The 144,179-nt window shown below is 43.5% G+C and overlaps 1 protein-coding gene and 1 long non-coding RNA gene across 2 annotated transcripts; both read left to right on the top strand.

Moving 5' to 3' along the window:
* Positions 1 to 15,990: 15,990 nt before the first annotated feature.
* LOC137332689 (uncharacterized) lies at positions 15,991 to 22,436 on the top strand. The gene is made up of 2 exons (XR_010965714.1): positions 15,991 to 16,063; positions 19,372 to 22,436. It is a non-coding gene; the product is annotated as an uncharacterized lncRNA (long non-coding RNA).
* A 31,909-nt stretch (positions 22,437 to 54,345) lies between these two features.
* LOC137332864 (adapter SH3BGRL-like) lies at positions 54,346 to 130,306 on the top strand. The gene is made up of 4 exons (XM_067996842.1): positions 54,346 to 54,505; positions 102,338 to 102,523; positions 107,119 to 107,199; positions 127,130 to 130,306. Exons 1-4 carry the CDS (start codon positions 54,461 to 54,463, stop codon positions 127,160 to 127,162), a joined length of 345 nt encoding a protein of 114 aa, XP_067852943.1. The 5' UTR covers positions 54,346 to 54,460; the 3' UTR covers positions 127,163 to 130,306.
* The last annotated feature ends 13,873 nt before the right edge of the window (positions 130,307 to 144,179 follow it).

Below are 144,179 nucleotides of genomic sequence, written 5' to 3'. Positions count from 1 at the left end.
TAAAATAGAGCCCCATATGTTTGAAATCTGATTTTCCCACATTCCTATCAAAAATGGTCAGTTATTAAAGTGAACGACATTGTGGAAGAAATAGGAAGATTGATGAGTTGAAGCAATCTGCTATATTTTGTTATGAGGCATTAGGAAAGGTTCAAAGAGGAGTGACAGGATAATTCTGGGACTCAAAGCGTTGAATTATAGGATTGGGACTTTTTCCTAATGAAGAAAAAAATACTATGAGGGGATATTATCCATGTCGCTAAATGCTGAAAGGAATGGGTTATGTGGGCATAAGTAGATAATTTAACTTTAACTGTAATCACAGGACTAGATAGCATGAGATAAAATTGCCAAGTAAAACTATTGATTCGAAGAAGTTACTTTTTCTGCAGAGAAGAAAGTATATGAATAGAATTCTATGAAAGACAGTTAATGTTATGATAAGTAACTCATTAAAAAGAGCTGAACACACATCTGATTAAGAAAGGCACTGAAGTTTATAGGGGTGAATATAACTATAGCTAACCAACCACTCCATGGAACACGATGGCACTATCCTGTTCTGACATTGGGGATACCATTCATGAGTATAACAGGTCAAGGTTGAACTTCAAATTTGTTTTAGTTGAACTTTAATTGCCTTTAGAGCAATTTTGCTGCAGTTCTTCTGCTTGAAAATGTTACCTGTCATTGTTTGCCTTCCAGGGCAGATTAAGTAGATCAAGGTCAGGCCGTGGCAGTATGTATAGTCCACACTGCATTGCCATAAGTAAGTCCAATAAGAAAAGTCTAGGGGGAGGTTTAATTTCCTCTGGTAGAACAACCATTAGTGAATTCACATTAAATTTGTTTGTGCGCTACTTAACACAATCATTAAACTATTTAAAATGTACCACCTGTTTTGCACTAACACACAAAGTAAAGATCTACCCCTTCAATTTTATTTATCTTCCTGGTTTCAGTCAGTATCACCTGAGTTCAGTTCAGCTGTGATCAGACCATGTGGAGACTCACAAATGCAAACTGCATCCTAACAGTGTATTGTGATGCAGTTACTGGGACACTAAGGTGTTTTCATTTTTACTACACTTGTAAATGTGGCTAGGATAAGTGATGGAAGTCACTTCTGTTGCACATTTCTTCTTTTGGAAACCATTGTTATGAATGGGACAGTGGACAGAAGTTTCAAATTGGGTTTCCAGAATACATTTTGGTGAGTTTGTTCTCACAGAAAATTCATGCTGAATGAAACAAACGATTGCTTCCAATTTGCACGAACTGAAGTGCTGAAAACAGGAAGTCTGGTACGGGGGGGGGGGGGGGGGCGGGGGTGGGGGGCAAGCAGGGTAATTTTCTGAGTCAGCAGATCAGGGAAGGTGTCAGTCAGGCAGAAACAAAGAAAATGGAATAAATCGGGGAAGAAACACAGACCAAACAGACCTGGGGAGAATCAGGAACAGATTCACTCTGTGTGAATAGATCAATGTAAGGAAGGTGTTGTAAGATTCCTTACATTTGTCCACCCCAGTCCATCACCAGCATCTCCACATCATGGATAGATCAAGGACGATTTCCATGTTGTCCTCATTTTGCTCAAAGTGAATTTTGAAGACCACCAATCTCTACAAAAGATTCCAACACATTTATATTCTTATTTGGAAACGGGATTGTGCTAGAAATGAAAAACACTGACATTTCCAAATAGGAATAATGGAGACTATGGGAATATAAGCAAAGCATAAGATTAGAGATTGAGAGGAGCGAGAAACATTCAAACAGCGTGGGACTAATGGAAAATAAAAGACTTTTGCTTGTCATTTGCTTTCTTTTTCTTCCTAATATATCCTTCATCCAAGCACCTCTCCGCTTCTCCCTCTTTCCTTCTTGCTTTCCCTACCTCCCCCTTCCTTCGCTCTTCTCCTCTTTCTTTTACACCACCCCCTCACCCTGATTTTCTGGGGAGTGTGTACCCATTGCATTTCATCAAACTGGAGCCCACACCTACATTTAAACCTCATTCATATCTTAGGCTTCAAAAATAAAAGCCGAGTATTCTCAGTATGCCCCAGTAAAGCCTGTGATACAACCCTACTCTCTCTCCCTTCCCCCTCCTCCTCTGTGTCAACTTCAGTATTTCACATATTCTGATTTATGCAGGTTTGAGAGACAAGAAACAGATGGCAGCTGGGGTCAAGAGTAGAGAACAATTTTTGCCCTCTTTACAGTGTTAAAATTAAAAGAGATCCTTGCAGGGGAGGATTTTATTTCATTTTGTTGATTGTGCTACAAAATGAACAGAAAATGCACACATATGTTAAGCACCTTTCAGTGAAGGAAAAATAAAACCTCCCTTAGCCATTGCAATTGCTAAAATTGTTTTTTTTTGATGGAGTGGATCAAAACTAAACAAGAATAAAAGGGAAAAGATAGCAACTATCACTAACTTAATGCAAAGAATATGCTTTTTTCCAGTCTCCGCAGCTTAATAGCAATTCAATTAGTGTTAAACAGCAAGACATGAACAAACCTAACAAATATGTACCAGCCCACAGGAAATGTGACAGTGATTACTTCAGTCTCTGTCTGGTAAAACGAGCAAGCAGACCTCTTGTGAAGGGGGAGAACAAGCCGGCAGCAGTAAAATGTTAGCGGCATTTTGCACATTTTCTGCAATTAAGCAAGCTATTCAATTTAAACCAGGTGAATCATCTGAAGGTACAAAGCAAATCTGTGCCAATTAGGGACACCGAATTAAGGATTTCTGGAATTAATTCTTTATAATGTAAAAGCACATCATTTGCTGCAGAGGTTTCTAACAGAGCATAGCCCTAACCACTTGGAAGCTGATTTTCGAAAGTCTGTTGTTCAAGAATGTCTCTCTGTCCCCTCATATCTTCTAGTAAAACATATTCCAATGAAGTAACATTTTCTTCACATTGTTACATTACTTTAAATACTTTCTTAGTCCCTGCATAAGAAAGAATGAAACTTCATGAATTTAGAATGATAGACGTGATGAGAAAACATTAATCTATTTCTGTAGCTTTCTAATTAACTACAAAAAGTGCCTTTTCTCTGCCAAGAAAGTTAGATCAATCCTCAAATGGTTAATGAGATAACGACATGAGTTACAGAGCTGTAATGAATTGCAGACGTATAATGCGGAGAGCAAGGATTCCGTAAGAGAACAGGTTCACAGAAGAGAACAGGACACCATTGTTTATGGAATGTCTCGCAGTTTTAAGCATGTTCACATTCACAGCCTAGCTTTGAGAACATTATAGAAGTTTTATCATTGTATTGTGAACTAACTACTTTATAAATTAGGAATTGAGATGGATTACTTTGCTTGTAGATTAAATTAAACAACATCAGTTTCCATTCTTATTAGGCAGAGCTATTAGAGAAAAAAATATTTTCATTGTGGCCCAGTAACTCCAGATGATGGTACTCTTAACGAGAGCTCAGTCTGAATTCCAGTCTCACAATCCAAACATTCACCCGACATTTCTTTGAAGTAGAGTCTGCTGGTATCAACCAGATTCAAGGGGGAGGGGAAGGGAAGGACAATGGTCTCACAAGGGCTCCTGGTGGGTTGACCATCGATGGTATTAATGATCCAGGAGGTGGAAATAGAGAAAAAAGTTCCACAGAAAAAATAGGTACCTCATGTTTTTCTGTGGCAACAATGTCCAGGGCTTGTCTGAGCTTTGTTTCTGTTTTGGAGCTCTTTGATTTATAAACTAGAAGCCCTAATTTCTTTCTTTCCACACAGAAAACATAAATAGGCACAAATTTGTGGACAGTTATAGGAACATTATCTTTTGCTTTGTGTTAAACACAGTGGAACATTTGTTTTGTATCATATTTGAAGCAGTTTGTGGCAAATTGATACTTGAGTAGCCATTATAAGCAAGCGACGCATAGAGTACTCCTGGAGCTAAATGTAATTGCTCCCATCACTTATGTGTCTATGTACGATTGATTTCAAATCTATTGTAAGTAATCATTCACAGTGGATTGATTGACAGAAGCAAACAAATCAATTGACACCTTTTTACATCCCTGCGAAGGTGGCTTTAGGAACAAGCTATTTATAAATTATGGTATTACTTGTGGGTAGTTAGGGGTCCGGAGCTTGGCTATGATGTTTAGTTGTTTACCTTGCGCTGCTCAAAAGCTCTCTGTGAGAATCCAGGTTATTGCAGCTGCTTGAAGTTCTTCAGGTAAATTGGGGTCAGTAAATTGCTTGTAAATTTCAGGCTGCAGATCAATGATCAGCTTTCTTTCTTTCTCTTTTTCGCGATTAGTTTTGCATTTTTAATAAACCATGACATCTGGTGTGTGAGCTGTACAGGAACTATGATCAGTAAATTACACCACTTACTCATAAATCATATCAGGGAAAAAAATGCCAGATGACCTAGGTCAGTGAACACAGAATGATCTGAATAGGTGCGAGACACAGATCTGGATTTACAGGTGTTGGCCTCTACAGCCTAAATGGAGGAATTGTTTGTGCAAGGTGAACAATGTTGGATTGCTGCAGCTACCATCATGCTTCTGTATGATACCTGCTGTTTGCAAAGCTTAGCAGGCCACTCGTTGCCGAGCCATGCTTATCACAGATCAGCACATTAACAAGGAGAAAATCTCAAGGAATGGTCTAATTGCTAATCTAGATGTGCTGGATGGAATCTTTAGAAATGTGGCTGAGAAACTATCAGGAAGGTGTTGTTTCTTGCCCCTTAGTGACCCATCATTATCGAAGAGGTGCACAGGACATCAAGAATTGGCTCAGACACACTTCTTATCCCCAACCCCAAAACCAGAAAACAAGCCAAGATGGCCATCATCAGTTGGGTTCACTAATGTAGAATCTTACAGAAGGTCAGGAAAAAGGTTGTATAAAGAACAAAGAAAGACTTGCATTTATATCGTGCCTTTCATGACATCCCAAAGCCCTTTTCAGCCAATTAGGTACTTTTTGAAGTGCAGTTACCATTGTAATGTAGGAAGTGGGCAGTCAATTTGCACACAGCAAGGTCCCACAAACAGCAATGTGATAATGACTACATAACTTGTTTTTAGTGATGTTGGCTGAGGGATAAATATTGGCCAGAACACTGGGGAGAACTCCCCTGTTCTTCTTTGAAATAGTGCCATGGGATCTTTTACATCCACCTGAGAGAGCATACGGTTTAACATCTCATCCAAAAGACAGCACCTCTGACAGTGCAGCACCCCTTTGGTATTGTACTGGAGTGTCAGCCTAGATTATGTGCTCAAGTCCCTAGAGTGAGACTGTGAACTCATAACTTGCTGACTTAGAGGCGAGAGTGCTACCACTGAGCCACAGCTGACACACATTACATAAGCTCCCATCCCACAGTAGTACAAAAACTGACCACCATTAGGCGTGGATGATCATGGGTGGTGGTTAACAAGAACTTCAAATGCTGACATCAAGCAGAGGAAACTAATGTGGGACTGTTTAGTACAGAAAGTCTGAAGGGAGTGACTGAGGCTAAAATGAACATACCTGCCAATGAATATGGATGTGGAAGTTGTGCCAGAGGACTGGAGTGTTGCCAATTTAACACCTTTCTTCAAGAAGGAAGAAAGGGATAGATCGGGTAACTACAAACCAGAAGCCTAACAGCGATGGTGGGTAAGCTGCTAGAAATTACAATATGGGATAAAGTTAATACACATTTAGAAGGACATGGGTTAATTTAGGACAGCCAGCATGGACTAGTAAAACGCAAGACACGTCTGACACATTTACTAGAGTTCATTGAGGAAATAACGTTGTGTATCGATAAAGGAAATGCAGTGGACGTTGTGCACATGGACTTTTGAAAGGAATTTGGTAAGGCGCCACATAGCAGACCTGATGATAAATATTAAAGGAAACATAGCAGCATGGATAGGACTTTGGTTGAAGAGCAGAAGTCGGAGTGTTGGTTAATGGATAGTTTTTGAAGTTGTGTCTCTTAGGAGTTAGTACTAGGACTTCTCAATATATATATAAATGATCTGGACTCGGGTATAAGGAGCACAATATTAACACTTTCAGATGACACAAAAATAGGCAACATCGTTAACTGTGAAGAGGACCTTAAATAACTTCAAGAGGACATAGACAATTTAGTAGATTCGGCAGATAATGTAGGATGAAATTAGATCCTGCGGAAGTAAAATGTTATTCAAAATTGTGACATGTGAGCAATGGCAGGTCTTCAAGGCGGAGATAGTTCGAGTACAAACCCAGCATATTCCGATAAGGAGGAAAGATAGGGCATCCAAAGCTAAAATTCCCTGGATGACTGAATGAGCTCAATACTGCAGAAAGCCTAGAGGAGTATAGAAAGTACAGGGGTGAAATTAAAAAGGAAATTAGGAAAGCAAAGAGAGTGAAAAAATATTGGCAAGTAAAATCAAGGAAAACCCAAAGATGATTTATAAATACATAAAGAGCAAGAGAATAACTAAGGAAAGAGTAGAGCCTATTAGAAACTAAAAAGATAACCTAGGCGTGGAGGCAGAAGATGTGGGTATGGTTCTTAATGAATACTTTGCGTCTGTCTTCACAAAAGAGGGGGATGATGCAGAGATTATAGTTAAGGAGGAGGAGTGTGAAATATTGGATGGGATAAACATAGTGAGAGAGGAAGTAATAAGGGGTTTAGCATCTTTGAAAGTAGATAAATTGCCAGGTCTGGATGAAGTGTATCCCAGGCTGTTAAGAGAAGTGAGGGAGGAAATAGCGGAGGCTCTGACCATCATTTTCCAATCCTCCCTGCCTACAGGCATGGTGCCAGAGGATTGGAGGACTGCTAACGTTGTACCATTGTTTAAAAAGGGAGAAAGGGATAGACTGAGTAATTATAGGCCAGTCAGTCTAACCTCGGTGGTGGGCAAATTATTGAAATCAATTCTGAGGGACAGCATAAATTGTCATTTAGAAAGACACGGGTTAATCAAGGACAGTCAGCATGGATTTGTTAAGGGAAGGTCGTGTCTGACTAACTTGATTGAATTTTTTGAGGAGGTAACAAGGAGGGTCGATGAGGGTAATGCGTTTGATGTAGTCTACATGGATTTTATCAAGGCTTATGACAAGATCCCACATGGCAGACTGGTCAAAAAAGTAAAAGCTCATGGGATCCATGGGAAAGTGGCAAGTTGGATCCAAAATTGGCTCAGTGGCAGGAAGCAAAAGGTAAGACTTGGAAATATATCGCCGTTCCTTCATCGTCGCTGGGTCAAAATCCTGGAACTCCCTTCCCAACAGCACTGTGGGAGAACCTTCACCACACGGACTGCAGTGGTTCAAGAAGGCGGCTCACCACCACCTTCTCAAGGGCAATTAGGGATGGGCAATAAATGCTGGCCTCGCCAGCGACGCCCACATCCCATGAATGAATAAAAAAAAGGTAATGGCCGACGGGTGTTTTTGTGACTGGAAGGCTGTTTCCAGTGGGGTTCCGCAGGGCTCAGTACAAGGCCCCTTGATTTTCGTGGTATATATTAATGATTTGGACTTGAATGTAGGGGGCATGATCAAGAAGTTTGCAGATGATACAAAAATTGGCCGTGTGGTTGATAGTGAGGAGGAAAGCTGTAGACTGCAGGAAGATATCAATGGACTGGTCAGGTGGGCAGAAAAGTGGCAAATGGAATTCAATCCAGAGAAGTGTGAGATAATGCATTTGGGGAGGTCAAGCAAGGCAAGGGAATACAGAATAAATAAATACAGGATACTGAGAGGTGTAGAGGAACAGTGGGACCTTAGAGTGCATGTCCACAGATCCCTGAAGGTAGCAGGAGAGGTAGATAAGGTGATTAAGAAGGCATACAGGATACTTTCCTTTGTTAGCCGAGGCATAGAATATGAGAGCAGGGAGGTTATGCTAGAACTGTATAAAACACTAGTTAGGCCACAGTTTGAGTACTGCGTATAGTTCTGGTCACCACATTACAGGAAAGATGTGATTGCACTAGAGACGGTACAGAGGAGATTTACGAGGATGTTGCCAGAGCTGGAGAATTTTAGCTATGAGAATAGATTGGTTAGGCCGGGGTTGTTTTCTTTGGAACAAAGGAGGCTGAGGGGAGATTTAATTGAGGTATATAAAATTATGACTGGACTAGATAGAGTGGATAGGGAGGACCTATTTCCCTTAGCAGAAGGGTCAGTGACCAGGGGGCATAGATTTAAAGTAATTGGTAGAAGGATTTGAGGGGAGCTGAGGAGAAATTTTTTCACCCAGAGGGTGGTGGGGTCTGGAACTCACTGCCTGAAAGGGTGATAGAGGCAGAAACCCTCAACTCATTTAAAAAGTACTTGGATGTGCACTAGAAGTATTGTAACGTACAGGGCTACGAACCAAGTGCTGGAATGGGGATTAAGCTGGATAGCTCTTTTTCAGCCGGCACGGACATGATGAGCCGAATGGCCTCCTTCTGTGCCATATCTTTCTATGATTCAATGATGACAAAGGAAATAGAAGTTAAAATAAAACAGAAATAGGTTTATGACAAATGTCAGGTACAGAATACAGTAGAAAACTAGGCAGAATACAGAGAGTGCAGGGGGAAATTGAAAAAGGATATAAGAAGGGTAAAGAGAGAATATGAGAAAAGATTAGCGGGTAACATAAAAGGGAACCCAAAAATCTTTTATAAATCTTATATGAAAAGTAAAAGAACAGTTAAAGGAATAGTGGGGCTAATTAGGGACAAAGAAGGAAATCTGCTTGTGGAGGCAGAGGGTATGACTGAGGTACTGAATGAATACTTTGTATCTGTCTTCACAAAAGAAGAGGATGAAGTTAATGTTGTAGTAGAGGGGGAGGGAGTAGAGATACTAGATGGGATAAAAATAGATAGGATGCATCCTAGGTTGCTGAGGGAAGCAAAGTGGAAGAAGCTCTGACAGAAGCTCTGACCACAATCGTTCAATCCTCCTTGGATATGGGAGTGGTGCCAGAGGACTGGAGGATTGCAAATGTTACACCCCTATTCAAAAAAGGGGAGAGGGATAAACCTGTAACTGAGGCCTGTCAGTCTAACGTCAGTGGTGGGAAAACTACTAGAGACCATTGTCAAGGACAAAATTAATTCTCACTTGGGTTAATAAGGGATGGATTTGTTAAAGGCAAATCGTGTCTGAATAACCTGAGTTCTTTGATGAAGTAACAGAGAGGGTTGATGAAGGTAATGCAGTAGATGTTGTACAGATGGACTTTCAAAAGGCATTTGATGAAGTACCACATAACAGACTTATTCGGAAAATAGAAGCACATGGGATTAAAGGGCCGTTGGTAACTTGGGTACGTAATTGGCTAAGGGATAGGAGGCAGAGAGTAGTAAGGATCGGATATTTTTCTGACTGGAAAGAAGTATGCAGTGGGGTCCCTAGGGATTGGTGTTAGGACCATTGCTTTTCTTGTTATATATAAATGATCTGGACTTGGGTATAGGGAATACAATTTCAAAGTTTGTGATGATACAAAACTTGGCAATGTATAAATAATGAAGAAGATAGTAGCAGACTTCAGGAGGACATTGACAGACTGGTGAATTGGGCAGACACGTGGCAGATGCAATTTAATGTGGTTAAGTGTGAAGTAATGCACTTTGGGAGGAACAACATGGAGAGGCAGTATAATCTGAATGGTACTATTTTGAGGGAGGTGCAAGAGCAGAGGGACCTGGGGGTGCATATCCAAAAATCTTTGAAGGTGGCAGGGCAAGTTGATAAGGTGGTTAAGAAAGCGTATGGGATACTTGGCTTTGTGAATAGGGGCATTGAATATAAAAACAAGGAACTTATGCTAAACCGTTATAAATCACTGGTTAGGCCCCAGCTAGAGCATTATGTACAATTCTGGGCACCACACTTTAGGAAGGATGTCAAGATCTTGGAGAGGGTACAGAGGAGATTTATCAGGATTATACCAGGGATGAGGGACTTCAGTTATGTGGAGAGATTGGAGAAGTTGGGATTATTCTCCTTAGAGCAGAGAAGGTTAAGGGAAGACCTGATAGAGGTATTCAAAATTATGAAGGGTTTTGATAGAACAAGTAGGGGGAAACTGTTTCCTCTGGCACCAGAGGTCATAGATTTAAAATAATTGGCAAAAGAACTAGAGAGGAATTGAGGAGAATATTTTTTCACACAGCAGGTTGTTAAGATCTGGAACGCACTACCTGAAAGGGTGATGGAAGCAGGTTCCATAGGAACTTTCAAAAGGCAATTGGACAGATACTTGAAGAGGACTAATTTGCAGGGTTATGGGGAAAAAGCTGGGGTGTGGGACTAAATTGGACAGCTGTTTCAAAGAGCTGGCATAGGCACAATGGGCCAAATGGCCTCCTTCTTTGCTGTAAGAGTCTATGATTCTATTCTATGAAATTTAATGCAGAACAATGTGAGGTGATACATTTAAGAGGAAGAATGAGAGGTGGTAAAACTTTAAAAGAGTAGAAGAGGAGATAGACTTAAAAGTTTAGATAAACAAATCTTGAAAAGTGGGAACAGAAGTTGATAAATCTGAATATAAATGTGATTTAAAGTTCCATAAGAAGGAGCAAAATGTACAGAAGCAGAGGTGACCCTATGCCTATAAAAATGATTGGTTGCGACACGTATGGAATATCGTATCCCATTTTGAATGCTTTACATTAGGAAGGATGTCAAGCCCATGGAGAGAGCACAAAAGACTCAGGGACGAAAGGCTTTAGCTATGAACAGCGACTTGAGAAACTGGGGCTCTTTTCATTAGACTAGAGAAGATTCAGGGGAGATCTGATAGAAGTATTGAAAATTATATGAGGGGGAAATCTACTTCTGGTTGGTGAGTTGGTAACGGGAGGCATAAATTTAAGATCATCACCAAAAGAATGAAGGGAGAAATTTGGAGACTTTTTTTTTGCGTAGAGGGTTGTTAGGACATGAAATGCCATGTCATTGGTGGAGGCAGAATCCATAATAGCTTTTAAATGAGAAGTGGATAAATATTTAAAAAAAGAAAAATGTAAAAGGGCAAGAGGAATGGGACTAATTGGGTAGCTCTTTCAGAGAGCTAGAACAGGCAGGATCGGCCAAATGATCTCCTTCTGTACTGTGTGAATCTAGTAAATGTCATCCCCTCTATGTAATGTTGTCCACCCTACTTGAACTTATAAGAATATATAGCCCACACTGGGTGTGCAGGCGGGCTCAGCCTCCTCTGCTGGCAGCCTGCTGGCTGGAGTTGTGTGTGACCTTCTGCGAGGAGTGTCTTCTGAGGTATTTGGAGAATGTACCGATCATGGTAGAATAGCTGGTGCGCAGTGTGTAAGACGTGAGGTGTGGGGAAGTGAGCATTTCAATAGTGGTGAGTGTGAGTGTGAGGAGAAGGAGGTGTAGTGCAGTGACTGTAGGAGAGTGTAGGGAAGCGGGCGAGGGGAATGTAGTGAGTGTTGTGAGTAGTGAGGCTGTAGGTGGTGGAGGTATGAGCAGAGAGCAATATCCTTACCTTGACAACTCTAGTGAGATCATTGAAATTTTTTCAGCATTACAGCCATGTCCAGGGTACTCAACTCCTGCCATAGATAAACTCTGCAACCTCTTCCCACTGTCTCCTGAGTTGATGTCTGGAGGGCTTCCTGCCCCCTGGGGGGATGAGGATGTCCCTCCTCCTGCCCACTGCCTGAACCAGGCCCTCCAAGGCAGCATCAGAGAATCTTGGTGCTCCCTCAGTGCTCGTTGCAGCCATTTCAGTATTGATAAATGTTCCTTTCCTTCTGCAGCCAGAGTGCATCTCCCCTTTAAGAGGTGCTGGCTGCCTTTAAGTGGCATCAGAAATGCCTGATATCTGCCCCCCGCCCCCCCGAAAGGGTGCACCATTGCGTGATTATGATCAGCAGGCAGCATGAATATTACGTGCTGCCTGAGTCGATACTAACAGGCGTTGTAGTATGCGCTCCACCCACTATGCACCTGTTTCTGGGCGCGATCGAATTTCTAGGTCAATATGATTTGCGAGACATCATGGCCAGAATGCACATTATGATGGATGAGAAGCTGGAAAGGATGGAGAGATGCTTATCAGAGATGAACACCTTCCACTCAGTGACAAATACAGTATGCACGCATGTAAGGCTGGAAATTTAGATCACTAGGGGTTGAAAACCAGTTATCTTGCATGGTGTTGGATGATACTGTCGCTCAGTCGGAGCAGTGTATTTACCTGTTTCTGACCCAGTCATACAATCTTAGAACATTATAACACAGAAAAGTCATTCAGCAATTCTCCTATCTAATCTGCATCTTCAGTGCTGCTTGTTCTCTTCAGTTCTTGGCCTTCCACTCCCTTCCTTCAGCCTTTCAGTCCCCCACTCCCACTCCCTGCCTGTTTATATCAGTGACAGCGCATGGAACAGGCAGTCTGCACTCAGATCTCGGTGTCTGGGGAGCTGGAGTGACCGATGGAGCACCATAAAATTGGGCCAATAATGTTATTCCTATATCCGCTCCGGATACTTCGTTCCTCTGCCTCCAGCCTTCTGTGTATTCCCTCCACCCACTCCCACCCCCACACTCCACCTTCACCCCACCATTCATAGCAGAGGTTTCAACATCTTGTTCCTTCTCTTTGGAACTCCCTCCCTCATATCCCCGACCGGGATTTCCCTCTCCCTGCCTCTTCTGGGACTGCTGCTACCCATTGCTTTCTTGCCCACCGCAAGGGGGGAGGGACACGGATCCCAGGCTTTCTGCCTGTGTTACTGCCACTTCCTGGGGCCATCATGGGGAAGGACCTGGTGGGCCCCAGGAAGCAGCATCAAGGGATCTGAGGGAGGGAGAGGTCTTTGTAGGGACCTCCTCTCCTTCCATTACAACCTCAGCGCTTGACCTGTCGGAGGTCCTGGTCTTGGCTGAGGCCATCAGAGGGACGTCTCCTACAATCTTCTGCCTTTTTAAGGTCCCTCGCTGGATCTTCTGGTGCTGCAGGAATCCGAAAAGTGCCAATTTTCCAGGACCCACTTCCACATTTCCCACTGACAGGACCGTTCCTGCATTCCCACTGCTCCATCTTTTCACTGGCTGGCTCCGTCTTGACAGCAGGTAATCGCACCAGTGAGCCTGCCGTACATTTGTAATGAGCCCTGAGTCTGATTAATGGACCGGGGCGGGTTGGAAGGAGTGGGCAGAAGTCTTACCCCGCCCTGCTGGCGATCTGCTCTGAAGAGGAGAAACCCTCCCTACGTGTCATTTGCTGTAAGGGTAGGAAGCAATTTGTTTCCAGAATTAGATTTTCTGACCTGTAAGAACGATCCTGTCAGTGGTAAATGGCGAAGGAGTCCCTGGGCAATTGGGACTTACTGGGACCCTATTCACTGAGCTGGTTTCTGCTTTACTTTGCTTGCCAGCCATTTTCAGCAGCTTCGTTACAGATGCATAGTCTATGTTAATGAGGATATCATGATGAGCTCTTGACTTTTAATTTCTTGGGCAGAAACCTTCCCCAGTGTGAAGTCTTTCCATTACACCTGGGTGCTGAAGACCAGCACAATTGCACGTGTTGGGGAAAGGAGTTTTTAAAGTTACAAAGTAATTTGTCTCAACGGAGCACTTTTTCTGCAAATATAGAGTTTGCTTTCCAAGCTTCATATGCTGGAAGATGAAGTTGTTCAAAGGAGGCATGGCATGGAGATCGGCTGGCACCAGAGTCGGACTGTGTCCACCAACCATATCTGCAAGCTCTGGGCTACCTACTTGGCAATATCTGAGGGAATCTGTCTCTGAAGGCTCTGGGTTAGCTCAGAGGCAGTTGCAAAGCGGTGCCATTTGCTGTAAGGACACCTGTAGCCAACTTTCGTCAGTGCTGTCCAATAGAAATTGCTGACTAGCCACAGGTGTGGCTATGGCAACATCGCTTTAGTAGAAAACACCTTACACACACTCACACAATACAGGTACTTCACATGTGGATATTTACTTAACAAACATCTCCCACCATTCAGTAACCAGGAAGTAAACCACGATCAAAAAATACTCGCACAGTCTGCTTTTCATCTTAACATTTTACCAACAAACGCACAAAAAGGTTAAAGTTCACATGTATACGCCATGCGAATATGAGTATTGCAAGCACATGCCCAATGACAGTGCCTATTACTCATTTTTATTTACTAATCTGAAATGCAATTAGCCACATCTGCATTCCCAATTAGTCACATGTGGCCAATAGCTAATGTATTGGACAACAATGGGAGCAATAGTTAAGGTCACCTCCTTCCTCCACTGTTAGGCTGCTGCCTCTTTGCAGGTTAGTATAGGGATTATCTGCAGTATCAGTCAAGTTGTTGCTCACAGATGCATCAAAACACAATAACTTGCAATTACATATAGCTGCTCACATGCATGAAGATGATTCAAAATGCTTTACCTTGGTACACCGATACCCTGAGCCACTGTGTACCTTGGTACACCGATACCCTGAGCCACTGTGTACCTTGGTACACCGATACCCCGAGCCACTGTGTACCTTGGTACACCGATACCCCGAGCCACTGTGTACCTTGGTACACCGATACCCCGAGCCACTGTGTACCTTGGTACACCGATACCCTGAGCCACTGTGTACTTTGGTACACCGATACCCCGAGCCACTGTGTACCTTGGTACACCGATACCCCGAGCCACTGTGTACCTTGGTACACCGATACCCCGAGCCACTGTGTACCTTGGTACACCGATACCCCGAGCCACTGTGTACCTTGGTACACCGATACCCCGAGCCACTGTGTACCTTGGTACACCGATACCCTGAGCCACTGTGTACTTTGGAACACCGATACCCTGAGCCACTGTGTACCTTGGTGCACCGATACCCTGAGCCACTGTGTACCTTGGTACACCGATACCCCAAGCCACTGTGTACTTTGGTACACCGATACCCCGAGCCATTGTGTACCTTGGTACACCGATACCCTGAGCCACTGTGTACCTTGGTACACCGATACCCCGAGCCACTGTGTACTTTGGTACACCGATACCCCGAGCCATTGTGTACCTTGGTACACCGATACCCCGAGCCACTGTGTACTTTGGTACACCGATACCCCGAGCCACTGTGTACCTTGGTACACCGATACCCTGAGCCACTGTGTACTTTGGAACACCGATACCCTGAGCCACTGTGTACTTTGGTACACCGATACCCCGAGCCATTGTGTACCTTGGTACACCGATACCCTGAGCCACTGTGTACCTTGGTACACCGATACCCTGAGCCACTGTGTACTTTGGAACACCGATACCCTGAGTCACTGTGTACTTTGGTACACCGATCACCGATACCCTAAGCCGCTGGGGTAGTTAGGTATAAATTTAGTCGCCTTGTTTGCTGAAACAAGTCATCTTCTGTAATAAAATACATGTCAAAAATCACCTATTTTTAATTGTGTTAAATGGATCTTCAACTTGGTAAAGTCACAATGATGCCACTGTGATGCTGATGGTGTTTGCACTAAAAAAAATGTCCACTTCATTAAAAGTTCATGAAAAATTGCAAAAGATGCACATGAATGCTAAGTCTGGCAGGTATTACAAGTACAGTCATACATATCTTCCCAGCAGACAATTTTGCTTTATTTGAAATAAGTTTCAGAGTAGAAACTGAGCCCGTCAGAATACTCCCCAAATCCACAGTGAAGAGGCCTCTCATTTAAACTTTCTTTTCTGTGCGATTGGCCTGACACCTCTCCAGCGTTGAAAGCGGGTGTATATCCCACTCACAGGCTGTGACTGTGCAAAGGGTGGGCAGCCACCTGGGGGCACCCCGCGGGACTCCCCAGGCATGACTTTCCCCTCTAATTTACTCTCACTCTTAAAGGGGGGATGTTGCAGTGCCCCCCTGGTGCCCCCCTGCTTGATGCAGTTCAGTCCGGGAAGTGAGTGGAGAGCACTCAAGCCTGTATCTGCCCCTCCTCCTTGACACTGAATGTCAGCAGAAACAAAAAGATAGTAGACGGAAAATGTTCCTGTAGCAGCAGAGACAGAAAGGTAGGAGACAGAAGTCATTCCTGTTACAGGGACTGTGTCTGGGAATAGACGCCCTTTGGAAGCAGCATGGTCAGACACAGGCTGAAATTAGAGCCTTGAAGGCAGAAATAGAGGAGTTTAAAAAAGACCGAGATGCAGTCAGAGTCCACACTGTACAACCTACCAATTCCTTCCTGGCTAGTCACAATGCTATGGAACGAAAGTGCGATGAGAGAGAGGAGTTGGAAGATAAAGTACACGGCTTAGAAGGTGATGTGGACAGACCGCAGATAGACAAGGCGCTGGAAAAAATGTGCCAGCAGAAACAAAAAGACAGTGGATCTGGGATGAAAAAGAAACCAGTGAGATAAATTAGTCTGTTAGAATAAAGAAGGAGAAAGGGAAAGATCCTGTCTCTTTTCTACAGTTTTTCAGAAGTTCTTTATTTTCAGCACACTGTCTCTTTAAAAAGCTTGTGTTTAGATTGAGTATTTTTTTTAGGCTCTGAAAGTCTCTCTGAAAGAGTTCGTGTGTGGTGTGAATGTTTGCTGCTGGCTCTGTTTTTTTATAGAGAACCAAAGGGAGTTATATTGGATAACCCCCGAAACCGGGCGCGAGGGTTGCAGTGCATGATTAAACCGCGCCTGGTCGTTGAGATGCAGGCAGCACGTAACCTTCGTGCTGCCCGGTGATTTATCTGATTGCTGCGAGCAGCCAGGCCTAGCTGTTGAGTGGCTGCTCACCAGCAGGGGGCCCCGATATCACAAGTGTCCAGAACCACGTAAAGGCAGCCTGCACCTCTTATTTGCAAAATATAAGATACGGGCCCGCACGGAGTTTGAACAGAGATCAGACATCGCACACGTAAAACACAGATACAGGTCCCGTCCCTATGTTTACAAACTGTTGAGTTATGTTAAAACATTGAATAAAGGTTGCGCACCACTAAATCCCACATCCTCCAATCTGCACGCCAGACCTCACCAATCTGCCGATCTGAGTTTGTACCAGGCCTGCGAGAGAGCGTGCACCGAGGTTCTTTGCTGATGCACTAGAGGCCTTGGTGTAAGAGGTGGACAGAAGGAGGGGCATCCTATATCCGCAGGGGGGCAAGAGGCATTCCAGACATATGCTGAAGAGGCAGAAGGGGACAAAGTCAATGCCAGGCGCATAGCACCACAAACATGGATGCTCAACTGTCAAGTGGCATCTCCTACCAACTGCACCATTAGCCGCATCCACTGCTCCACACACTACACCCCCCCATCACCCACATACCAACAAACTCTTTCAATCAGTACTTAACTCTTCCAATCAGATGCTTCCTCTCCCCCTCACACATTACCACTGTTGCAAGCCGCACACCCACAAACCACAGGTCACACACACTGGCAGCTGTTCAACCATGACAGCTACATCACCCAAACATCTTGCAGGACACTCATCGACACATGTCCCGCTTTCTTGCAGGAGAAGGAGGCAGCAAGTGGCAGTGGCTCCATGGAACATGAACCTGATGCCCTCTCTCAGGATGACAGCATTCCTGTCCCACCCCTGCCACTCTGCCAGTGCCCTTGCTGTTGCCTGTCAGCTAGCCAGGCTGCTCCCTGTAGAGTATTGAAACATTAGTATAGGAATATAGGAACAGGAGTAGGATATTTAGCTCCTCGAGTCAATTCCGCCATTCAATGAGATCATGGTTGATCCGTGACCTAACTCCATATACCCGCCTTAGCCCCATATCCCTTAATACCTTTGGTTAATAACAATCTATCAATCTCAGATTTAAAATGAACAGTTGAGCTAGAATCGACTGTCATTTGCAGAAGAGCGTTCCAAACTCCTACCACCCTTTGCGTGTAGATGCGTTTCTTAACTTCACTCCTGAAAGTCCTGGCTCTTAATTTTTAGGCTATGCCCACTAGTCCTAGTATTTATGTATAGGATGCCTCCAAAAACAGGTACAAATGCATCTGTAGCCAGAAGCAATAATCCAGCAACTAACCTGTAACTCCTGCATGATCCCTTTAAGTAGCGCTGGTAGGGGGTCCTTCATGCTGTTTACAACATCAGCTTTGCGAGTTTAAGACAGTGCATTGGCTGGAGCGTTGAGTTCCAAAATTGCATCTGTCCCTTTAAATCAGAGTTGCGCACTGATCTACCACATATTCTCCCTACTTTACATGCTGCCGACATTTGTTATCCGCGTGTACGCAAACGCCTTTACCATGATGGCGTCCGGCGCACGTCATGCTAGAAGTGTGTGCGCGCATTCCGGGCACCAGTTTGGGTCCTTAGGAGTCAGCGTAGTGCCTTCAAAACGGGTGCTACGTGGCCAATTTATAGCCCTCAGTGTTAAAACTTTTGTAAGCTACTAACTTTCTGCTTAGTTAAATACAAGGCACCAATTTTGCTGTTAGAAGCCCCTTTGATCTTTGAAAGTTAACAGATTTTATCAACTGATGATCTGTTTATCAGAAACTGCGGCTGCCTTAATAGATTTTCATTTCTAACGGATGAAAACAAGTTCTGTCAGGTTTTCTGTAGACCCTCTGTAATCCTTGGTTTATATTAGGAGTACTTTAAGCATTTTTAACCATTGTGTTTTCCATAAGTGTACGCTGTCTTCAGTTTGTTAATTGTTTTTGCTATTTTTGCAATATTGGCCCGGAAATTGCGCTGAACGGTGAATGAATGTCACCCGCCACTCCTCCATTATAAACTCACCCACAAACTATCTGCGGGCTTCTGAGCACCAATTTGCGGGACGTGTGTCAGTGAGTGTCCTGCAAGATGTGTAATTGTGATCAGAGAATGCTATTTTGTTATCTAAAAAGACTAATTCAGTATAGGGCATCAATTTTGAATTTTTTTTAGTCATTTGAGGTGATTCTACTTGTTTAATCATCTTGGGTGTGATATGTGATAGCTGTTAGCAAACAGACAGCACCCTTTGACCTGGTGATTGACTGTGGTCAAAACAAAGTGACTGTGAAGGAAAAATCAAAAAGAATGATTAAAGGATCTTTGCACAAGTTTTAAAGGCACAAAGACTTTTTAAAAAGTGAAATGGAGTTTGTTTTTCATTTGGTGAAGTTCTTTTTAAGTTTATTTGAACGCTGTGAGAGGCTGCATGATGCAAACTGACACTGGTTATTGATGTTTGGATCTGTCTCCTTTTTACTACAAAGAAGTCGACACCTTCAACAAGCAGCTGTGTTTTTTTTTGTTGCTTTCTAGTATGTGTTTGATTTAGCTTAAATCTTGGAAACAGTCAGGAGAAGGTGAAAAAGCTGGAGTAAGCGATGGAAACTTTGTTTCTCTTACAGATGACCACTGATAGTGAATCCCCGACAGTGAATCCAACCACGATCCAAGGAGACGGAGAGATAAAAGGATCGTGGTCCAAACCTCTTGTTTGTGGTCTGTTGTTGCTCATGATGACAACAATATTGTTGGCGTCTGTTGGAATGCAAAAAAATTTCGTCTCTGAAACTTTTGTCTCTGTCCCATCGAGTCCTATTATGCATCGGGCTGGCTGGGTGGAAGAAGCAAATGACCGCTGTCGTATCTCTGGGACTGCTTTTACCGATGTGACCCGAAATTAGACTTTGTCTTGTTATAATGACTTGCTGAAATGTTTTGCGAATCATTGGATCAGTTGTGGACAACAGACTAAAGACCCTTACAAGGATGGAATGTGAGGACAGTATTATATTACTGTTAAGTTTGCACCAGGATGCTTACGGTGGAAATTAATTAACGATTCAGGTTTGATATGTCTACGAAGAAGGAGGAGGGTAGAATGTATTAAGGGGTGCAGGGGCCACTATGATTGGTTGCAATAAAACGTCCATCATGAGATTGTTCACCAAACGGCCCTGTCCGTGTGGAGTGGCACCAGTGGTCTGGGGTACTGGCTGATGGTGAAACTATCCTCAGGGTCTTGTTCACTGAGTGGTGGCATCTTACACATGTACCTTTTCAACCAACAATAGAACATTGCCGTGCACATCTGTGTACATACTTCACAGGCAATATGTAACACTTCCACTGTCCTGACATGCTTGTGTGGGACATCATGTAAAAAGATGTCGGTTTCTATAAGGGTGAACCCTTTGCCCTGCCCTACTGTCGATGCCTATACCACTCCTGTGGCACAACACTGTCACTGCGTGATTTGCGCGCAGTCCAAATCAGGTCAGGTCCTATCGTTCTGATGCTCCACCTGAATCGTACATTGTATCAAGTTATGATTTGGAAAATAGTGCATGTTTATGATCCATTTTCTTTGTTAGATGTGTCACAGAAGTATAATTGTTCACAGTCTTTGTCCAGCATCCAAATTAGGGTCAAACGTGACCTTCTAGCCGCCCTAGTGGCTGGAGTAGGATTGGGAGCAGCAACCCCTTAATGCTATGAGCAATGAGGCTCTAACGAACAAACTACAAGCATTAGGTACAGATGTTCAAGCAAAGGCCCACGCCCCATTAAAGGTGTGCTCGGGGCTGGATCAGGCATTGTAAATATGGCATTTACTGAATCACAGGATTTATGGGATAAAATGGAGATCATTTACTCCGGATTCTTTAAAGGTATCTTAGGCTGTGGTCTGTCTTGATATTCAAACTATCATGGATGGCTATAAAATGTTGCTAGAACAGAGCACAGGCACTCACCTACCCTATTGGACTGGGAGTCAACTTTCCAGTAATTTAGCCAGTTTTTAATGATAATTCACACTCCTGGGTCCTATTGTCTGGACTGTGCACTGAAATTGGTTGCCAGCGGTTCTGGAGAATCCACAGGATGGTACACGGGTAATGCTATACTTTATTGTGGGACTCATGATTAGGGGGTTTCCAATACGTTTTTACAGACTGAAAAGGCTGGGGATCAAACTTTGGTACCACAACAGGCAGTTTTCTGCAGTATCGTAAAGTAAGTTGTCTGGATAATGAGTTTGGATGGCTATGCTTTCCACTTACCCAGCTTACTAGAGAGAACGTAACGAGGGTGACTGTAACCCATGTTCGGAAATGTGTGAGGCCCTTGTTATTTTATGCTGGACGTGGATTGTTATGTTTTCGAACCAAGTGTAATAATGTAACTATTGATATGATCAATTGGCAGACTAAACGGTACATATTGTTTTGTGTACATGATGTTCGATCAATATCCATATGTGAGGGGTCCTCGTTGACTGCTCCACAATGATGTAATTGGGATAAGACTGTTCGATTAGTAATATGGATATGGGACTTAATATTAAGAAAATGAGACAATTAATAGATAATGAGCATGTGAGGAAGGAATTGAATACGTTAAAAGATAGTGATTGGAAGTTACATTTGGAAACTAAAGAGGACCTGGATCAGATACAGGTGATCCAAACAAGAATAGAACATGACGTTAAGCATTCATGGTGGGGTCGTTACTAGGGTGATCACCATCAGCCACTGGAGTTTTAAAGATTGCTTTGAACCCCATTGTTTGCATCGTGGCCTTACAGATCCTGTTACTGATCATCAGGTTAACCCTTTGCTGCTGGATAAAGACTAAGATAATGACGTTTACCCAACTGCTGGAAGAGCAACTGAAGCCTATACTGGGTACACCGTCCACCTCACTACACGAGGCTGCATAAGAAGAAATAAAAAGTGGTGGATATTTTGGAGAGTTAAGGGTTAATGATCAAACTAACCTGTATAACTACAAATGGTTATAGAAGCAACAGGCTTTCTAAGATACACAGGAAACTAGAAGGGAACTGGGAGAAGAGATGATGCCTATTTCAAAGGTCTGATAACAATCTACAAAGGATGTTTGCAAAGAGAACATAAGAATATAAGGAATAGGAGCAGGAGTAGGCCATCTGGCCCCTCGAGCCTGCTCCGCCATTCAACACAATCATGGCTGATCTTCTACCCCATTTTCCTGCACTATTCCCATATCCCTTTTTGAAAGAGATAGTGTTTGGGATGACATTGACCATGAGTGATTAATGTATAACTGTGAGTACTAGTGTAATAAACATAGGTAGAGAGATCAATTAACCATGGTATAGAGTGGCTGTTTAGGTAAATAAGATGTCAATAAACTGTACTTGAAAGATTCTGAGAATAGTTTGTCAGGAAGTCTTGTTTATGGAATGTACTCAACTAAGACTGTTTATGTAAACAAATTGTTCTTGAAAGAATCTAAGAACAGATTAATCATGAAGTCTTATCTGTGAAAAATACCTTTGAAGTCGACAAACTGAGATGTATAAGAGGGGGTCTTTCCAGAGTTGGTTGGAGAGCTCGAAAGAGAGAGGGACCCTAAGTTACTCCTGTGTATGGTATAGATTGATCACATGTACTGTATATCAATAAAGTCTGTTCCGTATATTTCACTATCAAGTGTCTTGTACTTACTCGAAGCGCGTCATGGTGAACCTTAGAAGGAAGGTCAACAATATACACACATGTATACACACGTACACATATATATATACACACACATATTGATGAAGTAGGGAGGGAGGAGGCTTGTGTGGAGCATAAACACTGGCCTACTAGACCAGTTGGGCCAAATGGCCTGCTTCTGTGTTGTACATTCTAAATAATTCTATGTATTGTATACACACACAGATATATACACACACATATGTTGGCATTCAAAAATATAGGAAAAATGAGAAATGCTGGAAATGCAGAACAGGTCAGTCAACATATGAAAAAGAAAAAGTAAGCTTTACCTAACGGGTAGTAAGAGGAGAGGCGGGGCCAATCAGGGACCAAAAAGGAGATCTACTCCTGGAGGCAGAGGGCATGGCCGAGTTACTAAATGAATACTTTGCATCTGTCTTTACCGAGGAAGAAGATGCTGCCAGAGTCTAAGTAAAGGAAGATGTAGTTGAGATACTGGATGGGCTAAAAATTGATAAAGAGGAGGTACTAGAAATGCTGGCTGTAATTAAAGTAGATAAGTCATCCGGGATACATCCTAGGTTGCTGAGGGAAATAAGGGTGGAAATTGCAGTGGTTCTGGCCATAATCTTCCAAACATCCTGAGATACGGGGGTGGTGCCAGAGGACTGGAGAATTGCAAATGTTACACCCTTGTTCAAAAACGGGTGTAAGGATAAACCCAGCAACTACAGGCCAGTCAGTTTAACCTCGGTGGTGGGGAAACTTTTAGAAACAATAATCCGGGACAGAATTAGCGGTCACTTGCACAAGTGTGGATTGATTAGGAAAAGCCAGCATGGATTTGTTAAAGCCAAATTGTGTTTAACTAACTTGATAGAGTTTTTTGATGAGGTAACAGAGAGGGTCGATGATGGCAATGCGATTGATGTTGTATGTATGGACTTTCAAAAGACGTTTGATAAAGTGCCGCATAATAGGCTTGTCGTCAAGATTGAAGCCCATGGAATAAAGGGGGCAGTAGCAACATAGATACAAAATTGGATAAGTAACAGGAAGCATAGAGTAGTGGTGAACGGTTGTTTTTCGGATTAAAGGGAGATGTAAAGTAGTGTTCCCCAGGGGTCGGTGCTGGGACCACTGCTTTTCTTGATATATATTAATGACTTGGACTTGGGTGTACAGGGCACAATTTTAAAATTTGCAGTTGACACAAAACTTGGAAGTGTAGTAAACAGTGAGGAGGATAGTGATAGACTTCAAGAGGATATAGACAGGCTGGTGGAATGGGCGGACACGTGGCAGATGAAATTTAACGCAGAAAAATGCTGTGATACATTTCGGTAGGAAGAACAAGGAGAGGCAATATAAACTAATGGGAACACTTCTAAAAGGGGTACAGGAACAGAGTGATCTGGGGGTATATGTGCACAAATCATTGAAGGTGGCAGGGCAGGTTGAGAAAGCGGTTAAAAAAGCACATGGGATCCTGAGCTTTATAAATAGAGGCATAGAGTATAAAAGCAAGGAAGTCATGGTGAACCTTTATAAAACACTGGTTCGACCACAACTGGAGTATTGTGTCCAGTTCTGGGCACCGCATTTTAGGAAAGATGTGAAGGCCTTAGAGAGGGTGCAGAAAAGATTTACGAGAATGATTCTAGGGATGAGGGACTTTAGTTACGTGGATAGACTGGAGAAGCTGGGGTTGTTCTCCTTGGAACAGAGAAGGTTGAGAGGAGATTTGATAGAGGTATTCAAAATCATGAAGGGTCTAGACAGAATAGATAGAGAGAAACTGTTCCCATTTGCAGAAGGGTCAAGAACCAGAGGACATAGATTTAAGGTGATTGGCAAAAGAACCAAAGGTGACATGCGGAAAAAGTTTTTTATGCAGCGAGTGGTTATGATCTGGACTGCACTGCCAGGGGAGGTGGTGGAGGCAGATTCAATTGTGGCTTTCAAAAAGGAACTGGATAAGTACTTGAAAGGAAAAAAATTGCAGGGCTACGGGGATAGGGCAGGGGAGTGGGACTAGCTGGATTGCTCTTGAATAGAGCTGGCACGGACTCGATGGGCCGAATGGCCTCCTTCCGTGCTGTAATCTTTCTATGATTATATGATTATTCTTTGGATGCAACCCTGTTCTGATGAAAGCTTCCACCTGAGAGGTAACCGATCATTTATCTTTCAAATTGTGACAGGCTGTGTGTGTCGAGCATTTTCTGGTTTTATCTCAGGCCGCAAATGAAGGGTGACCCTTTTTTTCTCATTTATCTACAAACACATAATGCAGTGACAGAGTTTAAAAGTGAAGGCACCACTGTGTGACTCACACCGGTGATGCTACAATGACACACTGTTCTTCTGACTCTTCCTTTCCAAGCAAACCAAAAATGTTGCCATTCATTAAGGTAGTGTCCCTTTAACTTTCATTAATGTTATTACTAACTCCAGTCAGCAGAGGGCGACAGTGCACCTGATTTCAAATTAAGTGCCAACCTACTGGGCAGCAACAAATAAACAGTGGAATTTGCTCAAATCAGTCAATTGGGCACTTTAAAGCACATTTTTACATGGCACACTTTAACTTAGTTTGCTGTCAGATCTTATAAATTTTTCTTTCTTTTTGAGCCAATTTTATGTGTGTTGTGATTTCTTTTAGTGGGTCTTTAACATATTTGTTATCTGATACTTTGTAAGTGTACCCAGTGGGGTGGGGGGGGAACTGTCACGATCGTAAAAACCCATCTGGTTCACTAATGTCCTTTAGGGGAGGAAACCTGCCGTCCTTACCCGGTCTGGCCTATACGTGACTCCAGACCCACAGCAATGTTGTTGATTCTTAATCGCCCTTTGAAATGGCCCAGCAAGCTGCTCAGTTGTACAATCTCGCTACAAAAATTCATAATAAGACTAAAACCGGACGGACCACCCAGCATCAGACCACTAGACACTGGACACGACAACGGCAAACCAAGCCCAGTCGACCCTGCAAAGTCCTCCTCACTAACATCTGGGGACTTGTGCCAAAATTGGGAGAGCTGTCCCACAGACTAGTCAAGCAACAGCCTGACATAGCCATACTCACAGAATCATACCTTTCAGCCAACGTCCCAGACTCTTCCATCACCATCCCTGGGTATGTCCTGTCCCACCGGCACTATCACCAGGCTAAATGTTGTAGATTTAGAACAGATCAAGCAGCTCAAAACTGGGCATCCATGAGGCGCTGTGGGCCATCAGCAGCAGCAGAATTGTATTCCAACTCAATCTGTAACCTCATGGCCCGGCATATTCCTCACTCTACCATTACCAACAAGCCAGGGGATCAACCCTGGTTCAATGAGGAGTGTAGAAGAGCATGCCAGGAGCAGCACCAGGCATACCTAAAAATGAGGTGCCAACCTGGTGAACCTACAACTCAGGACTACATGTATGCTAAAACAGTGGAAGCAACATGCTATAGACAGACCTAAGCGATTCCACAACCAACGGATCAGATCAAAGCTCTGCAGTCCTGCCACATCCAGTCGTGAATGGTGGTGGACAATTAAATAACTAACAGGAAGAGGAGGCTCTGTAAACATCCCCATCCTCAGTGAGGGCGGAGTCCAACACGTGAGTGCAAAAGACAAGGCTGAAGCGTTTACAACCATCTTCAGCCAGAAGTGCCGAGTGGATGATCCATCTTGGCCTCCTCCCGATGTCCCCACCATCACAGAAGCCAGTCTTCAGCCAATTCGATTCACTCCACGTGATATCAAGAAACGGCTGAGTGCACTGGATACAACAAAGGCTATGGGCCCCGACAACATCCCAGCTGTAGCGCTGAAGACTTGTGCTCCAGAACTAGCCGCGCCTCTAGCCAAATTGTTCCACTACAGCTACAACACTGACATCTACCCGACATTGTGGAAAATTGCCCAGGCATGTCCTGTCCACAAAAAGCAGGACAAATCCAATCCAGCCAATTACTGCCCCATCAGTCTACTCTCAATCATCAGCAAAGTGATGGAAGGTGTCGTCGACAGTGCTGTCAAGCGGCACTTACTCACCAATAACCTGCTCACCGATGCTCAGTTTGGGTTCCGCCAGGACCACTCGACTCCAGACATCATTACAGCCTTGGTCCAAACATGGACAAAAGAGCTGAATTCCAGAGGTGAGGTGAGAGTGACTGCCCTTGACATCAAGGCAGCATTTGACCGAGTGTGGCACATCAAGGAGCCCTAGTAAAATTGAAGTCAATGGGAATCAGGGGCAAAACTCTCCAGTGGCTGGAGTCATACCTAGCACAAAGGAAGATGGTAGTGGTTGTTGGAGGCCAATCATCTCAGCCCCAGGACATTGCTGCAGGAGTTCCTCAGGGCAGTGTCCGAGGCCCAACCATCTTCAGCTGCTTCATCAATGACCTTCCCTCCATCATAAGGTCAGAAATGGGGATGTTCGCTGATGATTGCACAGAGTTCGGTTCCATTAACGAAGCAGTCCGAACCCACATGCAGCAAGACCTGGACAACATCCAGGCTTGGGCTGATAAGTGGCAAGTAACAGTCATGCCAGACAAGTGCCAGGAAATGACCATCTCCAACAAGAGAGAGTCTAACCACCTCCCCTTGACATTCAACGGCATTACCATCGCTGAATCCCCCACCATCAACATCCTGGGGGTCACCATTGACCAGAAACTTAACTGGACCAGCCACATAAGTACTGTGGCTACAAGAGCAGATCAGAGGCTGGGTATTCTGTAGCAAGTGACTCACCTCCACCATCTACAAGACACAAGTCAGAAGTGTGATGGAATACTCTCCACTTGCCTGGATGAGTACAGCTCCAACAACACTCAAGAAGCTCAACACCATCCAAGACAAAGCAGCCCGCTTGATTGGCACCCCATCCACCACCCTAAACATTCATTCCCTTCACCACCGGTGCACCGTGACTGCAGTGTGTACCATCCACAGGATGCACTGCAGCAATTCTCCAAGGCTTCTTTGACAGCATCTCCCAAACCCACGACCTCTACCACCTAGAAGGACAAGGGCAGCAGGCACATGGGAACAACACCACCTGCACGTTCCCCTCCAAGTCACACACCATCCCGACTTGGAAATATATCGCCGTTCCTTCATCGTCGCTGGGTCAAAATCCTGGAACTCCCTTCCTAACAGCACTGTGGGAGAACCTTCACCACACGGACTGCAGTGGTTCAAGAAGGCGGCTCACCACCACCTTCTCAAGGGCAATTAGGGATGGACAATAAATGCTGGCATTGCCAGTGATGCCCACATCCCATGAACGAATAAAAAAAAGTGTACCCAGTGGGGTGGGGGATGAACTGTCATTGTCAGTGTACCCAGTGGGGTGGGGGATGAATTGTCATTGTCAGTGTACCCAGTGGGGTGGGGGATGAACTGTCATTGTCAGTGTACCCAGTGGGGTGGGGGATGAATTGTCATTGTCAGTGTACTCAGTGGGGTGGGGGATGAACTGTCATTGTCAGTGTACCCAGTGGGGTGGGGGATGAATTGTCATTGTCAGTGTACCCAGTGGGGTGGGGGATGAATTGTCATTGTCTGTGTACCCAATGGGGTGGGGGAGGAACTGTCATTGTTAGTGTCCCCAGTGGGGTGGGGGATGAACTGTCATTGTCAGTGTAATAGACACAATGTATATCTAGTGTACTGGGACGTGCTGTTCTCCGTGACTGGCCTGTTTGAATAACAACGACACCTTTTGATTGGTGTGATGCTGTCCCAACATAGTATAAGATATGTGATTTGAGAACCTTTTCATTCATTCATCTGACGAAGGAGATAATCTCCGAAAGCCTGTGATTTTAAAATAAATTTGTTGGACTATAACCTGGTGTTGTAAGATTCCTTACATTTGTCCACCCCAGTCCATCACCGGCATCTCCACATCATTGTCAGTGTACCCAGTGGGGTGGGGGAGGAACGGTCAATGTTAGTGTCCCCAGTGGGGTGGGGGTTGAACTGTCATTGTCTGTGTACCCAGTGGGGTGGGGGATGAACTGTCATTGTCAGTGTCCCCAGTGGGGTGGGGGATGAACTGTCATTGTCTGTGTACCCAGTGGGGTGGGGGATGAATTGTCATTGTCAGTGTACCCAGTGGGGTGGGGGATGAACTGTCATTGTCAGTGTACCCAGTGGGGTGGGGGATGAACTGTCATTGTCAGTGTACCCAGTGGGGTGGGGGAGGAACTGTCATTGTCAGTGTACCCAGTGGGGTGGGGGATGAACTGTCATTGTCTGTGTACCCAGTGGGGTGGGGGATGAACTGTCATTGTCAGTGTACCCAGTGGGGTGGGGGAGGAACTGTCATTTTAGTGTACCCTGTGGGGTGGGGGATGAACTGTCATTGTCTGTGTACCCTGTGGGGTGGGGGATGAACTGTCATTGTCAGTGTACCCAGTGGGGTGGGGGATGAACTGTCATTGTCTGTGTACCCAGTGGGGTGGGGGATGAACTGTCACTGTTAGTGTCCCCAGTGGGGTGGGGGATGAATTGTCATTGTCAGTGTCCCCAGTGGGGTGGGGGAGGAACTGTCATTGTTAGTGTCCCCAGTGGGGTGGGGATGAACTGTCATTGTTAGTGTACCCTGTGGGGTGGGGGATGAATTGTCATTGTCAGTGTACCCAGTGGGGTGGGGGATGAACTGTCATTGTTAGTGTCCCCTGTGGGGTGGGGCATGAATTGTCATTGTCAGTGTCCCCAGTGGGGTGGGGGATGAATTGTCATTGTCAGTGTACCCAGTGGGGTGGGGGATGAACTGTCATTGTCAGTGTCCCCAGTGGGGTGGGGATGAACTGTCATTGTTAGTGTACCCTGTGGGGTGGGGGATGAATTGTCATTGTCAGTGTACCCAGTGGGGTGGGGGATGAACTGTCATTGTTAGTGTACCCTGTGGGGTGGGGGATGAATTGTCATTGTCAGTGTACCCAGTGGGGTGGGGGATGAACTGTCATTGTCTGTGTACCCTGTGGGGTGGGGGATGAACTGTCATTGTCTGTGTACCCTGTGGGGTGGGGGATGAACTGTCATTGTCTGTGTACCCTGTGGGGTGGGGGATGAATTGTCATTCTCTGTGTACCCTGTGGGGTGGGGGATGAATTGTCATGGCAGCTGCACCTTGGAGAACTTTTCTTGCTGGAATGTGATTGGTCCATTTTTTTTTGCTAGAATGTAACTGGGGAAAAAATGTAAATTATGATGAAAAGTTTGAAGTAATATGATTGGTGAATAACAAAGTATAACAAAAGTAGAAAATAACCAATTAGAAAGGAGAAAAGCACAGCCATTAAACACTCAATTGGGGGGATGAAGAAAATCGACTGATTGCTCAATGGCCACAATATAATGTATTGGTTGTACATTTTATCTCACGGAGAGGAGCCTGAAGGAGTTATGTAACTCAAGGTTTTTTTTAAGCTGAAATTGCAATCTACGGACAAGCTTGTTCATATCGCGGTACTTCGAGAGATTCTGTGTACGTAGAGTTAACATTGAGAGTCACAGTTGGAAAATGAGATCTAACGCTCACTTGAACATAGCCCCGCAGTACAAATACCTGCTTTTACTCTGTCTGACAGTGTTGAGAAAGGCCTGTCAGGTTTAGATTTCATACAATGAACTTGATTGCTGTGAGGAGTACACTAAGTAAAAGCTAACTTTTTTAAGGATGACGCAAACTGATTCATGGACAATTCTTTCAGTTCACAAGAATAAAATCTGCGGAAACATCTATACATAAAACGTCAAAAATCCTACGTCTGCATGCACTCCATATCTACTAATCCTTACTTCTGATTGTCAGGCTTTTGTCATTTTTTTTCCGTTATAAATTGCTGTGTTCACATTTATAATTGAAATTTCCCATGTAAAGGTGTCACGCTGTAATTACATCCTCCTGCCAGTAGTGGTGCTGTAACACCTCAGTAGCGTATCTCTCAGCTTCTCAACCTGTACAACAGATAAATTCCTGTTACAATCAATTCTACTTCTCTGCTTCCCATAGTGTCCCAAATTTTTGCGATTTAACTTTAAATTATAATATAAAATCTAAGTGTTATCCCCAAGATTTCTTCTGTCCAGTAATATCCACAATGCCCCTTGAAGTGTTCGGGCTGACACAAAAGGTGCAGGCTCAGACAATATAACTGCAGCAGTCGCAGATTTCATAGTAGCGTGTGCAGCACATCATACTCACTAACCAGTATGACATTCCAGGACAGTCTGGTTCATATCTCGTTGTCCTGAATGCTAATTCCAACCAGCTGTTTTCAGTGTTTCTTTTAGGCACGAATTACAGTAAACACATTTTTTTCCCCCTGAAAAGCATCTTGAAGCTTTTGGTTCTCCTCACATTGACGAGAAACATCCCTTGGCTCACTGTAGCACATCAATACTGAGAGAACAGTCAGCTAGCCAGCCATTAGCGCCTGTCACTAGACTCGCCCTCCCCAGTAGCTGCCACGTCAGTCCAGATTTTTGTTCAACAATCTGTTGCAAGTATAAATTAGCTACCAGTAGTGGAGCACCAGGCATTAACATAAGTCCAACACCCAGCCACAAAGTGCATTGCCTAAACTATCTATTTACCATTTTATGACTGGGGAGGATCTGAGGTGCGTATTAGTCTTCCTCCCAGCAGCCAGAAATAGCAAGATAAAACATCCAAACAAAATACCCCTTTTAACAGTCGCTGAAAGCTCCTAAATCAGATTACTTGCTTTACTTCACCAAATCTGCTGACCCAGGTCTCACAGGTGCTCTAACAGCTCTTTAACTTTTCACAGCAACCCCCCCCCTTTTTATGGGGGTAGCTTGCCCACAAGGTGGGACTGGAGCTGCGTCCTCAAATAGATGGCGCAACTTCCTTTGACACCACAAACGTGACAGTTAGTTTGGATTGGCTTGTTTGAGGGTGAGTGCTGTGGGGACCCTCACTAGTCGGCAGCAAGTCTGTGGGGAACGCTGCTGGGCCGGACACCTGGCAATGTGGTTTCTGCCCATACTTCTGATTGGCTGGGCTTCTTCTGTGGATGGTCCTGGGGTGCTAGAGCCAGGAAAATTGGTCCCTATTGAGTCATGACAAAGACATTGAGCTGATAAACCAGGCTGATACTTCTGTGTGGTACCAATCTTCAGATGCGACCCTAAACCAAGGTCCTGTTTGCCTTTTCAGCTATGAAATGTAAAAGGATCCTTGGCACTATTCGAAGAAGAAGATCAGGGAGCTTTCCTGATGTTCTGGCCAACATTCCTCTCTCCGTCAACACCACCAAAAAGAGATTAACTGGCCATTCATCGTACGCTGTTTGTGGGATCTTGCTGTGTGCAAAATGGCTGCTGCATTCAGCTATATACACAACACTTCAGTGTAATCCATTCTATTTGAAGTACTTAGGGATATCCTAATAAATGTGGTAAGGCACCATATAAATGTAAATTCTTTCCAAACAGCATAACTAAAACCCCTTTGATGTGGACTGGGATATTAAGGCTACAGTTGCCTCCTTAGCATTTTCAAAAAGGTGATGAAGGTGAAGATTACTAAAGCTTTATTAGTGTTTTAAGACCTGTAGATGGGATGGAGAGATGGATAACTTTACTAAAGGGTGGCTGCAGATCTCCATCCTATTTTGATTAATTGGCTAAAGAGTATTATAAACCTATGCCGGTAATTTCCACAGGCGTTCTCCAATCGTCTGCCGTACCTTTGTGCGGACGATCGGCAGAAACGTTGGAGAAATGACGGAAACCATTTTGCCATTTCACCAGAATTCCCCCCGATCTTGTGCCGACGTTATGGCAGGAGATCGGGAGAACTCTGACTGAAATCCTTCCCCCCTAGTATTTAGAAGACTGTATCTGTCTGTTCACTTTACAAAACTGTACTAAAATGCTCAATATACATTGGCTTGATATTAAAATAAATGAGTTAACACCTCAATTAAAATAGCAGACAAAGAAATTGCATATCAATGTCCTACGGGTTCACATGTTAATGCTGGTAACAGCCTCATTTTAAGGCATGTTGCCTTGCAATGTATTGTGGTCCTTTTGCGCACAGTAAGTGTTAGTGAAGTTGTGTTCGGATTTCATTTTCTATTGAGGCTTCCATTTTGTGGTCAAAGGACAGATTCACCAGTAATTTGCTGAAACAGTCAGTATTTGGAGAATGCCAACGAGACAGCCCAAATCTTCAAGGCCCCTTTGCAAGGCTGGTACTGACTGTCATCATATAAGATAGATTCTGATTCCTTGTGTACTTCTGACCTTCTAATAGATACATCTATCTGCTTGACAACTATATGTTTACCTTTTCTGTAAAAAGGCAGCATTTCTGTTATGTCCTGATACCCATTATGAAACTTTCACCCACTTATAACAAATCTGTGAAATGATGAGCTAATGGTACTTAATGTAAACCAAGAGTAAAGGTCACGGGAGAGCTATGATGTAATGGCCTTTAGCTGAGGGTGTAATTCTGTACCATTGTCACGAGAAGTTAGGTAGATCCAGGGATGGTCACTGAGCTCAGCAACTGTAACGTGAGATCCCCGCAGCCTTTGTATCACCACGCATGTTGTCTGTGAGTATCATTTCCTCTAATAAATCTATAAGCAAAGATTCTACGTCTAGGACTCTCATTCCTGGGCACAGAGGCAACAGATCCAAGCTTGTCTCGAGTGGCATATCTAACAGTATGAATTGATAGGAGTTTATATACTATTAATTGCTTTGAGAACATATGGAATATGCCAAAGTCATTATTTCAATATTTACAATGTTTGGGTTGTTTGCAATTAAAGAGAAAATAAGGCATCTTATTGTTACCTGCACCATGTTGCACTGTTAGTTCACTGTGCAAGAAGTGTTTCATTGGGATAGGTACAAACTGCATCTGCTTTAGCTTAGAAAGTTTGAGGCATAAAAGAAAAACCTTATGCACTTGGCATATATTTAAGATTAATTAGGGCAGCTATATTTCAAATTTTATCAGGAAATTCCAAAAATGCATTTCAAGGACCACACATTACAGTTTGAACAGTGCAATGTGTCTATAAACCTGTGTGTTCCTCGAATATTATGACTTGTATATATAGCGGCCTGTAACACTGGCTTGATCTCAATGCTACAATTAATCTTTAAATACAAATGCATGCAAAGAGAACCTCCATGCATTTACGTACAAACATGTCATCTAGTCAATTGTGTAGGTGCTTATTGATGCAACATCAAAAATATACAAAGAGAAAGTGGCAGAACCTTGGTGTCTCTGAGAAAGTTCAGGGACACGAACTAGCAGTGTTTCTAGCTACAGCTCCCAAACAAGGCACTGAACTTCTTATTTTACTTCCTATTAAAGACGTAGAAAATGCATAGGATCTGTGATCAATAACCACCAGGAGGCCTGTGCCAAGAGGCATAATTACAATCGTAAGATTCTCCAGGAAATAAGCTATTCTGCAGGAGGCATGAAACAGAGATGTGCTCAAATACCTTTCACTGGATCTCTCCACTGACCAGAATTAACATGCTGAGGCTTTGATGCAGTCATTTGTTTTTCACAAACCAGGCAATGCGTTTATGAGTTGGCCAGAATCAGGATAATAATGTGTCTAGCTGGCTAGAATTACAATCATAAAAAAGTCACTTCTTTCCAGCCCATTGACGTGCTTATGTTTGAAGAACATTTGACCTACAAGGACCTGACCTGACTGAGTAAAGGATCATTATGTCTTCTTGTTATGTTCAATATTTCTTAGGCCAATGAAAGTGCAGTTTTCAGAAACCCAGATCAAGGGAAATGGTTCACGAGCAGCAAGTGGGATTACAGGCTTCAGTAATTATGCATCCTATTAACAGAGGAGATCAGCGAATTATGAAAATAGATGTTGCTAAGTGTGCTTACATGCAGACCAGGTTCTGTAGACCCACTGAGCAAAAGGCATTATTTGTGATTACGGTTAGAATTGGAGATCCAAGATTGTGTCGGTGGATTTTACCATTGACATATTCTGCTAATCACTAGTGATTTTTATTTTATTGTGATAATTCTCAAAATCAAAACATGAGTGCTATGAACCGTGTAAGATGAATTTTAAGCAAAGTATGAAATCAGTACACCAGAGTACACATTATGCATTGAGGGAGGGGCGCATTAGAGCATCTAACGCCCTTGTGAGTGATTGTAGAGTTTTTACCGCCACTGACATATCCCAGAAGACTATTTTAGGTATGGAGTTCATAAGGAAATAGTTCCTGACATCAGTCCTGAACTTGCCTTTTATCAGTTTGTATCTGTGAGTTTTGCCCTGCAGTCAAGGTATGACTTGAAATAATGACTCAGAATTAAACTTTTTCTATTCCAATTTAGTATCTTGTATGCATCTATGAGGTCCCCTCTATCTGGCTTCTTTCCAAGGCTGAAGATGGTGAGTTTTTAAAAATCCTTGATACTACATATATAAAAGCTCTGCCCCACTTTTCCTTCTTGCGTCTCATACTATGGAAGTGCCAGAAGATCAATTAGTAAAGCATGGTGACATTGAAAGAAATAAATCCATCACAACGATGACAAGTAGTGCATATATATTAAGTACATAACAATGGCCCAGAATTTGCTGGGAAAGTAACAGCGAGTTTATGGCGCTTGATGTTATTAGTGTGTAAATAATTTGTTGCGAGGAAGAGATACTCCGTGAGTCCCGAGTCACCACAAATTGCTGGACGATTTGTGCTGCTCCGCTGTTAGCCTCGCAAAAATGAGATTTCGTCGTCAACCTCCCCGTGAGTTTCAAGAAATTGCTGGATTTGCGCCGTAAATACGAATTAAATTTGCTGCAGAAAGTTTCGGCTGGAATTTCATGACGTAAGGACTCTTTTAATGAGGAGATTTATGTCCCTGCAATGCCACTCAACCTCGGAGGCCCAGAAAGGAAACAATTAAAACTGTGGAATTTCACTCCTGCATGTAGTAAATTGTTCATAGAGGTTTTTTAAATTTTAAATTTTAAATTGTTACATTTTTTCTTACTTTTCCTTTCTGTCTCCTTTTTCTCTCTCTCTTAATCCAATTTTTCTCTCCCTCTCTTTATTTCTCTTTCTATACCTGATTTGACTCTAATTCACCCTCCTTCTCCGTTGTTCACACTGTTTCTTGCTCTACCCTTAAATTTAATTGTTGAAGGAGATACACTGTTGGTCTCATCATTCACCAAGGTCCCAGATGCCCCGTTAATCTTGTTATCAATTTGCACTTCCAGCAATTAGCGGCGCAAAAGTTTTTCAAGCTGAAGGATGAGGAAAAAAGTCCAACTCACAGGGTATGCCACGAGATGCCGCACTCCAGCAAATTCTGGCCCATTGGTTGGGACAATGTGTTACAATAATATATATATCCTTCCTTAAATTTGTTTAAAGTTTTGGAGTATCCAAATCTGAAGTCCAAATTTATCCCAATGATTATCCCTAAGAATTCTATAGGGAATATCTGTTCAAACATTTCCTGATCCCTTCTCCATATATCGCTATATGTATGTAGGATTATCAACTTGTGCCAAGTCCAAGACCAGACCTTGCCAGGACATCTGACTATTGCTTTTCTTTTAATGACATTTCAAAGAGTTTGCCATGGAGTGTAATTAAAAGCATGCAAATGTCTGTTCACATAGTGGGCAAAGGAATTGCAAGCAATGTGTTAAGCATTTCTACTCTAATATTTGCGAGGAGTAATTTGGAGACCCAAAAATTTGCTGGTCTATGTATATTGCACATTTTCTGGCCAACTTGCCCAAGTGAGTGGGCAAAAATGTGGCAAATGGAATTTAACGTGGGCCAGTGTGAGGTCATCCACTTTGGTCCCAAGAAAGATAAATCAGAGTATTTTCTAAATGGTGAGAAACTAGGAACTGTAGAGAAGCAAAGAAATTTGGGAATCCAAGTACACAAATCATTAAAATAGATGCCAGAAATGAGAGGGTACAACTATCAGGAAAGACTAAACAAGCTGGAGCTCTCGTCTCTGGAAAAGAGAATACTGAAAGGTGACCTGATAGATGTCTTTAAAAATACTGGGGCTTAGAGGGTTAAATTATGAGGATAGGTTGCATAAACTTGACTTTTATTCCCTTGAGTATAAAAGATTGAGGGGTGATCGTATTGAGGTATTTAAAATGTTAAAAGGATTTGATAGGGTAGATAGGGAGAAACTATTTCCTCTGGTGGGTGAATCAAGAACAAGGGGACATAATCTGAAAATGAGAGCTAGGCTATTCAGGAGCGAAATCAGAAAGCAGATTTACACACAAAGGGTGGTAGAAATTTGAAATTCTCTCCCCCAAAATGATGTGGATGCAGGGAGAATTGGAGCTTTCAAGACTGAGATCGATAGATTTTTGTTAGGTAAGGATATCAAGGGATAGGAGTCAAAGGCGGGTAAATCGGGTTGAGGTACAGATCAGCCATGATCTAATTGAATGGTGGAACAGGCTCAATGGGCTGATTAACCTAATTCTGTTCCCATGTTCCTAACCACGCCATCTGGTCCAAAACTGGTAGCCAGCCTACGACAACATTCAAGGAACTTGTTACCAATCTCAAGCTTCTAAGTGAAAATGATGAGCCCGTAAATAGTTTCCATAGGAGAGGAGATCAAGTAATGCTCTTTTTTAAAACTTGTTTCAGGATTCTTTCTGATTCAAGACTGAGAAAAACGAATAATTTTATTTAAGTTTTAAAACCACGGACGACACAGGAGCATTCATCAGTTGTCAACCTGTGCTGACAAAACTTCTTCCTGCAGCCCCTGTGTGATGCAGGTTGCTCAAACTGATAGAGTCAGGTACTGATTGCTGAGGGAATGGCCCTAACTTACAAGCTAATGTGTAATATTGGCATGCACTGAAGCAAAGGCATAACTGTAGGTATAACTTTAAAGAAAGAAAGGAAAGGACTTACATTTATATTGTGCCTTTCACAACCTCAGGACGTCCCAAAGCACTTTACAGAAAAATAAAGTACTTTTGAAGTGTAGTCACTGTTGTAATGTAGGCAATGCCACAGCCAATTTGCGCACAGCAAGCTCCCACAAACAGCAATGAGATAATGACCAGATAAGCTGTTTTTTAGTGATGTTGATTGAGGGATAAATATTGGCCAGGACACCGGGGAGAACTCCTCTGCTCTTCTTTGAAATAGTGCAGTGGGATCTTTTACGTCTATTCGAGAGGGAGAAAGGGCCTCGGTTCAACATCTCATCGGAAAGACGAGAAGCTCTAAGTCTAGAGATAATGGTAATTTTGCTTTGTCATTATAAAATCTTTGTCTTGTGTGTGAGTTTGATTTCTGTGCAGTTTAAGCAGATTAAGCAGTGAAACAGGGTCTTCAGGTATGTGGAGAGTCTAGAGAAGCTGGGATTGTTCACTTGGAGCAGAGAAGGTTAAGGGGAGATTTAATAGTGGTGCTCAAAATTTTAAGGGGCTTTGATAGAGTAAATAAGAAGACACTGTTTCCACTGGCAGGTGGGTCAGTAACCAAAGGATAAAGATTTAAAATAATTGGCTAAAGAACCAGAGGGGAGATGAGGCTAATTTTTTTTATGCAGCAAGTTATTATGATCTGGAATGCACTGCCTGAAAGGGTGATGGAAGCAGATTCAATAGTAACTTTCAAAGGAAAACTTTGTAGGGCTAAGGGGAAAGAGGGGGCGGCAATGGGACTTAATGGATAGCTCTTTCAAAGAGCCTGCACAGGCAAGATGGACCGAATGGCCTCCTTCTGTGCTGTAAGAATCTATGATTCTAAGGATCTGTGATTCTATGAGTCTATTATGATAAAATTCTAATAGTCAAGTATAAAAATACTTAACTGTAGGAGGGCTAATTTCAGTGAGTTAAAAAGGGAACGAGCCCAGGTGGATTGGAATCAAAAACTGGTTGGCAAAACAGTAATTGAACAATGGAAGGCCTTCAAGGAGGAGATGGTTCGGGTACAGAGTAGACACATTCCCATGAGGGGGAAAGGAAGGGCATCCAAAGATAGAGCTCCATGGATGACTAAAGATCTAGAGATTAAAATGAAACAGAAAAAGGAGGCTTATGACAACTGTAAGGGTCATAATACAGTACAGAATCAAGCTAAATACAAAATGTACAGGGGAGATCTATAAAAGGGAATAAGAGGGGCAAAGAGAAAGTATGAGAATAGATTAGCGGGTAACATAGAAGGGAACCCAAAAGTTTTTTTATAAACATATAAACAGTAAAAGAATAGTCAAAGGAAGGGTGGGGCCGATTAAGGACAAAAAAAGAGATCATCTTGTGAAGGCAGAGGGTATGGCTGAGGTACTAAATAAATACTTTGCATCCTTCTTCACTAGAGAAGAGGATGCTGCCATTGTAGCAGTAACGGAGGAGATAGTAGTGATATTGGATAGGATAAAAATAGATAAAGAGGAGGTACTTAAAAGGTTGGCAGTACACAAAGTAGAAAAGTCACCCGGTCCAGATGCGATGCAGCCTACGTTACTGAGGGAAGTAAGGGTGGAAATTGCGGAGGTTCTGGCCACAATCTTCCAATCCTCCTTAGATATGGGGGCAGTGCCAGAGGACTGGAGAATTGTAAATGTTACACATCCTGTTCATAAAAAGGGGAGAGGGATAAACCCAGCAATTACAGGCCAGTCAGCCTAAGGTCGGTGGTGGGGAAACTTTTAAAGACAATAATCTGGGAGAAAATTAATTGGAACTTAGAAAAGTATAGGCTAATAAATGAAAGTCAGCATGGATTTGTTAAAGGAAAATCATGTTTGACTAACTTGATTGAGTTCTTTGATGAAGTAATGGAGAGAGTTGATGAGGGTAGTGTGGTTGTTGTGTATATGGACTTTCAAAAGGCAGTTGATAAAGTACCACACAATAGACTTGTTAACAAAATGAAAACCCATGGGATTAAAGGGACAGTGGCAGTGTGGATACAAAATTGGCTAAGGGACAGAAAGCAGAGAGTAGTGGTGAATGGTTGTTTTTCAGACTAGAGGGAAATATACAGTGATATTCCCCAGGGGTCGGTATTAGGACTATTGCTCTTTTTGATATATATTAATGACCTGGACAGGGTATAATTTCAAAGTTTGCAGATGGCACGAAACTCGGAAATGTAGTAAACAATGTGGAGGATAGTAACAGAATTCAGGAGGACATAGACAGACTGGTGTAATGAGCAGACATATGAAATTTAATGCAGAGAAGTGTGAAGTGATACATTTTGGTAGGAAGAATGAGGAGAGGCAATATAAACTAAATGGTACAATTTTAATGGGGGTACAGGAACAGAGAGACTTGGGAGTGTGTACACAAACCTTTGAAGGTGATAGGACAAGTTGAGAAGGCTGTTAAAAAAGCAAATGGATTCTGGGCTTTATTAATAGAAGTCTAGGATACAAAAGCAAGGAAGTTATGTTAAACCTTTATAAAACACTGGCTAGGCCTTAGCTGGAGTATTGTGTTCAATTCTGGGCACCACACTTTAGGAAGGATGTCAAGGCCTTAGCGAGGGGGCAGAAGAAATTTACTAGAATGGTACCAGGGATGAGAGACTTCAGTTATGTGGAGAAACTGGAGAAGCTGGGATTGTTCTCGTTAGAACAGAGAAGGTTAAGAGGAGATTTGATAGAGGTGTTCAAAATCACGAAGGGTTTTGATAGAGTAAATAAGGAGAAACCGCTTCCAGTGGCAGAAGAGTCAGTAACCAAAGGATACAATTTTAAGATGATTAGCAAAAGAACCAGAGGCAACAAGAGGAAACATTTTTTTTGGTAGAGAGGTGTGATGATCTGGAATGCACTGCCTGAAAGGGTGGTGGAAGCAGATTCAATAATAACTTTCAAAAGGGAATTGAATAAATAATTGAAGGGAAAAAATTTACAGGGTTATGGGAAACGAACGGGGGAGTGGGCTAATTGGATAGCTCTTTCAAAGAGCCGGCACAGGTACGATGGGTCGAATGGCCTCCTTCTATGCCATAACATACTATGATATTCTGATACTAAGATTCTATGATTCTAAGATTCTAAGACTCTAAGTTTCAAAGACTCTAAGACTGTAAGGATATATAATTCTATGATTCTGTGATTCTATGACACTAAGATTCTATGGGCTCGATTTTCAAAGGGCAGCGGTTTGGCAGCGAAGGGGGGGGTGGTCAATGGCACGTGGGTAACACGACTAATAAAATCCTACCATTTCCCACGCGATCGCAAGTTAATTGGTGGCCCTTAACGTGGCTTCTGGGTTTGCCGTCCGAAAGCTGCGCAGTGGGCGGCCTGCGCACCAGCATGATAGGCTGTCAGCTGGAGTGGCTCTATTTAAAGGGCCATTGCTCCAAAGGCTTTTGCTCGAGCAAACAGGAAAAAGACACAGTGGAGCAGCACAGGGGCAAGGCTGCTCCAAGATTTAATAATGCCTCACTGCAGCAGCTGCTGGCCTGGGTGAGGTGGAGGAGGGAAGAGAAGCGGACGGAAGGAAATGCCCTGCCTCTGCCACCAAGAAGGCCTGGCTCAAGGTGACAGTGGAGGCCACGAACAGCAGCAACATTTCCTGCACATGGATCCAGTGCAGGAAGTGCTTCAATGACCTAACTTGGTCAGTCAAAGTGAGTACACTTATTGGTTCTCCTGCATTCCGTGTTCCACATCACTACCCCCACCCCCCAACTCATTCTGCTCCATCACATCACTCCTCACACCCACTTAAGGCTCATCCTCAACTTACCTGCACTTCCTCACCTCCCCATTAGCTACCCCACCACCACCACCACCACTCATCCCAATCCTCATCCAATATGATGGCTCTGTCTCATACTCACCCTCTGATGCATCTCTTTCACGGTCAGCCTCACCCAAAGCAATGCATTCATCGGTTGGCCACATCACCATCACTCACTCACACGTCTGTACTTTGTCCCCTTCCAGAAGAGAGTGCAAAATGCCAGCGAGAGGGCGAGGACTGGAAGGGGTCCACAACAAGTCCGTCAGGGACATTGAGACTGGCACCCGACAAACGTCTGGTGACACAACGTTAACATTCATCACAAGCAATTTGAATTGATGTTAACATGCCTTGCCATCTTTAGCACCTCAGTATGCTCATCGCAACATGACTTATCTGTGATGATGCTTAATACTGCCTTCTGTTCTCTTACTGGCTCTTCAATGACCACAGTGATGGCAGAGGGCGATTCTTCAGAGGAGCTCCCTGAATCTGAGAGTGGGCCGTCAATACTGAGCGAGCCATCCACCAGTGCAGATGCTCACACCTCGGTGGGTCCTAGTCCTCAGTTAGTTGAGTTGGCACCTGGTGAGTTACCACACACAACTGAGCACGAGCAGACACTGGTGGCAGGGGCAGCTGTGGGGAGTCCGCATCGGTGGCCGCACTCCTCTCCAGGCTCTGCTCAGCTGGACGCAGATGCTGAACCCTGGGGGCTATCCTTTAAAAGGAGAATGATCGAGGGACAGCAGCTTATTTGCGAGGTCCACAATAGGGCAGTGAATAGAGGAATCCAACTCCTGCATTAGTGGAATGGTGGCACAGGTAAGTGCGGGAATGTCTGCAATGGAGAGAATGGCAGCCTCCATTGAGCTTCAAGCACGGCTCACAAATGAGTCCATTCAGGCCCTGACAACAGCCATTCAGACTCAGGGTGAACAACATTCTGCCGCCTTAAACAGGCAGACAGGCGCTGGCCTTACAAGGCATTATACTTGTCCTCCAAACTGTTGTCCAGCAGGGTGGTAGGAGTGATGTGGCCGTGGCCCAGGGGAGGGATGATGGCGAAAGGGGACATGGAAGTGGGGACGCCACTCAAAGTGCTCCCATGTCTCACCTGTTGCCTCCCTCTCAACCAGTACCCGCAATGCTGCCTCCTCTCCAGGTGGAGCAGTCTTTGGAGGGATCCTCACCACTCCAAAACCCAGCGGACGTGGGCCAAAAGCTTCTAAGCAGTCAGGGCATGAACATGAGCAACCTGCCACTACCCCTGCTGCAGCCACAGGGGATGCACCATGCAGAAGCGATAAGAAGAGAAAGACTAAGGATTTGTGATCACGAAGGGTCTGCACAAGGATGTCTGACAGAATGTCATGTTTTCCATTTATATTTGTTTTTTGTTATATTCACATTAAATGTTATCATTCTCACCACTACTGCCACATCTTGCCCATTCTTGACTGGCTTCTGTGATAGGGCCCTTTCATGAGCTTCACCATGAACGGTGACACTTGATGCCATGCAGTGGGTCACTTTACAATGGGTGTATGTGTAGTTGCAGGACTGTTTTGTGCAGGGAGGGGCGGGGGGGGCTGGTGTTGGCGCCGGTCTTTCCAGGTGGTGTGAGGACTGGACTGTTCACACTTTCTGATGTTAGGAGAACCGTTCACCTATCAGTGACTCCCTGGCCTCACAAGCAGCCAGGTGAGCCGCTATTCTGCTCATGGGTTCCTCTGACTCCTCCTCCTCCTCCTCCTCCTCGATGTGGGAGGCAGATGTGGATGGGGCCTCCTCAAGTGGCACCGAAATCGCATCTTGAGCAGCCCTATAGCATGCTCAATTGTAGACCTGGTGGCGATGTGCCTGTCATTATATCGACGCTGTTGCTCGGTGGTGGGGTTCCTCAGAGGTGTCATAAGCCACGTGTGCAGGGGGTATCCCTTGTCCCCGAGGAGCCAACCCTTAAAGGTTTTCAGTGGGTGGAAGAGGGACGTAATGGAAATATATCGCCGTTCCTTCATCGCCGCTGGGTCAAAATCCTGGAACTCCCTACCTAACAGCACTGTGGGAGAACCATCACCACACTGTCGGCAGCGGTTCAAGAAGGCAGCTCACCACCACCTTCTCAAGGGCAATTAGAGATGGGCAGTGACGCCCACATCCCATGGACGAATAAAAAAAATGTTGGATTCCCAAAACATGAAGAAATCGTGACAGCTGCCAGGGAACCTGGTACACACGTGAAAGAATCTTTTGCGGTGGTCACAAACTAACTGAGCATTGATGGTGTGATACCCCTTCCTGTTGATGAACAGTCCTGGCTCATGTGGAGGTGCTCATATTGATATATGGGTGCAATCAATTGCACCCTGCACCCGTGGGAAGCCAGCCACAGCGTGAAATCCCACTGCCCTCTCCGTCTGGCTGAGGTCGTCCATGGGGAAGGTGACATATTGCAAGGCTCCACGGAACAAGCCGTCGGTGACCTGCCTCGTGCACTTGTGTGCAGATGACTGAGAGACCCCGGTGATGACTCCGTGGCACCCTGGAATTATCCGAAGGCAAAGAAGCTGAGGGAAGTGGTGACTTTAACAGTGACGGGTAACGAGATGCCGCCAGGCCCAGCCGGGAGCAGCTCGGCATGAAAGAGGCTGCAGATGTCTGCGACCATCTGGCGACTCACTCTCAGCCTCAGTATACACTGCTCCTCAGAGAGGTCCAGGAAGCTGAGCCTCTGTCTGAGACCCTCTGACAGGGGTAGTGCCTCCTGCGATGTCGCTCTCTCTGTTGTTGCCCTCTGTGCTCTTGTGCACGTGTCTGTGGCGCAGCACTGCATTGTGGAGCTCCATGTGGCAGAGGTGGATGCTGTGCCTGGCCAGGTTGGTGATGTTGCTTGTCCTTGGATATAGTGGTGAATGCAGCTATGGCGCCCCCCATCCTGAAGGTGTCAATTTGAGGGGGTCTGAAAAGTTGGTAAATATGTTTAAACAGAAGAATTCTGAGTGGAAACTAAGCATTCTCAGTGTAAACACAAAGATCTCCCAGCCAAAAGTTTGTCTGAAAGAACTGAGTGCCCTGCTGCAATAACTCACCTTTTATCCCCATCTATCAACCAAGCATTTCAATGTCCAACTGGCTGCCGGCTGAAACATGTCTCCTAAAACATGGAGTGTTTCCCACAGCACGGGAAACACACTGAGGCTGAATGAAAATTGGTCCCCTGCCTCAATCAGCATGAAATTAACTACTTCAAATACAAGTATCTAAATAACTGTGTTAACTATTATCCCACTGGATTTAATTGCCGGTGGGACTTCCGCATTCGTGAGGCGCGTGTACATAGACGCGTCTGTGGGGAGCCTGGAAGTTGGCCGGTTGGAGCCGGCTTCCTCACCCGCTCGGGATTTCCCCGATTTTCGGAACACCCCCCCTGCCCCCAATGCACCTGCACTTCAGCTTGAAAATTGAACCCTATGATTCTACAGTTGTAACGTTCTAAGATTCTATGATTCTAAGACTCTAGGATTGAAAGACTCTTCGACTCCATGATTATGATTCTAAGGATCTATAATTCTATGATACTATGATTCTAAGACTCAACGATTCTAAGACTATGAATCTAAGATTTTATGATTCTATGATTCTAAGATTCAAAATTTTAAATCCAATATCCCCAAGAAAGAACTGTACTGTTTGGCAAGCTTGTGTGGGAGTGGCTTAGGGAATAGGATTGACTGGCAGGAGTTTCGAGCCAGGCTAACCTGACTAAGGTGCATTCATATGCAAAAGGTCATTTCACACTGACAGGCTGGGTGGAAAAATGTAAGGAGTCTTACAACACCAGGTTATAGTCCAACAGCTTTATTGGAATCACAAACTTTCGGAGCTTTCCTCCTTTGTCAGGTGAGTGTAGGATTCCGTAAATGCACAGCATATATAGTCAGAGATATATAATCCTACACTCACCTGACGAAGGAGGTAAGCTCCGAAAGCTTGTGATTCCAATAAAGCTGTTGGACTATAACCTGGTGTTGTAAGACTCCTTACATTCGTCCACCCCAGTCCATCACCGGCATCTCCACATCAAGGCTGGGTGGAAGAGAACCCAGGCCGATTGACATTATCGCCATTTAACATGATTACTGGAAACAATACTCCAAGAAGTAATTCAGAGACACGCAGTCTCCTGGTGGGATGATGTGGAGATGCCGGTGATGGACTGGGGTGGACAAATGTAAGGAATCTTACAACACCAGGTTAGAGTCCAACAGTTTTATTTTAAAATCACAAGCTTTCGGAGATTATCTCCTTCGTCAGGTGAGTGAGTGAGGCAGGTGGGAGGCAGGAGATGGCCGGGCCATTATCTCCCAGGAGAGAAGCCAGATAAGCAAGATCAGTTTGAGATCGAAAACCATTACATGCTAAAGGGAGCCATCAATTCAGAAAACGACAGCCACCCAGCAACCACCCATTGTCTCTCCAGGTGCAAGGCCTGGGAGCGGGATAATAAAATAGCATTTTTCACAAAGATTTCAAAGGTTATGAGTCACTCCAGACCACAGCAGGGACCAGACAGATGACTTGAGTCAATACATCGATCAGTATTAGTATCGTATGGGCTCAGCACAGGAGCAGCTCGGTACAGTATCAGCTCAGCTCTGCTCTCTGCTCTGGGGTCTGCACTCTGATCTCTGCTCCTCGGCATCAATCTACAGCGTGTCTCCCGAGTGGGGCTCGGCTCGATTCAACGGAACACCGCCAGAAGCTGAGCGCTGCTCTTCATCCCTCATCAACGGACCTCGACTCAAACTGGAACTTGGATACTGCGTCGGCGGTACGGAACCAGGAGCGAGACGTGCAGGAAGAAGCTGCAAGCAAGACAACGGGCAATCGGGGTGAGTATATTGCCTGCGCCTACACATCCACAAGACCACTGAGCTGTGTGAGGGGGTGATTGTCAGTCCCAACCAAACCTTAAAGGGTTTTAGTGCTGGGGTGGGGGGGATCCTGTGTTAGTTTATTTCTTATTAGGCCGTGGTAATTTAGCACAGTAGGGCTTATTGGACAAGCCAGGGTTGTACGGTTTGTACTGTTTACTAGTGTCATTGGTAATCTTATTAAACACAATACAGTTGAGCCCGAAAACGTGTGTCCGAGTCTGATCTGTCCTTATAATCCCTCTCGTTCCAGAACTTATAGTAAGAGGTACGTTTTCGGTACGCCTGAGAAAACCACTTACATTAGGCCACGTAGCACCTACAAAATGGACGCTACGTGGCCCAATTTATAGCCCTAAGATTCTATGATTTTACATTTCTATGATTCTAATTTTCTATGATTCTACTATTCAATATTCTATGCTTCTGTGGGAGTTACCATGGTTCTATGGTCAATCCCCAAAAACATGCATGGAGATTAACCTATGCCCGGTCGTTGAGATGCACGTAACATTCGTGCTGCCTGATAATCTACATGATTGCTGCGTGCATCCAGCTCTACCTGCGCTGTGGTTGGCTGCACACACCAACAGGGGGCTCGATTTCGGGAGTGGCTCGCACTACTTAAAGGCAGCCTGCACCTTTTGAAGGGGAGGTGCACTGTGGCTGCAGGAAGTGGTGTAAAGTGATTTTTGGGCTGGAAGATATTAAGGAATGGCGGAGCCTGTGAGAAAGCAGCACCAAGGTTCTCAGACCGTGCACTGGAGGCCTTGGTGGAAGAGGTGGACAGATGGAAGGCCATCCTATATCCGCAGGGGGGCAACAGGCCCTCCAGACACATCCTCAAGAGGCCGAGATGGTGCAGTCTGCAGCCAGGCCCTCCCGACCCAGAGTTGTTCGAGGTCATCCTCCAAGGCCATCTGCATTCTCCTCCATTGAAGGTCAGCAGCCTTCCACCACCCATGCTCCAGCCACCGGGGATGGACCTTGTAGGAGCACTAGGAAAGGTAAAGGCACATGAACGACAGGCACTAAGGGGATGCACAACGGTGAATAATCTCATTTTTTTGCTTTATTGTACATGTTAATTGATAAATTTGGATTTTGATTTGCATTTGGTGTTGGCTTTCATTTCTGCGATGAGCTGAGGGAGGAAGCAATGTGTAATCATAAGGAGATGTTCATGTGGGAGCGGAAAGGTAAGGAGTGTGGGACTGTTGGTGAATGGGGAGGTGTCTTGAGCTTACTGGTATCTCTCATTCATAATCTCGCAGAGCCCTGGCAGGGAGGGCTTGTCTACATTGTTGCCTGCCTGCCTCTTCCTCCACTTCCTGCTGCAATTCCTCCTCCTCCATGTCCTCCTCCATCTCTTCTACTGCCTCCTCCTCCTCCTCCCTCTTCTGGCAGCCTGTCGTGCTCTGCGTTTCCTCGCTGCATGCTCCCAGTCATGTTCAATTCCCAGAGGAACCCTAGCAGGCCACCCATGTCTGGAAGCAACATTGTTCAGCACAATATTTTAAATGCCACTAACAGTACTGCAAGATCATTGTCTATATAATATTGCAACTTTTTCCACAAACTTCCACAAACACCTACAATTGTACCAGCAGCCGGAATTACTAATTCAGCAACTAACCTGTAACTCCTGCATGATCCCTTTAAATGGCGCTGGTTGGGGGGGTCCTTCATGCCCTTTAACTCCAGTTCAGTTGTTCAACATTAGGACAGTGCGTTGGCTGGAACAGGGAATTCAAAAGTTTCTGTGATTCTAAGTTTTTATGATTCCAAATTCAACGTTCCTATGATTCTAAGATTCAAAATTCTATGATTCTAAGGTTCTATCATTTTATAATTCTAAGTTTCTATGATTCGAAATTCTGATTCTCTGATTCTAAGTTTCTATTCTACGTTTCTATGATTCTGATTCTGAGTTTCAATGATTCTAAGATTCAAAATTCTAAGATTCTATGATTCTAAATTTCTATGATTCTAAGATTCTAAATTTCTAAGATTCTGGGAACATAGATAAACTAAAAAGACGGGGGTGGGGGGGGGATGGTTAAGGTAATGGTAAATTTATAAAACTAAAAGAGGAAAGTCAAGGCCATAGAGCAGTGTAGCGATTTGGGTAAACATAAACAGACTGTGTCAGGAAGGGACAGAGAGTTCAACAGTAATACTGCATCAGTGAACAAGGTCAAGTCAGGGAAAAATAGTAAAAAGTTAAAATTAAAGGCACTTTTTCTGAAGGCATGAAGCATTTGTAACAAGATAGACAAATTAATGGCACAAATAGAGATAACTGGGTTTGATCTAGTAGCCAATACTAAGATGTAGTTGCAAGGTGACCAAGGTGGGGAACCAGTGATTCCAGGGTCAAGTCAGACAAAATGGAAAAGGGTGGGGGGAGGTAGCCCTGATAATAAAGGATGACATAAAGACTGGCGTGAGAGAGCATCTTGGCTCAGATCAGGAAACAGAATCAGCATGGGTGGAGATAAGAAATAACAAGGGGCAGAAAACATAGGTGGGAGTAGTTTACAGGCCCACGAACAGTAGTTATACAGCTGGATAGAGTATTAATCAAGAAATAAGAGGAGATTGTAACAAGGGTAATGCAATAATCATGGGGGACTTTAATCTTCACATAGACTGGGCAAAACAAATTGGCAAAAGTAGTTTGGAGGACGAGTTCATGGAATGCATTTGAGACAGTTTCCTAGAACAATACAATCTGATAGTAAGGGATCCTCTGTGGTAGAGTGATCATAATATGATAGAATTTCACATTGAGTTCAAGGGTGATGTAATTTAAGTCCAAAACTAGAGTCTTAAACTTAAACAAAGCCAATTACATAGGTATGAGGGGTGAGTTGGCTAAAGTTGATTGGGAAATTTAAAGAAAGATTTCAAAATGCTCACCATATATACATTCCATTGAGGAATAAAAACTCTACAGGAAAAGTGATCCACCAGTGGCTAACTAAAGAAGTTAAGGATAGTATTAGATTAAAAGAAGAGGCCGATAATGTTGCCAAGAAGGGTAGTAAGCCTCAGGATTGGGAGAGTTAGAAACCTGCAAAGGATGACCAAAAAATTGATAAAGAGGGTAAAAATAGAATATGAGAGTAAACTAGCAAGAAATATAAAAACAGATTGTGAGAGCTTCTACAAGTATGTAAAAAGTAAGAGAGTAGCAAAAGTAAACGTGGGTCCCTCAGAGGCAGAGACAGAAGAAATTATAATGGCGAATAAGGAAATGGCAGAGACATTAAACAAATTTTTGTATCTGTCTTCACAGTAGAGGATACAAAAATCATACTAGAAATAGTGGGGAACCAAGGGTCTAACAAGAGTGAGGAACTTAAAGTAATCAATATTAGTAAAGAAAAAGTACTGGAGAAATTAATGGGACTTAAAGCCAATAAATCCCCTGGCCATGATTGTCTACATCCTAGGGTTTTAAAAAAGGTAGCTGCAGAGATAGTGGATGCATTTGATTCGATCTTCCAAAATTCCCCAGATTCCAGAACGGTCCCAGTAGATTGGAAGGTAGCAAATGTAACCCCACCATTCAAGAAAGGAGGTGGAGAGAAAACAAGGAACTACAGACCAGTTAGACTGACACAAGTAGTCAGGAAAATGCTGGAATCCATTATTAAGGAAGTAGTAACAGGGCACTTAGAAAATCATAATATGATTAGGCAGAGTCAACATGGTTTTATGAAAGGGAAATCATGTTTGACAAATCTACTGGAGTTTTTTGAGGATGTAACTAGCAGGGTAGATAAGAGGGAACCAGTGAATGTAGTATATTTGGATTTTCAAAAGGCATTCGATAAGGTGCCGCACAAAAGGTTGTTACACAGGATAAGGGTTCAGGGGGTTGGGGGTAATATATTAGCATGGATAGAGGATTGGTTACCAGACAGAAAACAGCGAGTAGGGTCATTGTCAGGTTGGCAGGCTGTAACTAGTGGAGTGCTGCAAGGAACAGTGTTTGGGCCTCAGCTATTTACAATCTATATTAATAACTGAAATGAGGGGACCGAATGTAATATATCTGTGAAGAGGACACAAAGAGTCTGCAAAGGGATATAGACAGGTTAAGTGAATGGGCAAGAATGTGGCAGATGGTGGGACAATGTGAGGTTATTCACTTTGGTAGGAAGAATAGGAAAACAGAATATTTTTTCAATGATGAGAAACTATTAAATGTTGGTGTTCAGAGAGATTTGGGTGTCTTCGTACAAGAAACACAAAAAGTTAACATGCAGGTACAGCAAGTAATTAGGAAGGCAAATGGTATGCTGGCCTTTATTGCAAGGGGGTTAGAATATAAGATTAAGGAAGTCTTGCTGCAATTGTTTAGGACTTTGGTGAGACCACACCTGGAGTACTGTGTACAGTTTTGGTCTCCTTACCTAACGAAGGATATACTTGCCTTAGAGGCGATGCAACGAAGGTTCACTAGATTGATTCCTGGGTTGAAAGGGCTATCCTATGAGTAGAGATTGAGTAGAATGGGCCTATACTCTGGAGTTTAGAAGAGTGAGGGGTGATCTCATTGAAACATAAAAGATTCTGAGAGGGCTTGACAGGGTAGATGCTAAGAGGCTGTTTCCCCTGGCTGGAGAGTCTAGAACTAGGGAGCATAGTCTCAGGATAAGGGATTGACCATTTAGAATTGAGATGAGGAGGAATTTCTTCACTCAGAACGTTGTGAATCTTTGGAATTCTTTACCCCAGAGGCCTGTGGATGCTCAGTCATTGACTATATTCAAGGCTGAGATCAATAGATTTTTGGACTCTAAGGGAATCACGGGGTATGGGGATCCGGTGGGAAAGTAGAGTTGAGGTCGAAGATCAGCCATGATCTTATTGTACAGTGGAGCAGCCTCGAGGGGCCATATGGCCTACTCCTGCTTCTATTTCTCATGTTCTTATGTTGTTTTTATAGCACAGATGCATTTAAGGGGAAGCTAGATAAGCACATTGTACATGTGTTCTAAGATTCAAAATTCTATGATTCTCTGATTCTAAGTTTCTATTATTCTACGTTTTTATGATTCTGATTCTATGTTTTACGATACTAAAGCATTAAGACACTATGATTCAAAATGCTAAGGTTCTGTGATTCGAAGAGTCTATGACCCAAAGACTCTAAGATTGTAAGTTTCTATGAATCTAAGTATGATTCTAAGTTTCTATAATTCTAAGATTCTAAGTTTCTGTGATTCTAAGTTTTATGATTCTAAGATTCAAAATTCTATGATTCTATGATTTTAGGTGTCTGTGATTCTAAATTTCTATAACACTATAATTCTACGTTTCTAAAATTCAAAATTCTATGATTCTCAGTTTCTATTATTCTACGTTTCTATGATTCTGATTCTAAGCTCCTTTGATTCTATGATTCTAAATTTGTATGGTTCCATGATTCTAAGATTTTAAGTTTTTTTGATTCTATGATTGTGAGTTTCTATGATTCTAAGATTCAAAATTCTATGATTTTAAGTTTCCATTACTAAGTTTCTATGATACTATAATTCTAAGATGCTATGATTCTAAGATTCAAAATTCTACGATTCTATGATTTTAAGTTTCTGTGATTCTAAGCTCCTATGATTCTAAGTTTCTACGAATCTAAGATTCAAAATTCTATGATTTTAAGTTTCTATGACTCTAAGTTTCTATGATACTATGAATCTAAGATGCTATAGGAACATAGGAACAGGAATAGGCCATTCAGCCCCTTGTGCCTGCTCTGCCATTTGATAAGATCATGACTGATCTGTGATCTAACTCCATATACCTGCCTTTGGTCCATATCCCTTAATATCTTTGGTTGCCAAAAAGCTATCTATCTCAGATTTAAATTTAGCAATTGAGCTAGTATCAATTGCCGTTAGCAGAAGAGAGTTCCAAACTTCTACCATCCTTTGTGTGTAGAAATGTTTTCTAATCTCACTCCTGAAAGGTCTGGCTCTAATTTTTAGACTGTGCCCCCTACTCCTAGAATCCCCAACCAGCGGAAGTAGTTTCTCTCTATCCACCCTATCTGTTCCCCTTAATATCTTTTAAACTTCGATCAGATCACCCCTTAACCTTCTAAACTCGAGAGAATACAACCCCAATTTGTGTAATCTCTCCTCGTAACTTAACCCTTGAAGTCCAGGTATCAGTCTAGTAAACCTACGCTGCACACCCTCCAAGGCCAATATGTCCTTCCGAAGGTGCGGTGCCCAGAATTGCTCACAGTACTCCAGGTGTGGTCTAACCAGGGTTTTGTATAGCTGCAGCATAACTTCTGCCCCTTTGTACTCTAGTCCTCTAGGTATAAACGCCAGCATTCCATTTGCCTTATTGATTATTTTCTGCACCTGTTTATGACACTTCAATGATCTATGTACCTGAACCCCTAAGTCCCTTTAGACATCCACTGTTTTTAACTTTTTACCATTTAGAAAGTACCCTGTTCTATCCTTTTTTGATCCAAAGTGGATGACCTCACATTTGTCTACATTGAATTCCATTTGCCACAGTTTTGCCCATTCACCTAATCTATCAATATCCCTTTGTAATTTTATGTTTTCATCTACACTGCTTACAATGCCACCAATCTTTGTGTCATCGGCAAACTTAGATATGAGACTTTCTATGCCTTCATCTAAGTCGTTAATAAATATTGTGAATAATTGAGGCCCCAAGACAGATCCCTGCGGGACTCCACTAGTCACATCCTGCCAATGTGAGTACCTACCCATTATCCCTACTCTCTTTCGCCTTTCACTCAGCCAATTTCCTAACCAAGTCCGCACTTTTCCCTCGATTCCATGGGCTTCTAACTTAGCTAATAGTCTCTTATGTGGGACCTTATCAAATGCCTTCTGGAAGTCCATATAAATAACATCCATTGACATTCCCCTGTCCACTACTTTAGTCACCTCTTCAAAAAATTCAATCAGGTTTGTCAGGCACGACCTACCTTTCACAAATCCATGCTGGCTCTCTCTGATTAACTGAAAATTTTCAAGGTGTTCAGTCACCCTATCCTTAATTATAGACTCCAGCATTTTCCCCACAACAGATGTTAGGCTAACTGGTCTATAATTCCCTGGTTTCCCTCTCTCTCCTTTCTTAAAAAGCGGAGTGACATGTGCAATTTTCCAATCTAGAGGGACAGTTCCTGAATCTAGAGAACTTTGAAAGATTATAGTTAGGGCATCCGCAATGTGCTCGCCTACTTCCTTTAAAACCCTGGGATGGAAACCATCTGGTCCTGGGGATTTGTCACTCTTTAGTGCTATTATTTTCTTCATTACTGTTGCTTTACTTATGTTAATTTTATTGAGTCCCTGTCCCCGATTCAATATTAGTTTTCTTGGGATTTCCGGCATGCTATCCTCTTTTTCTACTGTAAATACTGACGCAAAGTAATTGTTCAACATGTCCGCCATTTCCCCATTGTCAATGACAATATCCCCACTTTCAGTTTTTAAGGAGCCAACACTGCTCCTGACCACCCTCTTTTTCCTAATTTAACTATAAAAGTTCTTCGTATTGGTTTTGATTCTATGATCCTAAGATTCAATGTTCTACAATTCCATGATTTTAAGTGTCTGTGATTCCAAGTTTCTATAACTCTATAATTCTACATTTCTATGATTCTAAGATTCAAAATTCTATGATTCCCAGTTTCTATTATATTACATTTCTATGATTCCGATTCTAAGTTTCTATGATTCTAAGGTTGAAAATTCTCTGATTCTGAGTTTGTATGATTCCATGATTCTAGTTTTTTTGATTCTATGATTCTAGGTTTCTATGATTCTAAGACTCAAAATTCTATGATTCTAATTTTGTATGATTCTAAGCTCCTATGATTCTATGATTGTAAGATTCAAAATTCTATGATTTTAAGCATCTGTGATTCTAAGTTTCCATAACTCTAAGATTCTACGTTTCTATGATTCTAAGATTTAAAATGCTATGATTCGCAGTTTCTACTAATATCCGTGTCCATGATTCTGATTCTAAGTTTCTATATTTTTACGATTCTAATTTTCCAAGACTCTGATGTTTCTAAGATTCGATGATCTCGCGTTGCTGCTCGGGATTTGAGCATTTAATGTTTGAGAAATGTTACTTGAACCTTGCTGTTTCCGCACTGAGCAGCAGAGTTCAGGTTCTTGCTTCTGCTTCTCCTGCTGCCGGCCGCTGGATTGCTGACATTCCACCGCCGCACGTAATCCATTCGGTTTGAACCATGGTGATTAAAGTTTTCATCGCATCCTCCTCTGGCTCTAAAGCGGTAAGAATATATTGTATACACACACACACACACACATAGATATATATATATTAGTTACAAACTATCCTTCACTCAGTACAGAGAAAAAACTGAAACATTTAAAAGAAAAACAACTTAGAAACGAATTTCATTTCCTCCCTCCCAGCAGATGGATTATTTTAAGTTTGGGGAAGTATTAACAAGTGAAACTGACTTTAGTCTGTTACCGTTCAAGCAGCAGAGCGGTAGTTTTAATTTTGGGAATTTGAGGGTGTTGTAACCTGTAAATGTGTTTTTTTTTGTTATTGTCTGATGACAAGTTGCTCGGGCAGTCTCGAAAGAGCATTGGACCAGCCGCGTGTGGCTTTGGTTTTATTGCTGAACCGACGTTGCATTTGGAAGTCACAAGAATTAAAAGAAAAAGTGGACAAGGTTCATGTTGATGCAGTTCGTTCCCTGCCTTTCCGCCAATATAACCGAGGCTGGGGGGTTTAAATGGCACTGATCGACGATTCTCGGTAGGCTGGTTTTCAGAGCGTGTCATTGTTAAATAGGATTGCCCACGTTTTTGGATTCGGCAGGCTTGCGGATTTCCATGTAAATTTCCAAACTCCACCACTTCGCTGCTAGCGCAGTAGAAACCAGTTTTACCCCTGAAGCCAGGCCTAGTTGCCCGAGGCTCGGAGGTGTGGGTTTGAACAGTGGCTTCGCGATGAGCTGAGCTCGCAGGATGCAATAATGGCATTAAAACAAACTTCAGTGGCTGTGGAACATATGTGCCGATCACTCCCATCATTTTGTGCATCCCTGGTAGGAGACCTGATTTTTTAAAAAATGTCCAATTTTTTTGCAGAGTTGTACAGGAATGGAAAGTACAGCGTATTGTGATTAAAAAGTAATGTAATGGTTTAAATATCTACCCATACCCTAAGCAGTTCAAGTAGCTACAGTGCCCCATTTTACAATCATTGTACTTGACTATAGTTTGTGCTGGTTTTCCACTATTTTGAGCTTCCAGTCGAGGCAGCCAAAAATGCTTAATTGCAATTGAAATTTAACTTTGATTACCAGAAATGTTTTGAATCCAATCTCTGGTAAGGCCTTTTGGCCTCTAGAAATTTGCAAAAACAAGAAGCACAGCTTTGAGGAATTAATTGTGTGACGTGGTATTGTTTTACAAAATGGAAGAACCAGTTGATAAAGCCTTGCTGGCTAAGAGCTGTAATGGCTTTGTGCTGCCTATGCCCTCAGAGACCAGGACATATGGGCAGTGTGTGTTTGCTGCGATAAAGTTACACTCTACCCCTGCAGCTTTTCAGGCCTTTAGGTTTAGGTTTTCACGGGTCAGAAGTCAGACCTCAGCTCCAGATGGGACTCATTTGCAATTTGGGTAATCTATTTATGAAGGTAAAAATAAGTCTGAAGTCAGCTTGTTCATTTTATGTAACATTATCCTCATTTAAACTTCCCTGTTGCCGCAGTTATAGTAGCATTTTAGCTTTGTCATGGTGAAAAGAAAGAAAGAACAAACTTGTATTTATATCACACCTTTCACGACTTCAGGACGTCCCACTGCACTTTACTGTCAATTAAGTTCTTTTGAAGTGCAGTCACTGTTGTAACATAGGGAAATGCGGCAGCCAATTTTCCACACAGCAAGGTCCCACAAACCGCAGTGTGATAATGACCAGATAATGTGTTTTAGTGATGTGGGTTGAGGGATGAATGCTGGCCAGGACACTGGGAGAACTCCCCTGCTCTTCTTCGAATAGTGCCATGGGATCTTTCATTAATGTCTCATCTGAAAGATGATATCTCCCAACAGTGCAGCACTCCCTCAGTACTGAACTGGAGTTTCAGCTTGGATTATGTGCTCAAGTCTCTGGAATGGGGCTTGAACCTGTGACGACCTGACTCAGTGGTGAGATTGCTACCAATACTGATAAATAGCTCCACAAAGCAGTGTTGCATCTACAACTACAACTTGCATTTATACAGCGTCTCTAATGTAGTAAAACATCCCAAGGCGCTTCACAGGAACGTAATCAAACAAAATTTGACACTGAGCCACATAAGGAAATATTAGGACAGGTCTTGGTCACAAAGGTAGATTTTAAGTAATGTCTTAAAGGAGGAGAGAGAGGTGGAAAGGTTTAGGGAGGGAATTCCAGAGCTTAAGGCCTAGGCAGCTAACATGAAGCAGAATAACATATAATGGTGCTAAGAAATAACATGAAGAATGAAGGAAGGACTTATTACTAAATTAGCTGGGTCAGGACGAAGATGCCTCTCAAAGTTGATCTTGGTAGTTGTTTGGTTCTCAAACACTTGAAGAAAAACAAAATTAGATGCAACTAAAGCAGGTTGAACTAAAGTGAATTGCTGATGTCAGCCTTTGGTCAGTGATAGCACACTCACTTACGACCCACTCCAGAAACCTGAGCACATAATCTAGGCTGACATTATCAGTGCAGTAAGGAGGGAGTGCTGCATTGCTGGAAGTGCTGGGTAATGTTTCAGACGAGACATTAAACAAGACTCTGTGATGTAGAAGATCTCATGGCGCTAATTGAAGAAGAGCATTGGAGTTCTCCTAGTGTCCCAGCCCAATATTTATCCCTCAAGCAACATAATTAAAACAGATTATCTGATTGCTGTTTGTGGGACCTTGCTGTGTGCAAATTGGCTGCCACATTTGCCTGCATAACAAGTGACATTCCTTCAAAAGTACTTCATTGGCTGTGAGGTGCTTTGGGAAGTCCTGAAAATATGAAGGGCACCATATAAATCCAAGTTCACTCTTATTGCATGTTAGTGATTAGTCAAGGGAGCTGGAATGTTTGTGTGTGCAAGTAGCTTGATAGGACACAGTCTAAGGAAGTGATACGATGAAGCATTTGTGAGACTACATTATATCCAGATTACCCTTGCTGCAAAAGAAGGTAGTGGGAAGAGTCAAAGGTGGGCCAACAAGGATGATTTGTGATGTTAGAATGTTGTGATACGAAGAAAAGTTAAAGGATTTCAATGTGCTCTCGTTGCATGGAAGAAAATTGGGGGTTGGCGGAGTGAGGGAGATGATCCAAGTCTATCAGTTGGGTATTGTCATGCTTTCTGACAGCCTGCTCAAAAAATGGTTTCCCTGTAGATGGAGAACCTAATGCAGGATGAGCCACTGGGATATGGTGCTCTTGACAAACGGAATATTTTTTTAGTGCAAACATGATAGTTAATGCCATGATATAATTGTACCATTATGTATCTGTTGTTTCCAGACATGGCAAATTGATAGACAAAGTACCTTAGGGTGACTGTGGCCAAGTACTTTCTGAATATGAGGAAAAGAGAACAAGAGAACATGATTATAAGCTAAGGGAACAATGAGCTAATTGTAATTTAAGGAGTATCTTCACACTTAACATGTGGAACAGACTGTCATCAAACACAGTGATTATTAAGAAGGAGTTGAATAGGTCAGTACAACAAATTTGCATTTATATAGTGATTTTAAAGTACTTCACAGATGTGGGTTGAATTAGAGCAGGAGTAAAGAGGGAGGATAAAAGGAGATAGCTGAAAGTGTAGTCAAAGAGGTAGGTTTGAAGGCGGGTGAGATTTAGCAAGGGGTTGGGGCTTTGGAAGAGAGTTCCAGAGTGTAGGGAGGGGCAAGGTGGCTGGAAATATATGCACATACAAAAATGATGGACAGGAAAATATCAGCTGGCCCACGGAGTCTGTCCCATACAGTTACATTTTTAATTAAACATCAGCACCCACAGTGCCCCACCCACCAGCAGTCATGTAATCTCCTGGGAGAGGCAAAAAGAACAGATTAAAAAAGAACATTAGGCCAATTCATGGGGGGAAAAGGATTCTGGAAAATTCCTCTCTGATTCCCCCCAAAGGCAATTAATCGGAGTTCCAGGAGGCAACAATAAACACAAGGTAAATGATCCAACTTCCCACACCTTTTGTGCCATGATGGTAGAAGAGGGAGGATGGACAAAAACACTGGGCAAATAGGAATGTCGGAATACTAGCTTGACACTAATGGACAGAGATGATGATGACGATGATGATTGATTGTAGATGCTGAATTAAGGAACTAACTGATGGGACACCCTGGATGAGCTGAATATTGTTTTTTCATTCCCCCTTTTAAAAAAATTATTTGTGATTGGATGTATTGCTTTTTAACACCCACTGTCAGCATCGAGCAGTTTCGGGTTCCATAGATCAGATATGTACTATAGATAGGTGCAGTGGCAACAAGTTGAACTCAAAAGTACGTCCAACTGTACGTTACTTTTGTAAATTTATGAAATTGCACAACATGCCCCTGGAAACTAGGGGCTCATTGGATTTCCCTACTTTCGCTATTCCTTGACTTGCTTTGTTGTAAGTTAGAACAGGGGGAGGGTTCCCAGAATGACAACCACTTGGCCAGTTCAGAGGCTAGTTAAAACGTGACCGATCTGATTTTGTAGAAAAGCTAAAATTAGCGCAAAGTGGTTTAAAAGTACTCCGAGTGGTCATTCTTCACCATTTGGTATGCTGCAGGAGGTCAGTCTGTTTTCTTTAAACAGATTTTAAAATAATCGTTTACATGACTGTGCTGCGCCTCCCCTTTCATCAGAGTTTTGCGACCAGTTGTGAATTATCCATCTCTTTCCCCCCCCGCTAACTTTGGATGACTGCTGCTGGTGTTTCACAGAGAGTGGATTTTCTCACAGTGAGACGGGGTGTGTGGGGTTGGGGGCCGGGTGGAGAGATAAGGGGAGGTTACTTGTGGGACTGCCACTGATGTATTCACACACATTCCAGGATGAAGCTGATGTTACTGAGCTACGTGCGGGACTGGTTTGAAATCTCCGGAGTACTTGGGAACGCTCTGCCTTCCTAACTGCACTGACCAGTGGGAGGAGGGGACAGCAGACTTGAGTTCGGAGACAGCGGGGTTTTTGTGAGAGAGGGAGGAGTAGCTGTCGATAATGAACGAGCCACTGTTCATAGGTTCGCTCAACCCTTGAGATTTATTTAATCACCGTGCTTACCAGTTAAAGACCTTCGAACAACTTAAGTTTTGAAAACATGTTAAAGAGAAGCAGTAAGATAACCAGCTCCACAATGTACAGAACATCTGTGGTGCAGAGGGAAAAGTAGATTTTTATTTTTATATGACATGGGCTGCTTATTTTTATGTTACCCAGGTCTTATTGGGTTCTAAAAATACAGCTGAAGTTGAGCTGTTCTCATTTTGTGCTTAGGTTTATTTGAAAGCCACTAAGCAATGTTGAAAGGCTGTGAAAGGAAACGTTGAATGGATGTGTTTCTGAGGCCTTACATATACAATGGGCTCGATTTTACAATGGTGGCGGGTTGGCAGCGGGGGTGGTGAAGGTGAAGGTGCGCGTGGCAAACCCTCATGAACAAAACTTACCGTTTCCGATGCGCTCGAGGGGGTGGGAGGGTGTGTGCGGGAAAGAGAGAGAGTGAGACGTCATCTGGCGCTAGAATGGAAGATCGGGGGGAGAGAGTGGAAGATCCAGCACTGCACTGGAAGACTGGGGAGGGGCGGGGAAGAGGGGAAGATCGAGGGGGGGGGGGGAGAGGGGAAGATCGGGGGGGGGGGGGGGAGAGGGGAAGATCGAGGGGGAGAGGGACATTGAAGAGGGAGACATCGGAGCAGGGTGCAAAGTTAGGTTCATTTCGAGTTTTCACTTCCTTCCATGGTTTTTAAAATTTAATTTACTTAGCTTCTTGTTCTCTGATCCGGCCCTTCATGTCTGATTTCACCAGGCGTGAATCAGAAGCGGTGGGCCAGCCACCCAGGTAAGTTAAAAATCTTTCTCAGTACTTAATCTGTCACAGGTAAAGTGCCTTAAGTACCTCAAAGAGGTCCATTTGGCTCTTTAACTGTCATCCCGCCGGCTTTAATTGCCGGCAGGACTTCCGTTTTTGGGTCGCCCGCGCACACACAGGTGGGTCCCTGGGAAACTCGGACATCGGCTTCCGAACCCGAATAGGATTTCCGCGATTTTCGGAGCCCCCAACGCACCCGCAGTTACCTCCTAAAATCACCCATGATGCCTCCTAAGGCGAAGCCTTATATGTACAATGCATTTTATAATGAAGCTTTGTATATGGTGAATCCAGAAATGAAGCTTAAGATAAATAATATATCCTATAGCCAAGCTTTGTTTCTACCATGCATCCCATAATGAAGCTTTGTGTACACATTAGATCTTTTAACTGAACTTCATATTTGCAGTGCAACTTGTAACAGTTTTGAATATAAAGTGCAGCCTATACAAAATTTTGTCCATATGTACATTGCATTCTGTAACAAAGCCTTGTGCTGAGCGACTGGAAAGTAGCCTTTGTGTCATCTTTGTTCAAGAAGGGAGAACAAGGATAAACTGGGTAATTATAGACTAGTTAATGCGATGTCAGTTGTGGGCAAACTCTTCGGGCTCAATTTTAACATGACCCCTCCATTGGGAAACTGACAGGATCGGGTGCAACGCTGGTTTTACACCCTGCCCTGATTTCACTCTCCACTGAAGTCAAATCAGTGTTCCACCCGATCCCCTGGGTTTCCAGCCTGACGAGTTAGTTAAAATAACCCCCTTTAGAATCTAAAATTTGGGATAAAATCAATAAGCATTTAAAAATGCGTGGGTTAATAATGGACCTCCAGCACAAATTTGTTTAAGGCAAGTTGTATTTTACAAGTTTAATCGAACTTTTTTTGAAGAGGTGACTAATTGATTGGATAGATGAAGGGAATGCAGTAGAAGTAGTATATGTGGATTCCTGGAAGACATTTGATAAAATATCTCAAAAGAGGCTTGTTAGAAAAATTCAAGCTTATGGTATAAGGGGAAATGTAGCAGCATGGATGGAAAGTTAGTTAACAGGTGGGAAATAAGGAATTCGAGTGCCTGGGTGTTGCTCAGATTGGAGAAGGATTGGAAGTGTTTTGTTCTGAGTGTTTATAAGAACATAAGAAATAGGAGCAGGAGTAGGCCATGCGGCCCCTCAAGCCTGCTCCACCATTCAATAAGATCATGGCTGATCTACCAGCCTTGCCCTTCCTTATAAAGTGAAGGGCAAGGCTGGTAGAAGTAGGGAACCTTGGATGACTCGGGAGATTGAGGCACTAGTCAAAAAGAAGAAGGAGGCATATGACATGCATAGGCAGCTGGGATCAAGTGGATCCCTTGAAGAGTATAGAGATTGCCGGAGTAGAATTAAGAGAGAAATCAGGAGGGCAAAAAGGGGATATGAGATTGCTTTGGCAGATCAGGCAAAGGTGAATCCAAAGAGCTTCTACAAATACATAAAGGGCAAAAGGGTAACTAGGGAGAGAGTAGGGCCTCTTAAGGATCAACAAGGTCATCTATGTGCGGAACCACAAGAAATGGGTGAGATCCTGAATGAATATTTCACATCGGTATTTACGGTTGAGAAAGGCATGGATGTTAGGGAACTTGGGGAAATAAATAGTGATGTCTTGAGGAGTGTACATATTACAGAGAGGGAGGTGCTGGAAGTCTTAACGCGCATCAAGGTAGATAAATCTCCGGGACCTGATGAAATGTATCCCAGGACGTTATGGGAGGTTAGGGAGGAAATTGCGGGTGCCCTAGCAGAGATATTTGAATCATCGACAACTACAGGTGAGGTGCCTGAAGATTGGAGGGTAGCAAATGTTGTGCCTTTGTTTAAGAAGGGCGGCAGGGAAAAGCCCGGGAACTACAGACCAGTGAGCCTGACATCTGTAGTGGGTAAGTTGTTAGAGGGTATTCTGAGGGATAGGATCTACAGGCATTTGGAGAGGCAGGGACTAATTAGGAACAGTCAGCATGGTTTTGTGAGAGGAAAATCATGTCTCACGAATTTGATTGAGTTTTTTGAAGGGGTAACCAAGAAGATAGATGAGGGCTGTGCAGTAGACGTGGTCTACATGGACTTCAGCAAAGCATTTGACAAGGTACCGCATGGTAGGTTGTTACATAAGGTTAAATCTCATGGGATCCAAGGTGAGGTAGCCAATTGGATACAAAATTGGCTTGACGACAGAAGACAGAGGGTGGTTGTAGAGGGTTGTTTTTCAAACTGGATGCCTGTGTCCAGCGGTGTGCCTCAGGGATCGGTGCTGGGTCCGCTGTTATTTGTTATTTATATTAATGATTTGGATGAGAATTTAGGAGGCATGGTTAGTAAGTTTGCAGATGACACCAAGATTGGTGGCATTGTGGACAGTGAAGAAGGTTATCTGGGATTGCAACGGGATCTTGATCAATTGGGCCAGTGGGCCGATGAATGGCAGATGGAGTTTAATTTAGATAAATGTGAGGTGATGCATTTTGGTAGATCGAATCAGGCCAGGACCTACTCGGTTAATGGTAGGGCGTTGGGGAGAGTTATAGAACAAAGAGATCTAGGAGTACAGATTCATAGCTCCTTGAAAGTGGAGTCACAGGTGGATAGGGTGGTGAAGAAGGCATTCGGCATGCTTGGTTTCATTGGTCAGAACATTGAATGCAGGAGTTGGGATGTCTTGTTGAAGTTGTACAGGGCATTGGTGAGGCCACACTTGGAGTACTGTGTACAGTTCTGGTCACCCTATTATAGAAAGGATATTATTAAACTAGAAAGAGTGCAGAAAAGATTTACTAGGATGCTACCGGGACTTGATGGTTTGACTTACAGGGAGAGGTTAGACAGACTGGGACTTTTTTCCCTGGAGAGTAGGAGGTTAAGGGGTGATCTTATAGAAGTCTATAAAATAATGAGGGGCATAGATAAGGTCGATAGTCAAAATCTTTTCCCAAAGGTAGGGGAGTCTATAACGAGGGGGCATAGATTTAAGGTGAGAGGGGAGAGATACAAAAGGGTCCAGAGGGGCAATTTTTTCACTCAAAGGGTGGTGAGTGTCTGGAACGAGCTGCCAGAGGCAGTAGTAGAGGCGGGTACAATTTTGTCTTTTAAAAAGCATTTGGACAGTTACATGGGTAAGATGGGTATAGAGGGATATGGGCCAAGTGCAGGCAATTGGGACTAGCTTAGTGGTATAAACTGGGCGACATGGACATGTTGGGCCGAAGGGCCTGTTTCCATGTTGTAACTTCTATGATTCTATGATTCTATGATCTTCTACCTCAACTCCACTTTCCTGCCCTGTCCCCATATCCCTTGATTCCCTTAGAGTCCAAATAGCTATTGATCTCAATCTTGAATATACTCAACGACTGAGCATCCACAGCCCTCTGGGGTAGAGAATTCCAAAGATTCGCATCCCAATGGATGATTTGGACTTGGGAGCGCCATGTTAAAAACTGCTGACAAACACAAGTAGGAGGTTTTGTAAACAATGAGAAAAACTGCAAAAATCTTCAGGAGTACCTGGACAGATTAGTGGAATGGACAGACAGGTGGCAGATGCAATTTACATAGATTTCATAGAATGTACAGCACAGAAACAGGCCATTCGGCCCAACTGATCCATGCCGGTGTTTATGCTCCACACGAGCCTCCTCCAATCCTACTTCATTTCACCCTATCAACATTTAAGGTAGATTACATTTTGGGAGGAAAGACAAGGGATGGGAGTGTATGCTCAATGGAGAGACACTGAAGGGCATGGATGAACAGAGAGACCCAGGGGTTCAAATACATAATTCCCTGAAAGTGTGAGTGCAGGTAGGTAAAGCCTTTAAACAAAGGCCAGCAGTATTTTGGGATTATAAATAAAGACATAGAGTACAAGAGTAAAGAAATGATGATAAATGTATACAAAACACTGGTTAGGCCACAGTTAAGAGCACTGTATGCAGTATTGGATGTTCCATTATAAAAAATGACATTAAAGCCATAAAGCAGGATGATGCTGGGGATGGAAAACTATAGTTATAAGGAGAGACTTGAGATACTGGGACTATTTCCACTGGAGCAGAGAAGGCTAAGATGGGATTTATTAGAGGTTTTAAAAAAAATGTTGAAGATTTTTGATAGTGAATAGGGAATGACTATTTCCTCTGATTGGGAAAACAGGGACGAGGGGCCATCAATCTAAAATTGCCACAGGGAAGAGAGAAATTAGGAGAAAATTCTTTACACAGAAGGTGTTGGAACACAGAATGCTTTGCCACAGGGAGTGGTTGAGGGAGAGACTATTACATCTTTGGAAAGAAAATTGAGTAAATATTTGAAGCAGAAGAAGACACATGGCCTAGGCGAAGAGAGTGGGCAGTGAGCTTTATTTTGGATAGTTCTACAAAGAGCTTGCACAGACATGATGGGCTGAATGACCTCCTTCGACATTGTAAACTTCGATGGTTCTCTATACGTTGCATCGTGTAACGAAGCTTGTATACAATGCATGCTGTAGCAAAGTATATATGGGGCATCTTATAACGTTCTTGTTTTATATTTAATTCTATACAATTGGCGTGGAGAAAATTTGCTAAAAAGATGTTAACACATTCCAGTCTGGTCTGGAATTTATCTCACAGTGTGGTAATGTTGTGACTCAAACTTTGCACTCTTCACTATTGGTATGTGTAAGCATGAGCAATAGGGTTGCCAGCTCGGGATGGATGTATCACATGACCTCCTGCCCCCAACCGTCCGACCAGTCAAGCAACCTTTTTTTCCATCTCCAATTTAAAAAAATCTGACTAATAAACAAAAGTGCTCAAGGAAAATACACAATTTTTTTAATACCCCAATGATTTTTCTTCCAAGTTGCTCGCAGCAGTGACCAAGAAATTAATCTTCAATTCCTGGAGACTCCAGGACAATCCTGGTGGGGTGGTAACCCTAATGAGTGCTGTTTCAGAGTTGCTGCTGCTATTGCCGTACCTCACCGCTCCCCATCGCTGTAATTTCTTCCTGGCCTTGTTTTCTTTCCTTTTGCTTTGTGTATCTAGAGGTTTAAATCTGAGAGCCCATTACCAATGTCACATCTCATTACATTCATTCCAACCAGAGAGGTTGCTTCCCTCTGTGTGCCATTGGCGGCCGTGCCTTCAGCTGTCTAGGCTCTAAGCTATGGAAGTAATATGTGCACATATGGTATGCGGTATTCAAATACACCAGGTTCCTTTGCTCAGGGACTCAACCCCTGTGCAAATACTGCAAGTGTAATTTGCATTGCTGTTGAGAAGCTATTGTATTGCTGTGGATTTATACTTTATCAGGCAGCTGTTGATTTGTCTTGCAAAGTAACCCAACAATTGAACCAGTATCTGGTGATTTTTTTTTTAATTGAGTGTATGTTCTCCTGAACAAGGCCTAAGAAATCAGCAGTTATAGTTGTGATATGTCATTGGAATTCGACCAGAGTGAAACGGGTGTGACACAGGACAAAGGTTGAACTGTTAAAAGGCATTGTGTGATTGTAGTCTTATTAGCAATGCTAGCAGAATCTAGCAAGATCCAAGGTCTTGCTGATCCTGTGGCTCACTGAAACTTGTATGTACAGACTAATAATTTTCAAACTTTCCTCTGTGGGCAAACATTGACACAACTCCTGCAGGACCCTTGTTCTAAAAACCGCCAGCAGGCAGACAGCACTATCACTGCAGAAACACTGTGCCAATGTTGAGATCGCAGGTGCATTGATTTAATAAGTCCAGATTTCACATTAGGACCTCATGGGCTTTCCAAAATGGTCTGTGGGCCCCAATTTGAAAACCACAGATGTAGATAGTGTTGTGAAAGTTGTTCTCTTCAATGGGCGAAAGGAATATTCCAGGATAAGATCCTACAGTGGCCAACATTTATCCTCAATGTTCCAATTCAGAGGCAAGAGTGCCATTAAGCTGTCCTTTTTTTGCTTTTCTCCTTGCGTGTCTCTGGCTCTGACTCCTTCAACCTCTTTGGTTGCTGTGTTGTTCACCATGTCCCACTCTGAGCTGAGCTTCTTACCTCTGGAACATTGCCCATCTCTCTTTCACAGCTGCTGAAACTTTAATGTAGGTCTGTTGGATTGACTTTTCAAAATGTTCTCCTCACTGGCGTCCAACCGTCAGAATTTTATAAGCCCTGTTCTCTCCCACACAAAACCCTGACCACCTATCAATCCTGTGTTTGCAAAGCCCCTGATCACCTGTACCCTAGTGAATCAAGTTCATGACCCTGATCTCACATCTGTCCACACCCTTGTTCCACCCTGTGCAATCTTCTCCAGCCATATGTCTCATTTCCTCTGCTCTTCTAACTGTAGAATACTTCTTGTTTCCTACTCCTCTCTCTTTTGCACCATAAGAGGCCAATCATTCAGTTACTGAACGCACTGACTAGCCGTTTGGAATTCTCACCCAAAACCACTTCACTTTGCCCCCTTTATCCCTGTCTTCTAAAAAGGCAGCTTTAATTGTATCTTTGGTCCTTTGCCCCCAAATTCTTCCTTTTTCTGCTTTGTTTCCACCTTGTGAAGTGCTCTGAGACACTCTTGCATAAGGAGTGCTATGTTCCTTGTGTTTGCATAGAAGTATTTAAGCTTATCTTTCAACAGCTTCTTATCTGTATTTAAGTCTTTTATTACGTCTGCATTCCTACCTTTACTCCGAACAATATTATTTTTCTTCTCTGTTGGTTAGCAATATCATCTGCTTTTATCTGTACACAAACGGGGTTACACTCCATGCCACATATCTGGCTTTTAAGAATCTCAATAATTTTCAGAGTCTCAACTCACAGCAAGCCTCTTCTTTTCCTCCCAACAGCAACCATCCCCCCACCCCCCAAATGTGCTTATGCGCAGACCTGTTTCTCAACAAATTCAACTCAAAGTGCTTTACAGCAATGAAGCCCTTTAGAAGTGTAGTCACTGTTGTACTGTAGGAAATGCGGCAGCCAATTTGCGCACAGTAAGATCCCACAAACAGCAATGTGATAATGACTAGATAATCTGTTTTAGTGATGTGGGTTGAGGGATAAATGCCGGTCAGGACACTGGGAGTACGCTGCTGCTTTTCTTCGAATAGTGCAGTGGGGTCTTTTACATCTACCTGAGAGGGCAGACGGGGTCTTGGTTTAACGTCACATCAGATAGTGCAGCACTCCCTCAGTATTGCAGTGGAGTGTCAGCCTGGATTAGGTGATCAAATCTCTGGATTGGGGCTTGAGCCCATGACCTTTGGACTACTGAGGGGATACCTAATCACACTTGGTCAGCGTAGTCTCATTTTATTTCCTGTTCTTTCAAGGACATAAGTTGCCTTCCCGATTTCTCTGAGGCTGTTCTATGAAATGTTGGTTTCAGTCCACAGAGCCATCTTGCACACAGTTCATTACATTATGGCCTGTACTGCAGAAGGTTTGTGAGCATGCTAAGGCATAAATGTTGTGAGGATACTTCAAACTCTTTCCTGGCAGTTATCCAAAAGCTTGTTTCTCTTAGTCCTGTTCTCCTTCTTATTAAGGGATGGAAAATTATGTTATGGATGTGGTTGGCCAGGACTTGACTGTCAAAATCTTGAATGCCTGAAACATTTCACAAGAGCTTGAGTAATGCAACATGGTGGGTTTTGTTACTAGAGCTCCCTCCCTTGGCAGGACACATGGACTGCAGTTTTACAGTGTACTTCAAAGGTCCAATCACTTTTATATTGGTAACTCCAAAAAGCAGGCCTCGGGACCCGGAGCAACCTTAATATTTAAAAAAGTAACTTGTAACAAACCAATTGTTTATGTGTTATATGAGATGGCCATGAATAGTAATTATAGTCTCTTGCTTCTTGAAATTCTTAAATATGGTGTCCTTGTAGGGACATAGGAATTGCTAGACAAAAAAAGCCCAAGGTTTATGTTGTTCACCTTGTGTAGTCGCATGATGTAACAATAATGGGGTTGTTCACTAATCATGGCAATCAGTGAGTCTACAACAAACTCAGACACGAGACGAGGAAAACCCACCATTGGTGGAAAGCTTTGGGAACCATAGGTCCAAAGTCACCGGTTCCCCTCAGCAATGCTACACTTACCATGCTTTTTCCTCCCATGACAGTCACTGGAGGTTGCTAGGAGTGGGAGAGGGAGAGAAGGGCTGTGAATGTAAGAAGGGTAGACACTTGCTGATTGGGAAAGTTACCTGCTCGTTGCAGCTGTTGTTGTCAGACTCTGAACCAAATGTTCAGTTACAATGCACTGTGTGATATTAAAGCTCGATATCAGTGGAAAGCAAGAGATGTGGGCGGTAATGTTGACTGTGCATAGATCAAAAAGGGAAGAACCAACACCTTGTGTCTCGCAGTGGCACTGTAAATATTAGCAGTCTCAAATGTGATTTTTACTAAATTACATCAGCTTCTGATAGGTATTTAAACAGTGTGGGAAAAGCAGTTCCATAGTGAAGGGGACATGCTATGTTGCAGCAATACAGCCCATGTATGAAAAAAAGAAAGACTTACATTTAAATAGCACCTTTCATGACCTCAGGACACCTCAAAGCACTTTAGATGTATTTCATTGGCTGTAAAGTGTAGTCACTGTTATAGGCTTCAGGTAAGGGTAAATTTATAAGTCTAAAGAGAAAAGTCAAGGCTGTGGAGCAGAGTAGCGATTTGGGTGAAAACAAGCAGAGTGTGTCAGAGAGTTTAACAAAGGTAATAGGGCATTGGTGACTAAGGTAATGTCAGGGAAAAATAGTAAAAAGTTAAATTAAAGGCACTGTATTTGAATGCATGAAGCATTCGCAACAAGATAGATGAATTAATGGCACAAATAGAGATAAATGGGTTTAATCTAGTAGCCATTACTGAGATGTGGTTGCAAGGTTGGGAATTAAAAATTCTAGGGTACTTGACTTTTAGAAAAGATAGGCAAAATGGAAAATGAGATGGTAGTGGGGTGGGGGGGAGCCCTGATGATATAGGATGAGATAAAGACAGTAGTGAGAAAGGATGTTGGCTCAGAAAATCAGGAAGTAGAATCAGTATGGGTGGAGCTAAGAAATAACAAGGGGCAGAAAACACTGGTGGGAGTAGTTTACAGGCCCCCGAACAGTAGTTATAGTGTTGGATAGAGTATAAATCAGGAAATTAGAGGAGCATGTAACAAGGGCAAAGCAATAATCGTGGGGGACTTTAATCTTCATATAGACAGGGCAAATCAAATTGGCAAAAGTAGTTTGGAGGAAGAGTTCATGGAATGCATTCAAGGCAGTTTTCTAGAACAATATTTCGAGGAACTAACTCAGGAACAGGCTATTTTAGATCTATTATGATGTAACGAGACAGAGTTAATTAGTAATCTTTATAGTTAAGGATCCTCTGGGGAAGAGGGATCATAATATGATAGAATTTCATATTGAATTTGAGAGTGATGTAGTTAAGTCCAAAACTAGGGGCTTAAATTTAAACAAAGCCAATTACGTAGGTATGAGGGGTGAGTTGGCTAAGGGTAGATTGGGAAATTAAATTAAAAGATATGACAGTAGATAAGCAATGACGAACATTTAAAGAAATAATTCATAATTCTCAATGAATACACATTCCCCTGAGGAATAAAAATTCCATGGGAAAACTCCAACCGTGGCTAACTAGGGTGGTTAAGGATTGTGTTAGATTAAAAGAGGCTTACAATGTTGCCAAAAAGAGTAGTAAGCCTGAGGATTGGGAGGGTTTTAGAAATCAGCAAAGGATGACCAAAAAATTGGTAAAGAGGGAGAAAATTGAATATGAGAATAAACTAGCAAAAAATATACAAACAGATTGTAAGAGCTTCTAAACAAGTGTATAAAAAGGAAGAGATTAGCAAAAATAAACGTGGGTCCCTTAGAGGCAGAGACAGGAGAAATTATAACGGGGTATAAGGAAATGGCAGAGACGTTAAACACAGTAGAAGACACAAAAAAATACCAGAAATAATGGGGAACCAAGGGTCTAATGAGAGTGAGGAACTTGAAGTAATTAAGATTAGTAAAGATAAAGTACTGGAGAAATTAATGGGACTAAAAGCTGACAAATCCCCTGGACCTGTGGCCTAAGGTTTTAAAAGAGGTGGCTGCAGAGATAGTGGTTGCATTGGTTTTTGATTTTCCAGAATTCCCTAGATTCTAAAATGGTCCCTGTGGATTGGAAGGTAGCAAATGTAACCCCACTGTTCAAGGAGAGAGGGGACAGGGAACGATAGGCCAGTTAGCCTGACACCAGAAGTAGGGAAGAGGCTAGAATCTATTAAGGACGTAGTAACAGGGTACATAGAAAATCACAATATGATTGGGCAAAGTCAACACGGTTGTATGAAAGGGAAATCATGTTTGACAAATCTATTAGAGTTTTTTGAAGGTGCAACTAGCAGGGTAGATAAAGGGGAAACCAGGGGATGTAGTATATTTGGATTTTCAAAAGACATTCGATAAGGTGCCACACAAGAGGTAACACAGGATTAGGGCTCATGGGATTGGGGGTAATTTATTAGCATGGATTGAGGATTGGTTAACGGACAGAAAACAGAGAGTAGGAATAAACAGGTCATTTTCAGGTTAGCAGGCTGTTACTAGTGGGGTGCTGCAAGGATCAGTGCTTGGGCCTCAGCTGTTTACAATATATATCAATGACTTAGATGAGGGGAGCGAGTGTAATGTATCCAAGTTTGCTGACGATACAAATCTCGGTGGGAAAGTAAGCTGTGAGGAGGACACAGAGTCTGCAAAGGGATATAGACAGGTTAAGTGAGTGGGCGAGAAGGTGGCAGATGGATTATAACGTGGGGAAATGTGAAATTATCCACTTTGGTAGGAAGAATAGAAAAGCAGAATGTTTTTTAAAAGGTGAGTGACTAAGAAATGTTGGTATTCAGAGGAATTTAGGTGTCCTTGTACACGAATCACAGAAAGTTAACATGCAGGTACAACGAGCAATTAGGAAGGCAAATGGTATGCTAACCTTTATTGCAAGGGGGTTGGAATATAAGAGTAAGGAAGTCTTGCTGCAGTTATATAGGGCTCTGGTGAGATCACACCTGGAGTACTGTGTACAGTTTTGGTCTCCTTACCTAAGGAAGGATATACTTGCCTTAGAGGGGGTGCAACGAAGGTTCACTAGATTGATTCCTGGGATGAGAGGATTTTCCTATGAGAGGAGATTGAGTAGAATGGGCCTATATTCTCTGGAGTTTAGAAGAATGAAAGGTGATCTCATTGAAACGTATAAAATTCTTAGAGGGCTTGACAGGGTAGATGCTGAGAGGCTGTTTCCCCTGGCTGGAGAGTCTAGAACTAGGGGACATAGTCTCAGGATAAGGGTTCGGCCATTTAGGACCGAGATGAGGAAAAATTTCTTCATTCAGAGAGTTGTGAATCTTTGGAATTCTCTACCCCAGAGGGCTGTGGATGCTCAGTCGTTGAGTATATTCAAGGCTGAGATCGATAGATTTTTAGAGAATCAAAGGATATAGGGATAGGGTGGGAAAGTGGAGTTGAGGTAGAAAATCAGCCATCTTATTGAATGGCGGAGCAGGCTCAAGGGGCCATATGGCCTACACTTGCTCCTTTTTCTTATGTTCTGATATAATGTGAGAAATGTGGCAGCCAATTTAAGCACAGCAAGCTCCCACAAACAGCAATGAGATAATCTGTTTTAGTGATGTTGGTTGAGGGAAAAATCTTGGCCAGGACACCAAGAAAACTCCCCAGCTCTTCTTTGAAGAATGTCATGGGATACTTTACACCCACCTAGGAGGGCAGATAGGGCCTCAGTTTAAAGTCTCATCCGAAAGACGGCACCTCCGACAGTGCAGCGCTCCCTCAGTACTGCACTGGAGGGTCAGTCTGGATTATGTGCTCAAATCTCTGGAGTGGGTCTTGAACCCACGATCTTCTGACTCAATGGAGAGAGTAGTACCACAGAGCCAAGACTGACATTGCAGAAAGGACACTGAATCAATTCTATGAAGCTTTCAGACTCACATTCACTGTGTAGAACTAATTGCATAGATTGGACTTCCTGTACGTACAGGTCAACAGTCTTAAAATTCTGTATTTGCTGTTGGTTTCTTAGAAATTATGAGCCAGCCCTGGCTTGTTGTAGTCACCTCAAAAAACATGGGAAGGGAATGGAGAGTGCCACAGCTTACAGTGTGCAAGGACTAATGTACAACAAATGTCTTTTACGCTTAAACCAGCTGAGAATGCAGGCTTGGTACATCACAGATTCCAGTGTACAAGGACTAGTGTACCACAAGTGTCACGTGTAACCGGCTGAAATGTAACAAATAATGAAAGAAAATCTGACTGCCCATTGAGTATATATTTTTAACGAGTTGTTTTTTGTTTGTTTAACTGATTCAGTTGTTGGGGATAGGATTTCTTCCCTCTCCCCTCAGCCCCTCCTGCTCCACTCATACCTCTGAGAACATTTAATAAATTGCCATGAGCTGTTTTGGTTTCTGGCTGTGTAACTCATCATTATTGTAAATATTCCAAAGATACAAATTGATTTTGATAAGCTGTGAGCGCTCCAGCGTATTAGCGTCTGGTTACAACTGATCTCCTGTGGCATCCCCTTATGGATTATCTGGAGTGTGGTTCTTGATGTAAGATGGCAGAGCAGAAGACAGGGAGGGTCAAGGGTGGAGGATAGTGGGGGGGAAAGGTCAAGGGTAGAGGATAGTGGGGGGGTGAGGGTCAGGGGTGGAGGATAGTGGGGGGGTGAGGGTCAGGGGTGGAGGATAGTGAGGGGGGAAAGGTCAGGGGTAGAGGATAATGGGGGGGTGAGGGTCAGGGGTGGAGGATAGTGGGGGGGGTGAGGGTCAGGGGTGGAGGATAGTGGGGGGGGTGAGGGTCAGGGGTGGAGGATAGTGAGGGGGAAAGGTCAGGGGTAGAGGATAGTGAGGTGGGAAAGGTCAGTGGTAGAGGATAGTGGAGGCGTGAGGGTCAGGGGTGGAGGATAGTGAGGGGGTGGAGGGTGGAGGATAGTGAGGGGGCGGAGGGTGGAGGATAGTGAGGGGGCAGAGGGTGGGGAGGAGAATAGTGGGGGGAAAGGGTCAGGGGTAGAGGATAGTGAGGGGATTAGGGTCAGGGGTGGAGGATAGTGGGGGGAAAGGGTCAGGGGTAGAGGATAGTGAGGGGATTAGGGTCAGGGGTGGAGGATAGAGGGGGGTGAGGGTCAAGGGTGGAGGATAGTGGGGGGGAAAGGGTCAGGGATGGAGGATAGTGAGGGGATTAGGGTCAGGGGTGGAGGATAGAGGGGGGGAAAGGGTCAGGGATGGAGGATAGAGGGGGGGTGAGGGTCAAGGGTGGAGGATAGTGGGGGGGAAAGGGTCAGGGATGGAGGATAGAGGGGGGGTGAGGGTCAGGGATGGAGGATAGAGGGGGGGTGAGGGTCAAGGGTGGAGGATAGTGGGGGGGAAAGGGTCAGGGATGGAGGATAGAGGGGGGGTGAGGGTCAGGGATGGAGGATAGAGGGGGGGTGAGGGTCAAGGGTGGAGGATAGTGGGGGGGAAAGGGTCAGGGGTGGAGGATAGTGGGGGGAAAGGGTCAGGGGTGGAGGATAGTGGGGGGGAAAGGGTCAGGGGTGGAGGATAGTGAGGGGATTAAGGTCAGGGGTGGAGGATAGAGGGGGGATGAGGGTCAGGGCTGGAGGATAGAGGGGGGTGAGGGTCAGGGCTGGAGGATAGAGGGGGTTGAGGGTCAGGGCTGGAGGATAGAGGGGATTGAGGGTCAGGGCTGGAGGATAGAGGGGGTTGAGGGTCAGGGCTGGAGGATAGAGGGGGTTGAGGGTCAGGGCTGGAGGATAGAGGGGGTTGAGGGTCAGGGCTGGAGGATAGAGGGGGTTGAGGGTCAGGGCTGGAGGATAGAGGGGGGTGAGGGTCGGGGTGGAGGATAGTGGGGGGAATTTTAAACTTAAAACTGCTGGACCTTGATTTGATTTAAACAGTCAAACCAGTTGCAAACCAGTTTCTCGTGGACTTGAGTGTACAGCACAAAGCTATCCCTAACTCTACAGTGCTATACAGAAGGTGGTATTAGTGAAGATTCTGTTTAAATATGACGATTTACAGAGCTAGAATCTTAAATTTAGCCTGCAACAGTTCATGAAGGTACATGGTTTTAAGGCCACGTCCACCTGTAAATTCCAAATATACCCTGCTACAGACGTGTTGAGATAATAAAAAACCTTTTTTGCTTCACGTTGCAGAAAGCATCAAATCACCTTCAGCACTTTCATTCATCATGGTTCAAAACCAAATTCAACTGAAATAAGATTTAATTAAGGGTCCCATTTTATCATCACCTTCTTGCTCTGTATGAAAGACGTTGAATACTTGAACAAGGAGTTACCCTAAACATGAAGAGGACTTTCACAGATTGTGGGACAAATATCAGTGGCTTATTGAATAAGACTTTAAACTTGTCAACTGCATACAAGTGTACCAGTGATAAAAGAATGCCAGTGCACAAATGACATTCTAATAGATTACACATTAACTGCAGTTAACACGTTGCCTTTGTTCAGAAACATATTTGGGGAACTTAATCATTTTCAAGTTAGTACTCAGTTGCATGTTTAACACCAGCTTTATCTTTTGTCAGCTGTGGCTCAGTCGGTAGCGCTCTTGCCTCTGAGTCAGAAGGTTGTGGGTTCAAGTCCTACTCCACAGACTTGAGCACAAAATCCAGGCTGACACTCCCAGTGCAGTACTGAGGGAGTTCTACACTGTCGGAGGTGCTGCCTTTCACATGAGACGTTGAATCGAGGCCCCGTCTGCCCTCTCGTGTGGACGTAAAAGATCTCATGGCACTATTTTGAAGAAGAGCAGGGGAGTTCTCCCCGGTGTCCTGGCCAATATTTATCCCTCAACCAATATCACTAAAACAGATTATCTGGTCATTATCTCATTGCTGTTTGTGGGAGCTTGCTGTGCGCAAATTGGCTGCTGAGTTTCCCACAGTACAACGGTGACTACTTCATTGGCTGTAAATCGTTTTGGGACGTCCTGAGGTCGTGAAAGGCACTATATAAATGCCAGTCTTTTTCTTGGCTTTTGAATGGAATGTATCAAAAATTGGACTCTGGTCAGTGCTTTGCCAATTTTATTTTTAGTATCAAAATTATAGGAATCGAGACACAGTTAATATTTGTGAAAATTGGAGGCTGGACAGAAGTTTTCCATGACAAATATTATTCAGATACGGAAGGCTTTCCTACAAGTCAATATTGAAATCAAGTCAATCACAACATTTAAGAAGGAATTTGATAAACAAAAAATATTAGAACGTAGGAACAGGAGTTGGCCTTTCAGCCCCTTAAGCCTGGTCTGCCATTCAATTAGATCATGGCTGATCTGTACCTTAACTCCATTTTCCAGCCTTTGCCCTTACCCAACAAAAATGTATTGATTTCAGGTCGTGAGAATTGCAATTGACCCAATATCCACTTTTGGGGGAGAGTTCCTGATTTCCACTACCCTTTGTGTGAAAAAATGCTCCCTGATTTCACTCCAAAATGGCCCGGCTGTAATTTTGAGATTGTGCCCCCTTCTTCTGGATTCCCCTTCAGAGGAAATAGTTTCTCTGTATCTACCCTAGCAAATCGGTTTATTATTTTAAACACCTCAATTAGATCACCATTCAACCTTCTAAACTCAAGGGAATACAATCCGAGTTTATGCAACCTGTCTTCATAATGTAACTCTTTAAGCCTGGTATTATTCTGGTGAATCTGTGCTGCACCCTCTTCAAGGCCAATATATCTTTCCAGGGATGTCCAAAACTGAACTCAGTAATCCAGATGGGGTCTGACCAAGGCTCTGCACAACTGAAGTATCACTTCCTCACTTTTGTATTCCAATATTACATGTGAAGCAGGAAAAGACAGGAAAATATGATTAGATTGGAGCAGAGAGCTCCAGCACTGGCACAGGCATGATTGGCTTAATGGCATCCTCCAGTAACAAAACTTCTCTGATTTTATGAAATCATACCTAATTTTGTTCTTTGGCTGGCTGGGTGCCTCTTGCTCCTGTTTAGTAACAACGACAGCTTGCATTTATACAGCATGGGGAAAAAAAAACATGCCAAGGCGCTTCACAGATGCTTAAGGAAAAAATGAACTCCAAGCCAGAGAAGGAGTTATTAGTAGAGGGGGTGGAGGGAGAGCGGTGTTACCAAAAGGTTGGTCAAAGGGGTGAATTTTAAGGAGGAGAGGGAGGTGGAGAGGCAGAGGGGCTTAGGGAAGGAATGGGGACTAGGTGGCTGAAGGCAAGGCCGCCACTGGTGGGGCAGAGGGGCAGGAGGGGTGGGATTGGGTTGCCAACTGTGGTTGGATGTATTCCTGGAGGTTTCATCACATGACGTCCCACCTCCAGCTGCCCAGCCCAGTCAAAGAGGCTTTTATTCCCCCCATCGCCAATATTTTTTCATAACTAATAAACAAGTGTTCAAAGTAAATGAAAAAACGCAATTTGTTTAACTTCCTGTATGACTTTTCTTCTGTGTTGCTTGCAACAGTGTCCAGGAGATTAATCTTTGATTCCTGGCGACTTCAGGACCCTGAAGGGTTGGCATCCCTGGGGCTGGACCAGAGGCAAGAGTTAAAGAGAGTGGGGTCGTAGGGCTGGAGAAGGCTACAGAGATAGAGAGCAATGAAGGGATTTACACATCAGAATGAGAATGTTAAGAAGTAGCAGTTTCCAGTCTGCTCCATTAATCTGATTGGCAGTAGATAGTGATTTACCCCATGTCACAATGAGGTAGTTCGAATGGTCTTCCTGACGTCAGCTGTGAATTGCTGCTAGTTAGGTTTCTAACTATAATGAAACAGCCTTGAATTTAAAGTCTGTATGTCGAGCTGCAGAGTATTGCAAATGGGAAGGATGTTAGTTGTACTGACTGAGTGTGCTGAAATAATGCTTGCTGAATCCTGCATCAGACTGAGAGGCAACAATGGTTTTGACTGGGGCTGTTTGCACTCTGACTTATTATTGTAAATCTACCAGTGAAATAATTGTATCGCTGTGTCCTGTGCAATGTAAAATCAGGGCAGACACGCTGTAAGCCTATTGATCAATTCACTTGGTTTTGGCACCAGCACAATGCTTCCTCTGTTCCCATAAAAGCAATTGGTCGGCTTTAATTTTGAAATGCACATTGGCCAGGGACTGAAGAATGTCAAATAGTTTGTCAGCAAGGATCATTTCTGAAACTCTGTGCTCCAGAATACAAGCCTGTTCGGGCAGCCGCTGAAGCATGACCAAACCCTGTGTCCATCAGGAACAATATTTATAAGTTCGTTCTTAGGATGTGGGCATTACTGGCAAGGCCAATATTTATTGCCCATCCCTAATTGCCCTTGAGAAGGTGGTGGTGAGCCGCCTTCTCGAACCGCTGCAGTCCGTGTGGTGAAGGTTCTCCCACAGTGCTGTTAGGAAGGGAGTTCCAGGATTTTGACCCAGCGACGATGAGGGAACGGCGATATATTTCCAAGTCAGGATGGTGTGTGACTTGGAGGAGAACTTGGAGGTGATGGTGTATCCTGTCCTCTGGTGCCTCACATTTTCCAAATTAGATTTTTTTTCCCCAAAACATGTAAGCATCAGGACAACACTTCCATATTTGGCGCCTGCACATTTTGAGCTTTTTAAGAAGACATTTTCAACGGTAGTGTTACTTATTGATAAATTAATACGATAGAATCTGATGTAAGATAAAAGCTGACCTCCGCTGGGGCAGGAGTAGGGGATGGCAGAATTGGCCTCAGCATCCTTGGACTCGGGAGGGGAAAATCCCCCAACTGGAAGTCCCATTCTTGATCATATTTCAGTGAACTTCATTGGAGTGGTGTCTGTGTGTTTCCTAACAAATTATTCAACCCCACCCTGAGAGTTTTGAATTGTGGGCCCATGTCCAGCAGGAACCAGATTTTGGATTGTCCAGGTTCATCAATACCTACTGGCTGAACAAAACAATCCAGCTCATCAGTCTGGCCTATAATTGAGCCCAGATCTCAAGAGACCAATGTCTAACCACTGCATCACCCAACTGACCCTCCAACGTATGTGCATGTGAGTGTGCGTGTGTGTAAATAAATATATATGATATATACAGTATTTATCGCTCAACCAACATTACAAACAGATTACTGGCCATTATCTCATTGCTGTTTGTGGGAGCTTGCTGTGTGCAAATTGGCTGCCGCGTTTCCTACATTACAACAGTGACTACACTTCAAAAGTACATCATGGCTGTAAAGCACTTTGGGACATGCTGAGGTCGTGAAAGGTATTATAAATGCAAGGCTTTCTTTTTTCTTACTTGTTTCCCAATTTAAATTTTTTCTTTGCTGTATGTGTAAGCATCAGGTAAATGGTTTTAAATTTTGGCGCCAATGCATTTAGGCCTTTTTAAGAAGACATTTTTTAACCGTATTGTGTTACTTATCAATGAAGTAATAAAGAAACAGTTCAATCCTTGTTAAGCAGCTTGCTCCTTGCTGCAATAACCTTTGCGTTGAAAAAAATAAAAACGGAATTGCACATAAATCAAGTTTTGCCTTCAGCCAGAGTGAGCTATTTTTTTTCTTTTAATTACCATGACCTTGAGTTCGAGCAGCGGATTAATTCGACAATTAATGACTCACTTTCATCACAAAGAATATTACTGCAAGAAGCTCGCTGGGAATCTGTGTTAACTGACGAGTCAGTGGAATATCTTGAGAAAGGAATTGCTCTTGAGTTGCTGTCTGCAAATCAAACTCCTGATCCAGATTCTTGGTAATGTACAAAGAGCAGCCAGCACCATATGCTGGGATGACAACTTTACTCAATTATGTCTAAAACATTCTTTTGCTGACAGAAAATTCCCAGTAAATGCATCCAAATGTCATCCTGGTATTTTCAGTACTTTCAAGTTCCAACTGACTATTAATTTTATTCTTGGCTCATGTTTCTCGTGGGGAACTCTAAAGACTGCTGAAGATGGCTGCTGCCCAGTTTAAATAATACAGTATCTAGAACCCTATTCTGATACCTGATGGATGACCTGGAATTTATGTGACTTTGGGCACAGTACAATCCTGACTTGGAGCAAGGGTTTTCAAGTTGATGTCTTTGAGGGGCTCCTGATGTGTCCTTGAATTCCTTTGATCAGAGGCTGTCTGGGTCTAACATACCACATTACTGTGAGGAAAATGTCAACAATATTTTTTCTGTTTATGTTGTCTTCCCACTGCACTTGTTTTTTAAAAAATTCCTATACAGCAAAACAAAACTTCCAGTATTGATACCTTTGGATACCAATGAACAGGTGCAGAAAATAATCAACAAGGCTAATGGAATGCTGGCCTTTATATCTAGAGGACTGGAGTACAAGGGGGCAGAAGTTATGCTGCAGCTATACAAAACCCTGGTTGGACCGCACCTGGAGTACTGTGAGCAGTTCTGGGCACCGCACTTTCGGAAGGACATATTGGCTTTGGAGGGAGTGCAGCATAGGTTTACTAGGATGATACCCGGACTTCAAGGGTTAAGTTACGAGGAGCGATTACACAAATTGGGGTTGTATTCTCTTGAGTTTCGAAGGTTAAGGGGTGATCTGATCGAAGTTTATAAGATATTAAGGGGAACAGATAGGGTGGATAGAGAGAAACTATTTCCGCTGGTTGGGGATTCTAGGAATAGGGGGCACAGTCTAAAAATTAGAGCCAGACCTTTCAGGAGTGAGATTAGAAAACATTTCTACACACAAAGGGTGGTAGAAGTTTGGAACTCTCTTCAGCAATCGGCAATTGATGCTAGCTCAATTGCTAAATTTAGATCTGAGATAGATAGCTTTTTGGCAACCGAAGGTATTAAGGGATATGGGTCAAAGGCAGGTATATGGAGTTAGATCACAGATCAGCCATGATCTTATCAAATGGCGGAGCAGGCTCGAGGGGCTGAATGGCCTACTCCTATTCCTATATTCCTATGTTCCTACCTGGCACTGACTTTCAGAAGCTAGGAGAGAGGGTTCCTTGGGAATAGGCCAACACCTACAGGGGGTCCCCCATACAAAAGAGTTTGAAAACTAATGACTACTCGATCCGGACATCTTACTAGTATTTGTGTTGTGTTCTAACTCGCACCAAGCAATGTTACGCTGTATAAAACTGGAGAATCAAATATTTTAGGTTTTGTGTAGAGCAGTTTGTTTTTATTTGAAGTTATCATAGTGATATCCTGCAGAGCTAAAGCCTATAGAAGTTTTTTTCTTGTTTTTTTCCCTTCTTCCACATTTCTTGGTTAGTGTTGCCCCTCCCTAGGATTCCTCACATCATGCAGCATTTCCCCATTTGAGAGAGGGGCAAATGATATGTTCCCAGTAGGTTTATAAAAGTGACTGGAATAACTTGCTCACCAACTCTTTATCATTTTCTTCCCTTCTCCCCACTTCCACTGATTCAAATTGTTTCACCTTTGCTGCTCTCCTCTCCTCAATGGGACATTTGAAGCAGGAACTCTCCACCTGGGGGGTATCTTGAGGGCTTCAGAGGTAGCCCTGATCCAGCAATCCATGTACAGTGAGTTCACACTCCAGTGTTTGGCTGTTTTGATGTTTCCCCAGTATATGTTTCTCTTCAGAGCCTCACTGCCACCTATCTTTCATTAGTTAGCCAAAATGATATGTACCATGTCTCTTGAGTGTAATTTGGGTTCAGGCCTGTTTAATCAGGCGTAACCACACATGTATATTTTTTAAAAATCAGCTTAGTACTTATTGATGAGAGACTTCAAGCAGCAGCAACGTGACCACAGCAACAAGGAGCTACCTTACCAATGGAACTAAGTGATTATCTCTGTTCCAGGAACTACGCCAAACTCAGTCTTTTTTCTTCTGGAGAGGATTCATTGTGGCTCCCCGTCTAGTTGTAGACTCTCTCCCTTTATACCCTTTCTTATCACTGCTATGTGACCATTCTGCTGCATCTCCTCTTTGTTCCCCAACCTTCACATGACCTTTATTACACTTCTTGGAGCAGATGGTCCGCCTATTGCTCTTATACAGAACCATTTGTTCAGACGTTCCAAACTTTGATTAGCTATTTCAAAATATTAAGGCCTAAAACTAAATAATTTTGTTTTTTATATGAAAGGTTAAGATTTCACACAGTTGCGATATAAAAACAGCACAGCAATACCACACTAACAGGTCTCTTCGAAGAATTAATCAGACCTGCTGCATTACCCCTGATTTAACCCTTTCCATCCTACTCTCAGACATTCACCCAAAGCTACTGTCCAACACGTGCTTCCTCCTTTAGCTGGTGAATTGGACTGTCTGAGGCCAGGACTTCTCGGTCCCTGCTATCCAATCTGCACCGGTTAGGAAATGTGTGTTACAAACGATAGTAAGTAAGAGAGTGATTTTAGTGGTCCCTCTGGAAGTGTGCCACCATTTTATATATCCTACTATTTGTTTCCCTCCATATTTGTTAGCTGTGAGGGAGCGAGTTGTCATTCTTCAACAACAAACTTGATTTTATTTATACATAAATATAATTTTTCAAAAGTACTTATAATCTGGCTACTGAGTGAGGGTCACACATTGCTGGTGGCATTGGTGGATAATGCTTGTCCTAGGTGGCTCTGGGCCAGACATTTAAGTGGTAAGAGTGCTAACTGACCTCTTAATGTTTGTGCATCTGTCAGATCTCTAGCGGGGTGAGTGGCAAATACGTGGTGGTAACATCTTTGATCTCTGGTGATTGAAGGTGGAGGGTGGGAAGTAACTTTTGATGGTGTGCCTAGTTCAATCATGAAAGGGGAGGCCTCATGACATTCGTCCAATCCCCAATAGTCTCATGGCTGAGAAGAGAAGATTAACAGATAGTGATGCGTCTGTTTAATGCCTAGAAATCTAATGGGGAGAAGAGAGACAGTTTCATTGTATTGATTGCACTTTTATGATTCATGATAATCTGCCTTGTCACAGCAATGTGGTTATCTTATTCTTGATGGTCTGGTTAGGAGAGTAGAAGTTGCTTTGCTCTGTTAGTGAATGTGTCCGATCCCTGTTAGTTTAGTTAGGAATGTGATAAGTTACACAATTTGGAATGGCAATGGTCATTACAAGTGTTCCCTGGAGACATTAGGACAACAAAGAACCCATCACCATTTTGAATTGTTTTAACAATTCTGACTCTGAGTTCTTTGATGAAGTAATGGAGAGGGTTGATGAGGGTAGTGCATTGATGTTGTGTATATGGACTTTCAAAATGTGTTTGATTAAGTACCACATAATAGACTTGTTAGCAAAATTGAACCCCATAGGATTAAAGGGGCAGTTGCTGCATGGATATGAAATTGGCTAAGGGACAGAAAGCAGAGAGTAGTGGTGAACGGTTGTTTCTTACTTGGAGAAAAGTATACAGTAGTGTCCAACAGGGGTCGGTGTTGGGACCACTGCTCTTTTTGATATATATTAATGACCTGGACTTGGTTATACAGGGCATAATTTCAAAGTTTGCAGATGGCATGGAACTCAGATATAGTAAACAACGAGAAGGATATTTAACGCAGAGAAGTGTGAAGTGATTCATTTTGGTAGGAAGAATGAGGAAAGGCAATATAAACTAAATGGTACAATTTTAAAGGGGGTGCAGGAACAAAGAGACCTAGGGGTGTACGTACACAAGCCTTTGAAGGTAGCAGGACAAGTTGAGAAGGCTGTTAAAAAAGCATGCAGGATCCTTGGCTTTATAAATAGAGACACAGAGTACAAAAGCAAGCAAGTCATGCTAAACCTTTATAAAACACTGGTTAGGCCCCAGCTGGAGTATTGTGCCCAAATCTGGGCACCACACTTTAGGAAGGATGTGAAGGCTTTAGAGACAGTGCAGAGGAGATTTATTAGAATGGTACCAGGGATGAAAGACTTCAGTTACATGGAAAGACTGGAGAATCTGGGGTCGTTCTCCTTAGAACAGAGAAGGTTAAGGGGAGATTTGATAGAGGTGTTCAAAATCATGAAGGGTATTGATAGAGTAAATAAGGAGGAACTGTTTCCAGTAGCAGAAGGGTCGGCAACCAGAGGACACAGATTTATGGTAATTGGCAAAAGAACCAGAGGTGACATGAGGAAAGCATTTTTTAAGCAATGAGTTGTAATGATCTTGAATGCACTGCCTGAAAGGGTGGTGGAAGCAGATTCAATAATAACTTTCAAAAGGGAATTGGCTAAGTACTTGAAGTTTAAAAATGTGCCGAACTATGGGGAAAGAGCAGGGGAGTGGGACTAACTGGATAGCTCTTTCAAAGTGCCGGCACACGCATGATGGGCCGAATGGCCTCCTTCTGTGCTATATTATTCTATGGTTTATTGATTACAATTTTAGACTTCCTGAAGCCAGTCCAAGTTAACCCTGAATTCTGTCCCCTGATTCCTGTATGTATTTATAGTTCTTCTGTATATAGTGTCAGCCACGGCCCAGAGGGTAGCACTCTTGCCTCTGAGTCAGAAAGTCATGGGCTCAAGCCTCACTTGAGAGACTTGAGCACATAATCTAGGCTGACACTCCACTGCAGCACTGCGGGAGTGCTGCACTGTCGGAGGTGCCGTTCTTCGGATGAGAGATTGAACCGAGGCCCCGTCTGCCCTCAGGTGGACGTAAAAGATTGAACGAATCATCATTTGGACTCTGATCAGCGCTTTGCCAATTTTATTTTTAATATCCAATTGGTAGAAATCTAGACACAGTTAATAGTCCTGAAAATTGGACCATGGTGGAGCAAGTGAACCAAAGACCGTGCTACAAAAGTATTTAATTGATTGTAAAGCACTTTGGACCATCCTGAGGTTGTGAAAAATATGATATAAATGCAAGTTCTTTCATTCTGCCCAACAACAGGATGGGTCATTATGAAATTATGTTCTCCTGAGGCTGAGCCAGGTGCTGAGCAATGGATCATTTCATATTTTGGAACCGAGTGTCAGAATCAAGTGTTCCCAGGTTTAACGCAGCCAGAACACAGTTAAACTCGCTCTGCTCTGCCCAGCCTCAGAAAAGCACCAGAGTGACATTTCCAGTTCCCAAACTAACCATCAGTATGGCTTCATCAAATGAGCCTACCACTTGAGTAGAGTATGGTATAGATGATGAAATTCTGCACAATTTGCAGTAAGTAGCAGAGGTTCAGATATATTTTGATCAAGCAAGGAACACGACACTTCCTAACACAGCTGGACTTGAATACGATTAAATAGGGAACACCAAGATCCCAGACTTGGTACTTTGCTGAAGTATTTCTACAGAGGGATCATGATATTTTAGGATTAATGCACCACACTGTACTTCATTTCAGCTTGTAGTCGTGCCATGTAAATCTAGTTCTGCTTTCCATTTGAGCCTTTCCCCACCTCAGGGCTTTAATTTTAACCCGGAAGAATGGGTGGGTTGGGGACGGGGGGAGGGACAGTAAAAATTCTAAAGTCCAAAACCTGATCCCAACCTGCCTCCAACCCACCCAATGGAGGCAGATCGAAGGGTGGGTGACCAACCCACTCTTAGGAGGTGGGACGGTCACCAAATGCTTTCAAGGAGGCCTCCATTTTACAGCTTTTTTATTTTTAACTCCTGGGGGCCAGGATTCCTGGGCCTTCTGCTTCACGCCACGTGAGAGGAGGCGAGAAGGCTCGGATCAACAGGTAAGTGTCTTTTATTGCACTGCTTGTGGGCCCGGTGGAGCTGGAGTGTTTCCCCCAGGCCTGACAACCCTGCCCCCCCTCCCCCCCAACAATCTCCGCCCCCCCCCCCCCCGCGATGTCCGACCCCCCCCCCCCACGATGTGGTTTCCCGTCAGGAATCCCCCCCCCTGCTGCCCGCTCTTTTACCGGCTCCATGTTAAAATTTAGACCCAAGTCTGTCCCTTCAGGCGACGGTTAGACATTACAGTCTCTAATCCATATATATTTGAACTGGCCTCATCCTCACGTCACAGAACCTTGAACACAGAAGGACGATGTAAAACAAAGCAACTTCCGCACTCATTTCAATACCTTACAATACTTGGGAGTATAAAACAAAAAAGACAGTTCCTTCCTGAATTATGGCTTCACTTAGGTGAAAAAAACCAGCTGTTTTTTAGTGCCATTCTGAGTGATTTTCCCAATGTTTTGTACATTTTAAGACAGAAATTACAATCAGCAAGCTCTCATACAGATGCTTGATCCACTCATCAGATTCCTCTCTGCACTGCTTTAATGCAGGCAGTAACCCATTCATTTAAACGGGTTAACACCTGTATTACAAATAGTGCAGAGAGGAAACATGTCATGAACACGTTGAGTATTTGGACGTGAGCTGAACCACCCTCTCATTGTTCGAAGTACGTCTAAGCTACAAAACCACAGATTTAAATAAAGAATGAATGAAAGAGCATGCATTTATATAGCATCTTTCACGACCTTAGGACGTCTCAAAGCGTTTCACAGCCAATGAAGTAGTGAGCCATGGCTGACGCCTAAAATCACGTGGAATATCCATATTTTGGATGTCTAGATCAAAGGGGGCCAGTTCCAAGATGCACTGAATGGCACCCTGGCCTTTCTTCTCTGGGCTATGGGTTGAAATCTAGCCCAGATTGATGAGATGGAAGTCTGCTCTGAATGTTGGCTGGAAGGACCCAATGTAGAGTAACTTTGGGTAATCTCAGCCCACGAGCAAAATGGCCATAACTTGACATCAAATTGGTAATCTCACACAGAGATCACAGATTGACCAAGTCTGGAAAGTGCAGGGTGTTATTCATGGTTGGAGTTAAAACATTTTATTGGGAGGTGCAGAACAGGGGTAGCCGTGGGATCTGGGAGTGCTCGATGCTGACACTGGATGGCTGAAAGGCTTTGATTTGCTAACATACTTTGCTTTGAAGAGCACATTTTTTTAAAAGTACCTAGATTATGAAAGAAATGTTCTTGTCATGTATAAATTTAAAATAATTGAGCTGATGGAAGCATTGATAAAAGGCAAAATAAATGGAGGTGTATTTTAATCAACCATAGGGGGAATGGATGGAGTACTGTACTAACATTTAATAACCAAAGATCTGAATGGCACTAAAGCACCAAAACATTAAATAGACAGAGAAATTTACTGGCACAGTTACATTGCTTATTGTCCCTTCCCAGGGAATTGACACTGTTAATACCCACTGCCTATCCCAGTGCTGGCATTTCAGAGGTTATTACAGGTCATGATGAATATCATTCGAAGTGGCTAAAGCATGCCCTTGTTTATAGCGAGTGTTCAACAGTACAACAAAACTTTGATGGATTCACATCAAACAGTGAAAGGCCACACACTTTCTCCCACGACACAGCGGTGTTGTCTTCCATAGGACAACTGGACATAGAAGCAGTGAGATCCAGCACATAAGGCTCTGTAACAGGAGACTCCGCAGGGGTTTGGGAGCTAACAATGCAACCGAGACTTTTGTTCTCATTGCGGGCCAAATAGATGTTTAGAGACCCAGGGCCACGTATAAAGTTTAAATTCATTCATTTGAACTTTGTCGCTGGGTCAAAATCCTGGAACCCCCAGACCTAACAGCATTGTGGGAGAACCTTCACCACATGGACTGCTCCAGTTCAAGAAAAAGGCCCACCACCACCTTTTCGAGGGCAACTAGGGATGGACAATAAATGCTGGCCTTGCCAATGATGTCCACATCCCGAGAATACATTTTTAAAACTTGAGTATATCTTAATTTGCTGATACTAACAGGTCTTGGTGTTGTGATGTTGGATTTATCTACCAATAAAGATTGATGCTAAGAGCAATCCATTCCTAAGCATCCAGGCCCACTAAATTCAAGCAGGACAAACCGGTGAGTAAGAAATACAAGCACAAGTAGGACCAAGTTGGCAGGGCTGGGTACCGATGTGACCCATGTGCAGTAATTGGATATCCCTTAGGTACACTGTCAAAAATAGAGCAGCAGTGTCTTGGAGAGCTTAGCTTTGAGGTGTCTTTAAAGGCATCACTTGAGACAGGAGCTGAGGCGATAGCTCCAGCGTGCTTTATGCCAAAGCTAATGAAAAGGACACCTCACTGCTCTGCTGGTGGGCACACTTTGATGAGGTCCTACGGGTAGCAGTTACATGTTCAGGGCTGCGTGCCTGACTGCTGGTAACTTGGCTGCCTGCATAGCTCTTGAGTTGTGCTTGAAATTGAAATCAGGCAGCCTTTGTTGCTACCAAATTTGGTCTTCGACTGCTTGGCAGTGGCTCTGTGTGTTTTTACTTCCCCATAAATGGGAAGGACATCACTGCTGTTTTGATCTGGATTAGGTTAATAGCCAGGCAAAGGTTGCATTATACTTGGAACGTAATTTATTGATAAATGAAGTACACATTGGTTGTAAGTCCTGGGTAGCAATTCTCTGTTGTTACATAAACAGTATTACATTTTACTGTGCAGGTTTCACATAAAAACTCGAGGGGCTGTGCTTTATTAACGTTGCACACTGTTGGATTGGTTTAGTGGTACGGCCCGTGACGCAGTATACAGTTTAGAGCTGTGTGAACCATACATGGTATTTCAATTTCTTCCTTGTTAGTGGCGTATTTTGTTGTTATTATGTGGCATTCTGAGACAGACCGGACGGGGATGGTACTTGTACAGAGCTGGCGTGCACTGCTCTTGCAGTGGTGCACTAGTCTTTGTCTTGTGCTACCATAGAACCATAGAAAAGATACAGCACAGAAGGGGGCCATTCGGCCCATCGTGTCAGTGCCGGCTCGAAGAACAACCAGGTGCCCATTTTAATCCCACCTTCCAGCACCCGGTCCGTAGCCCTGCAGCTTACAGCACTTTAGGTGCAGGTCCAGGTACTTTTTAAAAGAGTTGAGGGTCCCTGCCTCTACCACCAATTCGGGCAGCAAATTCCATACACCCACCACCCTCTGGGTAAAAAAGTTTTTCCTCATGTCCCCTCTGATCTTCCACCAATCAGTTTAAATCTATGTCCTCTAGTTCTTGAACTCTTCGCTAGGGGAAACAGGTACTTCCTGTCTACTGTATCTGGGCCCCTCATAATTTTGTACACCTCAATCAAGTCTCCCCTCAGCCGCCTCTGCTCCAAGGAGAACAACCCCGGCCTATCCAATCTCTCCTCGTAGCTGCAATTTTTAAGCCCTGGCAACATTCTTGTAAATCTTCTCTGCACTCTCTCCAGAGCAATTACGTCCTTCCTGTAATGTGGTGACCAGAACTGCGCACAATACTCCAGCTGTGGCCTTACCAGCGTTTTAAACAGTTCCATCATTACATCCCTGCTTTTTATTCTATACCTCGGCTAATAACGGAGAGCATTCCATATGCCTTCTTCACAACCTTATCTACCTGTACTGCCACCTTCAGGGACCTGTGCACATGCACTCCAAGGTCTCTCACTTCCTCTACCCCTCTCAATATATTCCCGTTTACTGCGTATTCCCTTTTACTGTTTGCCCTCCCTAAGTGCATTACCTCACACTTCTCCGAGTTGAACTCCATTTGCCACTTTTCCACCCACTCCACCAACCCATTGATCTCTTCCTGGAGTCTACAGCTATCCTCTTCACTATCAATTACACGGCCAATTTTTGTGTCATCTGCAAATTTGCCAATCATGCCCCCTACATTCAAGTCCAAATCATTAATATATACCACAAACAGCAAGGGACCCAACACTGAGCCCTGTGGCACACCACTGGAAATGGATTTCCATTCACAAAGACATCCATCGACTTTTACCCTTTGTTTCCTGTTACTGAGCCAATTTTGGATCCAATTCGCCACATTTCCCTGTATCCCATGGGCTTTTACCTTTCTGACCAGTCTGCCATGTGGGACCTTGTCAAATGCCTTACTAAAATCCATGTAGACACCATCCACTACACCACCCTCATCAATCCTCCTTGTCACTTCCTCAAAGAATTTAATGAGATTTGTAAGGCATGACCTTCCCTGAACAAATCCATGCTGACTCTCCCTGATTAAACCATGCCTTTCCAAGTGACAGTTTATCCTATCTCTCAGTATTGATTCTAATAGTTTGCCCACCACCGAGGTAAGACTGACCAGCCTATATACCAATGTTGCCATCTCTTGATACAATGGCACTGTGCCATTATTCTCAATGGAAGTGGTCCCTGAGTCACTTATTAGCACTGCGGCAAAACCAGAAAGTATCTAACCTTTTATTTTGCTCCCTTTTCCCGTTCATAACACAAATGGTTTGCCTTCATGTCGTAAACAAGTATTTTTTTTCCAGGTGGCTGTTGCTGCTTTAGGACAATTTGTTTATTTGGCTCGCTTTCTGTTTTTACAGAAAGCAAGGAGGATCTGAGTGGGAGCAGGGTGAAAACTGCTGTTGCAATATTTCATATGTGTACAGCCCTCCAAGTATTATTCCTCAGTTTTCAGTTCAACAGTGGATCGTCATTGTGACCTGACATGAGTATTTAAAAGGGTTTTTTGTTGCAAATGTTGCTCTAATGTTGGAGGGTTAAATGTTTCCACTTTTTTTTTCTTCCACTACTCCCAGATTAAGGTGTGGGATGGTGTGATGCAGCAAAGCTTTCTATATACTGCCTCAGTAACACACCCAACACTAGTCTGGAGGAGCACTCCTTACTGCCGCATTGTGATATTGCTCTGTCCTACACCAACCATCCTGTGGCTCTTCCGAATTATGGGAAGTGTTATCATGGACTTCAGCCCAACATACACTATGAAATCATTTGACAGGTTCAGAAATGCGGCACAATCTTGAATATGCCTCCCACCGCCATCCCATGGGGAAATGTCTTATCGCATCTGTTTGATGCATCTCCCTGACATTTGGGCTTAAAGTTAATTAGGCTGTAAGTGCATGGGGAGTCATGCGTGTGACCCTATATGCTGCTGCTTTGTGGCATGGCACACTACTATAGCACTGTGCCACCTACTGCACTGCCCTTTTCTCATGGCCTGTTTATATTGAGTTGTTCTGGAAGATCCTCTTGATGTCTGCCAGTTTATTCAAGGAGTAGCTGAGCCACACACATCAGGAAAGTCCTAGCTTAGATCTCTGTTCTATGCTGGTTACATTAATCTTAGTTAGGGCACTGGTGGGAGTACCACTGTTGCCCTGGGTTAAGGAGGGGATAATCGGCCAGGATTCCTGCTCCTGATCATTACGCAGCGAGTCCTATTGGAAACTGCAAGTGCATGCAGATGTCTGGTGGGTGCAGGATTGGGCTCAATTGAGATGCCTCCTGTAGATGAATAGCCTGCCAACACAGAATTACTTCGAAACTACAACACAGAAATAGCCCGTTTGGCCCAACCAGTCTGTGTCAGTCTTTATCCTCCACACCAGGAGTTGTTCTAACCCCATTTGCCTGCCCTGTTCCAATATCTCTTTATTTTCCTTTCCTTCCACCACCTATCTAACCTATTTTTAAATGTTGACATGGTCTCTGCTTCATTCATTAACTCCAATAGTGCATTCCAAAGCCGCACAACCCTCTGTGTAAAAACAAAGTTTCTCCTGCTCTTTTTGTCCGAAAACTCTTTATGTTTAATCTTGCATCTATGTCCCCTCATACTAGACCCTTTAATCACTGGAAAAGAGTCTGTTTCTTTCTACTCTGTCCCATCCCTTTGTAAGTTTTATAACCTTTATCAGATCTCTCACGGACGAAAACTGCCCTAATTTTTAAAGTTTTGCTGTTGAGACTCTCATTTGAGAAATGGCCACTTGAGAAAGATACCAGCAAGCAAGCCAGAAGTTGACACCATCTGGAGAGGTAGAGGGAGAAAGTCAGTGGGGAGGGGAGAATATTGAAGCTGTTCAATGATATTGATCACTGACTCCTGGTGCTACAGGGCTACGGAGATTGTGTCCTCGGTGGAACTGGTGAGCAGTAAACTCAGCCCGATGGTTTCTTTATTGCAGTGCTTTCCAAGGACAGTCCAGAATCGGCGAAATGAGCCAGAGCTTTGAGTTACAAAAAAAAAAGCAAACCGATTTTTAGGAAGGGAAGGAAGTGGTACCTGGCAGTGGGCTGACTTGACGCACTGCTGCACTTTCTTTGCGACTGTGTGATTTACATCAAAAATAATATCCATTTCAAATCACTGCACCTTTGATGAAGTAAATCGGGAAAGACTCTGGGGGCGAAATCGGTCTTTGGTGCAAGCGTAAAATGGGCGAGAGCAAATCGGCAGCCGGTTTTACACTCTGCCGCATTTTGTTTTCTCTTTGACTTCAATGGAAAAGAAAACGATGAATGGTGTAAAATGGGCCTCTGATTCGCTCGCGCCCACCTCACACTTTCTCCAAAGACCGATTTCACCCCCAGAGTCTTTCCCGATTTACTTCATCAAACGTGCAGTGATTTGAAATGGAAACTGTTTTTGAGTTGTGACTAGAGGGTATACATTTTAAAATAAAGCATAACATGGGCATCTAAGGGTTCAATATGGCAGGTGGTGTGCACTGGCGCATTCTGCGCTGGAAGTGCGCTGCTCATCATATTGGATAGGGCTGCTCCGTAGGCGACCAGGGTGTGGGCCTGAAACTGGGGTTAGGCCTATTGCATATGCAAATCGGGGCCTAACATCTGTTTCAGATTCCTTTTCCGAATTGGACTGCGAATGACCGTAGCTTGTGCCGTGAATGCTGCGGTCAGTTTCATCAGGCTCTCCGCAGCCAAACCAGTGGTCCTTAAAGCTGGAGACTGCCACTCAAAAAGTATGTTTAATGTTTTCTTCATATCTTATTGTGGAGCTGGGTGTGCTTCTCCCAGCTCCACATTGAAACCACAGGCCGCTGCCGGCCATTGCTTACCCCCTCTCCCAATTGCCTCCTCCCCACTTCCCCAAGACTCTTCTGAGGACCTCGACCGGCATCCGAGCCAGCCAATCTTGCTGCCCCCCTCGCAGCCGATGACCTGCATCAAGAGGCCGTGAATGGGCCCTGCAGCTCGCTGGTACTATCCGAATGAGGCCGGTGGACCAATTTGCCTTGGTCCTGCCGCCGGCCTCAGTAGGCATGCACAGCAAGCCCTGCACCGCGATCCTGCCCCGAATCGGGCGCAATCCAATTTCTAGGTCTGTTTCTGTTGCTGTACATTGGTAAAAAGAAATGTTTTCTGCAACGAAGGAACTGTTTTCCTTTTGGGTAGCTGATGCGGTCCTTTGGAAATTAGGACAAAGTGTCCCAAGGAATGTTAATATTTGCAAGGGAGTCTCCCAAATAGCGGAAAACCACTGATCTAACGCATACTTGTCTTTGGCCTGGTTGGGGGGTTGTCTACCTCAGGCATTTGGCAGTCTCAGAGAAGCTTTCCATTCTGATGTCTTGTGCGTTGTCAGCGTTTATCTGAAGGGTGAGAGCAAAGGCTTTTTGAACTTAGGATTATTTGAATTTTCATGAGTTTAATCTGGATTCAGTGTTTATATTGACTGGGAAACACATCCCTTTGCACTGCTATTGAGTTATGAGCTGATGTGTAGATATATATTACCATTCTCCTAAATTTATGCTTATTTAATTCTGGTTGATAGGCTGTAGAAAGTTATTCCCCTATGGAGCCGTGTTTAATTTTTTTGAAATGATTTTAAAATTGCAATTTGTGCCAAGACTCATACCACAGGAAAATAAAAGGGGGGAGTGCTTGGTGCAGATTGAACGACACACAATAAGAACCAGATGCTGAAGTGCTTTATGATTGCATGATGTTGCATTCCTAAAAATGTTCCAGTATTCATAAAACAGTAACCCTACAGCAATGTTTATTGAGGAGGATTTATTTTTATTTTACTGCTTAATTTTTTTCAAAATTCAAATTAATAGTTCAAATGGTCCCATGAAATGTACCAAAAAGCATTTGTTTCCAAACTGGGGGACCCCTGAGCCAAGGGGAGCCTTGGAGGTCCTGGGGACGATATCGGTGGTGGAGAGGGCCACTCCTTAATGATAAAGAGCTGTAATTATTTAACTGGGTTTGCAATTGGGCTCATTCTTTCTGAACCTAAACCTCACCCCTCAACCAATTGCAACCATAAGAGATCTGCACCTCGGAAACACCCCCACTGTGTCTAACACTATTCACCACCCAAGAGAGTGCGAAGGCAAACTAATCTCAGGCAAAACTCGTCCACAAGGAGGAGCCCAGGAGAGATATGGAAATCATTCATTCACCAGATTAGTGTTTACTTTATAGAATCCGAGAATCATAGACTCATACAATACAGAAGGAGACCATTCGGCCCATCGTGCCTGTGTCAGCTCTCTGAAAGAGCTACCAATTAGTCCCACTCCCCTGCTCTTTCCCCATGGGCCATAAGACCACAAGACCCGAAGAGATAGGAGCAGGTGTAGGCCATTCGGCCCCTCGAGCCTGCTCCGCCATTTAATGAGATCATGGCTGATCTGATTTTTACCTCAACTCCACTTTCCCGCCTTTTCCCCATATCCTTTGACTCCCTTGCTGATCAAAAATTTGTCTAACTCAGCCTTGAATGTATTCAATGACTCAGCCTCCACAGCTATTTGGGCTAAAGAATTCCAAAGATTCATGACCCTCTGGGTGAAGAAATTCCTCCTCATTTCCGTCTTAAACGGGCGACCCCTTATTCTGAGACTATGCCCCCTAGTTTTAGATTCCCCCATGAGGGGTAACATCCTCTCAGCATCTACCCTATCGAGTCCCCTCAGAATCTTGTATGTTTCAATAAGATCTCCTCTCACTCTTCTAAACTCCAATGAGTATAGACCCAACCTGTTCAATCTTTCCTCATAAGACAACCCTTCCATTCCCAGAATCAACCGAGTGAACCTTCCCTGAACTGCCTCCAATGCAAGTATGTCCTTCCTTAAATAAGGGCACCAGAACTGTACGCAGTATTCCAGGTGTGGTCTCACCAGCACCCTGTACAGTTGTAGCATGACTTTCCTGCTTTGATACTCCATCCCCCTAGAAATAAAGGCCAATATTCCAATTGCCTTCCAGATTACCTGCTGCACCTGTATGTTGACTTTTTGTGTTTCATGTTCAAGGACACCCAGATCCCTCTGAACTGCAGCATTTTGTAGTATTTCTCCATTCAAATAATATTTTGCTTTTTTATTTTTCCTCCCAAAGTGGATGACTTCACATTGTCCCACATTATATTACATCTGCCAAATTTTTGCCCATTCGCTTAACCTGTCAATATCCCTTTGCAGACACATTGTGTCCTCATCACAACTTGCTTTTCCACCTATCTTTGTATCATCAGCAAATTTGGCCACAAGACACTCTGTTCCTTCATCCAAGTCATTGATATATATTGTAAATAGTTGAGGCCCCAGCACTGATCCCTGCAGCACCCCACTAGTTACAGATTGCCATTTTGAAAATGACACTTTTATCCCGACTCTTTGTTTTCTGTTAGTTAGCCAATCCTCTACCCATGCCAGTATATTACCCCCAACACCATGAGCTCTTATCTTGTGCAGTAATCTTTTATGTGGCACCTTATCGAATGCCTTTTGGAATGGGCCTACTAATTTTTTCTTTTTAAGTATATATTTTTATTCGTACCTCTGTGAGGAATCTCCTTGCCTCCACTCAATACTTCCTATGATAGGGTGAAATCAGAGATTCACCTAATGGGGGCTTGCGGTTGTGGACTTGTACTCTGTCACTTTGAGGTACCTTGTGACAGAGCACCAACTCATCACCATGTACTTCCCCTCACCCACCCACCCTTCCATTCTCCTACTTCACGAATTTTATTGGGTTTTGGTCACTTAAAAATATGAAAGCTTTGAATACTGACTTTTTGTTGTTTCACAGTGACTATGATCTGTCCAGCATAGTTGAATCTGACAGAATTAATCTCATTCTGTTGGTCATCTAGTTGTTTTGGGGTCTTTAGCCAAGTCGGTTAAAAGTGTGTAGGGTGATTTAGTGACACTAACAGTGCTTGGCTGTATTTCACCAGATTGCCATTTACTACATCTTGGGCACGAGGTGTTTTTTCAGTCTAGCTCTTCATTCAATCCAATTGCTTATCAGCATGGATTCTACAAGCAAGTTCATTCCATCTCATGACTAATTTGACAACTTTCAGACCACTGTGACACAAGGTTGTGAATAGCATTGATGCAAGATGCATTTAGCCACCATTCTACTTGGTGTTTGTGACAATAATTAGGTATTAGTTAAATCCAATCACACTACAGAATCAATATTTTAAATGGCTACAGTTCAGAATCCTGTACCAAACTTATTTTGATACAGTGTCGGAAGTTTTGCTGGTTACACGATGCCATACATTACATGTGTAATTGATGTATCCATGTTTCAAGATAAGCCCAGGTGAGGCACTTGGATGCATTGGCTAGAAAGGTGAGCAGATCGTTGTTAAAAAGAGAACGAAGAAGTGGAAGTGGGGTAAAAAGTACTCTCAATACAGCTCTCTCTCTTTAACCCCCTCATATCAATACAGTTCTCTCTCTCGAACCACTCATCATCTCAATACAGTTCTCTCTCTCTTTAACCCCCCATCATATCAATACAATTCTCTCTCTCTTTAACCACCCATCATCTCAATACAGTTCTCTATCTCTTTAAACCCCATCATCTCAATACAGTTCTCTCTCTCTTTAAACCCCATCATCTCAATACAGTTCTCTTTCTCTTTAACCCCCCATCATATCAGTACAGTTCTCTCTCTTTAACCCCATCATATCAATACAATTCTCTCTCTTTAACCCCATCATATCAATACAATTCTCTCTCTCTTTAACCACCCATCATCTCAATACAGTTCTCTTTCTCTTTAAACCCCATCATATCAATACAGTTCTCTCTCTTTAACCCCCCATCATATCAATACAATTCTCTCTCTCTTTAACCCCATCATATCAATACAATTCTCTCTCTTTAAACCCCATCATATCAATACAATTCTCTCTCTTTAAACCCCATCATATCAATACAATTCTCTCTCTTTAAACCCCATCATATCAATACAGTTCTCTCTCTTTAACCCCCCATCATATCAATACAGTTCTCTCTCTCTTTAACCCCCCATCATATCAATACAGTTCTCTCTCTCTTTAACCACCTCTCATATCAATACAGTTCTCTCTCTCTTTAACCACCCCTCATATCAATACAGTTCTCTCTCTCTTTAACCACCCATCATATCAATACAATTCTCTCTCTCTTTAACCCCATCATATCAATACAGTTCTCTCTCTCTTTAACCCCCCATCATATCAATACAGTTCTCTCTCTCTTTAACCCCTCATCATATCAATACAGTTCTCTCTCTCTTTAACCCCATCATATCAATACAGTTCTCTCTCTCTTTAACCCCATCATATCAATACAGTTCTCTCTCTCTTTAACCCCCCATCATATCAATACAGTTCTCTCTCTCTTTAACCCCCCATCATATCAATACAGTTCTCTCTCTCTTTAACCCCCCATCATATCAATACAGTTCTCTCTCTCTTTAACCCCCCATCATATCAATACAGTTCTCTCTCTCTTTAACCACCTCTCATATCAATACAGTTCCCTCTCTCTTTAACCCCCCATCATATCAATACAGTTCTCTCTCTCTTTAACCACCCATCATATCAATACAGTTCTCTCTCTCTTTAACCCCATCATATCAATACAGTTCTCTCTCTCTTTAACCCCCCATCATATCAATACAGTTCTCTCTCTCTTTAACCCCCCATCATAGCAATACAGTTCTCTCTCTCTTTAACCACCCATCATATCAATACAATTCTCTCTCTCTTTAACCCCATCATATCAATACAGTTCTCTCTCTCTTTAACCCCCCATCATATCAATACAGTTCTCTCTCTCTTTAACCCCTCATCATATCAATACAGTTCTCTCTCTCTTTAACCCCATCATATCAATACAGTTCTCTCTCTCTTTAACCCCATCATATCAATACAGTTCTCTCTCTCTTTAACCCCCCATCATATCAATACAGTTCTCTCTCTCTTTAACCCCCCATCATATCAATACAGTTCTCTCTCTTAACCCCCCATCATATCAATACAGTTCTCTCTCTCTTTAACCCCCCATCATATCAATACAGTTCTCTCTCTCTTTAACCCCCCATCATATCAATACAGTTCTCTCTCTCTTTAACCCCCCATCATATCAATACAGTTCTCTCTCTCTTTAACCACCCATCATATCAATACAGTTCTCTCTCTCTTTAACCACCCCTCATATCAATACAGTTCTCTCTCTCTTTAACCCCCCATCATATCAATACAGTTCTCTCTCTCTTTAACCCCCCATCATATCAATACAGTTCTCTCTCTCTTTAACCACCCCTCATATCAATACAGTTCTCTCTCTCTTTAACCCCCCATCATATCAATACAGTTCTCTCTCTCTTTAACCCCCCATCATATCAATACAGTTCTCTCTCTCTTTAACCCCCCATCATATCAATACAGTTCTCTCTCTCTTTAACCCCCCATCATATCAATACAGTTCTCTCTCTCTTTAACCCCCCATCATATCAATACAGTTCTCTCTCTCTTTAACCACCTCTCATATCAATACAGTTCTCTCTCTCTTTAACCACCCCTCATATCAATACAGTTCTCTCTCTCTTTAACCACCCATCATATCAATACAATTCTCTCTCTCTTTAACCCCATCATATCAATACAGTTCTCTCTCTCTTTAACCCCCCATCATATCAATACAGTTCTCTCTCTCTTTAACCCCTCATCATATCAATACAGTTCTCTCTCTCTTTAACCCCATCATATCAATACAGTTCTCTCTCTCTTTAACCACCTCTCATATCAATACAGTTCTCTCTCTCTTTAACCACCCCTCATATCAATACAGTTCTCTCTCTCTCTAACCACCCATCATATCAATACAGTTCTCTCTCTCTTTAACCACCCATCATATCAATACAATTCTCTCTCTCTTTAACCCCATCATATCAATACAGTTCTCTCTCTCTTTAACCCCCCATCATATCAATACAGTTCTCTCTCTCTTTAACCCCTCATCATATCAATACAGTTCTCTCTCTCTTTAACCCCATCATATCAATACAGTTCTCTCTCTCTTTAACCCCCATCATATCAATACAGTTCTCTCTCTCTTTAACCCCCCATCATATCAATACAGTTCTCTCTCTCTTTAACCCCCCATCATATCAATACAGTTCTCTCTCTCTTTAACCCCCCATCATATCAATACAGTTCTCTCTCTCTTTAACCCCCCATCATATCAATACAGTTCTCTCTCTCTTTAACCCCCCATCATATCAATACAGTTCTCTCTCTCTTTAACCCCCCATCATATCAATACAGTTCTCTCTCTCTTTAACCCCCCATCATATCAATACAGTTCTCTCTCTCTTTAACCCCCCATCATATCAATACAGTTCTCTCTCTCTTTAACCCCTCATCATATCAATACAGTTCTCTCTCTCTTTAACCCCATCATATCAATACAGTTCTCTCTCTCTTTAACCCCATCATATCAATACAGTTCTCTCTCTCTTTAACCCCCCATCATATCAATACAGTTCTCTCTCTCTTTAACCCCCCATCATATCAATACAGTTCTCTCTCTCTTTAACCCCCCATCATATCAATACAGTTCTCTCTCTCTTTAACCCCCCATCATATCAATACAGTTCTCTCTCTCTTTAACCCCCCATCATATCAATACAGTTCTCTCTCTCTTTAACCCCCCATCATATCAATACAGTTCTCTCTCTCTTCAACCACCCATCATATCAATACAGTTCTCTCTCTCTTTAACCCCCCATCATATCAATACAGTTCTCTCTCTCTTTAACCCCCCATCATATCAATACAGTTCTCTCTCTCTTTAACCCCCCATCATATCAATACAGTTCTCTCTCTCTTTAACCCCCCATCATATCAATACAGTTCTCTCTCTCTTTAACCCCCCATCATATCAATACAGTTCTCTCTCTCTTTAACCTCCTCATATCAATACAATTCTCTCTCTCTCTTTAACCACCCATTATATCAATACAATTCTCTCTCTCTTTAACCCCCTTATATCAATACAGTTCTCTCCCATTAACCACCCATCATATCAATACAATTCTCTCTCTTTAACCCCCCCATCCTATCAATACAGTTCTCTCTCTCTTTAACCACCCATTATATCAATACAGTTCTCTCTCTCTTTAACCCCCATCATATCAATACAGTTCTCACTCTTTAACCACCCTTCATATCAATACAGCTCTCTCTCTTTAACCACCCTTCATATCAATACAGCTCTCTCTCTCTTTAACCACCCTTTATATCAACACAGCTCTCTCTCTTTAACCACCCTTCATATCAATACAGCTCTCTCTCTTTAACCACCCTTCATACCAAATCAGCTCTCTACGCAAAATACAAAATACCAATCAGCAAACATTCTATAAAGTGATTGTTTCCCCAATTGGTTCCAGGTGAGTAGGGTTGGAATAATTATTTTTGATCTGTGCATGCTGTCTCGGCCCTAAGCTCTGGAATTCCCTCCCTGAACCTCTCCGCCTATCTATACCTCTCTCTCCTCCTTTAAGATGGTCCTTAAAATCTACCTCTTTGACCAAACTTGGTGGCAGATTATCTTTGGTGGCTCGTCTGTTCACTTGTGGTTGTGGCACCCAAATACGATACTCACCATTTCAGGGTCACATCAATCTTGGTAATTGGTTGCCAAACATGTACATGTTTACCTAAGGTAGGAAAGTACCAGGCATGGAACTTATAATGTGTCTTTAGGATGAAGTCTACCAAAGGAGGGAGTGCAGTCCTGTTTACTACTGTTGACGACAAAGAAATCAAACACTCTGCCCCTTGTGTGGGATTAAGTGTCTTTCTTGGATGTACATCAAACATTCTATAAAATGGACTAGTGATTGTTTCCCCAACAAATTCCAGGTGAGCAGGGTTGGAATAATTATTTTTGATCTGCACATGCTGTCTAGGCCCGAAGCTCTGGAATTCCCTCCTTAAACCTCTCTACACCTCTCTCTCCTCCTTTTAAGACGCTCTTTAAAAATCTACCTCTTTGACCGAACGTTTGGTCACCTGTCCTAATATCTCCTTAATAAAAACAGAAAATGCTGGAAAAGCTCAGCAAGTCAGGCAGCATCTGTGGAGAAAGAAACAGAGTTAACGTTTCAGGTAGAAGACCTTTCATCAGAACTGAAAGATGTTAAAAGAGTTAAAGCTTTTAAGCAATTCCAGAGCCAGGGAAAGTGTGGGAGGAGAGGAAAAAACAAAAGGGAAGGTCTGCCATAGGGTAGAGGGCACAAGTGATTAAATGACAAAAGGGATAATAGAGCAAGGAAAGGAAGGTGATAATAGGAAAGGTTAAGAAACAACTGGAATTGCTTAAAAACTTTAACTGTTTTAACATCTTCCAGTTCTGACTAAAGGTCTTTGACCTGAAACGTTAACCCAGTTTCTCTGTCTTAGTCGCATCTGTTCTGACGATACCACCTTCCGCACCAGTGCTTCCAATATGTCCTCCTTTTTCCTCAACTGAGGATTCCCCTCCACTGCAGTTGACAGGGCCCTCGACCGTGTCCGTCCTATTTTCCGCACTTCTCCCTTCGCCCCTTCCCTTCCCTCCCAGAACCATGATAGGGCTCCCCTTGTCTTTACCTTCCACCCCACCAGCCTCCACATTCAATGTATCATCCTCCGCCATTTCCACCACCTCCAGCACGGTCGCACCACCAAACACATCTTCCCCTCCCCTCCCCTTTCAGCATTCCGAAGGGGCCGCTCCCTCCCCTATATCCTGGTCCACTCTTCCATCACCCCCAACATCCACTCTCCTCCCCAGGAGGAGATGCAACACCTGCCCCTTTCATCTCCTCCCTTCCCACATTCTAGGGCCCCAAATACTCCTTCCAGGTAAAACAGCGATTTACTTGTACTTCTTTCAATTTAGTATACTGTATCCGCTGCTCATAATGCGGCCTCCCCTACATTGGGGAAACCAAATGCAGATTGGGTGATCATTTTGCTGAATATCTCCACTCTGTCCACAAGTGTGACCCTGACCTGCCGGTCACTTGCCATTTTAATTCCCCTTCCCACTCCTACTCTGACCTCTCTGTCCTCGGCCTCTTAAACTGTTCCAATGAAGCTTAATGTAAGCTCGAGAAACAGCACCTCATCTATTGTTTAGCTGCTTTACAACCGTCCGGACTCGACACTGATTTCAATAACTTCAGATCGTAACCACTGCACTTTTTCGGTCATCTAGTGCTGGTAATGGTTCTGCTGCTGCCATTTACAGCTACTCCTGATCAATCTTTTGTTTCTTAACCTGTCCCATTACCACCCTCCTTGCCTTGCACCATCATCCCTTTTGTCATTTAATCACTCATGCCCTCCACCCTATCACAAACCTTCCCTTTTGTTCTTTCCTCCCATCCCCCCTCTTTCCCTGGCTCTGTACTTGCTTAAAAACTTTAACTCTTTACATCTTCCAGTTCTGACGAAAGTTCTTCGACCTGAAATGTTAACTCTGTTTCTTTCTCCACCGATGCTGCTGAGCTTCTCCAGCATTTTCTGATTTGATTTCAGATTTCCAGCATCCACAGTATTTTGCTTCTAATATCTCCTTATGTGGCTCGGTGTCAAATTTTCTTTGATAACGATCCTGTGAAGTGCCTTGGGATGTTTTACTATGTTAAAGGCGCTATATAAATGCGAGTTGTAGTAGTAGTAGTATTTGGAATGAGTAATGGGCCAGGCTGTACACAAACTCCTCAAGCACCGAGGAGTGTTTTTGCGTGTTTTTTGATTCCTGTGCTGAGTAACTGGTGTAACTGGTTTCATTTCTAGATTAAGAAGCAGCAGCAGGAGGTACTGGACTACCTTCAGGCCAACAAAATCGAGTTTGAAAAATGTGACATCGCAGTGAATGACGAAAACAAAATGTTTATGAGGGAGAATGTTCCAGAGAACTGCCGACCTGTAAGTGGAAACCCACTTCCACCTCAGATCTTCAATAATGACCATTATTGTGGGGTAAGGTGAACTCTCACAAACAGAATATTTCTCTTTTAGTAATTTGAGCTTTTTCTTGAAAATTAAAGAACTTTGCTTAACTGGCTGAAAATCTTTTTGAGGATTTTCACAGGCCTAGAAATGAGTGTTGGCAATATCAATGGACAAATGCTTAATGGGGTCACATCACCCTACCTTGATGATTTCCTGCCTTACTGGCATTCCCACACGCATCCTCCACTGCTCCAACACTGGGCTTCTACCTGTCCCTCAGCTCAACCACTGGCGGCCAATTAATCAGCCACTTCACTCCTGCCAACTGGAACGTCCTATCTAGTTCTCGCCATCTTGCAACCTCCCTCTGCACTTTCAAAAACTTTCTCAAAACCCTTCTCTTGGTCCCACATCTTAGCCCTCTTTTTTCCCCTCTCCTGCACAATGTCCAATCTTAATTTACCTCAATGTGAAGTGCTTTGAGATGTTTTCCTGTAAGTGAGGAGTGCTTTAGATCTGCAAGTTGTTGTACGCCATTCCTTTGCCCACTCTTTTAGTGGCAGTATTATCAAATTGCTGTTTGTGGGGCCTTGCTGTGCGCAAATTGGCTGCTACATTTCCTACATTACAACAGTGACTACACTTCAGAAATACTTCATTGGCTGTAAAGCTCTTTGGGATGTCCTGAGATCGTGAAAAGCGCTATATAAATGCAAGTCTTTTTCTTTCTTTCTTTAACATTAACCATTTAGCATTGATGTTAAGATAGCAATAGATGACTGTATGAACACATTCAGCTTTCACCCACTAATGGCGCCAAGACTGATTTCTAGGTAATGATCTCCCTCTTCACCATGTACTACGATCTATAATGAAGCATTATTGATTAAAACTGCTGAAATTATTCTGAATCTTAAAAGCTTATTATGTTTGTTCCTTTTAGTAACATTCTTAAACCAGAAACTAATGCTTTGGATTGAAAATACATGAGTGTCTTTCTGGTTAGTAATCTGTCACCAGCACTGCCGAGGTAAAACCTATAGAACCGAGCTTATTGCTGGTGCTAGTTTGGCGCTGGTTAACATTGATCAGGGAATGGTGATTCTAACCCGGTCAGGCTCCCGTGATTATCATGCGAAGTTGTTTGGGAATACTTTATGAAGAATTATTTATTATGGTTTTCCCCTGTAACTATACAGCTGAAGCTGCCTTGGAGGCTGAATGAACCTGAATCAAACAGATGCTGAAATAAAACTACTCCTCTAATTAGTTACTAAGAGACTGGAGCATTGTGATGTATAATAATAGGCGCATTAGTTAAAAGAGCTGTGCAGAGTCAGTGCGGAATAATATATGGGATTTTCATTATGGGTTTTCATTATGAGGAATGGTACTTTCTTTAAAAGAAACCTTTTGCTAATGATGCTTCTATGAAATGAAGCATTGATGATCAAAGTTGGAGGTCCAAAGAGATTTAGGGTTCTATCTACATAGATCATTAAAATGTCATGGACTGGTACAGGAAATAATCAAAAACGCTAATGGAATGCTGGCCTTTATATTTACAGGACTAGAATGCAAGGGGGTAGAAGTTGTGCTACAGCTATACAAAGCCCTGGTTAGACCACACCTGGAGTACTGTGTTCAGTTCTGGGCACCGCACCTTAGGAAGGATATATTGGCCTTGGAGTGAGTGCAGCGTAGATTTACTAGAATGATACCTGGACACCATGGGCTAAATTACAGGGAGAGATTACACAAACCAGGGTTGTATTCCCTGGAATTTAGAAGATTAAGGGGTGATTTGATCGAAGTTTTCAAGATCTTAGGGGGAACTGATAGGGTAGATAGAGAGAAACTATTTCCACTGGTTGGGGAGTCTAGGACTAGGGGACATAGCCTAAAAATTGGCCAGGACTTTCAGAGGTGAAGTTAGGAAACATTTATACACGCAAAGGGTGGTAGAAGTTTGGAACGCTCTTCTGCAAATGTCAGTTGATGCTAGCTCAATTGTTAATTTTAGATCTGAGATTGATGGATTTTTGTTAACCAAGGGTAGTAAGGGATATGGGGCTAAGGCGGGTATATGGAGTTAGGTCACAGATCAGCCCTGATCTCATTGAATGGCGGAACAGGCTCGAGGGGCTATATGGCCTACTCCTGTTCCTATGTTCCTCTGTTCAATGGTGGGCCCTGGGATTCTTTGTGGGGTTCTGATTCAACAACCTGTGCAATACACTATATAAGAACATAAGAAACAGGAGCAGGAGTGGGCCATACGGCCCCTCGAGCCTGTTCTGCTGTTCAATAAGATCATGGCTGATCTTCTACCTGAACTCCACTTTCCCACCCTATCCCTCCATCCTTTGACTCCCTTAGTGTCCAAAAAACTATCGATCTCAGTCTTAAATATACTCAGCAACTGAGCATCCACAGCCCTCTGGGGTAGAGAATTCCAAAGATTCACAACCCCCTGAATGAAGAAATTTTTCCTCATCTCAGTCCTAAATGGCCGACCCCTTATCCTGAGACTATGCTCCCCTAGTTCTAGACTCTCCAGCCAGGGGAAACAGCCTCTCAGCATCTACCCTGTCAAGCCCTCGAAGAATTTTGTACGTTTCAATGAGATCACCTCTCATTCTTCTAAACTCCAGAGAATATAGGCCCATTCTACTCAATCTCTCCTCATAGGAGAATCCTTTCAGCCCAGGAAACAATCCCGTAAACCTTTGTTGCACCGCCTCTAAGGCAAGTATATCCTTCCTTAGGTACTGAGACCAAAACTGTACACAGTACTCCAGGTGTGGTCTCACCAAAGCCCTGTACAATTGCAGCAAGACTTCCTTACTCTTATACTCTAACCCCCTTGCAATAAAGGCTAACATACCATTTGCCTTTCTAATTGCTTGCTGTACCTGCATGTTAACTTTCTGTGATTCGTGTATGAGGACACCCAAATCCCTCTGTCTACCGACATTTCTTAGTCTCTCACCTTTTTAAAAAAATTCTGCTTTTCTATTCTTCCCACCAAAGTGGATAATTTAACATTTCCCCACATTATGCTCCATCTGCCACCTTCTCACCCACTCACTTAACCTGTTTATATCCCATTGTGGCCTCTCTGCATCCTCCTCACAGCTTACTTTCCCACCTAGCTTTGTATCGTCAGCAAACTTGGATACATTACACTCGGTCCCCTCGTCTAAATCATTAATGTAGATTGTAAATAGCTGAGGCCCATGCACTGATCATTGCGGCACCCCACTAGTTACAACCTGCCAACCCAAAAATGACCCGTTTATTCCTACAATCCATTTTCTGTCCATTAACCAATCCTCAATCCATGAGCCCTAATGTATACAAATACATTCAAATTGTGGTGTTGCTAATGTGCACACTGCATCGTTTATAATTTCATTTTTGTCACCCGCTTTATCTCCATCTCCTTTGCCAACATCATAAGCCACTCCCTGACTAAGAGCGCGGACAGAAAACTTGCTCCCAGGCCTCAGTCAGTAATATTTCTTCAGCTGGACACTAAGTGTGTGCTACAATAGGTTTAAGATGAGCCCACCTGCCTTTTTCCATTTATGGTTATAACTAGGTGAAATTTTGTGCTTAAGAGGGGATTGTGATTAGGACGGGGATTGTGGTTCAGTGTGCCTGCACTGATTGGGGTGGAGATTGTAATTCAGTGTGCCTGCACTGATTGGGATGGGGATTGTAATTCAGTGTGCCTGCACTGATTGGGATAGGGATTGTAATTCAGTGTGCCTGCACTGATTGGGGTGGAGATTGTAATTCAGTGTGCCTGCAATGATTGGGGTGGAGATTGTAATTCAGTGTGCCTGCAATGATTGGGATGGGGATTGTAATTCAGTGTGCCTGCACTGATTGGGGTGGAGATTGTAATTCAGTGTGCCTGCACTGATTGGGATGGGGATTGTAATTCAGTGTGCCTGCACTGATTGGGGTGGAGATTGTAATTCAGTGTGCCTGAACTGATTGGGGTGGAGATTGTAATTCAGTGTGCCTGCACCGATTGGGGTGGAGATTGTAATTCAGTGTGCCTGCACTGATTGGGGTGGAGATTGTAATTCAGTGTGCCTGCACTGATTGGGGTGGAGATTGTAATTCAGTGTGCCTGCACTGATTGGGGTGGAGATTGTAATTCAGTGTGCCTGCAATGATTGGGGTGGAGATTGTAATTCAGTGTGCCTGCAATGATTGGGGTGGAGATTGTAATTCAGTGTGCCTGCACTGATTGGGGTGGAGATTGTAATTCAGTGTACCTGCAATGATTGGGGTGGAGATTGTAATTCAGTGTGCCTGCACTGATTGGGGTGGAGATTGTAATTCAGTGTGCCTGCAATGATTGGGGTGGAGATTGTAATTCAGTGTACCTGCAATGATTGGGGTGGAGATTGTAATTCAGTGTGCCTGCAATGATTGGGGTGGAGATTGTAATTCAGTGTGCCTGCACTGATTGGGGTGGAGATTGTAATTCAGTGTGCCTGCAATGATTGGGGTGGAGATTGTAATTCAGTGTGCCTGCAATGATTGGGGTGGAGATTGTAATTCAGTGTGCCTGCACTGACAATGAGTATCTTCTCTCTTTCTAGCACTTTGAAGCATTTTTCGATGCCAGAGAGAATAATGCCGTGTATGCATTTCTAGGCCTGACAGCTCCACCTGGATCAAAGGTTAGATTTAAAATAAACCTAGACTTTAATTCTGTTTCCACAAATGCATAAACCAGATTTTCTATGGAAGTAAGTGAAGGATTGTCTGTGGGCTCCAAATGAGCAACATCGAAATTATTGTCAGTGATGTTTTCATACATGTTAAATATGCCCCTATCAAATTTTCCCTCTTCACTTATTTGGCAGAAGTATTAACCCAAATAGCATGGGGAAGAATTTGATATGAGTGTGGGTAAGCATTGGAATCATAGAATGATGCAGCACAGAAGGACGTCGTTCGGCCCATCGTGCCTGTGCCGGCTCTTTGAGAGAGCTTTCCAATTAGTCTCACTCCTCTGCTCTTTCCCCAAAGCCCTGCAATTTTTTTCACTTCAAGTATTTATCCAAGTTATTATTGAATGTGCTTCCACCATCCTTTCAGGCAGTGCATTTCAGATCATTACAACTCACTCTGTAAAAAATGTTTTCCTCATGTCGCTTCTGGTTCTTTTGTCAATTACCTTAAATCTGTGCCCTCTGGTTACTGACCCTTCTGCCACTGCAAAACAGTTTCTCTTTTTATTTACTCTATCAAAACCGCTCATAATTTTGAACACCTCTATTAAATCTCCCCATAACCTTCTCTGCTGTAAGAAGAACAATCGCAGCTTCTCTTGTCTCTCCACAGAACTGAAGTCTTTCATCCCTGGTACCATTCTGATAAATTCCCTCTGCACCCTCTCTAAGGCCTTGACATCCTTCCTAGAGTGTGGTGCCCAGAATTGGGCACAATACTCCAGATGGGACCTAACTAGTGTTTTATAAAGGTTTAGAATAACTTCCTTGCTTTTGTACTCTAAGCCTTTATTTATAAAGCCAAGGATCCCATGTGCTTTTTTAACAGCCTTCTGAACTTGTCCTGCCACCTTCAAAGATTTGTGTGTGTGCACCCCCAAGTCTCTCTGTTCCTGTACCCACTTTAAAATTGTACCAGTTAGTTTACATTGCCTCTCCTCATTCTTCCTACCAAAATGAATCACTTCACACTTCTCTGCTAAATTTCACCTGCCACGTGACTGTCCATTTTACCAGTCTGTCTATGACATTCATATGCCACTATCGACACTTCTGGCCTCGAGTGTTTGAAATGGGCCCTTTTTATACTTCACTTGCAATTTTGTCCCCTCTGGACTCAAGAGCTTCCTGATCTGTACAACTCACTACCATGTCACATATTTACACACTGAAGCTCTGGGTGACCCTCTGTTCCTTTACAGCATTGATAGATGTTTATTTAAAGATGGGTTTCACAAAGTTCTGGACAGTGAAATTACATCTTGGAACACCAGCCAGCATAAGAACACCTGACATGTTTCTCCAAAATTCCCTTTTCTGCTATTTTAGTAGTGGCGCTAACTTATTTTAAATGGGCCAAGACTGTCACAGAAGCAGCAGAGAGGACTTTTTGTTAATTACATTAAGCGTTCTTATCCTAGGGTGTAATGTCGTAGTCTATTTATTCTGTGTGTGTTCTGTATTTCATGGTGCAAATACATTAACAAATTTTGGGTCATATATTCTGCCCTTCTCTTATAGTACGTTAAATTTGTGATTTTTTTTTTTTGCCCCGTTTACAATGTGCTGTTAAAGAGGAGATTATATTCCGCAGCTGTCGTAGTCCTTGCCACTGATTTTTATTTATATTTATGTGGTAACCTTCTATAAAATCATAGAATGTTATAGCACAGAAGGAGGCCATTCAGCCTATCATGACTGTGCTGGCTCTGTGAAAGAACTATCCAATTAGTCCCACCCCTCCGCTCGTGTCCCCATAGTCTTGCAAATTTATTTCCTTTTGAAGTATATATCCAATTCCCTTTTCTATTATTGAATCTGCTTCCACCACCCTTTCAGGCAGTGCATTCCAGATCATAAGAAGTTATGTGTGGATGTTGACTGAGAACAGGGTTGGACCTCGCTGTGATTGCCCCGGCAGTTGAACAGCCGCCAGCAGTCACAGTCCGGGCCTGCATGGGAAGAATTGCCATTTTGCTGAAGTATTGGAGGGCCACTGACACCTACTGGGATTGTAACCCAGCATGCCCTTCAGCAGGACACAAGAAGGGGTGAAAGTTGAAAGGGTGGGAGGGGAGAGGGGAAGAGATTTTAACCAAAATAAAGTTTACTTTGTTGTAAAATCCAGTGTGTTAGTCAAACTCAAGCTATTTCCACGACAGCGAAATATTCACTTGAGTCACGTAGATCTGCATGTAACAAAACAGCCTCTAATTTGCATGTCATTAAAACTTGTATGAAGACATGACTCATGCAGTGGATGAGGTTTATCACACAGCTCAGCAGCAATTGGTTACAACAGCAAACTGCATTTATATAGCGCCTTCAACGTAGTTAAAACATCCCAAGGCGCCTCACAGGAGCGATTAACAGACAAAATTTTACACCGAGCCACACAAGAAGAAATTGGACAGGTGACCAAAAGCTTGGTCAAAGAGGTAGCTTTTAAGGAGCGTCTTAAAGGTGGAGAGAGAGGTAGAGAAGTGGAGAGATTTAGGGAGGGAATTCCAGAGCTTAGGGCCTAGACAGCTGAAGGCACAGCTGCCAATGGTGGGATGAAGGAAATCGGAGATGCACAAGAGGCCAGAATTGGAGGAACACAGAGCTCTCGGAGAATTGTAGGGCTGGAGGAGGTTACAGAGATAGGGAGGGGTGAGGCCATGGAGGGATTTGAACATACTGTCCTATTTCTTTTAAAGTTTCATTCCACTTTTTCAATTACTGGGCGGCAGTGGACTAAATATTTTACAAGAAGCTTGTGGGTCCTATCAGTTCTACTGTGAAGTCAATCTCTGATGTTGTACCTGTGTGCCGATGGAAGTACCCAGAAATAGGTTAACAGCCCTGTTATTACGGGTTTGACACTGCAAAATTAAATGAGTAAAGCTCACCTTTTAGACACTGAGAGCTCTTTGCCAGCACACTGTTACGCAATAAAATTCGGTCCTATGTTTTATTCTCATGAGGAGAATGGCGGAGAATTGAAATGCATGGATTGCGTTCTGAGGCATGGAACACATGAGATCACATTACATTCTGGGATTTTGCCATGGAGACAGACAATTAGTGACCTAGAATTACTGTGTGCTGCCAAATGTAAAAATTCTGTCGACCTTCAGTTGAGAAATATTCTTATTTTAAAAAAAACCACAACTCTGGTTTGTTAATGAGGTAATTTTAATAGGATCAGAGATGATCCTCTGAAATTTCCTGTTTATACTGAACAAATCTTAGTCCTGACGATGAGGTAATGAATATTCCCTGTTACTTGCTTGCTGCATAAAAAAATAGTAATATCTCTAATGATGATTGAAAGGGCAGCGCATTTCTCAGGAGTTTCCTGGGTGGGGGTTCAGATGCTACTTTTGTTGCAGAATGACACAAACTGTAATCTAGCTGTTTGCACACCAGTGTTGTAATTTTTCAAAATGTACACTGCATGATTCTATGATGGCAGTACTGAATGTTGTTAACCTGCTTTAATCTGCCACCTCACCAATGCTCACATTTATATTTGCATAAAAAGATTTGAGAGTGTCCATCGCGCTTCAGATGAAAATACTAAGTTTTCGGAGCGGGACCGCATTCCGGCTCTAACCCACCTACTCCCAGGTTTGGCCCAGATGCGTACGGATGCGCGCACACTTCTGACACCTGGACGTCTCACCGGCACTTAAAGCCGGCGGGCCAATATTTAAAAGGGCCAGTTTAGGCATTTAAACCACTTAATGTGATTAACTTTTTGTGTATTGTGTTACACAAACCATTTTAACTTTCTCTGAATGTGTCTCCCGTGGCCTCTGAAACACGCCATGGAAACGGAGGCGAGTTGCAGCCGACCCTCATTTCGACCTTTAAACCAGTGATTGACACATCTGAATAAAAGGTGAGTTTTTGCAGCTGGCACTCAGTTCTCTCAGACAGACCTTTGACTGGGAGGTGTTTGTGTTTAGACTGAGATTTCTTTGTTGAGGCTGAGAATTCTTATGTTCAGACAATTTTATCTGTATTTTGAACCCCCTCAAACTGCCAACATCAGAATGGAGTGGGGAGGCTCAATGGATTTATTTCACAGTACATCTGAGGAGGAGGCTCATCACCATCCACTACAGGCACCCCATGCAGTTCTGGGATCTGCAGGTCCACAAGACAGAGGTGCGCCGCAAGGACCTGGAGAAGAGCAGAGAGGGGAACAACGGAGGGGCCGAGGTCGCAGGAGGCACTACCCACATGAGAGGGTCTACAGACAGAGGCTGAGCTTCCTGGACCTCTCTGAGGAGCAGTGCCTACACAGGCTCAGATTGAGTCGCCAGGTGGGCGCAGACATCTGCACACTCCTTCAGAGAGAGCTGCTCCCAGCTGAGCCTGGTGGTCACGCATTGCCCGTCGCAGTTAAAGGCACCACTGCCCTCAATTTCTTCACCTCCGGATTCTTCCAGGACACCACCAGTGACATCTGCAGGATCTCTCAGTCGTCTGCATATAAGTGTATACAACAGGTCATGATGGTTTGTTTGCCAGGGCATCCGACTACGTTAATTTCCCCTGTGATAACATCAGCCAGACTGAGAGGGCAGTGGGTTTCAACTCTCTGGCTGGCTTCCCACGGGTGCAGGGCGCAATTGATTGCACAAAAGTAGCAATCCGAGGACCTCCACATGAGCCAGGACTTTTCATCAACTGAAAGGGGTATCACTCCATCAATGCACAACTGGTGTGCGATCACTGGAGGAGGTTTCTGCAGGTGTGCACCAGATTCCCTGGCAGCTGCCACGATTCCTTCATTTTGCATGAGTCCAACATCCCGGCCCACTTCCACACACAAGACAGAATTAAGGACTGGCTCCTTGGAGACCAGGGCTACTCCCTGCAGACGCGCTCATGACACCTGTGAGAAACCCCACCAACGAGGCACAGCAGCGGTACAACGACAGTCACATCACCACCTGGTCTGTCATTGAACAAGCCAGGTGCCTGGATCGATCTGGGGGAACCTTTCAGTACTCACCAGTGATCGTGTGCAGAATAATAGTCGTGTGTTCCGTCCTGCGTCTTGCACAACAGCAGGGAGGGTTACAAGTGGAGGAACTCGAACACGCTCATGAAGCAAACTCAACTGTAAGCAACATTGGAGAAGACGGTGAGGAGGAGGAGGAGGATGAAGATGGGGAACCCATCACCAGACCACACATGGCTGCCTGCGATGCCAGGGATTCACTCATATCTAACAGATTCTCATAATGAGATCTGCAAACTGAAGATAGTGAACTACTCAGACCGCCTGGAACAACCATCACCAGAGACTCCCCCCCCCCCCACCCTCACTCCTCTTGCACAAAATTGTCCTTCAACCACAAATACACCCATTGTAAACGTGTGCCCAGTGGGTGCATCATGTGTTGGCATTCATGATGAAGCGTATGAAAGGGCGATTTCGCAAAAGGGACTCAAGAATGGGCAAGACGTGGCAGTGGTGGTGAGAATTATAACATTTAATGTGCATTTAACAAAGCAAATATAAATGAAAAACATGACATTCCATCAGACACCCTTGATCATACCCTTGGTAATTACAAAACCTTAGCTTTCCTCTTTCTACCGTTTCTACGGGTGCATCCTCTGAGGTTTCAGCAGAGGTAGTGACAGGTTAGTCAGGTCCCTGCCATGACTGCTGAGATGCTCTCGGCCTACATCCTCTGGGCTTTGGAGCCTGTGAAGGCCCCGCCAAAGACTATTCCACCTGCACCTGTGCAGTGGCAAACTCGGCCATTGGGAGAGGAGGCAGTGTTGCGGGTACTGGTTGAGAGGGGGACAACAGTTGAGACGTGGGAGCGCTTTGAATGGAGTCTCCACTTCCATGTCCCCTTCCACCATCATCCCTCCCCTGGGCCGGCGCAACATCACTCCCACCACTCTGCTGGACAGCAGGCTGGTGAGGAGATGTGACGCTTTCTGTCTGCCTGTTTAAGGTGGCAGACATGTTGGCATCCAGAGTCCGCATGGCTGTTGTCATGGCCTAATTGGACTCATTTGAGAGCCGTGCTTGAAACTCAGTGGAGGCTGCCAGTCTCTCCATCGCAGACATTCCCGCACATACCTGTGCCACCAATCCACTAATGCTGGAGTTTGACTCCTCCATCCCCTCCGCTGTTGTGAAGAGTGTACATGACACCTTTTCCATTACCTCGCAAAGGTACAGCTGTACCTCGATCATTCTTATTCTCAACGATGGCCCCTAGTGTTCATCACCTGTGTCCAGCTGAGCAGAGCTTGGAGAGGAGTGCGCCCACCCGACGTGGACTCTCCACAGCTGCCCCTCCCACCAGTGTCTGTTCGTGTTCACTTGAGTGGTGAATCACCAGGTGACAACCCAACTATTTGTCTAACAGAACCCACCGAAGTGCCAGTATCTGCATGGTGCATGGCTGGATATGACGGTGCACTCTCAGAGGAATGGAGCTCCTCTGAGGAATGAGCAAGTTATTATCTTAATGGCAAGAAACTGGAAAGTACTGCAGTACAAAGGGATCTGGGGGTCCCAGTGCAAGAAAATCAAAAAGTTAGTATGCAGGTGCAGCAGGTGATCAAGAAGGCCAACGGAATGTTGGCTTTTATTGCTAGGGGGATAGAATATAAAAACAGGGAGGTATTGCTGCAGTTATATAAGGTATTGGTGAGACCGCACCTGGAATACTGCATACAGTTTTGGTGTCCATACTTAAGAAAAGACATACTTGCTCTCGAGGCAGTACAAAGAACGTTCACTCGGTTAATCCCGGGGATGAGGGGGCGGACATATGAGGAGAGGTTGAGTAGATTGGGACTCTACTCATTGGAGTTCAGAAGAATGAGAGGCGATCTTATTGAAACATATAAGATTGTGAAGGGGCTTTTTTAAAATTAGTTCACGGGATGTGGGCGTCGCTGGCAAGGCCGGCATTTATTGCCCATCCCTAATTGCCCTCGAGAAGGTGGTGGTGAGCCGCCTTCTTGAACCGCTGCAGTCCGTGTGGTGACGGTTCTCCCACAGTGCTGTTAGGAAGGGAGTTCCAGGATTTTGACCCAGCGACAATGAAGGAACGGCGATATATTTCCAAGTCGGGATGGTGTGTGACTTGGAGGGGAACGTGCAGGTGGTGTTGTTCCCATGCGCCTGCTGCCCTTGTCCTTCTAGGTGGTAGAGGTCGCGGGTTTGGGAGGTGCTGTCGAAGAAGCCTTGGCGAGTTGCTGCAGTACATCCTGTGGATGGTGCACACTGCAGCCACAGTGCGCCGGTGGTGAAGGGAGTGAATGTTTAGGGTGGTGGATGGGGTGCCAATCAAGCGGGCTGCTTTATCTTGGATGGTGTCGAGCTTCTTGAGTGTTGTTGGAGCTGCACTCATCCAGGCAAGTGGAGAGTATTCCATCACACTCCTGACTTGTGCCTTGTAGATGGTGGAAAGGCTTTCGGGAGTCAGGAGGTGAGTCACTCGCCGCAGAATGCCCAGCCTCTGACCTGCTCTCGTAGCCACAGTATTTATATGGCTGGTCCAGTTAAGTTTCTGGTCAATGGTGACCCCCAGGATGTTGATGGTGGGGGATTCGGCGATGGTAATGCCGTTGAATGTCAAGGGGAGGTGGTTAGACTCTCTCTTGTTGGAGATGGTCATTGCCTGGCACTTATCTGGCGCGAATGTTACTTGCCACTTATCAGCCCAAGCCTGGATGTTGTCCAGGTCTTGCTGCATGCAGGCACGGACTGCTTCATTATCTGAGGGGTTGCGAATGGAACTGAACACTGTGCAGTCATCAGCGAACATCCCCATTTCTGACCTTATGATGGAGGGAAGGTCATTGATGAAGCAGCTGAAGATGGTTGGGCCAAGGACACTGCCCTGAGGAACTCCTGCAGCAATGCCCTGGGGCTGAGATGCTTGGCCTCCAACAACCACTACCATCTTCCTTTGTGCTAGGTATGACTCCAGCCACTGGAGAGTTTTCCCCCTGATTCCCATTGACTTCAATTTTACTAGGGCTCCTTGGTGCCACACTTGGTCAAATGCTGCCTTGATGTCAAGGGCAGTCACTCCCACCTCACCTCTGGAATTCAGCTCTTTTGTCCATGTTTGGACCAAGGCTGTAATGAGGTCTGGAGCCGAGTGGTCCTGACGGAACCCAAACTGAGCATCGGTGAGCAGGTTATTGGTGAGTAAGTGCCGCTTGATAGCACTGTCGACGACACCTTCCATCACTTTGCTGATGATTGAGAGTAGACTGATGGGGCGGTAATTGGCCGGATTGGATTTGTCCTGCTTTTTGTGGACAGGACATTCCTGGGCAATTTTCCACATTGTCGGGTGGATGCCAGTGTTGTAGCTGTACTGGAACAGCTTGGCTGGAGGCGCAGCTAGTTCTGGAGCACAAGTCTTCAGCACTACAGCTGGGATGTTGTCAGGGCCCATAGCCTTTGCTGTATCCAGTGCACTCAGCCGTTTCTTGATATCACGTGGAGTGAATCGAATTGGCTGAAGACTGGCTTCCGTGATGGTGGGGATATCGGGAGGAGGCTGAGATGGATTATCCACTCGGCACTTCTGGCTGAAGGTGGTTGCAAACGCTTCAGCCTTGTCTTTTGCACTCACGTGCTGGACTCCGCCATCATTGAGAATGGGGATGTTTGCAGAGCCTCCTCCTCCCGTTAGTTGTTTAATTGTCCACCACCATTCACGACTGGATGTGGCAGGACTGCAGAGCTTTGATCTGATCCGTTGGTTGTGGAATCGCTTAGCTCTGTCTATAGCATGTTGCTTCCGCTGTTTAGCATGCATGTAGTCCTGAGTTGTAGCTTCACCAGGTTGGCACCTCATTTTTAGGTACGCCTGGTGCTGCTCCTGGCATGCTCTTCTACACTCCTCATTGAACCAGGGTTGATCCCCTGGCTTGTTGGTAATGGTAGAGTGAGGAATATGCCGGGCCATGAGGTTACAGATTGTGCTGGAATACAATTCTGCTGCTGTTGATGGCCCACAGCGCCTCATGGATGCCCAGTTTTGAGCTGCGAGATCTGTTCTGAATCGATCCCATTTAGCACGGTGGTAGTGCCACACAACACGTTGGATGGTGTCCTCAGTGCGAAGACGGGATTTCATCTCCACGAGGACTGTGCGGTGGTCACTCCTACCAATACTGTCATGGACAGATGCATTTGCGACAGGTAGATTGGTGAGGACGAGGTCAAGTAAGTTTTTCCCTCGTGTTGGTTCGCTCACCACCTACCGCAGGCCCAGTCTAGCAGCTATGTCCTTCAGGACTCGGCCAGCTCGGTCAGTAGTGGTGCTACCGAGCCACTCTTGGTGATGGACATTGAAGTCCCCCACCCAGAGTACATTTTGTGCCCTTGCTACCCTCAGTGCTTCCTCCAAGTGGTGTTCAACATGGAGGAGGACTGATTCATCAGCTGAGGGAGGACGGTAGGTGGTAATCAGCAGGAGGTTTCCTTGCCCATGTTTGACCTGATGCCATGAGATTTCATGGGGTCCAGAGTCAATGTTGAGGACTCCCAGGTCCACTCCCTCCTGACTGTATATCACTGTACCGCCACCTCTGGTGGGTCTGTCCTGCCGGTGGGACAGGACATACCCAGGGATGGTGATGGAAGAGTCTGGGACGTTGTCTGAAAGATATGATTCTGTGAGTATGGCTATGTCAGGCTGTTGCTTGACTAGTCTGTGGGACAGCTCTCCCAATTTTGGCACAAGTCCCCAGATGTTAGTAAGGAGGACCTTGCAGGGTCGACTGGGCTTGGTGTTTTTTTGCCGTTGTCGTGTCCGGTGCCTCGTGGTCCGATGCCGGGTGGTCCGTCCGGTTTTATTCTTATTATGACGTTTCGTAGCGAGATTTTACAACTGAGTGGCTTGCTGGGCCATTTCAGAGGGCAATTAAGAATCAACCACATTGCTGTGGGTCTGGAGTCACATATCGGCCAGGCCGGGTAAGGGCGGCAGGCTTCCTTCCCTGAAGGACATTAGTGAACCAGATGGGTTTTTACGACAATCCGGTCGTTTCATGGCCATCATTACTGATACTAGTATTTTAATTCCAGATTTTTATTTAATTAATTGAATTTAATTAATTAATTGAATTTAAATTCGCCAGCTGCCGTGGCAGGATTTGAACTCATGACTTTGGATTTTAGTCCAGGCCTCTGGATTACTAGCCCAGTAACATAACCACTATGCTACCGTACCCGATCGGGTGGATGCGGTAAGGATGTTCCAAAGGATGGGTGAAACTAGAACTAGGGGGCATAATCTTAGAATAAGGGGCTGCTGTTTCAAAACTGAGATGAGGAGAAACTTCTTCACTCAGAGGGTAGTAGGTCTGTGGAATTTGCTGCCCCAGGAAGCTGTGGAAGCTACATCATTAAATAAATTAAAAACAGAAATAGACAGTTTCCTCGAAGTAAAGGGAATTAGGGGTTACGGGGAGCGGGCAGGAAATTGGACATGAATTTAGATTTGAGGTTAGGATCAGATCAGCCATGATCTTATTGAATGGCGGAGCAGGCTCGAGGGGCCGATTGGCCTACTCCTGCTCCTATTTCTTATGTTCTTATGAATTGCTCTCTTCCATGGCACATGCCTTGACATCAATCCTTGAAGGCCCTGGAAGAGAACGTAAAGCAATATTGACAATCATTGCAGAAGCTAGTTTGCAATGAGCATCCTGAGGTGAGCAGCAGGTCAATCATTGAAAACATCAATTCATGATGTGTGTGAAGGATGTTAAAGTTCTGTCACCAGCTGTTTGCAAGTTGCCAATCTCACCATCTCCAATGGCCAGGCATTCAACCGTGTGGCTAAAGTCCATCACCTCCTCCTCTGCACCTGTCGGGCACTATTTGTGATGGCCCCCTTCCAGTCCTAATCCCCTCCCATGCATTTTGTGCTCTCTTCTACAAGGGGAGAAAGAACAGACCTGTGAGTGACTGAAGGTGATGTGTTCACCCGATGGATGCATTGCTTTGGGTGAGGCTGACAATGAAACAGATTCATAAGAGGGTGAATATCAGACTGATTCATCACATTGCATCAGGATTGGAGTGAGTGGGAGAGGTGGGTGAATAAATGGAGAGGTGAGGAAGTGCACAGAAAGTGAAGGTAAGTTAATGATGAGACTTAAGTGATGTGATGGAGTAGGCTTGGCAAGACAGAGTGAGGGGGGGTGGGGTATTGTACACCACAGGATGTAGTTGAATCAGTAACTGTACTTACTTTTCCTGACCTGGTTAGGTCATTAAAACGCTTCCTGCCTTGTACCCATGACCTTGACACTGTGCTCCTGCTGCTCAGCCCCTCTACCACCTATAGCCAGACCTTCTTGGTGGCAGAGGCAGGGCACTTCCTCCGGTCAGCCGGGTACAGTATCTCCCTCCTGCTCCTCACACCGGCCAGTAGCAACTCAAGAGAAGAGTCGTTAAAGCGAGGTGCTGCCTTACTCCTTTGATGCTGCATTTCTGAACATTCCTCCTTTCTCCCTCAAAATCCATGGATGCAATGGCCCTTTAAATACTCCAGTTCCCAGCACGCCATTTAGGAGCGCCGTATGCCCGCTGCTTAGCTTGAAGACGTGAAACCCAGAAGTTACATTAAGGGTCTTCAATTTAGCCACGATCGCTCGAGCCGACGCACAGAACATTTCTCCGGGTTTCCCATGCGACTGTTCACCACCCCCCCACCTTGCTCAGTTTCCGCTCAGTTCCCGCTGCCATGTTAAAATTATGCCCCTGGTTTTCATGGGGAAACTGGACACGTGGGTTGGGGGGTGGGTGGGAGGTTAAAGTAGCAGCTTTTTGGAGCGGGACCACAACCGGGCTCCAACGCACCCACTTCCGAGTTTAACCCAGACGCGTTAGGATGCGTGCAACAGAAACCTGGAAGTCCAAACCCCACTTAAAGCCTGTGGGCTGATATTTAAAGGGCCAATTCAGGTCGTTGAAACACTTTTAGGTAGTTAATTTTTTGGTGGATTCTGCAACAGAAACGGATTTAGCTACTCCTGAACGTGTCTCCCGTGGCTTCTGAAACACGGCATAGAAACGGAGGCGAGTTGCAGCCAAAGCTCACTTGGCCCTTTAAACCAGTGATTGACACATCTCAATAAAAGGTGGGGTATTGCAGTTGGGCACTGAGTTCTCTCAAACCTTTGGCTGGGAGTTCTTTGTGTTTAGACTGAGATTTCTTTGTTGAGACTGAGAATTCTTGTGTTTACATAAATTTACCTACATTTTGGAGCCCCTCAAACTGACAAGATCAGGATGGAGGCCGGAATGGATCCATTCCACAGTACATCTGAGGGGGAGGAAAATGAAGATGGGGAATCCATCGCCAGAGCAACCGTGCACATTGCTGCCCGTGATGTCAGGGATTCCCTCATCATTAACAGGTTCTCATAATGAGATGTGCAAATTGAAGACTTTGAAATACTCAGGCCGCCTGGAACAATCACCACCACCAATCACCCCCCCCACCACTTCCTTTGCACAGAACAGGCCTTCAACCAAATATACTCCCATTGCTCACCTCTTCTGCCACCTCCATCCAAGCATTTTTGTTACAGAAACAGGTTTCTTCCTGCCATCCATTGGAAACATTTACCTCGCTCCTGGCTCTCACTGTATCCAGCAGGGAGGCTTCATCAAATCTAGGGGCAGCCTTTGCTTTCCTGGACTCCATTTCTCCATTCTCCTTCAAAATCCATTCTTGGACTGGCCCTTTAAATAGTGGGCTTTACATTGAGTTATTCGGGTGTGGAAGAGGCCCGCTGCGCAGCTTGGAGACGCGAAACCCGGTAGTGAAGATAATTGACTACAATCGAGATGGGAGCGCAGATTTCCATGCACTCACTTTGCCTCCCCCTTCCCCACACACACATCCACCCACCTGCTGACTTCCTGCCGCCATGCTAAAATCATAGCCGTGGTGTTCGAGCCCAAAGATACCAGTAAAAATCCCAGAACACCGTGCAATAAAAAGGTAATTTGACTTGATTCAGTCACTGGCCTTGAGAATACATTGCATGTTACATAAGATAATGCACCCCTGATATTAAATAGCATAGCCCCAAACTCACTGTTAGCAATACCACAATCAGATCTGCATATATATATGTGTTACATACTTGGGTACTGAATTTAAAATACCCATTGGTGAGATAATGCATTAATGAGAGAGATATATATATATATATAGAGATATATATATATATATATCTCATTAATGCATTATCTCACCAATGGGTATTTTAAATTCAGTACCCAAGTATGTAAATGCTGGACCCTGTCTTGCCATATTATGTCAGTAATATTATTTACCCATTTGTATTAGAGCCAGCTGAGCTTATGGTGTAAGTTTATTCGTTCCCAGAGGCTCCAACTGAACATGCACAGCTCTTCCAGTGAGAAGTGCAGTCCTGTTACCAAGTCTCCTGTTATCCTGCATTTCCCTGCTTGCAGAGGAATTGCAAGTCTCCAACAGAGAGCCTTTATTATACTTTATAGACTGAAGTTTAAAAAAATTAGGGCCTTGAAGTTAGTCTCTGATGCTTGGGTAGGAAGGCTGATGCATTAAGTGTTAAATCTTTTAATTATTAAAACTGGTTAATGCTTTCGCTAAAATAGCAAAATTAATTTCAGACAAATGCATTAAGCTTTTGTAGTCGTAGCATAATTTCAGAGCCTTGGCACATCTGTATACTTTTTCTATATTGCCCTCATCTTTCTAAATTGATAGTCACCTATCGTATGCCCTTTCCATCTTACTCATATCCAAGCTATGCTTCTTGTAACCATTAATTCCTTAGCAACTGATGCAGAACTCTCTACCTGTTATATAACTGTTCTTAACCTCTGTAAGGATGAAATTCCAAAAGTCATAGACTCAGGTTCACTCTCAACAAATCTGGAGTACGGATGTTGCCTCCTTCAGGGGACAGAGGCAGCCCCAGTGTCTGGGAATTGCAGAGCTGAATGTGTTACATCGAGTCACATCGAAACTACAGCACAAATACAGGCCATTCGGCCCAACTGGTTTATGCCACCATTTATGCTCCACATGAGCCTCATCCCTCTGTACTTCATCTAACCCTATCAGGATATCCTTCTATTTCTTTCTCCCTCATGTGTTTATCTAGCTTTCCTTTAAATGTATCTATGCTAATTTCCTCAATTACTCCCTGTGGTAGCGAGTTCCACATTCTTACCACTCTTTGGGTAAAGAAGTTTCTTCAGAATTCCCTATTGGATTTATTAGTGACTATCTTATATTTATGACCTCTAGTTTTGGACTCCCCCACATTTTCTCTACATCTACCCTATCAATCCCTTTCATTATCTAAAAGACCTCTATCAGCTCACCCCTCAGCCTTTTCTTTCCTAGAGAAAAGATACCCAGCCTGTTCAGCTTTTCCTGATAAGTATATCTTCTCAGTTCTGCTATCATCCTTGTGAATCTTTTTTGCACCTTCTCCAATGCCTCTACATCCTTTCTATAGTGTGTAGACCAGAACTGTGCACCATTGTGTGTGGTGATTTATATGGAGGAGCACGGCAGCAATGATTACCATGTGATTCGACATGGTTGGGGAAGTCATTGCATTGTCTGCTTTGTTCCTTGTTTCACACACTGGATGCCCTTCAACTTATAACCTTAAGGAATTGATACAGTTTTTGCACTGTATCCTTCCCTATCCTATTATCAGAATTTCCTGAAAATCCACTTACATCAACTTAATATTTCTTTACCAGCACGAGTCAAGTCAGTGAACAGTAGCTGGAGGCATAAAGGAAGAGAGAAAGAAAGCCAGGCTTGCACTTATATCGCACCTTTCACAACCTCAGGACATCCCAAAGCGCTTTGCAGCCTTTGAAGTACTTTTGAATTGTAGTCTTTGTTATAATGTAGGGAAACACGGCAGCCAATTTGCGCACAGCAAGGTCCCACAAACAGCAATGAGATAATGATCAGATAACCTGTTTTAGTAATAAATATTGGCCAGGACACCAGGGAGAACTCCCTTGCTCTTCTTCGAAACAGTGCCATGGAATCTTTTACATTCAACCTCTCATCTTGGTTTAACCTCTCATCCGAAAAACAAGTATGTCATCACTACACAAATGTAGTTATTAAGCAAAACCTGGCCTCATTTCTAATGCTTCGAGCAAACAAAACTTTTCAAAGGATTTTTAGTTGTGTGACATCTGCTTAACTGATCCTAACTGCCTCTTCAGTAATCCTGAATTGGATCAGGGGTGTACGTTTGCTTATGTAACCTATATTTACATAGACAGTAACTGCTACATGAACAGGATTCCTGCTTTAGTGAGTAATGGGGACAGGTCCTCCAATGGTCTCATTAAACCGATTCCTATCTGCCATTTGGGAGTGTTGGTGAGTCAAAAGTGATCAAATGTTTGACGGCTATATGCAATGCCTGGACAAATCGTACTAAATTTAGAGTAGTGGAAAGGATCCTTTAGGCTATACAGCTTGTGTTAAAGTGTTTGCTATATTGAAGCAAAGTCTTCTGGTATGTTTCAAGAAATCTGCTTGCCTCCTTATGGGGAGAGACAAGTTACTGAATTGCAGTTCATTTTTATGTAACAACAAATGTCAGTGTGTCATTGATAATTATTACAACTCTGAATTAGTTCAGTCACCAAGTCCATTTCCAGTTGCATCCGGAAAGATGTTCAACGTTTAGTCAAAGTTGGCAGGATATGCAAACAGGGCAGCAGTAAATTTAAAAATGTGCAAAACCATTTCTGATACAATAAGAGTCAGCCATGGCTCAGTGGTTTACACTCTCACCTCTGGTCCAACTTGGACCATCGTATCATTGGGGCATTGGCTTGCATTAGAGTCACCTGGATCCTTGTGGGAAGAATCTTAACCCCTAGTGACAGGTCCAGGTGTCATTGGTGAAACAGGCTGGCTGATCGTTTATTAACTGACTTAACAAATAGACCCCACTTCCAAATAGTTAACAATTGGCTTCATCTCATTGGGTACCTCCAGTCCAAAGTTAAATAAGAATCTCTTCACACTGAAAGACAGCTAACCTTGCATTTATATAATGCCTTTCACAACCTCAGGATACCCCCAAAGCGCTTCACAGCCAATGAAGTACTTTTGAAGTATAGTCACTGTTGTATTCATAGAATGATACAGCACAGAAGGAGGCCATTCAGCCCATCGTGCCTGTGCCGGCTCTTTGAAAGAGCTTTCCAATTAGTCCCACTCCCCCGCTCTTTCCCCATAGCCCTGCAAATTTCTCTTTTTCAAGTATTTATCCAATTTCCTTTTGAAAGTTACTATTGAATCTGCTTCCACCACCCTTTCAGGCAGTGCATTCCAGATCATAACAACTCAATGCATAAAAAACATTCTCCTCATCTCCCTTCTGGCTCTTTTGCCAATTAGCTTAAATATGTGTCCTCTGGTTACTGACCCCCCTGCCAGTCAAAACAGTTTCTCCTTATTTATCAAAACCCTTCATGATTTTGAACACCTCTATTAAATCTCCCCATAACCTCTCTGCCCTAAGGACAACAATCCCAGCTTCTCTAGTTTAACTAAATAACTGAAGTCCCTCATCCCTGGTACCATTCCAATAAATCTCCTCTGCACCCTTTCTAAGGCCTGGACATCCTTCCTAAAGTGTTTTGCCCAGAATTGGACACAATACTCCAGCTGGGGCCTAACCAGTGATTGATAAAGGTTTAGCATAACTTCCTTGTTCTTGTACTCTGTGCCTCTATTTTTAAAGCCCAGGACCCCGTGATTACAAAGTACCCCTCATCATCTTCAAAAAAAAATGTTTCTCATGCAAATAATATAATTTGTAGATTAGAATGGAATTACTACAGGCATTGTATATACTAGATTGGTTATAGAAGGGAGTTGCAGGTACTGTTGGAATGAAGGATCACTGCGCCCTCTAATTAGAGACTCTAGTCTATCTAAGTTTATTATATTCAGCTTGAGATGAAGCCCATTGGCATTATCCACCTGGGCAGGTCATGCCCCTCCCCACCCCCCCCCCCCTTTAGTGGAGCTGATTTTAACTACCAGCAGAGAAAGGGTGGACAGCGTGTGGAATGTGTCTGTCACTCACCCATTCTTGCCAATGGGAGGCTTGAGACATTTGAAGGCCTGACCTCGCACCCATTCCACCACCGAGCTGCGGGCACCAAATGGGCGCCTCGCTGCATCTTGCCTGTTCTGGAAGGGTGGATAATCAGCCAGCTCCCACGTTGAGTTGGCTGACAGGAGGAGCCGCACAGGGGTGAAGGGTGGGTGGAAGAAGGAGGTGCTCCTCGGGGTCTTCGGATGGGCCTGCACCGGCCTGGATTTTATGGGCCCAGGAGGATTACTCCTGCTTCCCCTGGCCCCACCAAAAAAAAAAACCGAGATATTTCCAGAGCTGTTTTGGTGGCTTAGAAACATAGAAAATAGAAGCAAGAGTAGGCCATTCGGCCCTTTGGCCTGCTCCGCCATTCAAAATGATCATGGCTGATCGTCTAACTCAATACCCTGTTCCCGGCTTACAGCGGTCTCTTTAAGGACGGCTGGTCAGGCCGTTCAGCGCTTGTCGCAAATGGTGCACGCTGTGCCCATTTGTACCTCGAAATTGCAATCGGGGTCTTATGTATGTCAAAGGACCCCGATTTGCCTAATTTAATGAGGCTTTGGCCTGATTCAGATGGACACCTGGGCAACCCTTGTAAAGGCCTTGGGCGGGAGGGATCAGAGTGGGAATGGGGCGGTAAGTGCAACACTGATTTTTGGGGCCGTTTCCACTTGGCAAACCGAGTTTAAAATCAACCCTAATGTGTCCACGAACTTGCGTTTGCCATCAAATGCCCAACAGTCCAGAAAGAGTCAATGTTCCATTTGTTGTAATGTCACCAGTCACAATAGTGCTAACAACTCTCAAACTGAAGGGATACAGCAGCCGTGTTTCCATTTGTCCTTTAAAAAAGTCCCTGAGTCCTGGGTAGCTACAATTTTAAATTAAAATATATAATACAGACATTTTATGATTTGAAACTGATAGAAGTAAGTTGTAACAGAAATCTATGTGGACCAAAACCCTGCGATATTCTGTGCATTTCTGATAAAATACTTTGTTAAATCTTGGATGCCATTTTAAAAACGATACCTGATTCGGCTGAAATGATCATTTCCTTTCCCTGTAACATTTCATTTTAATCCTATTAGTCTGACCCAGATTTAAAGAGTGTTATTTGTAGGTTAGTCAATATCGTGGAGTGAGTCACAACACTTATTTCAACGGGGAGGATCTGACTGTATTCTTATTGGTGAAAGCACAGCTTGAATATTTTATAAATATCATCAGCTGATTCCCACATATTCACCGTTTTATATGCTTAGAAACTATAATTCTTAATTAGAAATGTAATCAGTACCTCGATATGTTCCTAGTGCTTGGCTGAGAAGGACTACTAGTAGGGATGGTCTGAAGGAGCACACACTAACTATTGTGAAAGGGTAAAATAATCAATTGCAACGTTTACAAGAACATTGCATGATTCATGGGTGGTTTTAATAAAACTGTATTTTGCAATGGTTCCTATGTTCCTATATTTTGCAGTGGGTCCGATGTTCCTATATTTTGCAGTGGTTAACAAGGTAGTTAATATCTTTTTTACATAAAATGTAAGTGTGTGTGTACAGCGCTTTGCATCTGATGTTCATTCCTCAGATTTCAGACACTACACTTCAATAGAAATCTTAACTTGAAATAAGGGAAAGAAAGCCAGCCATTTCTTGCAGGGTTTTTTTTCTGACTGTGATAACTTAGCTTCTCCCCAGTGGTAGGAGCTGGGACTTTACTAGCTGCAGCTAGTGTAGAGGAACTCCCCATCTTCTGCCCCCACTAAGAATTGTCCACAGGATGAATAATTCAGACCATCTCCCCGCAGTAGCCTTAAAGGGATTGAACAGGCAAAACACAGTTCCATCTTGGTAGTTAAACGCCACAAGTATGGCCCAGCTCACAGTCTTATGACCAACTCTGAAGGTTGAAACACTAGCAAGTCGATTAGGATAACATCACAGACCACTGGAAGTCCATGTGGTTTCTAAACTTCTCTAAACCCCCAGACTGAAACGGCTTGTCACTTCCCTGACTCTGCTCTAATTTTCTACTCTATGGCATTTGGGTTCTGAGTGGTTAACTGCGGTATTGAGCTGTGGGGCCTACTATTATTTCCAAACAACCACCATGGCTATTTGCGGAAGGAAGTGGTGATTGCTAGTTAGGTGACTGGTTGAGGGAGCACAGCTGCAGTGAATGCATCATGAGACAGGAAGGGCCAGTGATACAGGAATATTTGTACATCCATTATAATGGGGGGAAATGACACAGCCACTGTGCATCTCAACAAGGTTTGTAATCAGTAATATGCAGTTTCTATCACCCTGCAGTATGTAGGACGGGGAGGTTCAGACTGTAACCCATGGGCCATACGTGGCCAAGGACCCCTGTCAATCGAGCTCACAAAGCCTAGGCACCCTATTTCTATTTTGTGCTTAAATTTCATACACACTGGTATATCCTGAAATTTCCCAGACCTGCAAGTATGGAAAGGACTGTTGCATCATTGGTGGATGAATCCCAAATTAGAACATCAAGATCTCTTGCCATCAGTAACTTGGAATATATGCAAACCAATGGAAGCATTGAGTTAAATTTTCTATGTAGTCTGTTTCGTTCCAATGAATGTGCTTAAGAAGACCAAAGGATTTAATGTTCTTGATGTAGGATATTCTTATTTTATGTCTAACATCATTAACTGATTTTCTTGCCTTTTCAGGAAGCCGAAGCCCTTGCAAAACAGAAAGCGTAAACTCCAATTTCCTCGCACACCGATATTATCAGCAAAACAGACCATCCGGTGTGAGCAAAGAATGTTTTGGGACAGAGTAGAATTTAACAGAGAGGACCAGTTGGGATTTGTGAAAACCTCTCTCACTTAATTAAAACACCCTGTAGATTTTATTAATAACTAGTGACTGGGTGACAATGGACCACCGGGTTTATATTGAACATGTTATCGACTATAATTACATTTTATTTTAGCTTATTTTTCTACTTGGTCATCTGATCTGATTTATGCAGACAGCCAAAATGATACCAAAAAAGCAAGTTATAGCAAAATGGAAAACATTTCTTAGTTTTTTTTTATTGCCGAGTTTAATACTTTTATTTCCGACAATCCCATAAAACAAACTGTCGATGCCACAGTTTTGACGTTGAGGTAATTTCAGTTCTAATCCCACTTCTCTGCTCCCCCCCCACCCCCGTAGCCCTGATCTGCACCTGTTTCAGTTATTTATATAACGTATACAATGCTTGTTATATTTCATTGAGCCAGATCTTGCTGGAAAAATAACGGTACGTTCACGACGCACGCTGTTATTAATGTGCAAATCGACCTTCAAATTCAGGGGATTGAGATATGCCGTGAGGTGTAAATCTCCAGAATTTGCTGGTCGATTTACGCCACTCCGCCATTTGCTTCGCACAAACGGCATCTCGCCATTAGCCGCACCGTTATTTTTAAGAATTTGTTGGATTTACACATTAATTGCCCATTAAATCCACCACAGAAAGTTAAGTCTGGTAATTAAAAGCGTATGTGCCCCTTTAACGACATGATAATTTTTAATGCAATATCAATCAAACTCTTTGGCCCAGAATGGGAACAATTTAAAGTGTTCAACCTCATTCCTGTATGTAGTCAATTGTTGTTAGGGATTTTTAAAATGTCAAATTTTAATTTTTTTTTCTTTTCCTTTCTGTCTCTTTTTTCTCTCTCTCTTAATCCAATCTTTCTTTCTTTCTCTTTGTGTACCTGATTTGACTCTTAATTCACTCACTTTCGTCGTTCCTCCCTTTCTTTCTCAATCCTTAAATTTCATTGGTCCCGTTGTTCATTAAGATCCCAGATGCCCTATTGCCCTCTCACACCGTTATGAGCTCACACTTCCAGCAAGTTCGGGCGCATACGTCTTTAGCTGAAGGGTGCAGGAGAAAGTTTAACTAAAGGCGCACGCTGTGAGATGCCCTGCTCCAGCAAGACCCAGCATTACCTTACGCTGGTCTCCTTGAACTTCAATCCTGAACCAAAGGGGAGAAAAAAGGTCATTTTTTCCATTTTGCCTTGTGCATGAAGTGGAGAATAAAATCATGTTTCAAATTTTTAACAACGATCGAACAGGATTGGCTGGAGGAAGACTTTGAGAACCTCAGACACATTAAGGATAGATTAAGTACCATTAAACCAAAGCCTCTCCTTCTGACTCTCCTATAATGTACTGTGTGCTGCATCTGCTTATTCTAGTCCAATGTGAATGTTTTATTTTTTCAGTGCAGCATCGTATCTGGGTCAGTTTTATGTGCAACCTGAAATTGAAAGATGACAGGAAGCAGGATGTATCCAATTTTCTTCAAAGTACCAATTCTTTTGCATTCAAAGTGCTTCGGTATTCAAGTAAATTTAAAGTTGCATTTCGACACAACCTCAACCAAATCTGGCCTTTTGTCTTATGTTTTAAGATAATTATGTGGCAGTTGCTTTGATCTGTTTAATGGCAGGAGGAAAGCTCCCTCCCCAAACAATCTGATATCCAAAGGTGGGATTTCTCATTCTGTTCCTGCCATTCTTTCAACAGTTGATAGCTGATAACATTCATACTTGCACCTTGATGATATTGGAAAAGATTTTAGAATGCTTTATTAGTGCCATCGCTTTGATGCTTTCAATAAAGTCTTAAAAGAGTCTCTGAGAAGGTTGTGGAAACATTTTTGTGCATTAAACCAGCTTTACTAATAACAGGGCAGATACCACGTACCTTTTGTACTAATACAGTCCCCACCGCTTAGAGCAGACGCCTTCGTGCCAACACAATTTGTTTGTTTATGCGATAGCTGGTATAATGTACGTGACATCTGGGGACCCAGAGTGCCAGAAACTGTTAGGATTTGCTGAGTGAGAGATGATCTTAACCAGAGGATCTTAGTTTTCGTTGCCAAGCCTAGCGTAAGATGCATGTTCTGTTACTTTTTCCTGAAAGATTTTAGTAAGATCTCTACGTGAGCAATGCAAATACTTCTGCATAAAGGCTATTTGAAATATTTGTTGCTCCTTTGGGAATAATTCGAAGTATAGCCATCCAGTCTGCACAGCAATAGAACAAAATTCCTGGAAATCTCTGGCAGTTTCTACCCGAAATAAATGTAGTATTACATAGTATTACATTGTATTACATAGTATTTACAGCACAGAAACAGGCCATTCAGCCCAACAGGTCTATGCCAGTGTTGATGCTCCACATGAGCCTCCTCCCACTGTACTTCATCTCACCCGATCACCAAATCCTTCTATTCCTGTCTCCCTCTTGTACTTATCTTGCTTCCCCTTAAATGCATCTATGCTATTCACCTCAACTATTCTGTGTGGTAGCAAGTTCCACACACTCTGAGTAAAGAAGTAATGGAGCACCTGAGATGCTACAATTTGCAACTTTGAAATAATGTTAATCGCTTTTTTGGCCAATATAAGTGACTGCCCGTTTTAAATGTGGATGTTTTAAGGGGTGGAGACTGTATCGTGGTTTGAGAATGACTTGAGAATGCAAGTTCACTATGCGTGAATCATGCACAGATTCTGCACTTGTGAAGCTTGATCTAGTAGAAGACATTCTCGGAGCCCTCTGCCAGTGTGGCGGAGTGCCTGCGGATTTCTGATGCATGCTGCCTGCAGGTTGCCATCTTACTGCTGTATGCCAGCTCCTGGCATGGACTTAGAAAGTGCCATGTGTTGTTGCACAGTATTTTCCATCGATCTGCGGGAAACATTGTAGCTTATGTGTTTAAAGAAACCTTTCATTGTAGAGCAACATATGTCTGTGATTTTTGCATTTGCTGTTAAGATCATGTATACTTAAGAAAGAAAAAAATGAAATGAATAAATATTACATTTGATGCAGACTGGTGCTCCTTCTTTAACTGCTTGTGACTGTTTCTGTTGCAGTCCTTTAATCATTGCTTTGTTTTAACCTTCCTTCTTCCCTCTCCCCCCCCCACCCCCCCCCATCTCGTAAAGGTGCTGGTTCATACTGGGGCACAGATCCACAGAAGCTAGCAGCCCTCAAACTGGCTGTGACCCTAGACATTACACATCATCCTGTCCTCATACACTATCCACACATGTACAATCTCCTGGAGGACGCTGGATAGCAATCACGAATGTCCTTGATGATGGACAGGTTATGGATGAGGGAACTGAACCAGGGGTCAAGGGATACCTCAAGGTTCCAGTCATTATTAAGAAGGACTGAACCTCTTATTTAGTCTGAGATGGGAGCTGAGTATGCAGATGGAATTGCCGGCGGTGTGTGGTATTGGCGGGGAACTGAAGAGAATGGCTGTGGTTTTGCTGACACTACAGTGCAGTAGTGAGGGAGCGCTGCACTGTCGGAGGTGCTGTCTTTCAGATGAGACGTTAAAACGAGGCCCATCTGCCTACTCAGATGGGCGTAAAAGATCCCATGGCACTATTAGGAAGAAGATCAGGGGAGTTCTCTCCTTTGTCCTGCCCAATATTTATCCCTCAACCAGTATGACTAAAATAGATTATCTGGTCATTAGCTCATTGTGGGATCTTGCTGTGCGCAAATTGGCTGCCGCTTTTCCCACATTACAACAATGACTACACTTCAAAAGTATTTCATTGGCTGTAAAGCTCTTTGGGATGTCCTGAGGTGAAAGGCACTATATAAATGCCAATCTTTCTTTGCTGACAGTAAGCTGGAGGTAGTCTTTGCTTGCCCCGGTCTTAATATCAAATAACCCCTTCTGAGCACAGGGGCGCTCAGGTTAGTTAAAATACTGACTAACTGACCACAGACTAGGGATTGATTTTGTCAGTGTGGGACAGAGCCATTCAGGGTGTCATTGAAGGAGCTTTTAAGCATATAAAATGATTTTTGGAACATTGGACATGTGATTTCAGGGCTTACTGTCAGATACCAAGGGCTCGAATTTAAAAGGGCGGCAGGATGGCAGCGGGGGGAGGGGGGGCAATGGGCACGGGGTAAACCCGAATAATAAAGATTTACCATTCCCCACACGATCGCGACTCAATTGGTGCAACTTAACCTTGTTTCCGGGTTTGTCGTCCAAAAGCTGTGCAGTGGGCGGACTACATACCCATATGACAGGCTGTCAGCTGGAGTCTGGATTTAAAGGGCCATTGATCCAGTGGATTTTGCTGGAGCAAACAGCAAGAAGACCCAATGGAGCAGCACAGGGGCAAGGCTGCTCTAAGATTCAGTGATGCCTCACTTCAGCTGCTACTGCCCGGGGTGAGAAGGAGGATGGAACTATTTTACCCGGCCGACAGCAGGAAGTGCCCTGCCTCTGCCCCCAAGGCCTGGCTCGAGGTGGAGAGGAGGTCACCAGCAGGAGCAACATCTCTCGCAGTTGGGTCCAGTGCAGGAAGCGTTTCAATGACCTAACTAGGTCAGCAAGTGAGGACACTCACTGATTCTCCTGCATTCTGTCTTCCACATCACTGTCCCCACCCCCCAACTCATTCTGCACTGCCAACACTACTCTATCACATCACTCCTCACATCCACTTAAGGCTCCTCCTCAACTTACCTGCACTTCCTCAGCACTTCCTCACCTCCCCATTTGTGACCCCACCACTAGCACTCACCCAATCCTCATCCAATGTGATGGCTCTGTCTCATACTCACCCTCTGATGCGTCTCTTTCACAGTCAGCCTCACCCAAACCAACGCATTCATCAGTTGGCCATTTCACCATCACTCACTCACACGTCTGTTCTTTCTCCCCTTCTAGAAGAGAGTGCAAAATGCACGCGAGAGGGCGAGGACTGGAGGGGGGGACACAACAAATAGTGGTCCTCACAGAGGTGGAGGAGGAGGCCCTGGAGATCAGCCGCACCCTCGAGTGCCAGTCCGTCGGGGACGTCGAGTCTGGCACCCCACAAACGTCTGGTGACACAACATTAACATTCATCACACACAATATGAATTGAGGTTAACAACGATTGGCATGTTGAACACCTCAGTATGCTCATCACAACATGACACATCTGTGATGATGCTTAATATTGCCTTCTGTTCACTTGCAGGCCCTTCATAGACCGCAATGATGGGAGAAGGTGATTCCTCAGAGGAGCCCCCAGCCTCTGAGGGCGCACTGTCACATCTGAGCGAGCCATCCACCAGCGCGGATACTCACACCTCGGTGGGTCCTACTCCTCAGTTAGTTGGGTTGGCACCTGGTGAATCACCATACAAGTGAGCACGAGCAGACACTGGTGGCAGGGGCAATTTGGAGAGTCCGCGTCGGTGGGAGCACTCCTCTCCAGGCTCTGCTCAGCTGGGCGCAAATGCTGAACCCCGGGAGCCATCCTTTATAAGGAGAATGATCGAGGGACAGCAGCATATTTGCAAGGTACTGGAACAGTTGCCACACACACTCTCCACAGTAATGCAGAGGATGGAGGAGACCAACTCCTGCATTAGTGGAATGGTGTCGCAGGTACGGGAGGGAATCTCTGAGATAGTGTCAAAGGGACATGAGCAACTGTCTGAGATAGTGTCGCAGGTAACTACTGAAATGTCTGAGATGGTGTCGCAGGTAAGTGCGGGAATGTCTGCGATGGGGAGAAGGCTAGCTTCCATTGAGCTTCAAGCACGTCTCACAAATGTGTCCATTCAGGCCTGAATGACAACGACCATTCAGACTCACGGTGAACAACATTCTGCCGCCTTAAACAGGCAGACAGAAACTTTACAACTGGGCTTCCAAGGCATCACACATGTCCTCCAAACTGTTCTCCAGCAGGGTGGAGTGATGTGGGCCTGGTCCAGGGGAGGGATGATGGCGAAAGGGGACATGGAAGTGGGGACGCCACTCAAAGTGTTCTCACTTCTCACCCGTTGCCCCCCCTCAACCAGTACCCACAATGCTGCCTCCTCTCCAGGTTGCTGTGTCTGCCCCTGCACAGGAGCAGGTGGAGCAGTCTTTAGAGGGGCCCTCACGGGCACCAAAACCCAGAGGGCGAAGGCCGAAAGCATTTAAACAGTCCGGCCATGAACATGAGCAAACTGCCACTAGCTCCGCTGCAGCCACAGGGGATGCACCATGTAGTAGGTAGTGAAAGACTAAGGATTTGTGATCACGTAGAGTATGCACAAGGGTGTCTCTCAGACTGTCATGTTTTTCATTTATATTTGGTTTTTGTTAAAGTCACATTAAATGTTATCATTCTCACCATTACTGCCACATCTTGCCCATTCTTGACTGGCTTTTGTGATAGGGCCCTTTCGTGAGCTTCACCATGAACGGCGACCCTTGATGCCACCCAGTGGGTCACTTTACAATGGGTGTATGTGTAGTTGCAGGACTGTTTTGTGCAGTGTGGGGGTGGGGGGAGGTGCTGGTGTTGGCGCGGCTCTTTCCAGGTGGTGTGAGGGCTGGACTCTTCTCACTTTCTGATCTTATGAGAACCGTTCACATATGAGTGACTCCCTGGCCTCATGAGCAGCCAGGTGAGCGGCTGCTCTGCCCGTGGGTTCATCATCCTCCTCCTCCTCCTCCTGCTCCTCCTCAATGTGGATGGTGGATGAGGACATGGGGTCTCATCAACCGGTACCCCTCTCTGTTGCACCATGTTGTGCAGGACACAACACATCACTATAATGCGACCCACTCTCGCTGGTGCGTATTGAAGCGCTCCCCCAGAACGATCGAGGCAACAAAATCGCATCTTCAACAGCTCTATGGCATGTTCAATTATAGACCTGGTGGTGATGTGCCTGTCGTTGTATCGACGCTGTTGCTCGCTGATGGGGATCCTCAGAGGTGTCATGAGCCACGTGTGCAGGGGGTATCCCTTGTCCCCGAGGAGCCAGCCCCTTAAGGGTGTTCAGTGCTTGGAAGAGGCTCGGAATGTTGGATTCCCTCAGAACGAATCGTGACAGCTGCCAGGGAATCTGCCGCACACGTGAAGAAATCTTTTGTGGTGGTCACAAACGAGCTGAGTGTTGATGGAGTGATACCCCTTTCTGTTGATGAACAGTCCTGGCTCGTGTGGAGGTGCTCGGATTGCTACATGGGTGCAATCGATCGTACCCTGTACACATGGGAAGCCAGACACAGATTGGCTGCTGCTATTCCTGCTGCTTACCACCTACCGCCCTCCCTCAGCTGATGAATCAGTCCTCCTCCATGTTGAGCACCACTTGGAGGAAGCACTGAGGGTAGCAAGGGCACATAATGTACTCTGGGTGGGGGACTTCAATGTCCATCACCAAGAGTGGTTCCGTAGCACCACTACTGACCGAGCTGGCCGAGTCCTGAAGGACATAGCCTTGGGCCTGTGGCAGGTGGTGAACGAACCAACATGAGGGAAAAACCTACTTGACCTCGTCCTCACCAATCTACCTGTCACAGATGCATCTGTCCGTGACAGTATTGGTAGGAGTGAGCACCGCACAGTCCTCGTGGAGATGAAGTCCTGTCTTCGCACTGAGGACACCATCCAACGTGTTGTGCGACACTATCACCGTGCTAAATGGGATAGATTCAGAACAGATCTAGCAGCTCAAAACTGGACATCCATGAGGCACTGTGGGCCATCAGCAGCAGCAGAATTGTATTCCAGCACAATCTGTAACCTCATGGCCCGGCATATTCCTCACTCTACCATTACCAACAAGCCAGGGGATCAACCCTGGTTCAATGAGGAGTGCAGAAGAGCATGCCAGGAGCAGAACCAGGCGTACCTAAAAATGAGGTGCCAACCTGGTGAAATACAACTCAGAACTACATGCGTGCTAAACAGCGGAAGCAACATGCTATATACAGAGCTAAACGATTCCACAACCAACGGATCAGATCAAAGCTCTGCAGTCCTGCCACATCCAGTCATGAATGGTGGTGGACAATTAAACAACTAACGGGAGGAGGAGGCTCTGTAAACATCCCCATCCTCAATGATGGCGGAGTTCAGCACGTGAGTGCAAAAGACAAGGCTGAAGTGTTTGCAACCATCTTCAGCCAGAAGTATCAAGTGGATGATCCATCTCGGCCTCCTCCCGATATCCCCACCATCACAGAAGCCAGTCTTCAGCCAATTTGAGTCACTCCACGTGATATCAAGAAACGGTTGAGTGCACTGGACACAGCAAAGGCTATGGGCCCCGACAACATCCCGGCTGAAATGCTGAAGACTTGTGCTCCAGAACTAGCTGCGCCTCTAGCCAAACTGTTCCACTACAGCTACAGCACTGGCATCCACCTGACAATGTGGAAAATTGCCCAGGTATGTCCAATCCACAAAAAGCAGGACAAATCCAATCCGGCCAATTACCGCCCCATTAGTCTACTCTCAATCATCAGCAAAGTGATGGAAGGTGTCAGCGAAATGCTATCAAGTGGCATTTACTCACCGCTGCTCAGTTTGGGTTCTGCCAGGACCGCTCAGCTCCAGGCCTCATTACAGCCTTGGTCCAAACATGGACAAAAGAGCTGAATTCCAGAGGTGAGGTGAGAGTGACTGCCCTTGACATCAAGGCAGCATTTGACCGAGTGGCACCAAGGAATCCGAGTAAAATTGAAGTCAGTGGGATTCAGGGGGAAAACTCTCCAGTGGCTGGAGTCATACAAGTGCCAGGCAATGACCATCTCCAACAAGAGAGAGTCTAACCACCTCCCCTTGACATTCAACGGCATTATCATTGCCGAATCCCCCACCATCAACATCCTGGGGGTTACCATTCACCAGAAACTTAATTGGACCAGCCACATAAATACTGTGGCTACGAGAGCAGGTCAGAGGCTGGGCATTCTGCGGCGAGTGACTCACCTCCTGACTCCCCAAAGCCTTTCCACCATCTACAAGGCACAAGTCAGGAGTGTGATGGAATACTCTCCACTTGCCTGGATGAGTGCAGCTCCAACAACACTCAAGAAGCTCGACACCATCCAGGACAAAGCAGCCCGCTTGATTGGCACCCCATCCACCACCCTAAACATTCACTCCCTTCACCACCGGCGCACTGTGGCTGCAGTGTGTGCCATCCACAGGATGCAGCGGTTCAAGAAGGCGGCTCACCACCACCTTCTCAAGGGTAATTAGGGATGGGCAATAAATGCTGGCCTCGCCAGCGACGCCCACATCCCATGAACGAACAATAAAAAAAGAAAAAAAATCCCACTGCCATCTCCGTCTGGCTGAGGTCGTCCATGGGGACGTTGATGTATTGCGAGTTCCTGTGAAACAAGCCATCGGTGAATTGCCTTATGCATTTGTGTGCAGGTGACTGAGAGACCCCGGCGATGTCACCTGTGGCACCCTGGAACGATCTGGAGGCGAAGATGTTGAGGGCAGTGGTGACTTTAACTGCGTCGGGTAATGAGATGCCGCCAGGCCCAGCAGGGAGGAGCTCAGCATGAAGGAGGCTGCAGATGTCTGCGACCACCTGGCCACTCACTCTCAGCCTCCGTATGCACTGCTCCTCAGAGAGGTCCAGGAAGTTGAGCCTCGGCCTGTAGACCCTCTGACGAGGGTCGTGCCTCCTGCGACATCGCTATCTCTGTTGTTGCCCTCTGTGCTCTTGTGCAGGTGCCTGTGGCGTAGCACTGTGTTGTGGAACTCCCAAGTGGCGGAGGTGCACACCGTGCCTGGTAAGGTTGGTGATGTTGTTCGTCCTTGGATGCACTCATGAATGCAGCCATTGGTAAAGTTGGTAAATATGTGTAAACGGAACAATTCTAAGTGGAAACCAAGAACTTTCAGTGTAAACACAAAGATCTCCCATCCAAAAGTTTGTCTGAGAGAACTGAGTGCCCTGCTGCAATAACTTACCTTTTATCCCTATCTGTCAAACAGAGTTTTAAATGTTCAAATGGCTGTCGGCTGAAACCCTACTACTTTCCCATGATTTGCTTCACACAGCACGGGAAACATGCTGAGGCAGTGTTGAAATCGCTTGGCTTCACTCTTAATTAGATTTATGTACATTTCAAGTACTTCAAGTACTTGAATTGCTTGTTTAATAGAAAGAAGAAAAAAGAAACAATGACATTCTATTACGCTGCCTGATTGTGCTGGTTCATGGAAGATTTTACATTTGTGAATTTACAAATTAATTTTGCTGGAAATTTTAGTGGTAATCTAAGCAGTGCAATTTCAACCTCATTTTGGGCCCAATTTCCCAATTGCGCCCAAAGCGGAAACTCTAATCTTTTTGTTTAATTTTGGAACATCTTACTGGTAGCATCGATTCACAAAGACAACTCTTAGCATGAGAGTAACAAACCACTTAACTAGCTTTTAATCTCACTTTTTAAATAGGTTTCCTTTAATACAGTCATAGTCCCATTATAACATAATCCCATTATAACATAGTCCCATTATAACACAGTCCCATTATAACATAGTCCCATTATAAAATAATCCCATTGTAACATAATCCCATTACAACATAGTCCCATTATAACACAGTCCCATTGCAACATAATCACATTATAACATAATCCCATTATAACATAATCCCATTATAACATAGTCCCATTATAACACAGTCCCATTATCACATAGTCCCATTGTAACATAGTCCCATCGTAACATAGTCCCATTATAACATAGTTCCACTGTAACATAATCCCATTGTAACATAGTCCCTTTGTAACATGATCCCATTATAACATAGTCCCATTATAACATAGTCCCATTGCAACATAATCCGATTATAACATAGTCCCATTGTAACATAGTCCCATTGTAACATAGTCCCTTTGTAACATAATCCCATTATAACATAGTCCCATTATAACTTAGTCCCATTGCAACATAATCCGATTATAACATAGTCCCATTGTAACATAGTCCCATTGTTACATAGTCCCATTATAACATAGTCCCATTGTAACATAATCCCATTATAACATAGTCCCTGTAACATAATCCATTATAACATAGTCCCATTGTAACATAGTCCCATTAAAACATAGTCTCATTATAATATAATCCCATTATAACATAGTCCCATTGTAACATAATCCCATTATAACACATTCCCATTATAACATGGTCCCATTGTAACATAGTCCCATTGTAACATAATCCCATTATAACACATTCCCATTATAACATAGTCCCATTATAACATAGTCCCATTGTAACATAATCCCATTATAACATAGTCCCTTTGTAACATAGTCCCATTGTATCATAGTCCCTTTGTAACATAGTCCCATTATAACATAATCCCATTATAACATAGTCCCATTGTAACATAGTCCCATTATAACATAGTCCCATTATAACACAGTCCCATTATAACATAGTCCCATTGTAACATAGTCCCATTATAGCATAGTGCCATTGTAACATAGTCCCATTGTAACATAGTCCCATTATAACACAGTCCCATTATAACATAATCCCATTATAACATAGTCCCATTGTAACATAATCCCATTATAACATAGTCCCATTGTAACATAGTCCCATTGTAACATAATCCCATTATAACATAGTCCCATTATAACATAATCCCATTATAACATAGTCCCATTGTAACATAGTCCCATTATAGCATAGTGCCATTGTAACATAGTCCCATTGCAACATAATCCGATTATAACATAGTCCCATTGTAACATAGTCCCATTGTTACATAGTCCCATTATAACATTGTCCCATTGTAACATAATCCCATTATAACATAGTCCCTGTAACATAATCCATTATAACATAGTCCCATTGTAACATAGTCCCATTAAAACATAGTCTCATTATAATATAATCCCATTATAACATAGTCCCATTGTAACATAGTCCCATTGTAACATAATCCCATTATAACACATTCCCATTATAACATGGTCCCATTGTAACATAGTCCCATTGTAACATAATCCCATTATAACACATTCCCATTATAACATAGTCCCATTATAACATAGTCCCATTGTAACATAATCCCATTATAACACATTCCCATTATAACATAGTCCCATTATAACATAATCCCATTATAACATAGTCCCATTATAACACAGTCCCATTATAACATAGTCCCATTGTAACATAGTCCCATTATAGCATAGTGCCATTGTAACATAGTCCCATTGTAACATAGTCCCATTATAACACAGTCCCATTATAACATAATCCCATTATAACATAGTCCCATTGTAACATAGTCCCATTGTAACATAATCCCATTATAACATAGTCCCATTGTAACATAGTCCCATTATAGCATAGTGCCATTGTAACATAGTCCCATTATAACATAGTCCCATTATAACACAGTCCCATTATAACATAGTCCCTTTGTAACATAGTCCCATTGTATCATAGTCCCTTTGTAACATAGTCCCATTATAACATAATCCCATTATAACATAGTCCCATTGTAACATAGTCCCATTGTATCATAGTCCCATTATAGCATAGTGCCATTGTAACATAGTCCCATTGTAACATAGTCCCTTTGTAACATAGTCCCATTGTATCAAAGTCCCATTATAGCATAGTGCCATTGTAACATAGTCCCATTGTATCATAGTCCCTTTGTAACATAGTCCCATTATAACATAATCCCATTGTAACATAGTCCCATTATAACATAGTCCCATTATAACACAGTCCCATTATAACATAGTCCCTCTGTAACATAGTCCCATTGTATCATAGTCCCTTTGTAACATAGTCCCATTATAACATAATCCCATTATAACATAGTCCCATTGTAACATAGTCCCATTATAACATAGTCCCATTATAACACAGTCCCATTATAACATAGTCCCATTGTAACATAGTCCCATTATAGCATAGTGCCATTGTAACATAGTCCCATTGTAACATAGTCCCATTATAAGACAGTCCCATTATAACATAATCCCATTATAACATAGTCCCATTGTAACATAATCCCATTATAACATAGTCCCATTGTAACATAGTCCCATTATAGCATAGTGCCATTGTAACATAGTCCCATTGTAACATAGTCCCGTTGTAACATAGTCCCATTGTAACATAGTCCCATTATAACATAATCCCATTGTAACATAGTCCCATTATATCATCGTCCCATTATAACATAATCCCATTATAACATAGTCCCATTGCAACATAATCCCATTATAACACAGTCCCATTATAACATAGTCCCATTGTAACATAATCCCATTATAACATAGCCCCATTATAACATAATCCCATTATAAAATGGTCCCATTGTAACATAGTCCCATTGTAACATAATCACATTATAACACAATCCCATTATAACACAATCCCATTATAACATAGTCCCATTGTAACATAGTCCCATTATATCATAGTCCCATTATAACATAATCCCATTATAACATAGTCCCATTGCAACATAATCCCATTATAACACAGTCCCATTAGAACATAGTCCCATTGTAACATAATCCCATTATAACATAGCCCCATTATAACATAATCCCATTATAAAATGGTCCCATTGTAACATAGTCCCATTATAACATAGTCCCATTATAACACAGTCCCATTATAACATAGTCCCATTGTAACATAGTCCCATTATAGCATAGTGCCATTGTAACATAGTCCCATTATAACATAGTCCCATTATAACACAGTCCCATTATAACATAGTCCCATTGTAACATAGTCCCATTATAGCATAGTGCCATTGTAACATAGTCCCATTGTAACATAGCCCCATTATAACATAATCCCATTATAAAATGGTCCCATTGTAACATAGTCCCATTGTAACATAATCACATTATAACACAATCCCATTATAACACAATCCCATTATAACATAGTCCCATTGTAACATAGTCCCATTATATCATAGTCCCATTATAACATAATCCCATTATAACATAGTCCCATTGCAACATAATCCCATTATAACACAGTCCCATTAGAACATAGTCCCATTGTAACATAATCCCATTATAACATAGTCCCATTATAACATAGTCCCATTATAACACAGTCCCATTATAACATAGTCCCTCTGTAACATAGTCCCATTGTATCATAGTCCCTTTGTAACATAGTCCCATTATAACATAATCCCATTATAACATAGTCCCATTGTAACATAGTCCCATTATAACATAGTCCCATTATAACACAGTCCCATTATAACATAGTCCCATTGTAACATAGTCCCATTATAGCATAGTGCCATTGTAACATAGTCCCATTGTAACATAGTCCCATTATAAGACAGTCCCATTATAACATAATCCCATTATAACATAGTCCCATTGTAACATAATCCCATTATAACATAGTCCCATTGTAACATAGTCCCATTATAGCATAGTGCCATTGTAACATAGTCCCATTGTAACATAGTCCCGTTGTAACATAGTCCCATTGTAACATAGTCCCATTATAACATAATCCCATTGTAACATAGTCCCATTATATCATCGTCCCATTATAACATAATCCCATTATAACATAGTCCCATTGCAACATAATCCCATTATAACACAGTCCCATTATAACATAGTCCCATTGTAACATAATCCCATTATAACATAGCCCCATTATAACATAATCCCATTATAAAATGGTCCCATTGTAACATAGTCCCATTGTAACATAATCACATTATAACACAATCCCATTATAACACAATCCCATTATAACATAGTCCCATTGTAACATAGTCCCATTATATCATAGTCCCATTATAACATAATCCCATTATAACATAGTCCCATTGCAACATAATCCCATTATAACACAGTCCCATTAGAACATAGTCCCATTGTAACATAATCCCATTATAACATAGCCCCATTATAACATAATCCCATTATAAAATGGTCCCATTGTAACATAGTCCCATTGTAACATAATCACATTATAACACAATCCCATTATAACACAATCCCATTATAACATAGTCCCATTGTAACATAGTCCCATTATATCATAGTCCCATTATAACATAATCCCATTATAACATAGTCCCATTGCAACATAATCCCATTATAACACAGTCCCATTAGAACATAGTCCCATTGTAACATAATCCCATTATAACATAGCCCCATTATAACATAATCCCATTATAAAATGGTCCCATTGTAACATAGTCCCATTGTAACATAATCACATTATAACACAATCCCATTATAACACAATCCCATTGTAACATAGTCCCATTATAACATAGTCCCATTATAATATGGTCCCATTGTAACATGATCCCATTATAACATGGTCCCATTGTAACCTAATCCCATTATAACACATTCCCATTATAACATAGTCCCATTATAACACAGTCCCATTATAACATAGTCCCATTTTAACATAGTCCCATTCTAACATAGTCCCATTGTAACATAATCCCATTATAACACAGTCCCATTATAACATAATCCCATTATAACATAGTCCCATTGTAACATAGTCCCATTCTAACAGAGTCCCATTGTAACATAATCCCATTATAACACAGTCCCATTATAACATAATCCCATTATAACATAGTCCCATTGTAACATAATCCCATTATAACATAGTCCCATTGTAACATAGTCCCATTTTAACATAATTCCCATTATAACATAGTCCCATTATAACTTAGTCCCATTGGAACATAATCCCATTATAACATAGTCCCATTGTAAAATAGTCCCATTGTTACATAGTCCCATTATAACATAGTCCCATTATAACACAGTCCCATTATAACATAATCCCATTATAACATAGTCCCATTGTATCATAGTCCCATTATAGCATAGTGCCATTGTAACATAGTCCCATTGTAACATAATCCCATTATAACATAGTCCCATTATAACATAGTCCCATTATAACATGGTCCCATTGTAACCTAGTCCCATTGTAACATAGGCCCATTGTAACATAATCCCATTATAACACAGTCCCATTATAACATTATCCCATTGTAACATAGTCCCATTGTAGCATAGTGCCATTGTAACATAGTCCCATTGTAACATAGTCCCATTATAACATAATCCCATTGTAACATAGTCCCATTATATCACAGTCCCATTATAACATGATCCCATTATAACATAGTCCCATTGCAAAATTATCCCATTATAACACAGTGCCATTATAACATAGTCCCATTGTAACATAATCCCATTATAACATAGTCCCATTATAACATAATCCCATTATAACATAGTCCCATTGTAACATAGTCCCATTATAGCATAGTGCCATTGTAACATAGTCCCATTGTATCATAGTCCCATTATAACATCGTCCCATTGTAACATAATCCCATTATAACATAGTCCCATTATAACATAGTCCCATTGTAACATAGTCCCATTGTAACATAGTCCCATTGTAACATAGTCCCATTATAACATACTCCCATTATAACATAGTCCCATTGTAACATAGTCCCATTGTAACATAGTCCCATTATAACATAGTCCCATTATAATATAGTCTTGTTATACCATAATGCTATTCTAACATAGTCTCATTATAATATGGTTTCATTGTAACATAGTGCTATTATAACATAATATCATTATAACATAGTCACATTAATGCAGAAACAATGCCCAGCCATTGTTCCACTCTTTCCACCACCAGAACAGTATTATTGAGTGAAGCCTTTCCTATTTATTTTAAATATTTCAGGCAAAAAACGGGAGCTAAAGGATCCATTATGAAGGGTATGTGCCACATGCCATATTGTTTAGAGCGCCCTTTGGTGGGCCAGAATGCCTACCCGAAACAGGCATTAAGCCAATTGCCTATGCAAATCAGGGGGGCC

This window comes from Heptranchias perlo, chromosome 15, assembly GCF_035084215.1.
Source record: "Heptranchias perlo isolate sHepPer1 chromosome 15, sHepPer1.hap1, whole genome shotgun sequence".
Classification (NCBI taxonomy): Eukaryota; Metazoa; Chordata; class Chondrichthyes; order Hexanchiformes; family Hexanchidae; genus Heptranchias; species Heptranchias perlo.
The sequence above is the reverse complement of the archived record's forward strand: the minus strand, read 5'-3'. Positions and strand labels throughout refer to the sequence as shown.

What these genes read in the sequence shown, in the direction of transcription:
- LOC137332864 (XM_067996842.1), top strand. Translation starts at nt 54,461, where the DNA reads ATGGTGATTAAAGTTTTCATCGCATCCTCCTCTGGCTCTAAAGCG. An exon ending in ATAATGACCATTATTGTGGG is followed by an intron (nt 102,524 to 107,118) that starts GTAAGGTGAACT and finishes CTCTCTTTCTAG; the next exon opens with CACTTTGAAGCATTTTTCGA. An exon ending in CAGCTCCACCTGGATCAAAG is followed by an intron (nt 107,200 to 127,129) that starts GTTAGATTTAAA and finishes TTGCCTTTTCAG; the next exon opens with GAAGCCGAAGCCCTTGCAAA.